General features: G+C 43.0%; 3 protein-coding genes and 1 non-coding gene across 16 annotated transcripts; all 4 read left to right on the forward strand.

The window, feature by feature from the left end:
- Positions 1-16487: 16487 nt before the first annotated feature.
- LOC129862791 (very-long-chain 3-oxoacyl-CoA reductase-A-like) lies at positions 16488-76805 on the forward strand. 12 transcript variants are annotated; one of them, XM_055934761.1, is made up of 16 exons: positions 16488-16826; positions 18461-18535; positions 20722-20739; positions 29731-29914; positions 35695-35814; positions 42884-42977; positions 65607-65653; positions 66267-66342; positions 67518-67625; positions 68907-68971; positions 69309-69353; positions 70103-70137; positions 70937-71018; positions 73293-73358; positions 73723-73872; positions 75030-76805. In XM_055934761.1, the coding sequence occupies exons 5-16, from the start codon at positions 35737-35739 to the stop codon at positions 75183-75185; spliced, it is 1002 nt and encodes a 333-aa protein (XP_055790736.1). In that variant the 5' UTR covers positions 16488-16826; positions 18461-18535; positions 20722-20739; positions 29731-29914; positions 35695-35736; the 3' UTR covers positions 75186-76805. The 12 variants fall into 12 exon arrangements, with proteins under 12 accessions (XP_055790736.1, XP_055790735.1, XP_055790739.1 ...); XM_055934760.1 differs by lacking the exon at positions 18461-18535; XM_055934764.1 differs by lacking the exons at positions 16488-16826; positions 18461-18535 and adding an exon at positions 19424-19484.
- A 10386-nt stretch (positions 76806-87191) lies between these two features.
- Positions 87192-127956, forward strand: alkbh3 (alkB homolog 3, alpha-ketoglutarate dependent dioxygenase). 2 transcript variants are annotated; one of them, XM_055934770.1, is made up of 10 exons: positions 87192-87275; positions 87675-87786; positions 88050-88153; positions 88330-88364; positions 88491-88538; positions 88848-88951; positions 95582-95670; positions 96075-96284; positions 99292-99390; positions 127873-127956. In XM_055934770.1, exons 2-10 carry the CDS (start codon positions 87711-87713, stop codon positions 127879-127881), a joined length of 774 nt encoding a protein of 257 aa, XP_055790745.1. In that variant the 5' UTR covers positions 87192-87275; positions 87675-87710; the 3' UTR covers positions 127882-127956. The 2 variants fall into 2 exon arrangements, with proteins under 2 accessions (XP_055790745.1, XP_055790743.1); XM_055934768.1 differs by lacking the exon at positions 127873-127956 and adding an exon at positions 103852-104661.
- LOC129863036 (U7 small nuclear RNA) lies at positions 98791-98845 on the forward strand. The gene has a single exon (XR_008760904.1). It is a non-coding gene; the product is annotated as a U7 small nuclear RNA (small nuclear RNA).
- A 712-nt stretch (positions 127957-128668) lies between the features above and the next one.
- Positions 128669-129934, forward strand: c9h11orf96 (chromosome 9 C11orf96 homolog). Its single transcript, XM_055934771.1, has one exon. It carries the CDS (start codon positions 128673-128675, stop codon positions 129054-129056), a length of 384 nt encoding a protein of 127 aa, XP_055790746.1. The 5' UTR covers positions 128669-128672; the 3' UTR covers positions 129057-129934.
- The last annotated feature ends 14245 nt before the right edge of the window (positions 129935-144179 follow it).

The raw sequence follows: 144179 nt of genomic DNA on the forward strand, positions 1-144179 counted from the left end.
ACCAACTGAACACCCCTTATATTTTCTTTTCTTCTGATGAGCTTCACTTGCTAGGATTCATTTAGTGAATGAGTGAATTTAGAAAACCAAATTACTTTGCTGTCAAAGGAGGATGAAGGTATCATGACCACTGTTTGCTGTAGATCTGAGAAGATTGAACAGATATATATATCTTTTTTTACTATGACCCCTTTTTTGCCCCAATTTTGCGATATCAAATTGGTATTTACAGTCTTGTCCCATCACTGCAGCTCCGCTACGGAGAGGGGAAGGTCTAGAACCATGCGTCCTCTGAAACACGACTCTTCCAAGCCGCACTGCTTCTTGACACACTGCTCGCTTAACCTGGGAAGCCAGCCACACCAATGTGACGGAGGAAAAACTGTCCAGCTGGGGACCGAAGTCAGCTTTCAGGCGCCCGATGAGCTCGATGAGACAAGGAAATCTCGGCCGGCTCAACCCTTCCCTAACCCGGACGACACTGGGCCAATTGTGCGACGCCTCATGGGTTTCCTGGTCGCGGCTGGCTGTGATAAAGCCTGGGACATAACCCGTGTCTGTAGTGATGCCTCAAGCACTGTGATTCAGTGCCTTAGACCGCTGCGCCACTTGGGAGCGAATAGACATTAACATTATGGTGATTCTTCATCCTGCCTTCGAATTCGCTGTGTGGAAATATTGCTTCCACCTAACCAATCCTCTCAAGTCTACAGCAAACAGTGGAATTCTGCAGTTATGAGGTGAAATTGTCCCTTACATCATCATAGCACCGCGGTGAGGAATGGGTATCCGTATAGTTTATATACAGAGATTAATAGTATTGTTCAGTTACATTAATTGAATTTTCTACCTAAAATACACTACATGAACAAAAGTATGTGAACACCTGCTCTTCGAATATTTCCTTTTAAAATCATTGGCATTAATATGGAGTTGGTCCCCCCTTTGCTGCTATAATAGCCTCCACTCTTCTGGGATGCTTTCCACTAGATGTTGGAACATTGCTGCGGTGACTAACTTCCATTCAGCCACAAGAGCATTAGTGAGGTCGTGCTCTCAGTCGGCTTTCCAATTCATCCCAAAGGTATTTGATGGGTTTGAGGTCAGGGCTCTGTGCAGGCCAGTCAAGTTCTTCCACTCCGATCTCAATAAACCATTTCTGTGCGCAGGAGCTTTGTCATGAAAAGAAAGGGCCTTCCCCAAACTGTTGCCACGAAGTTGGAAGGGCGGAATCATCTAGAATGTAATTGTATGCTGTAGCGTTAAGATTTTCCTTCACTGAAACTAAGGGGTCTAGCCCGAACCATGAAAATCAGCCCCAGGCTGTCATTCCTCCTCCACCAAACTTTACAGTTAGCATTATGCATTCAGGCAGGTAGCGTTCTCCTGGCATCCGTCAAATCCAGATTTGTCCATCGGACTGCCAGATGGTGAAGCGTGAATCATCACTCTTGAAAACGCGTTTCCACTGCTCCAGTTCAATGACGGTAAGCTTTACACTATTACAGCCGACGCTTTGCATTGCGCATGGCGATCTTAGGCTTGTGTGCGACTGCTCGGCCATGGAAACCCATTTCATGAAGCTCCCGACGAACAGTTATTGTGCTGACGTTGCTTCCAGAGGCAGTTTGGAACTAATGCAACCGAGGACAAATTATTTTTTACACGCTGCACGCTTCAGCACTCAGCGGTTCCGTTCTGTGAGCTTGTGTGGCCAACCACTTCGCGGCTGAGCTGTTGTTGCTTCTAGATGTTTCCACTTCACAATAGCAGCACTTACAGTTGACCGGGGCAGCTTTAGCATGGCAGAAATTTGCCTTGTTGCAAAGGTGGTATCCTATGATGGTGCCACATTGAAAGTCCCTGAGCTCTTAAAAGTAATTTCGAGAATTCCAATAAGCATTTCTCTACGGCTGGCCATGCTTTCCTCCTGGCTACCCCTACCCCGGTCAACAGCTCCGCACCCCCCGCAGCTACTTGCCCAAGCCTCCCCAGCTTCTCCTTCACCCAAATCCAGATAGCAGATGTTCTGAAAGAACTGCACAACCTGGACCCGTACAAATCAGCTGGGCTAGACAATCTGGACCCTCTCTTTCTAAAATTATCCGCTTCCATTTTGCAACCCCTATTACTAGTTTGTTTTTGATACCATCGATCACCACATTCTTTTGGAGAGATTGGAAACCCAAATTGGTCTACACTGACAAGTTCTGGCCTGGTTTAGATATTATCTGTCGGAAAGATATCAGTCTGTCTCTGTGGATGGTTTGTTCTCTGACAAATCAACTTTAAATTTCGGTGTGCCTCAAGGCTCCGTTTTAAGACCACTATTGTTTTCACTATATATTTTACCTCTTGGTGATGTCATTCGGAAACATAATGTTAACTTTCTCTGCTATGCGGATTTCACACAGCTGTACATTTCGATGAAACATGGTGAGGGCTTGCTCCAACCTATCTTTCCGATTTGGTCCTGCCGTACATACAGTTGAAGTTGGAAGTTTACATACACTTAGGTTGGAGTCATTAAAACTCATTTTTCAACCACTCCACAAATTTCTTGTTAATAAACTATAGTTTTGTCAAGTCGGTTAGGACGTCTAATGTGTGCATGACACAAGTCATTTTTCCAACAATTGTTTACAGACAGATTATTTCACAGATAATTCACTGTTTCACAATTCCAGTGGGTCAGAAGTTTACATACACTAAGTTGACTGTGCCTTTAAACAGCTTGGAAAATTCCATACAATGATGTCATGGCTTTAGAAGCTTCTGATAGGCTAATTGACACCATTTGAGTCAATTTGAGGTGTACCTGTGGATGTATTTCAAGGCCTACTTTCAAACTCAGTGCCTCTTTGCTTGACATCATGGAAAAATCATAAGAAATCAGCCAACGCCTGATGGCACCACGTTCATCTGTACAAACAATAGTACGCAAGTATAAACACCATGGGACCACGCAGCCGTCATACCCCCCAGAAAGGAGAAGCATTCTGTCTCCTAGAGATGAACGTACTTTGGTTCCGAAAAGTGCAAATCTATCCCAGAACAACAGCAAAGGACCTTGTGAAGATGCTGGAGGAAACAGGTACAAAAGTATCTATAGCCACAGTAAAACGAGTCCTATATCAACGTAACCTGAAAGGCCACTCAGCAAGGAAGAAGCCACTGCTCCAAACCCGCCATAAAAAAGCCAGACTACAGTTTGCAACTGCACATGGGGACAAACATCGTACTTTTTGGAGAAATGTCCTCTGGTCTGATGAAACAAAAATAGAACTGTTTGGCCATAATGACCATCGTTATGTTTGGAGGAAAAAGGGGGAGGCTTGCAAGCCGAAGAACACCATCCCAACCGTGAAGCACAGGGGTGGCAGCATCATGTTGTGGGGTGCTTTGCTGCAGGAGGGACTGATGCGCTTCACAAAATAGATGGCATCATGAGGGAGGAAAATGATGTGGATATATTGAAGAAACATCTGAAGGCATCAGTCAGGAAGTTAAAGCTTGGTTGCAAATGGGTCTTCCAAATGAACAATGACCCCAATAATACTTACAAAGTTGTGGCAAAATGGCTTAAGGACATCAAAGTCAAGGTATTGGAGTGGTCATCACAAAGCCCTGACCTCAATCCTATAAAAGATTTGTGGCCAGAAAGTAAAAAGTGTATGCGAGCAAGGAAGCCTATAAACCTGACTCCGTTACACCAGCTCTGTCAGGAGGAATGGGCCAAAATTCACCCAACTTAGTGTGGGAAGCTTGTGGAAGGCTACCTGAAACGTTTGACCCAAGTTAAACATTTTAAAGGCAATGCTACCAAATACTAATTGAGTGAATGTAAACTTCTGATCCATTGGGAATGTAATGAAATAAATAAAAGTTTAAATAAATAATTCTCTGACATTTCACATTCTTAAAATAAAGTGGTGATCCTATCTGACCTAAAACAGGGAATTTTTACTTGGATTAAATGTCAGGAATTGAAAAACGGAGTTTAAATATTTTTGGCTAAGGTGTATGTAAACTTCTGACTTCAACTGTACCTACACGTACGCTACGGTCACAAGACGCAGGCCTCCTTACTGTCCCTATAATTTCTAAGCAAACAGCTGGAGGCAGGGCTTTCTCCTATATAGCTACATTTTTATGGAATGGTCTGCCTATCCATGTGAGAGACGCAGACTTGGTCTCAACCTTTAAGTCTTTTTTAAAGACTCATCTCTTCAGTAGGTCCTATGATTGAGTGTAGTCTGGCACAGAAGTGTGAAGGTGAACGGAAAGGCACTGGGGCAATGAACCGCCCTTGCTGTCTCTGCCTGGTCGGTTTCCCTCTCCACTGGGATTCTCAGCCTCTAACCCTATTACAGGGGCTGAGACACTAGCTTACTGGAGCTCTTCCGTGACGTCCCTAGGAGGAGTGCGTCACTTGAGTGGGTTGAGTCACTGACGTGATCCTCCTGTCCGGGTTGGCGCCCCCCCTTGGGTTGTGCTGTGGCGGAGATGGGGCTATACTCGGTCTTGTCTCAGGATGGTAAGTTGGTGGTTGAAGTTATCCCTCAGTGGAGTGGGGGCTGTGCTTTGGCAAAGTGTGTGGGGTTCCTGCCTGTTTGGCCCTGTCTGGGGGTATTGTCGGACGGGGCCAAAATGTCTCCCGACCCCTCCTGTCTCAGCCTCCAGTATTTATGCTGCAGTAGTTTATGTGTCGGGGGGCTGTTATATCTGGAGTATTTCTCCTGTCTTATCCGGTGTCCTGTGTGAATTTAAGTATGCTCTCTCTAATTCTCTCTCTTTCTCTCTTTCTGTCTTACTTTCTTTCTTTCTCTCTCTCGATGGACCTGAGCCCTAGGACCATGCCTTAGGACTACCTGGCCTGATGACTTCTTGCTGTCCCCAGTCCACCTGGCTGTGCTGCTGCTCAAGTTTCAACTGTTCTGCCTGCGGCTATGGAACCCTGACCTGTTCACCGGATGTGCTACCTGTCCCAGACCTGCTGTTTTCAACTCTCTAGAGTCAGCAGGAGCGGTAGAGATCCTCTGAATGCTCGGCTATGAAACGCCAACTGACATTTACTCCTGAAGTGCTGACCTGTTGCACCCTCAACAACCACTGTGATTATTATTATTTGACCCTGGTGGTTATCTATGAACATTTGAACATCTTGGCCATGTTCTGTTATTGCCAGGACCCGGTGTGAGAAACAGTCACTAAAAGTCGGCAGAACCCAGAAGATGAGGCAGACACAGCAGTACTAGAGATGGTGGTTTAATAAAAGAAAAAGATCTTCAGGCAAAGAATATAAATCCACAACGTCAAAAATAAAGCCAAGAGGAAAAAATGGATATCCTCCAAAATACAAAGAAAATCCACAAAGTGGTAAGAACAGCAGGGAAAAACAAACCTCAAAAGACTAATCAAAAATAAACAAGAACAAAACCAGAGAACCTCTGGAAAATCCAACAAGAGAAATATATGTTCACAGCAAGGCTGGGGCTGGGTGCTAACATACAAACACTGAGCAAAGAACTGAGGAACACACAGGGTTTAAATACCTACAAGGAAATGACACACAGGTGCAAATAATAATTAGAACAAGGAAAAAACAAAAGGTTCAAAAAAGGCGCAATGGGGGCATCTAGTGACCAAAACCTGAACAATCCTGGCCAAATCCTGACAGTTATAATCTCCACCCGGCACAGCCAGAAGAGGAGTGTCCACCCCATCATAGCCTGGTTCCTCTCTAGGTTTCTTCCCAGGTTCTGGCCTTTCTAGGGAGTTTTTCTTTCTACACCTGCATTGCTTGCTGTTTGGGGTTTTAGGCTGGGTTTCTGTACAGCACTTTGTGACATCAGCTGATGTAAGAAGGGCTTTATGTATCAATTTAATTGATTCAACGTCTCTTTTGTGTCGTCCGAGATTCCTAAGGATTGGAAAGCTGCCGCGGTCATCCCCCTCTTCAAAGGGGGTGACAATCTAGACCCAAACTGTTACAGACCTATATCCACCCTGCCCTGCCTTTCTAATGTCTTCAAAAGCCAAGTTAACAAATGGATCACTGACCATTTAGAATCCCGCTGTACCTTCTCCGCTGTGCAATCCGGTTACCGAGCTGGTCACGGGTGCACCTCAGCCACGCTCAAGGTACTAAATGATATCATAACCGCCATCGGTAAAAGACAGTACTGTGCAGCCGTCTTCATCGACCTGTCCAAGGCTTTCGACTCTGTCAATCACCGTATTCTTATCGGCAGACTCAACAGCCTTGGTTTCTCAAATGACTGCCTCGCCTGGTTCACCAACTACTTCTAAGACAGAGTTCAGTGTGTCAAATTGGAGGGCCTGTTGTCCGGACCTCTGGCAGTCTCTATGGGGGTACCACAGGGTTCAATTCTTGGGCCGACTCTTTTCTCTGTATATATCAATGATGATTCATCACTCAAGAAAACGTGTTTCTTGCTGCGGGTGATTCCTTGATCCACCTCTAAGCAGACAACACTCCTTCCGTGGCCTCCAACTGCTCTTAAATGCTAGTAAAACTAAATGCATGCTCTTCAACCGATCGCTGCCCGCACCCGCCTGCCCGACTAGCATCACCACTCTGAACGGTTCTGAATTTTGAATATGTGGACAACTACAAATACCTAGGTGTCTGGCTAGACTGTAAACTCTCCTTCCAGACTCATATTAAGCATCTCCAATCCAAAATTAAATCTTAAATCTGGCTTCCTATTTCATAACAAAGCCTCCTTCGCTCATGCTGCCAAACATACCCTCGTAAAACTGACTATCCTACCGATCCTCGACTTTGGCGTTGTCATTTACAAAATAGCCTCCAACACTCTAATCAGCAAACTGGATGTAGTCTATCACAGTGCAATCCGTTTTGTCACCAAAGCCCCATATACCACCCACCACTGTGACCTGTATGCTCTCGTCGGCTGGCCCTCTCTACATATTCTTCGCCAGACCCACTGGCTCCAGGTCATCTATAAGTCTTTGCTAGGTACAGCTCCGCCTTATCTCAGCTCACTGGTCACCATAGCAACACCCATCCGTAGCACGCGCTCCAGCAGGTATATCTCACTGGTCATCCCCAAAGCCAACAACTACTTTGGCCGCCTTTCCTTACAGTTCTCTGCTTCCAATGACTGGAACGAATTGCAGAAATCGCTGAAGTTGGAAACATATGTCTCCCTCACTAACTTTAAACATCAGCTATCTGAGCAGTTTACCGATCGCTGCAGCTGTACACAGCCCATCTGTAAAGAGCCCATCCAACTACCTACCTTGTCCCCATATTGTTTTAATTAACTTATTTTTCTCTTTTGCACACCTGTATTTCTACTTGCACATCATCATCTGCACATCTATCACTCCAGTGTTAATTTGCTAAATTGTAATTACTTCACTACTATGGCCTATTTACTGCCTTGCCTCCTTTCTCCATTTGCACACATTGTATATAGATTTTTCTATTTTGTTATTGACTGTACTTTTGTTTATCCCACGTGTAACTCTGTTGTTGTTTGTTGTCGCAATGCTTTGCTTTATCTTGGCTTGGTCTAGTTGTAAATGAGAACTTGTTCTCAACTGGCCTACCTGGGTAAATAATGGTGAAGTTAAAAAAGTCCATTCTACTGCTAATGTTTGTCTATGGAGATTGCATGGCAGTGTGCTCGATTTTATATACCTGTCACCAACGGGTGTGGCTGAAATAGACGAATTCACTACTATGAAGGGGTGTCCACTTACTTTTGTTTATATGTTGTGTAAGACTGTGACCCCTACCTAAAGGTGGAACAAACATTGTGCTTAGATTGCTGATAATCCTGAAGACCTCAGCCTCACAAGCAGCCTTTAATCCTTATCTTCAGCACCTTGGACACTGGCTATGAGAGAACGGACACTCGCTGAGGGCAAGATGAAACGGCTGTTGACAAGGACTCAACCGAACCACACCACATGGCAGGGCCTCTCCGAGGACTTGTTGAGTAGAGTGAACAGAATCATATGGCGTCACACACCCTGGCAGAATGCATTACAGTTCAGTATTCAATGCCATGTCTTGTCCCACAGCGTGGGGGTTGCTAAACACAGGCAGGCAAGACTGCTAGATCGTAAGTAAATGTATGCGTTTCGGTGTGTGGTCGGATAGAGAAATGTCTGTGTAAGATGTCTTTTGGAAACCCTAGGTGATTGAAGGACAAGTGGAAAAAGACAGCATAGACACCTGTATGCCCCTGTGCTCGACACTCCCCCATCACACTCTCTCTCTTTCCCCTCCTTCCCTTTTCACCTTCACTCATTTTGTCTCCCTGTCACCCCCTATTGTCTCTTTTCCCCTTACCTGCTGAGTCTGCTCCCAGGTTTGCTTGGACGCTCTTGTTTTTTTTCTCTCCCTCCTCTTTGAGTGCCTCCGAAATTGCACCCTATTCCCTATATAGTGCACTACTTTGGACCAGAGCACTATGGGCCCATTCCTGTATCACGCCTGCCTTGGGAACCCCTCCCATTCTTTCTCTCTCTCTTTCCCTATTTTCCCCCTCCCTCCTTCCCTCCAGCTCCCCCAGCGTTAGGACGGGGGACGGGGCTGCTTTGAAGTAGGGAGTGTAGAATTGGCACTCAATAATTGAAGGAGATAAAAATAGCATCTGCCTTGTTTAGAAAGCTTTTTATTTTACACACCCAGATGGAGCGCCAACTCGCTCTCTCCCTCACTCACGCATGGCACACATGCTGGCTTGGCTCGACACGCACAGGCACACACACACAGGCTCACAGTGGGAGCTACAGGTCTGCATGTAGGGACACGTGTGTGTGTGTGTGTGTGTGTGGCGGCAGTTCTTGCTCTCCGTCTGTATCTGAATCGGATGGTAGTTTCACTTCACCTCTTTATATTAAGAGATTGTTTGTTTTTCAGTGAAGAAAAATACTTCTTGCGAAGGGCAAGCAGTATCATTAATAGTCTCCTGTTTCTTTTGATTGAGACCAAACTAGGCTCTCTCTCTGTTACATGCGGTATCAATTTGCCTGAGGACGAGGACAAAGATCAAACTCACGTGAGCAAATGAAGATGATGATGAAATCAATCTGAAAGTAAACATACGTACAATACTATTTTTAAAGTAACTTTTCTGTGTTTACAGATTTCTATGAAATATAACCTATAATTTATTACAATATGAGTGATGTCATTTTACTTTTTAAAATATTTCATTTCAATATTTTCAAAGCAGATGTTCTGTGTAGGAATTGTGTGGGTGTACCTCAAGGGTATACTGGTCATTCCAAATATTTATCTGACTAGACCGCTGATTGGCCAGCTCAGCCAATGAGCCAACATGACATCATGTTCTATGAGGAAATATCAAGCATTTTTAAGTTTAAGTTTTGGCCACAAATATGAGTATTAAATGAGTAAACCACATTATTTGGGCATGAGTTAACAGAATATGAACTTTTAAAAGTGAGATTTTAGCTGGACAGTTTAAGCGTTTGGGATTTCTAGTCTGTGGTTATTTCTCATTGAGGAATCTTTAATAGCGAGACGAGGCTGTGTTCCAAATTGCATCCTATTCCCTATTAAGTGCACTATTTTTGTCCAGGGCCCAGGTCCAAAATGGCACCCTATAACCTATTTAGTGCACTACTTTTGAGTAGGTAAGTACACTATAAAGGGAATAATGGCCCATTTGGGATGCTGAGATGCAGCAAAGAACATCCTTTAAGCAATAAGGCACGAAGGGGTGTGGTATATGGCCAATATAACTGTTCTTATGCGCAATGCAGAGTGCCTGGATATAGACCTTAGCTGTGGTATATTGGCCATATACCACAAACCCTGAGGTGCCTTATTGCTATTATAACCTGGTTGTCAATGTAATTAGAATAGTAAATAGTATTTTTTTGTTATACCCATGGTTTACGGTCTGATATACCATGTCTGTCAGCCAATCAGCATTCAGGGCTCGAACCACCCAGTTTATAATTGAGTTTGAACAATTGGGACGATATTCATAAAGCATCTCAAAGCAGGAGTGCTGATCCAGGATCAGGTCCCCCCTAATTATATCCATTATGACCTAAAATGACAAACTGATCCTAGATCAGAACTACAGTACAAACTAGTCATTTAAGCTTCATGATGTCTTTGTGTTTGTCTTTGCGTTGCAGAACAGATTCCATCCCACTCTAAGACCGCTGTGATCTGGTAAAGAGAAACTTTGAAACTCGGGGCGCATTCAGTTCGTGAAACGTTTTGCTACATTTCGTAACAGTGTCAATTGAACAACACGTTTTCCCCCAAGCTGCGTACACTGTTCTCCAACACTGCTCCCATTTTGTGGGTGTAGCGGGGTGTGAACTGATCCATATGAGCGTGGACATTTGAAATCACAAAACGTGCGCAGCAGCTCACACAAGCAGTGCAATACACTGCACACAATCACCCTCTGAGCCACAATCATCACAACGCTCTTCAACTGGTCGTTCAGAATAACCCAATTAAATGTTGCGCAACGTTGTGCCTTGTTGAACACGGCCCTGGTAGTCTGGTAGAGAGAATCCCTGTTTGTCAAGTGGAGACAGAACATCATGATCTTCTTGGCTGACATTGTCATGCATTGGTGTAGGTGTCAGTAAATGCAGATCTATGGCGGGGGAGACTCATCCTGAAGATTCACTTAAGGGCAATATGACTATGTCATGACATGGGTTGGACCAATACAAAGAAGAGTCATCTGATTGGATGTGTTCACTCAGTCTATTACTCTCGGGCCGTTTGAGTTGCACAAGTTACCGCTGTCATACTCTTGGTAATACTGAGTTCACTAAATAGGGAATAGGGTGCTACTTGGGGTGCAACCATTGTCTTCCAGATTCTCATGTTACAAACCTCTTTGACTTCATGGATTGTTTATGTGTGCCATTCAGAGGGTGAATGGGCAAGACCAAAGATTTAAGTGCCTTTGAACTGGATATGGTAGTAGGTGCCAGGCACACCGCTTTGTGTCAAGAACTGCAACGCTGGTGAGTTTTTCACGCTCAACAGTTTCCCGTTTGTATCAAGAATGGTCCACCACCCAAAGGACGTCCAGCCAACTTGACACAACTTTGGGAAGCATTGGAGTCATCATGGGCCAGCATCTTGTGGAGTCCATAACCCAACAAACTGAAGCTGTTCTGAGGGCAAAAGGGGGTGTTTTGTATATTGTGTGTCAGTGGAGGCTGCTGAGGGGGAGGACGGGTCATTTTAATGGCTGGAACGGCGTAAATGGAATGGCACCAAATACACGGAAACCATGTGTTTGATGTATTTGATACCATTCCACTAATTCCATTCCAGTCATTACCACGAGCCCATCCTCCCCAATTAATAAGGAGCCACCAACCTCCTGCGATGTGTGTTTGCGTTGACGTACTGTATGCATCGACAAACTACCATCTGTGTATGCATGCAATTCTCTTTTCCAGGCAGTAGGGGGAGACATGCTCTTAGCTAAACCTCCCCCTGATTGATCGTGACCAGGTATTTCCCAAACCAGCCATCCGGAGCCTGGCGCGCACGCGCACAAACACACAGCCGAAAATAACCAGGAGGTGGGGAAGGAGTGGGTGGCAGCAACACCAGGAGTGGAAGACAAAAGCAGAGGATGAGAAAGACTGAGCGCTGATACGGTTCCTCAGTAAGTAGTCAACATGAGGAGAGAGCAGGAGAACCAGGTGTCCTAAAAACGTAGAGAAACTCAATGAGCATTCTCAAATGGTGACACATATCTGGCCTCTATTGCTCCCAAAAACTCTACGTCACATACCTGGGGCCGTATGTATCCAGCGTCTCAGAGTAGGAGTGCTGATCTATGATCAGTTTGGTCTTTTAGATCACAATGAATAAGATTAAATGGACAAGGTGGATCTGATCCTAGATCAGCAGTCATACTCTGATAGGTTTTTATGGAAACGGCCCTGGAGTAACAACAGTACCTCCTGCCTCTAAAGCCTCAGATCATAAAGGTATTCAATCCCAAAACGCAACTTCTTATCGAATCCCAGTCTTTATCCTTAGAGGACACGTGTGCAGCAAGGGTACCTTGAATATCCTTATGATTGTAGGCTGCATGACCTGTCCAGATGAATGCATTGTTTAGCAAGATCTCGCCATAGTTTTACAAGTTCTGAGGGGGGCCTTGTACAGTTCACCACCATGGGCAGATCCTAGTGATTGATGCGGAAGTGATTAACGTATCTATGCAGCAGTTTGCAAATGCAGACAAGACACCAGGGCAGGGATGTACCAACACGCAGAAATAAATGCATCAATTGTGAACAAAAACTTTCTTATTCTTCCCTTTCATAAAAGAACACTGCCCGCCCCCTCATGTACAATGCTGGGAATAGTAACAGCACTGCTAGGCATGCTAAATATAGCAGCCAGTGAGTGCTAGCGTGTCAACTTCAGCAGGAGTGCTGCTACACGTGTGACTGTGGTGAATATACACAGCTTGCTATAAATATCAACCTCGCCATGCGTTGAACGAGATTCGTGGTTATGACCCCGTAGATAGCCCGTCGCATGTGAAAACATAAATGTTCGAATGATAACCGAGATTGAGCACAAAACAAAAACACGCAACATTGCGTAAATACTGCGACCATCTGCGTATCTAGAAGGGATTTATTCTCCCTATGTTACGTATTTCTGACAAAGGTCTCGGTTAAATCATCAATGTTTTGTTGTAGTGTTGGTGCTCTAGCTCATCAACGATGGATATAGGCTACTGTATGATATTGATATATACACACATATATATATGTATATATATCTCACACAAAGGATTTGTGTTTGAAAGCTCTGTGGGGGTTCTAGTGTATTTTTATTACCTGCCACATTGCAGAAATACAAAGCCAATAAAAATAGACTTCAGTTCTCAATCGAAGACGCTTGTGCAGTAAACCGTGACTTTATTTGTGATGGGAGGGAGACTTTAAAGCCTCGTTATGTAATATAGCATGTGAACGTCGAGAGACGGAAACCGGTTGGAGGGGGTTAGGGGGAGTGATAAGAGATGAAGCACCATGCTATGTGGTCTATGCATAAAGGGCTCCAAACACTCATAACGAGGGAACACTGTGTACTTTGTGTCCTCGAAGATTCGGGTGTTTGATTTTTTTTTTAACAGCTGTATACTGCAAACTATACTCACCAGAAGAACAAGTGCATTCCCAAATTCATGAATCTATTCATTCGGGGAACTCTGGGGAAATTCTGTGAATGACTGGGTGAAGGGATGAATGAATTAACCCAATGTGAGAGTGTGTGTGTGCATTCCCTGTCAATGAGTGCGAGTTGCAGGCAGCTAGCTAGCTACACGTTTGCGGGGGCGATATTGCACATAAAGGTTTCGGGTAAATGAAGAAAGAAAACACCCACCCACTCGCAAAAACACCCACGCACTTAAAAAAAACTGGTGTTGCGCAGCGGGTGAATGTGACAATGGCAGGGCACCCGTCCGTTGATAAATATCCACCGCCTCTATTCATGCAGACTCTTCTCTTGAGGTGGTTATTGTGCAGCAGCTCTGAACCATGTGATGTCGAGGGGTGGGTGGGGGGAATTCTATAAATAGCTCATATAGCTCAGCTTCCATTGACATCATTTAGGCAGGAGAGATGGAAAAATAAACAGGCAGGAATCGGGGAGGGGAGGAAAGGGATCCTTAACATGAGCTTGAAATTCAAATAGCCCCCCCACCCCCATAGTAAAAAAACAAAACATTGTCCGTTTCCTAGAACGACTATGCGTCTCCCAATACGAGATGGAATGGAAACCCGAAGGCAGATGGGAGGGACAGCAAACAAATTAAAAGCAGCCGTGTATACACACAGTCACATGTGGGAGACGCGGGGGCCACCCATAAGGCAAATGTTTTGGATAGCTTTTTTTAATAATGGAAATGGAAACCATGTATTATTGACATACTTAAAATCCAACCGTTTTTAGATGGCGGCAGTATTTAAATGTCTTTATCAAGTCATGCTTCCGTTATGATGGAGAGAGAGTTTAAACAGGGGGTGAGGTGACTGGTTTGTTTCTGTTTTCATAGAGGACGACAACACTCTGTTTCCATGGTCGGTGGTTCTTAGTCATCTCCTGAATCGTTCTCTCCAGCCAGCCTTGGCTCTGAACCCTGAGTGCTGCTGCTGCTTGGCTCCTGATGGTTCCCGATGACGTCTTATGATCCATCTCTGCTCGTTGGCCCCCTATCACACATCAAGTCTTCCCTCGAGCTCTGGAAAGGCAAGGATGACGACACATTTGCTTTACGCCAAAACACTCATATAGGCCTGTCACCCTTGGTAATTTGGTCGTAGATTTCATGATATATGCCTATGCAAGTAAATAAAAACACCGCGTATCATATCTGGAATGTGTTTTTATTACATAATGTAATTCTCCATGTTTGAGTATTGACAGTCTATCGGCCTTGGCTATATAGCCTATTAGTTCATCGTTTACCTGACAATGTCATACAAGGAATCCTTTGCTTTAGGCTACGGACAATCTCATTCACCCCAATGATTTCATCTCAACAAATTGGTTCCACACACACGCCTTTAAATCACGGAGCTATCATATTCTATTGAAGTAGGCCAAGTCTACTCTACCCCTTAACGTTTCAGCCCGGACCGCGTCGCTCATAGCCTTTCCCCCAGACATACAGTAATGGGTAACCCATACGCTATATCGAGACTTTTGAATATGCCGCTCGATTCTCTTAACAACTCTACGAAATATTATCATGTAGGTCACGTCTAAAGGGTGATGTGTAACATTCTGCGGGATCTGAAAAGTGTTACTCTCAACTCCTTGTTGGCAGGGTGAAATGATAAAGGAACGAAATTAGTGACACTTGGCAGGTACCTCACACTCTTGAGGTGAGATGTATGACTACGTCCCAGAAAGCACCCTATTCCCTAGTGCACTACTTTTAACCAAGGCCCACATAGTGATACTTTAAAGGTTTCAGACACTCCTGAGGTGAGGCGTATGACTACGTCACAATAGCATCATATTCCCTAAGTAGTGCATTAAGTTTGACCTGGGCCATAGGGCTCTGGTTAAAAGTAGTCCTCTGTATAGGGAATAGGATGCCTTTTGGGACGTAAAATGTGACTTTCCAATGTTCATATTTCGCTATTATCAACCTATTTGTAGTTTGGTTAGATCATAATTATTAGAGGTTGTTGTGTAGGGTATGCTCATGTGGCGAATGGTTACGTATTAAAGTGATACAGTAGCCGGGATTTACCGTTTGTCTCAACACGCACAGGAGCCTAGCGTTGGACAGCGCCACCTCGCCTTTCTAGGGAGCCACCTCAATATCGACGTTTGCGGTCGTGCAGTAAGTAGCCTGTGACAATTTGTCTGTAACAAAACTGTGAAGAACAACATAATAATGGTGCAAATTCTCACTATGATAAAATTATTTTAGTTCACAAATTCCCAGGTTTTTTAGAAAACCTGTTTGGATGATTCCTTGGAAGTTGTCGGAATTTTGCAACCCTTGGGCAAACTAAGTCAGAATCGTTGGCAGGTCCAGGGGGCTGGGGCTTCCAGGTTTGAGCTGCAGTCTGGATGAGATTAAGAACCCTGCCTCCCCCACAAGATCTGAGAGAGAATCACTCAATGACGCCAAGTTGGTGAATGAATTGCAGCTAAGTAATATCTATAATGTATATCTATGGTATATAATCCCAAAGAAAAGCTATATGTGAATGGATTTTGGAGTTTGTTTTTAGATTATACATCCCATCAACAAAGGCTCCCCTACTTTATATACAGATGTGACGCCCAGCTCAGCTCTCATCAAACCTGTAGTACGTCAGTCTTTGAGGCTACTTGTTCTTGTGTGTAGGCTGTAGTCCGTCTGGCTATACCGCCCGCCCGCAGGCCTGCCTGCCTACCTGTCTCCTGGGTCTGAGTTGCCTTGCAGCACGAAGGGTTAAATGGGGAAATGTAAACCACCCAACATTTACCCCCTTTCTCTCCCCTTCACCCCTTACCACCCATTTCGCCCCTCTCCCCTTGCCAGCTGAATTCATTTGCTACTTTTTTTGAAAGTCAGTCTTTCTCAGGGATATGCCTACCTAATGACGCAATGACGTCAATGCAGGTCAATAGCACACTGGTGAAGCGGACTGGCGGGCTGAGGCTACCGTGTGGCTGTGGCTGCGTGTGAACTAATTTAGTTGTCTCCCAATACCCGGGAACGAGTTTCCGCGGTAAATCCGTTAGTTTGCCCATGGTATAGCCATTATAAGAAAGATTGCCTATTGATAGGCTATCATTCCCTTCACACTAAACTTCGTTCTTTGACTCAATTGCTGTGAGAGCTGGTTGGACCTGGTCGTCAAACACTGTGAATGGAGCGCGAGATAAGTCGACCTGCATCACAATATCACATGTTGCACGGATCATTCATACTTCCCTGCTCCCTAGTCATTCACATTTATCGCGGTGCGCATCGCATAGCCTATGATGATGATTGAAATTACCCCGATTTTTGGCGGGCTTCTTTCATCCGTTGGTTTTCGCGCTTAACTCGGTGTTCCCGCCCGCGCTCTGTTCCTGAATAAGAACAACACCAAACATGTTCGCCCCAGATAGAGAACTGAAACGAAGCGCACGGCGTGACCCCCTTTCGCCGTCCTGCTTTGGGCTCCGGCCTAGAACTCTTTCCCTTTCTTTGTCTCAAAAAGCATCTCATTCAGACGAAGCCCTTTGTAGACTACTCGAGCACAACCAGACAAGACTTCTCACACAGGTAAGCGCTTTCTTTTGTACCGGAGGGAATCGTGACTACCCCAGAGGTGCGGAAAGTTGTCTCTTTTAACCCTGGCAATCAGGGTAGCCTAATACACGCAGTTATGATGAGACTTTAGTTCAGCATAGCCTTGCAGCACGCTATTTTATGTAGCCTTTGCACTGATATCCTACAGATGTTTTAGCCTAGGCTACATAGCCTTATATCTGAGGCATCTGAACACATGCATGTGCAAAAACGTTATTGTTATCGTTTAGGCTATGATAACTAACACTCTGGCTATATGGACAGTGGATATGTTGTTCAGAGTTACTGGGAGTTCTGCACTTTGGGAGAGATCCGCAATAAACACTGTGAGTCGTAGACAGTGCGGGCTGAGCTAATGCGTAGGCGTATTCACGTGTCGGTGTTCCTCCGCTTAGCCCGCTACTCTGCTGGGATGCCTAGTAACAGAGAGCATGGCACATAGCCTATAGCTGTCCATGGCAGCTCCGCACACGGCGCATAATAGATAAAGCTGTAAAGTTGATTCAGGGGCTAAGAGGTATGCACTTTTTGTAGGCTACGCTACTACACTTTGATAATACGTCCAGGGGGTACTTGCGTCAGTGAGCACTTGTTGTATATCGCGCTGATGCAAGGCATCCGAATTGCATAGACGGAGTTATTTGACCGTTTAGCTCACCTTAGTAGTTGCGTAGCTCGGTCACAGATTATTTTGTTGACCCCCTTTGCCTTGTGGCGTGTGAAAAAAAGTATTCGAGCAATTATTTAGCTAGACTGTATGCGTGTCCTAAAGGCAAATGAAAGGGATCTATACGTCTTGTTATGATGACAAAGAAACAACTAACTTGCAACTGGTCAACATAGGCTAGAGGTCTACTCGCTTATATGGACACGCATGAGATAATGAGGAAGACATACGCAGTAAACTATATGGTGCAGGAGCTCCGTTCAACGCAAAGCCTTTGCGCCGCTTAACTTCTCAGACCCATGGTCAGCGTCACCTTGTTGCTAATAACCACGGTCGAGCAGTACGTTACTGCGCCCCGCTTAACTTTTCAGAACCACGGACAGCGCCACTGTGCTGCCATTCTCACATCGGTTTTGACAAAGTGCTTTGTTTGCGCCGTTTTACCTTTTCAGGGCAACGGACAGCGCCACCTTGCACATATCGCCGCGGGCCACGAAGTGCTACCCCCATTCGCTTTTCAGCACCATGGACAGCGTCACCGTGCTAAGGGAGGTGAATTGAAATAGCTTTTAAAACCCATATAGGAACACAAACTGAAAAGTTGAACAACTTGTTAACTAGGCGTCACGTGGCTCCAACTGAAATTAACATTGAGTGTAGATAACTTCAGGAAGATGGCAGATAAAAAACGCCATATGAAATGTCTGGGATAGCAATTTTCAACATAGGGCGTTTCCAAGATTTGAAGAAGAATAGCTAGAATAGCTCAACACAAAAAAAGTGTGAGCGTACGCTATTTTAGGCAAACGTTTGGCTATACACCTGGGCTGGCGCACTAATAAGATCCTGTAAAAATAGATTTCTATGCAGTATACATCATTCAAAGAGTACAGTTCCTTAAGGGAGGAGCTAGCCTGCATAAATTGTTTTCTTTCTTCAGGGCTTTGTACCATAACTTTGGTGTCAATTGTGTGAGGAGTAGGGGTGGGAGACTGTATTCTTACAGCTGTCTCAGGTAAGAAAAATGCCTGTCTGTGTGTGTGTGTGCTGGGGTCCGTCGTCAGCTGGTTGGTTTGGATAACCAACAAGCAGGACACGTCACGCTGTGTGTTTGGAGGGAGGTGCCCCCACCGTGCATTGTCTGGCATTTGGCGGGTGGCCGGGTCGGGCAGGGCTCAGAGTCAGGGAAACACTGGTTCTTCAAAAACAAATTCTCCAGCTGACATTTTCATTAAACCGAGAGAAAGGTCCATTGAAACTAGCAGAAGTCCATTCTCCAGAGGGGGGATTGGAAGGAGAGGTCTCGGGCTGAGTGTGGCGACATCGTGCGGCGAACTCAGTGCGCTTCACTGATAGACCCGCTCATTGATATTTGTTGCTGGTTCACTGATTGAAAGATTGCAGCTGCAGCAAAGACGGCTGAAAGACAGAGAGATGGAGGGATGGAAGAGATGAGGGAAGTGGGAAAGGGGGGAAACTTCAAACAACATTACAGATGGCAATAGACTACTGTTCAAGAGTTTAGAGAACAAAGGAGAAGAGTCATTTATTAGTTAGGAATTGCATTTCTATAGCTATCCAAAAGCCCCATCTCATCTCACCCCTCGCCCTTAGTGTCAGGGGCTGCCCTAACTTGCACGCCACAGCGGGGTGAAACCTCCAGCAGCAAGTGGACATACAGTTTTGGCTTGTATTATAATAATAATATGTTATAATGATACAAGCAAATACGCGATATAAATAGCATCTACCGCTGCGACAGGCGCAACCCTTTTTTTCATCTGAGATTACTTTTCGAGGATAACCGCCAATCTCTGGGCAGACACACACACACACACACACACACACACACACACACACACACACACATACACACACACACGCACACACACACACACACACTGGTCTCGTGACTTTCCACGCGGGATGCTGGCAGGACGTCAGGATGAACCCGGGAGAGGAGAGTAAGGGAAGGAATTATAGAGGATGCCGATTGTAGAGAGAGGTGGTGGTGGTGTTGGGGTTGTGTAAGGATACGAGAGAGACTATTTAGAGCGAGAGTGACTATTTATGTCTAGGGTGTGTGTATAGGTTGTATCCGTCGTATTGGTGTGCTTGTGGTTGCGCTGACGATGCAGTGGGTGCGCGAGTTTGGCGCGTGGGTACGAGCAGCGGCGAACAGAGGAGCCAGTTCACGTAGAGATCGCATTGTTATTCTCACTAGCTCGGCTAGAATGTTTGCCTAGAAAATACACGGATGGGACCAAGCCTCAAGACTACAATTCATACCAATCCAGTAGACGAGAAAAGCGCATGAGAAACAGTGGAGGGGGAGATGGAGAGAAGGAGATTCCAGAATTGTTAATTCATACCAAGGAGCAATATGAGACGCATAGGCTGTTTCCCCTACCATTTTATTCTCCAAACCAAAAGCAGCGTCTTTAATCGGGCGCTGTAGGCCATATCTGTAAAGTGGGGAGAATCTTAACGTGACGTCAATGCCTAGTAACTGACGCAGCCCCTCACAAAAAAATACGGCTTTTATTCTCTCTGGTCAGCAAGCTTTTAATTATTCGTTTATTTTTTGTACAATTTTTTGAAGCAAAAACCACTGGGATAACGTGGGGTTATCCCTATTATGTGAAGGGACCTATTCCATTTCGTATGTAGGCTATTTTGTGAATTGCAAACCAACCAACAGCTGCGTAGTGAATTCTTCAGCGAAAGTTGCATGGAGACACACACGAGCGAGAAGGATTCGAAGAGCTGAGCGAGAGCACGGCGCAGTCAAATGGCGATAATAATAATATCTGAAAAGAAGGAGTGAGAGGGATATTAGTGGAGTAAAGTACTGTGCTTTGAGATACGGGGAGGGGGCTCTTGTGCAGAGTTGGAGAGGCAAAATAATGTACATTACATGCACTACACGTAACGTCCCTGAGCGATGCCTTTGTGAGTGTTTTTCCCCCTTACTGCCACCTAAAAATAGCAGCAGGGTTTGATCGTGCGCCAAAAATAGACGGAGGGTATCACTTGTATAAAAAGGAAGGCGACCCTGAGAACTTGGACGTGCCATGATTTAGGCTATATTAACCATGGACTGAATATTTGTTCATATCCAATTTCATTTGCCTCTGTTTCTGTAAAACATGTTCATGAATGAATTCTAAATGCATTTGATTTCTCTTTCCCTCGTTTCAGCAAGTGGTCCCTGCTACGGTAAGTGATACTTTGCACGTGCAATGTTTTTTAATTCACTGTAGTTTCTCTGTGTCATTTTTGCATGTTCCGGTGCGTGTCTACTGTCGTGTCTTGTCGTGCTTCCCATCACATTTAGCTCACAGTGTAGTAACAGAAAAATGCCATCATTCTTGGTCTTGACTTGGACACATCGGCATGTTTTTGTAGTTTTTGACAACATTCAACTTAAACCATGCACCTTTCTCTAAAGAAAGGGAATCACCGCAATGGTAAATAAGTGAAAACTCCTTTGTCTGTTGGCGCTGTTGAGTCTCTTTTCACATCTCATTCCCCCCGCATAAACCATACGCTTGCAAGGGAAAACCCTTCTCTAATGAGCACTAATTTGTCCTTATTTAAAACATTTTTTGTACATTTTTTTATCCCCTTTTCTCCCCAATTTTCGTCGTATCCAATCGCTAGTAATTACTATCTTGTCTCATCGCTACAACTCCCGTGCGGGCTCGGGAGAGACGAAGGTCGAAAGCCACGCGTCCTCCGAAGCACAACCCAACCAAGCCGCACTGCTTCTTAACACAGCGCGCCTCCAACCCGGAAGCCAGCCGCACCAATGTGTCGGAGGAAACACCGTGCACCTGGCCCCCTCGGTTAGCGCGCACTGCGCCCGGCCCGCCACGGGAGTCGCTGGAGCGCGATGAGACAAGGATATCCCTACCGGCCAAACCCTCCCTAACCCGGACGACGCTAGCCCAATTGTGCGTCGCCCCACGGACCTCCCGGTCGCGGCCGGCTGCGACAGAGCCTGGGCGCGAACCCAGAGACTCTGGTGGCACTGGCCCTAGACCACTGCGCCACCCGGGAGGCCCTAAAACATTTTTTTATTTGTTTTTTTTGTTTTTTTGTTTTTAAAGAGGAGTCTTAAAGACAGGAATGGAGAAGGAGGAGGAAGAAGGGGAGGGGTTGAAGAGGAAGAAAACAAGCACCTAGGAAAGGGGCAGCAGTGTCCCGAAACGTTGCACGTACTTGGGGGAAACCCGGTAGCTGTCCAACAGTAATGGTGCTGAAAATACATCGAGTGGCACTGGGGAGCGTTCCGTGATTCACCAAACCATAGGCAAGCGCGTTTAGAGAGAAAACCAATGTTATTTCAACGAATGATAGCCTGAAAACGTTTTCTCTTTCACGGAGCGTTATCGGAGGCGGAGTCCTTTACTTCAGGGGTAATACCTGAAACTACCGATTTCCCGCCTGCGTCGTTTGAACAGTTTTCCCAGATGATGTACAGGCACAGACAGGGAGGCTATAGGCAGATAGACTTGGATTACCCTTCTGCCCACGCCATCCATTTATATCGTCAGTGTATTTGGCTATACCGTATGCTATGATCGATTGTATTTATTTCAATGTAAAACCATCATCTGCAGCATCCCCAGTCATTTTGTTACTTTGCATAAGCAATGTGAAAGTTTTCATACGGCTTAATTAACTACTGCTGGCAAAACCGCCAGTCACCATACGCGTTTCATTGCTGCTTTTGGGATATGCTGCTTTTGAATAGGATATGGATGACTTCATGACAAGTACAACCTCGTTGGGAAGAGATTCGAGGCAGCGCTATTCTCTGCGTGTACAAAACATTAGGAACACCTTCCTAATATTGAGTGGCACCCCCTTTTGACCTCAGAACATCCTAAATTCGTCGGGGCATGGACTCTACAAGGTGTCGAATGCGTTCCACAGGGATGCTGGCCCATGTTGACTAAATTGTTTCCCACAGTTGTGTCACGTTGGCTGGATGTCCTTTGGGTGGTGGACCATTCTTGATACACATGGGAAACTGTTCAGCGTGAAAAACCCAGCAGCGTTGCAATTCTTGACACACTCAAATCAGTGCGCCTGGTACCTACTACCATATTCCTTTCAAAGGCACTTCAATATTTTGTCCTGCCAATTAACCATTTGAATGGCACACATACACAATCCATGTCTCAGTTGTTTCAACGCTTAAAAATCATTCTTTAACCTGTCTCCTCCCCTTCATCGACACGGATTGAAGTGGATTTAACAAGTGACATCAATAAGGGATCATAGCTTTCACCTGGATTCACCTGGTCAGTCTGTCATGGAAAGAGCAGGTGTTCCTAATGCTTAGTACACTCAGTGTACTTAGTACGATTCCAGTGGTTGTGGGCCATTGACCATCCCGTCTAATTTCTATTTTGGTCAGATTTCGCTCCAGAGTAACTTTGCGTTGTACTGTAGATGTGGTAGAGAAAGCAAGGAGCGGGGGTCTATATTGATGGTTCCACAACAAGATATTAGGCTGCCAAATGGGCAAGGAATCACCCATCCAATTAAGATAGTGTCATCCCTCTGAGCACAGACACCAGTTCAACGTCTAGTTTTGATTTACATTTGGTTGTTGTCAACTAACGTGAATTCAACGTCCAATCAACAAACAATTTCATCATGACATTGGAATTAGGTTCAAAGTTGGGCGAAAAAAAAACGAATTGCCCTTACATTGACGATTTATTGAAAATCCAATTAGTTTTCCACGTTAATTAAACGTCATCACATAGATTGTCTGGGTTGAAATGACGTGGAAACAACGTTGATTCAACCAGTTTTTGCCCAGTGAGATGTCGAGGCAATCAGAGCCAACTTAGTGATAATGTATAAAATAAAGTAAGCGACGACTCGCATGTCAAAATGTCGAGTCGAATTCAAACAATGCTTGTACCTGCCTGCAGTTTCGTTCACGCCACACAAGAATCATGCTCACTCACTCATAGCTACAGTCCTCGCACGACTTTTGTCCACAAGCCTATATATAGCATTCTTTTCGCCGCGGGAGAAGAGTTGCAGTACACGACATCCACGTTGTCATGAAAAATAAATCTTCAATGGCTGGCTCGTGTTGTGATAGAGTGTGGAACCATTCACCTGCTATATTACCTCCACCTTTCAAAAACCTCCGCCTTTTAGCCTTCCTTTTTGCCAAACGAAGCACCAGATAGGGCCAGATCTCCTTCCTTCAATAATTAAATGCTGGGCCGTGTAATTTCAGTGGAAACAACACGGATTCTTGAGTCGTGACTGTTAAAGTGAGTAATGCGCGCGTTGGCTGCGTCAGGAGAGGCAGTCACTGTGCAGTGCAGTGCAGACTGAAGGAGGGGAGGGGAGGGGGGGGGGGGGGGGGTCGTGACTGACTGTAGAGACGGTCGCAAATGAAAAGACCACCCAATAAAAATCCACAACAGGGCGACAAAATGGGGATTGGGAAACGTTTTTTTTTTATACATTTGCATTGCTGTCCCCCTGAATACTACTTCGTTCCTTTACCTTGTTTTACTGATCCTGGCAGCAACTTGAATGCAGGGAGAAGAGTTACAAGGATAGTGGAGTGGAAGGAGGAGAAGGAGGGAAAGAGGAGGGGGGAGATTGGTTTGGGATAAAAACGAGACACATATTGAGGAGGGAGGATCCAGATATAGATCGTGAACCCGACCTCCTACTCGGTACAGTAACTTGTCTAGTTCCAAGGGGGGACTAGGTATACCGGGACTCTTGTGGTATGTCTCTCTCCAAATTGATGGGGTCTAAAAACACTGAATATATAACCTCAAGGGTAAGTAGACTTCTACTATTCTGTAACTTTCCCGATTAATCTTAATTAATGAAGTTTATTAAAGATTGTTTAACTATTGGTGTGTGCAGAGTTTGATAATTGGGCTGGGTGACTATTGTTGTCATTGACTTGTTATCACTAACATTCTAGTGTTTTGTTCCGACTACTGCTAATGCTACTATGTGGGTGCCTTTTATTGTCGTTCTGGATTGCATTTATCACAATATATTGCGCTGTAATTCGGAATCTTTGACATGTGGTACTTTGACAACAAGTGTGTTTCGAGACCCCCGTGTCGTCACTACCAGTGGTATACTCCAGTGAACTCTCGCTGGTCATGCAATAGAATCGCTTCAGATGCTTGTCATGTTGTCGTTATCGTGGGGAGGAGGCACCGCGCTTTCCCACGATTGGTTTACATGCGTTCAGGGGACCGTATTCATATTAGCGTTTCAAAATGGTTAATGTCTAGCCTATATACAGTTGTAGTAACATGACGGGTTGTAATGCAGTAAGGATTTAACTAGCGAACCTGTAGTCGTTTATTATTTCGTCATTTTATAGTCAATCAAATTCATTGTGATCCGATATGTGTATCTCCCACATGCATAGCCGTAGCCAAGCTGCAATACATGCACAACTCGAGAATCAATCAATCGATATAATAAATCCACCCAAATGTTCTGTGTACATAACCCTATTCGCTCGCATTTATCAAGTCACTTTCGCCAGCTAGAACACAATTTGGTTTCCCTTTTTTTTTCTTTTTTTTTCAAAAAGGGGGGCCCCTATATGAGCAAGACACCGATTGGTCGATGACGACTTTTCGTTTGCTCCAATAAGGTCCCTCGCTGCTCTATATTTATTGCTAGCAGATTACTGCTTGCTCCCGCCTTACCCAGACCGCTCGAGCGGCTAGAGCGAGCTAGTTCTCCAGGAGACTTCCCGAACGAGGGGAATATATTTTTTTTATATATGTATACATATCTATAGAACCATAATAACAACTAAAACAGTGCTGATTCCGATGCTCGGAGCCTAAATGACCACATTGGCTAAAACATTTGCGCATTTAGAACAAATTATATTCGAAAGAGGGAGTGAGTAGGATGAACTTCGAGGGGAGGTGGGGGAGAAATTCAACTACCGAGAAGCAATGCGATTTAGGACCATGGACAGCGGTAGAAAGCAGTAGCGTTGGCATTCGTATGTAGCTTCGCTTGGAAACCCTATTTCTCCCCTCGTAGTGTGTGATTGAGTTGGAGACACACAATTGCCTCGGGTTGCGGATGGCTGAATGGACCCAATCCGGGATTGGCGATGGAAGCGGTCTTACTTGATGTCACTTTCTTAAACCTCATGGACTCTCGACAGGACGTAGAGGCAGAAGCCGATCAGTCCTTCGCGAATCTTTTTGCGGTCTGGGCTTGCTGTACATAACTAACAAGCTGGGAAGCCCTTACCCCAAAAAGCATTTGCGGAGGGCGCATTCGCCGAGTCACATCGCAAGACGTCTTGCAAGCCCGCTTCGTGGATTCAAAAAAATCTATTTTTCCTCTTGCTTTTTCACATGATAATTTTTACTACAATTATTATTCATATTATTTTCATACTTATTTTATTCTGATTTTACTATTGATATAATTGTTAAGTGCTAATTGTAATTTATTTTGTATGTGTTTGTATCGTTAGGCTTAGGTCCCATTTCTAAACTTTGGTATGCCTCCCAACCCGGGGATACTTAAAAGATTTCTCAGCTCCAGAGTTTCCAAAAATGTTTTGGACTCAACTTGGAGTAATGTGATGCCAATCAGTCCATATAGCGCCTCACCCCCCAAATCCACAAGATCGGTGCATAGTCCCCTCAGCATTACACAGAACGCCCTGCTGATGAATAATTTTGGGACCCAAATGGTACCCTATTCACTATATAGTGTACTATTATTGCATTATATAGGTAATAGGATACCATTTGAGACGCAGAATAAGTCTAAACAAAGGGACACTCTCGGAATGAACAAGTTGCACGTGGGGAAACAGAGTGATCCCATTCAGATACGGTGGGAGGATAGAAGGGGAGAATGAGGAGGAGGAGGGGGAGGGGTGTGGGAACTTGGAACATTTATTTAAATGTTCCAATCTCCAAATACTTAAGTGTAGGGGGAATTGAACACACACACACGCACACACACTTCAATATATGAGACATGACCATGCAGCGAGAGCGTGTGAATGTGTGTGAGAGAGAACGAGCCATGCTGTGTGTGCGGCCGTTCTCTAAGACAAGCAGAGACTGAAATGCTTTATTCAGCCTGCTGTCTCTTTCTCTCTCTTCCTATTTCTTTATCGCTCTTCCTTTCTCTTCACCTCTCTCTCTCTCTCTCTCTCTCACGCGCACACACGCACACGTTTTTCTCCCTAATGTTATGATATAGCCTATTCACCCTCGAGCATCGCCCACCATTACCCCTTTCATCAAACTTAAAGCATAGAGCACGTCTTTCTATATTTGGCCCATGTAAGAGAGAGAACAAAGTTGATTGGGAACATCAATTTGATCAGTTGTCGAACTCCGACATATTCCTCGAGTTTGTTTCCAAAAGCACAGAGTGTCGTTCGTGTCCATCACGCTTGTGCACATAAGTAAAACCATGAAAATAGAACTCCCAGTTTTTGACTTCTTGTCCAGTTCGATAGAATAAAATAGTGCAGTGATGACACAATTAGATTTACACCCGAAAAGCAAAGTTAAAAAGCAGAGCTATACCGGTAGCTTAATTATACTACGTTGTCCTATACTACAGGCAGTGAACAGTGGGACAGTGAAGCATTTTGTATTTTTCTGGCTATGAACTTCAGCACTTTTTATTTGAAGTGATACAATGACTATAAGGATGAAGTATCAGCTATGACTTGAGGGAAATTCTATCCATAAAGGATGAACCGTTTAGAAATTACAGCACTTTTTGTAATAGTCCTCCCTTTTCAGGGGACCAAAAGTATTTGGACAAATTCACTTAGGCCTACATGTGTATTAAAGAATTCAAAAGTTTCGTATTTGGTCCAATATTTCTAGCACGCAATGATTACATCAAGCTTGTTACTCTACCAATTTGTAGGATACATTTGCAGTTTTTTTTTTGGTGTTTCAGATTATTTTGTGCCCAATAGAAATGAATGGTAAATAATGTATTGTGTCATTTTGCAGTCATTTTCATTATAAATAAGAATAGAATATGTTTGTGAACACTATGATGCTACTATGATTACGGATAGTCCCGAATTAATAAAAGTGACTGCAAAATGACACAATACATTATTTACCATTCATTTCTATTAGGCACAAAATAATCTGAAACACAACCAAAACAAACAGCCAATGCATCTAACAAGTGTGTAGAGTCACAAGCTTGATGTAGTTATTGCGTGCTATGAATAAGGGACCAAATACTTAACTTTTTACTACTTTAATACACATATAAGTGAATTTGTCCCAATACTTTTGGTGCCCTAAAATGGGGGGCTATGAAAAAAAGTAATATAATTTCTAAACTGTTCACCCAATATGGAAAAAAATACCTTCAAATTAAAGCTGACAGTCTACACTGTTTGATTTCAAATACAAACTTTTGGAGTATAGAGCCAAAATAAGAAAACATGCTTCACTGTCCCAATAATTACGGAGAGAACTGTATATTGTCTCTGAGTTTAAGGGTATACCCGGCCATTAGCATCAGTGCAACCGTTTCAGGGGCATTTACATGAATGTTGGAATAGTATTTGCTTCTTTAATTCAAAATATTTGGCTACTAATCCCTACAGTCAGGTGTCTGCTATAGCATTGCAATCCTGGGCATAACTGGTCACTTACGGTGACCGCTGGCGTAAATGTTGGTCACGTGGACATAGTTGCTATTCAAAGTGAGAAAAATCAATCATCAAAAGAATAAATCAAATAAAAACAAACGATTAAAACCACGATGAGGGCCCTGTTATAGGCTGCCCATAGAAATATAACGTATCAATGATTTTGCCAGGAAACTAAATATATATATGTGTGTGTGTTTTATTGTCCCATACACGATTGTAAAGTGACTGTGGTAAAAATTGTGCGTGCAGTTCGCTTAGGCTAATGAACTCATGGCGGTCTACTTCTCCTCTCGAGGTGAATGACATATCTCCTTGGCTTTATCATTATTGGCAAGCATCTCTGACCTATAGCGACATACATACAAACTCAGCTGAAGTTTAGAGTGTAACTTTCCAATATATAAGATGTGGGATTCCCACCCTGTGATTATCTCTGGAGGTCAAAGGTTGTTTTACTATGACAAAAGAAACACATTTGCTAGGTCAATAAATGCTGGTCAACTCAAAATAATGATAAAGACAGCAGTATTGTGTCGTGTAGGGGAGTCCCTACCTGCATAACCTTTACACCCGCGTAACTTTTAAGCACCATGGACAGTGTCATTTCGCTGCAATGGTCGCACAGTGCACTCCACTTTAGGACCATGGACAGCGTCATATTTTCACCAATCTGACCACGGTCTTGCGTCCCTTCAACTTTTCAGCACCACGGACAGCGTCACGGGCCTTTGTTATTGATCAGCCCGATTTCAGTGGCGTCACACTTTGTTACTCTGCAGCTCAAGTTAGTCAAGTCTCTAAATAATCATCATAAATTAGGATTCATGTCACCTTTTGGCACTCAGGGTTTTTTTTTCAGATCGTGAAAATTAGGAGACGGCTGACAATTCACGAATGCTGTAAAAACCCTCAACACCCCGTGACTAAAGAGTAACAAGTAGTCATATGCATATAGTAGAAAGTAGCACACAATGGTTAACACTTGACAGTGGAGACAAACCCCTGTTTTGCAGGGCATTGTACGGGTGCTGTAGCGTGCATTTCCGATAAGTATAGCCCACCTATTGCGTGTTTTTGTATTTGGACACAACTGCATGCAATAAATGCCAATTCCATAGCCCAAATATAGATGTGTTGTTTTGTAGTTTTATTTGCGTGGTGCGGTATGGATGGACAAAGCCTAGGCCTAACAATGCATACTTGTATTCTCTAACAATTGTTAAAAAGTGTCTCGGAAGAGATTCGAACTAGATGTGGGCAGGGCAAAAAACAAGGCTACATGTTTTAAAACCTTTCGAGTCAGTCATTTGAATTAGTGTCATTTGAGGATGTTTCAGTGGGCATCGTTGACGAAGGGCCTTCATTCCCGCGCCGCGTCTTTTCGAAGACTCGGTATTTATGCGCACGGGACGCCCCTCTTCCAACCCAATTATGTTGTACACTTTTAATGGCAATGCTCTATCAATCTTACAGAAATAATGATACCTCTGTCTTTTTGTTTTCTGCAGGTGAGGGAAGAAGTAGGCACGATAACTTGACCGTGAAGGGCTCGAGCGCCATGTGACATCCAGGCCAGAAATGTCGACTCAATTGGGATTTCATCATCTCCATTGAGAAAGGGAGCCGGCCTATCACCCGTGGACCACTAAAATCAGCACCTCTTGGTCCTTCCTCTCTCGTGTTCAGCGCAAGGTAACTGTTGACCCGAGAGTGTTAATAGAGGCAACTGGAAAGATGACGTCAAACAAAAATCACTTCCCTTTGAAATTGCATTTTTTTTGGTCGGGCATTTTCACCGCTGCGCACGTGAGCAGAAGTTGACCGCCCATTAATTTGGCATCAAAATGGCAAATCATTGCAGTCCTTTGTTAGAAACATACTTTATAGATTTAACAGACGTCAATGCAACAAAGACAATTGTTTTTGTCGAGGTTTGACCTCTTCCAGTGCATGTGTGAGGGGTAGGCAATATGTGCCTCATTTTACTGGTCTGTAGGCATGTGTAGGCCTATTTATGGTTCCCATGGTTTTATGGGCCTGTCTGACCATACTTTTTTTTAAATTGTGTTTTGGTGGGTAATGTGTGTTAGTACTGTGTTCTAAATCATGGGGGGGGGGGGGAACCAAACATGTATTCTATATACCTCTCTGTCTACCACACAACGTTTATGGGCCAATTGTGTTACATTTTATGCAGTTAGTGAATATCACCGAAAATAAGAATGACATTTATTGAGTAATGAGAAGGAGGGCCAATGAGGGATGCATGAGAGGTGCAGGGTGAAGTTGCTCCGAGACACTTGTCTTGTGTCAGTTTTGCATTTCCCTCACATGCCCTAGATCTTTACCCCGGGGAAACTTCAGTCTCGTAATGATATCTTGGCCCTATACACTTGATTGACATGTATGAACACCGTATTTTTGAAGAGTTTGCTTTGCAATGTTTTTAAGTGTGTTTCTCTGACGGCTTGCACCATACCATAGTTGTGTAGTATGTCTGAACACAAAGATAACGTGAAGGGGAAGAGAGGTGTAGCTATGGGCTTTGTTAAAGAATACCAAGTCTATAGTGGAGCAACAGTTGCACCAAAATGATAGTCATGGGTTGGCTCCCAAATACCACCCTATTCCCTATTACATTTGACCAGGGCCCATAGTGCTCTATGGGGAATAGTGCACCATTTGGGATACACAACTTGATAACTGGTTATGTAAATCCATTTTGAAATCTGGTCAAAATGTTGGTCAATCAAGCACTTCTAGAGTCAGACTTATTGACCTGCACGGAGGACTAAATTCAATAGAATACAGTGTAGTTCACCAAATACAGTGCACACGTAGTTATGTGTAAAGGTGTGGAAAATGGTGACCATGCAACTCCCATCTTTGTTCAGAGCGTGACACGCAGAACTCTTCAATGTTCAGACTTCTTTGGGGAATTCGCTTCATTTTGAACACTTGTCTCCAGATGTTTCCCAGAAAGCAAAACTGTTGTTATGATGTCTTTTATGGTCAGATTCTATGCTGGTTGTAAAATAATTCTGTAAGTGTATTTTTAGCACTTACAGAATTTTTAGCACTTACAGAATTTTAAAAATACGTATTTTTCTGCTTGTATTCTGATTATCTGACTAGATATCAACCAACATATGAAGTCTTTCCCATGAAGCCTTGATTTTGTCATGAAAAGTCTTTAACTGTTTGTAACAGAGACCTGTTTGTTGTAATCTGGTTATATAACGCCTTCTCAACCAAACCAGTTTACAACAAGAAAACAACGTTATCAAGACGTCATGTGTCAAATTATGCCCACTGGGTTTGTTAATTTATGACTACTAAAGTTTAGGTCTCAAAGACTGTGAGTTCGTGGTAAAACCCCTGGGCTCGGCTTATCAAGGTGTGTCCCTCAAAATCTACCGGTTAATAGTGAGATTTGTTTGACTAGTACAGTATTTGTCCTTCAGGATGCATTTTCCTATTGTCTCTGTGAGAGATATGTGAAGTTAGGAAGCAGTATGTGTGGGTTTAGGAAGCAGTCAGGTTGAACAATGCCTTCTTGAGCTTCCTGTTATTACGAAAAGCATGAACCTTTCAAGGATATTTAGAACGTTCAACCTTTGTCACTGATTCAGTGTGTTCATTGTGCAAGAGAGATGAATAGGGCCTACCAAATGCAAAAAAAATGAAATGAGCACACAATCAAAAACTTCCACTCACAAAAAGGATGCCTCCATTGTTTTTAACCTAAACCACAATAGACCAGAACTTGTAACAAAACCAATTGCTAAAAATACTCTTGAATGAATCAGTCATTTGATATATTGTTGCACTTTCATCTAGGACATAAAGGACCTCTTTCTATATTCAATACAACTGTATAGGTCACAACATCTAGAAATACCTGTTTTTGTCCTCCAGATGCCTGATTTGTTAGCCAAAAGGGGTGAGGCGACTGTCTAGCCATCTAAACAGAGATAAGAATGGGGACCTCTCCTCTTGAATGGAAGAACGTCATCACTCAGTTCTGTCGTGACTCGTATCATTACAAAGCTTCTTTTTTTTCTCCCCTCATTCCAAATGTCTTTGTTTATTTTTAGGGGAAACATGTTCTGCTCACATGAACATAAGGTATGCATACATACATGTAGGTGCACACGCACGCACAGACACACAGACACACACTGTAGCTGGGCTTTATACACAAAGAACTACACAGCCTCTGTGCTGTGGGCCAGACAGATATTTAGTAGAGTCAAAGGCTTTAGGTCCTATTATTTTCTATGTGGTTGTAATTATTGTAGTTTAATACCAGTCTCATTAATGAGAAGAACTCAACCCTTGTAAGATGATAGTCACTTCTGTCTATTTATTTGTAAAGGATGTTGTATTGTGTGTGTGTGTGTGTGTAGGGGAGGTGTTCAGAGGCCTATTAATGTCTAGCAAGTGAATGCCTTTTTTCAGGAGATGGTTACATATTGCATACTTGTGAAGCCAATCAGCGTTTGAATGGAATGGACTGGATAGGAGGTTATTCTACCTCTGAACAGGTACAATCAACAGGTAGTAACAAGACAAAATTTTCCTCAAACTAGTTTACTTTCGTAGCCGCAGGACACTGAATGGACATCCATCTACTCATTGATTGTGATTTGGCCAAGACTTCAAGACGCAATTTTTTTTTTAATGTCCAGATTAGTCAATAACCCATCTCGGTTGACTTGAGTGGTGTTGAACCTCAAATAGTTCCTCACTTCCTCTTTAGGCCTTTCTGGATTTATTTCTAGAGATTCTCTCAGTGGGGAGTGGCTGCACCTGAGACAGTCGGTGTCCGTCGTCATGTGGTGCTGAACTTTGGGATGCCGATTCCATCGCTGTCCGCTCGAGCGGTGCTGAATCTTTAATATCCCATGTTGGCGTGTCATTTTTGTTGTTGTTGTTGCCATCAGACCTTTTACTTATGCGACTAAGTTACATCAGACCTTGGCCCTATAGACATGCTGAACTTTTAATGATTTACGCACTATGACTGGTGATGAGGGCTATCTTCTAGTCAGAACTTTATGCTCCTTTCCATGTCTGGCTTATGCTGAGCTGAGGCAATGGCCTCTCTTTTTTGCAAACTGTTCCTCTTTATGGTTGTGTGTAGGGGTCGTTCATATTCACTGTTAACGTTCATATTCATGTGCATGTTCACACGCTGTTCACTCATGATTATAGCTAGTGTCATGACGATGTTCATTGTACTGTGGGTGTGTACATTGACACAGTAATGAACCAACACTATTCTGTTATGAGCCTGGTGTTATATCTTACAGGCAGAATTAGAGCTGGCCACAACTTGTTTGTCTTTGTCTTTCTCTGACTCCTTACCCTCTCTTCTCTTACTGTTTTCTCTCACTTTTCTCTACTTTCCCTTCCTCTTTTTTTGTCTGTCATTTTCTCTCTCTCTCTCTCTCTCTCTCTCTCTCTCTCTCTCTCTCTCTCTCTCGCTGTTTCTTTCTCCCTCATTCTCTCTCTCTCAATCTCTTTCTGTCTCTCGCTCTTTCTTTTTCAAGTTCATCAGTCATATGTACAGTCGTGGCCAAAAGTTTTGAGAATGACACAAATATTAATTTTCACAAAGTCTGCTGCCTCAGTTTGTATGATGGCAATTTGCATATACTCCAGAATGTTATGAAGAGTGATCAGATGAATTGCAATTCATTGCAAAGTCCCTATTTGCCATGCAAATGAACTGAATCCCCCCAAAACATTTCCACTGCATTTCAGCCTTGCGTCAAAGGGACCAGCTGACATCATGTCAGTTATTCTCTCGTTAAAACAGGTGTGAGTGTTGACAAGGCTGGAGATCACTCTGTCATGCTGGTTGAGTTCGAATAACTGACTGGAAGCTTCAAAAGGAGGGTGGTGCTTGGAATCTTTGTTCTTCCTCTGTCAACCATAGTTACCTGCAAGGAAACACGTGCCGTCATCATTGCTTTGGACAAAAAGGGCTTCACAGGCAAGGATATTACTGCCAGTAAGATTGCACCTAAATCAACCATTTATCGGATCATCAAGAACTTCAAGGAGAGGCTTCAGGGCACCCAAGAAAGTCCAGCAAGCGCCAGGACCGTCTCCTAAAGTTGATTGAGCTGCGGGATCGGGGCACCACCAGTACAGAGCTTGCTCAGGAATGGCAGCAGGCATGTGTGAGTGCATCTGCACGCACATAGAGGCGAAGACTTTTGGAGGATGACCTGGTTTCAAGAAGGGCAGCAAAGAAGCCAGGAAAAACATCAGGGACAGGAAAAATATCAGGGACAGACTGATATTCTGCAAAAGGTACAGGGATTGGACTTCTGAGGACTGGGGTAAAGTCATTTTCTCTGGTGAATCCCCTTTCCGATTGTTTGGGGCATCCGGAAAAAAGTCCTGTGTCATGCCAACAGTAAGCATCCTGTGACCATTCATGTGTGGGGTTGCTTCTCAGCCAAGGGAGTGGGCTCACTCACAATTTTGCCTAGGAACACAGCCATGAATAAAGAATGGTACCAACACATCCTCCAAGAGCAACTTCTCCCAACCATCCAGGAACAGTTTGGTGACAAACAATGCCTTTTCCAGCATGGAAAACCCACAAATTCTGACAAACTCCAAGCATTGATTATGCAAGAATAGGCTGTCATCAGTCAGGATGTGGCCCAGAAGTTTATTGACAGCATGCCAGGGCGGATTGCAGAGGTCTTGAAAAAGAAGGGTCAACACTGCAAATATTGACTCTTTGCATCAACTTCATGTAATTGTCAATAAAAGCCTTTGACACTTATGAAATGCTTCCGTATTCCATAGTAACATCGGACGAAAATATCTAAAGACACTGAAGCAGCAAACTTTGTGGAAATTCATATTTGTGTCATTCTCAAAACTTTTGGCCACGACTGTACGGGATACACATGGTGTACACCGTCCAACGGAATGCTTACATGCAGGTTCATTTTCAACAATGCAACAATAATAATAAATAATAAAAGATAAGAATACTAACATAAAGTAAATGGCTCTTTAGAATAGAATAAACATTTTAGCGTAAGTATAATGCAGGAAGACACAATTTGTAGTCCAATATTTACACATGTATCAGGGAAGGGGGGATTGAGGGGCAAGTGTTTAAATCGTGCAGTATTAGCAATAGTAGATAAGAGTCTTGTAGCAGCAGTTGTGATGTTTGTGTGTTTAGCAAGAATGTGTGTGGGCGTGAGTGAATGAGTGAGTGTGTGTTAAGGTGAGGAGAACCAGAGCAGGTGGTCAGTCCAGTTCAAGTGTTCAGCAGTCTGATGGCTTGTAGGTAGAAACTGTCTCTGAGCCTGCTGGTATTCTGTCTTCTTTTCTCCCCCTCTCTCCCCCTTTCTTTCTCCTTCTCATTCTGTCTCCCATTCTCTCTTTATTTTTCACACTTTCCACCTCTGTCTCTTTTTCTTTCCTATGGTCAGGGCCTTCCTGACTGTGTGACAGAGGGAGTCCTGAGTGACGCCATGAATGACGCTACAATGCCTTACTGCCCCCCCCCCCCCCCCCCCCCCCACACCTCTTCCCGGCTGCTTCTGAGTAAGGTATGATCACTATAGCCGCACACACATTTCAAAGACTTACAAAAAGTCCCAAATAGATGAAGCACTTTCCCTCAAATGTTGCTGTTCTGAAACGGACAAATAGGAGGGATGTATTTTGCAGAAGGAGCGTTATTTGTACTGTTCCATACCTTGGAACTTAATGTGTCTTAGATGATTCCCCAGTGTAGGTTCCAATCATTTTGCAATGCAACTGTGCTCGCTGCTATCAGTGAAAAGATTCCACCCAAAAAACGATCCCTGTTTCTAGTACTCTTACAATGCAGCACGGCGGCTCGGACTATTACTGTTACACTTGCGGTGTTGGCGAAGCTACTGTGAAGATATAGTTTACCAAGCTACCGTTTACTTCACACTGACAGAAGTTTTAAGAAAAAATGTATTTTACTCAACTAAAGTTTCTTTGGAAAAATAGTTCACGACATCCAAACTGCTTCTTGAAAAATGATCAGATTTGAATCTGAAAGGTCATAGAGTACAAATTGCAAGGACAGATCACTTTGAGGTCATACGTTAACAGTGTGCATATTAAACACAAAAACTATGTTTCAAGGGAGAATTGGGAAGGTCTGATGCTGAAAAAGAAAGGAAATTCTTGCCTACTTCAGTCCTATTTTCTTTTCTTTTTGCATAAAAAGTAGTGTGTAGTTCCAGTAGTTCGCTACACTGCTACGTGGCAAAAAAGTTATTAACTACTGTAAACAATACCAAAAGCTGAATTTAGTTAATAAACTACCACCAAGCTACTGCAAAATGCAGTTAAATTAGTAGTTCACTACTCCTCCACACTGTACACTTGTCACCTGGTTGAGTGAGTGTGAAAGGACTCAATCATGATCCACTTCCTGTGTGTGCCCAGCCTATACTGAACCTTTGTTCATTTGGCACCAAAGGGAAGACAATAGACTGAAAGATGGGAGGGACTACCTGAGGTGTATTAATTAGTCCTACACCGTAGCAAAACGTTTTGCAACGGAAACATTTTTTGCAATAAAAATAAACATTTTCAACTTAGGTTCCATTTGGTTCCTTGTGAATACACCCTTGGATTGTTCCAAATAGCAAAAGCTCATTTTGTTTTCTGTCGCAGACAGTTAGGAGCTAAAAGGAATACTTCACGTCGTTTCACATTATCCATGCATATGCTAGGGTGGTTGATAGTTGGTTTAGTGGAAAGTGAGTTCTAGGTCAAACTAAAACACGGGGCACTTTTCTGTACCAGGCTGGCAGCTGCCATACACCCGGCCTTCCCCTACATCTCTCCCTTTCTCTCTCTCACGCTCCCTCCCATCTCTGACGGAAGGAGAGATGCCCGTCGTTGTAAGGCGGTGGTGGAAAATGGGGCAGGCTGAGGGATGACTCAGCCAACTGGAGGGGGAAGGGCGGTACTTTGGGGAGGGGGGGGGGGTGTTAGGGGTTAACTCTAACCCTCTATGGAGCCTCTGACATAGATGGATCTGACACACACACACACACACACACACACGTGGACACAGAAGTGAACGTCTTGACTTTCACACACACACGCAGGCTCAGAAACATACATATGCCGTGCATACGCACATTCATTTGTAAGTTCTCAGTTATGACGACGCCCCTCATGTTCGCATACGATGACTCACTCTATCACTCACACACTTTCTCTCTCTTGGACACACACACACACACACACACACACACACACACACACACACACACACACACACACACACACACACACACACACACACACACACACACACACACACACACACACACACACACACACACTATGAGGTTCAAAACAGAACGTATTTATCCATTCTGATTTGAGTATAGTTTAAGTATTCATTGCTGCAGAAATACATTTTTAGCAAAACAAATGACTAAATTATATCTAATCTATCGAGTAATATTTCTGAAAAGACGACTGTCTTTAAGAGAGTGCTTAATTGAAAGAATTACATTGTTCTGTCACCTTTTTGGGGGAAATTTCACTTCAACATTAACAATGTTAGTTATGAATTTGACCAGTGCAACAGAAGATATTGCTCAAATACTTTGAAAGTATGTTGATTTATACTCTCGGTGTGTATTTTCTTTCGAGTTTGGAATATTATATTTTCATTTTCCAAAACAGAAAGAAAAATACTCATGCCAATTGACTTACTTTTATTACACAAAGGGTTTTGTTGTATTAAAATACAGTTATGTAGCCTCAGTTGAGAAGTAATATGTACCACGTCACAGTAAATTGAGACGACAAAATTTGTATGATATGGACTCGTTCAAATCACAAGAAAATAAGCAACTAGCTGTTTCTTGTACTCTTATAAGGAAATATGTCATAATAAAAAGCGACATGAAAATAAACACTTATTTATAAAAGGTTTGAGAGCTTTGATTTAAGTACATCATTTCATTGGATACAATAAATGTACAATTGAATCACAGATTAAATATTTTTATTTTTATTTTGCTCAATTGTAAACGGGATCAAATTCAAGACTGACCATTGAAGCTGAAATTAGAAATATGTCTAATATCGATCGAGACAATTGTTCTGACAGAAAATAATACATAATACAAGTTTAGAAGGGTATTTAATCATTGTAGTGATTGTTGAAATTGGTTTCCATTGTATCTTTGTGCTCAACCAATACCAAGAGTTTCTCTCTTTATTGCTAGCCTATATATACAGTATGATAACACAAAGAAATGTGGTCAACATTGTTGCAGTAATAGTCATGTGCAAAATATTGTAGATACAGCATTATTCAACCTGCAATTAGTCCATAGTTGAAGCTAACAAAGCAAACTGTCCTTTTCCAAAAACTGCATATACCTTTTCTCTCACCCACCAAAAACGATGTTACTTTTTCTGTTTCATTGTGTTTGACAAGTTCTGTTGTAGCCATAGGAAGAATCGATTTACTGGGCAGTTTTGTACACTTGTCCAAACAAGTAGTGTTACTTACTACTGGATTCTGTGTGTGTATTAGGCCTGTACAGTACATATGAAACCTAAAAGATGAATCATTTAGAGTGAGTGTATGTGTCTGTCTGTGAAGGTGGGTCAAAGCAGTATATTGATGCTCTATCATTCCACCACTAAAGAACCAACATAGTTTTGTTCAAACATCAAGTAAACGTCTGTTTCTACAAACCAGCGTGTACAGCGATGCGAATTGATGCAAACACATAAGATGGAAATAGAGGCAAATATAGAAAGGGCAAAACAAAAAGAAAAGCAAGCAAAAGGAGAAACAAATCAGTTGAGGAAGATTTAGATTCAGAGAGGTAAAGAAAGAAAAGACAATTGGATGTAAAGGAAGGTTTGTAAAAAAGAAGACAGTTCCTTGGGATCTATTTGAACAATTTGAACCATTCCAAATCATTTATTTGTTTTCGCATTTTTTTTTTGAAAAGGGTTTTTCTATTTTATCCATTGTTAGTCATTGCTGTGCATGCTGGCTTTCTACTGGTTTTCAACTATTTGAACCACTCTCATTAATTAATCAGGTTGTAAAGATAAGATGATTTTATTATCCATGTGGGGACATTTTGGTTGTGGCTCTGTGCATACATGAAAACACAGAATTGTCATTTTGAGTTTGCGTCCCTTTAAAAAGTCCCTTTAACTCGTTCAAGTGGAACCATTGACTGATATGATTCTGGTTGTACTGTAGATTGATGCAGTTAGATGTTAGTTATTATGGCCTTCTTACACAGAATCAAGCATAGACAAGGACACATACATCTGTATAATATATACGCTAAACACAATAGTACACTCTCTTAATTACAATGTTGACTGTATATTACTTTCCCACAGATTGTCAGCTATTTGAACCATTTCAAATAGTTACTCTGTAGGTCTGTACCAGATCGCTATGAGGTTTTTTAACTCTTTGAACTATTCTAATGATTTACAGTTCATGCTGGGTTGATAAAGGTTTTAAATGCGAACACATTCTCCAGCAGCAACGACTTGGGGAAGAGTTACAGGGGGGTAGGGGTGGGGGAGGATAGATATTTGACTACGGTAAACTACCAATGAAACAATTGATCGCTGTTAGTTTTGTTTTCCCTTCTAAAAAGAAAACAGTATAGATGCAAACTCTTAGGGCCGGTTTCCCGGACAGATTAGTTCTAGTCCTGGACTAAACCATATAAATGGAGATTCTTCTAAGAATGTTTTTTTTTTAATTATCCAGGAATAGGCTTAATCTCAGTCTGGGAAATAGTACATTTCCCTTCAGTCTCCAGAAACATAGAAAGAAACCCTGAATGTCAAAGTCCTGTTTTTTAGTTGTTGTACTTTTTAACAAAGACACAGACATGAGTGACAGGTATTCTGACTGGAAGCTGTTTCTGGAAAGTAGCTTGTAAACCAAAAACAAAAGGGGATGTACATTTTTAGGAGGCCAAAGGTAAATTGGAGCTGTAAACAATTTCAATGAACGGTGTGTGTGATGTGTGTGTGTGTGCACGTGCGTGTGTGTGATGTGTGTGATGTGTGTGTGTGGGGGGGGGGGGTGTGGACGGATGTGGTCGCCCGTAAACAATACCAGAGTACGTCTGTGCAGTCACTGGGTTATTTCTGACTCGGTGGATTCTACACTTGCGAACTTGTTCGAGGAACTAATCACGGCCACCTGGTCAGGTCAGCATAGGGCTAAACGTGCAGGTTACGTAATAGGAATCGCTAACATGTAGTGTTTTATCACGTCCAACTATGTCAGCAAACAATAATACAATAATAGGACGTTTTATCCAGTCTCACTGTACCTTTATTGTGGTATGGTGACTCCTTTCAACAGCACCCTTCTTGATGGAACATGGCAGCCATTTTGTGTGTTTGTGTGTGCGTATGCTTGTGTTTATGCATTTGAGTGTGTGTGTGTGTCCTCCCCACCGAAGTAACAAAGCTGATCTTGCCAACAGATTCAAAGAACAGTAAACAGTCTGTCCAGAGATGTCTGGGGGCTGTTAAGACTGTGACACCCACAGTCAGAGTCCTGCCCCGAAGAGGAGCACCACTCCCCCTACCTGGACACGAACAGAATGGTGCTCCGTTAATTACTGTAACCCCATGTAACATGTGCTCCGCTCGGGGCGATGACACAGTTCCTTGTAAGTAATGTCAAACGGAGTGTGACACAGCACCACATGTGGGGCCTTTCTAGGGTTGCAAAACTCCAGTAACTTTCCTAAAATTCCCAGGTTTTCCAGAAAGCCTGATTGGATGATTCCGGGATTCCTGCTTATTGCCTCCTGATTCCGGGAATCTTCCAACTGGGATTTCTAGGAAAATCTGGGAAACCCTAGGCCGACTGAAACGTGTTGTTTGATTATTTATGCTTAGTATTTTTCCTTGAATTCAGGCAACCATCCTCATTACTCTAAAGTATCTCCATTTCACAGGGTATTTGAATGAAAGTGTAATGTCAAGGTACATAAGAGTGCTTTAAGACTAAATGTAATGCCCAAATGGTTCAGGAGAAATAGTGTTCACCAATCTGGAACTTGTGTGTATATCAGTTTCTTGAGATAGGAGACGTTAAAAAATGCTTGGAGGGCCAGACACACACGCTTGTGTCTGGATTGTTTTGACACGTGTGTGTGTGTGTGTGTCTCTGTGTATGTGCACACAATATAATGTGCTGCACATGTGACCTTTGCACTGTATTTGTCCACAAAAAAAGATGCAATACAATTGTGTTAGTAGGAGATTTGTAAAATACATGATTTCGTAAATGGGGGAAGTGGTGAAACACAGTCCTTTTCTTCTCCTCTTCTTCTCCCAGGACAGACACATCCCTCTGTGTTACCACTTCCCCCATTTACGAAATCATGTCTTTTACAAATCTCATACTAACACAAGAGAAAAAGACAGAGAGCATGAGACTCTGCTCATAATAATGGGACTATTGCATCTTTTTTTATTATATATATATAAATATGAGAGAGAGGGGGAGAGATAGGGGGAGGGAGAGAGAGAGGGAGAGAGGGAGAGAGAGGAGGAGAGAGAGAGAGAAAAAGGAGCATCTTTCCCAACATGCTTTGTAATGAACATGGTTAAAATAATGGTTCTAATGTAGTCCAGGCAGACAGGTGTATGTGCCACCTTTTGATTTTGACACAGCACCCCGTAACGGTACGACGCACATTTCTACCATTGTGCAGACATTTTGCTGTCAGATTCCGTCATTTCCTGCTGCTACAGTTCTCATAAAACGATGCTGTGTGTGAACAAGCAAATCCCACATGTATTGGTGGTCCTGACTTTACGTCGGGAAAATCGGTTTATATTTCAAATGCTTCGTTTGATAAGTTACTGTAAGTAGAAGTCTAGATATGAAGCCACACCTGTACAACTAACTATACATCATATATGTTCTTAACAGAAAATGCACAAATTTGTCCAAATAGTGAATTACAGTAGGTAGCTATGGTGAATTGTTAATTGATTTTAAACTTCTTGTCCTCCATGTCCCTCTAAAACATATCAAGTTTGGTAAAGAGATTATAACCGAAAGCATTCTTAGAACAGAAAAAAATAACAAGGAGTCGTCAAGCTTCCTGTCCCATTTGTAAAGTATCCCATTGTTAATTTGATGTGAGAGGGAAAAAAATGTTTTCTTCTTTTCTTTGTTTCCCGAGAGACACAAGTTAGCCCGCATGAAATATCTATAGGACTAGGTATTGGATGCTTATATTGCTGTTGTTGAGGTGGACATATTGTTTTTTTACTCTAACATGTAAAGACAATTGTGTGTGTGTGTGTGTGTGTGTGTGTGTGTGTGTGTGTGTGTGTGTGTGTGTGTGTAAGAGGAGTGTGTACACAAGGTTTATGAAGTGTGTGAAAGGGAGAGACGCTGTGAGTGTGTTGGAAAAGATGTATGTCTTTACCGCGAGTAAATGGCTGTTGATTTGTTTTGTCTTTCGGTGAGAGACGGAAAGAAACAGAGAATACAACACGTTTTTCTAGCAACATCAATTTTTTGCCGAGACAACCTCGGTATCCTTGAGGGGCTGAAATACAACGTTATGTTTGTTTGCGTTACAGGAGAAGCGTGTGTGTCCTTTTCACCTGGCCATTCCAATGAACCTGGACCAAATCAGACACACACCTGTCACTCTCCCAACAGAAGAAAACACAGGTAATAATCCCTGGTCTACATCCCATGGGGCTCTGGTTAAAAGTCATTCACAAATAAAGGGAATAGGGTGCCATTTGGGACACGGTCCTTGTCTATGCTATAACCATGGGATGAAACAAAATTGTACAATTTGATTGTCCATAAACATACAGACAACATTCCGGATGTTAATTCTGTAACTCCTTATGTCCTTTGACTGCAATCCTGTGGGTGGTTTCTGTCAAAGAAACACTGAAAAGGTTCAAACAATTTAAAAACGAGAGAAACAATTTATGTTTATGTTTAATGAGTATACTTTAAAAAATATATATACAGTACCAGTCAAACGTTTGGACACGACTACTCATTCAAGGATTTTTCTTTATTTGGACTATTTTGTACATTGTAGAATAATGGTGAAGACATCAAAACTATGAAAAAACACATATGGAATCATGTAGTAACCAAAAAAAGTGTTAAACAAATCAAAATATATGTCATATTTGAGATTCTTCAAAGTACCCACCCCTGATGACAGCTTTGCACACTCTTTGCATTCTCTCAACCAGATTCATGATGTAGTCACCTGGAATGCATTTCAATTAACAGGTGTGCCTTGTTAGAAGTGGAATTTCTTTCCTTCTTAATGTGTTTGAGCCAATCAGTTGTGTTGTGACAAGGTAGGGGTGGTATACAGAAGATAGCCCTATTTGGTAAAAGACCAAGTCCATATTATGGCAAGAACAGCCCAAATAAGCAAAGAGAAATGACAGTCCATCATTACTTTAAGACATGAAGGTCAGTCAATCCGGAAAATTTCAAGAACTTTGATAGTTTCTTCAAGTGCAGTCGCAAAAACCATCAAGTCCTATGATGAAACTGGCTCTCATGAGGACGGCCACAGGAAAGGAAGTCCCGTAGTTACCTCTGTTGCAGAGGATAAGTTCATTAAGTTACCAGCCTCAGAAATTGCAGCCCAAATAAATGCTTCACAGAGCTCAAGTAACAGACACATCATCAACTGTTCAGAGGAGACTGTGTGAATCAGGCATTCATGGTCGAATTTATGCAAAGAAACCACTACTACCAATAAGAAGAAGAGACTTGTTTGGGCCAAGAAACACGAGACATGGACATTAGACCGGTGGAAATCTGTCCTTTGGTCTGATGAGTCCAAATTTGAGAATTTTGGTTCCAACCGCTGTGTCTTTGTGAGACGCAGAGTAGGTGAACAGAGAATCTCCGCATGTGTAGTTCCCACCATGAAGCATGGAGGAGGAGGAGGTGCTTTTCTGGTGACACTGTTGGTGATTTATTTAGAATTCAAGGCACACTTAACCAGCATGGCTACCACAGCATTCTGCAGCGATACGCCATCCCATTTGGTTTGCGTTTTTCAACAGGACAATAACCCATCTCACCTCCAGGCTGCCTAAGGGCTATTTGACCAAGGAGAGTGATGGAGTGCTGCATCAGATGACCTGGCCTCCACAATCACCCGACCTCAACCCAATTGAGATGGTTTGGGATGAGTTGGACCGCAGAGTGAAGGAAAAGCAGCCAACAAGTGCTCAGCATATGTGGGAACTCCTTCAAGACTGTTGGAAAAGCATTCCAGGTAAATCTGGTTGAGAGAATGCCAAGAGTGTGCAAAGCTGTCATCAAGGCAAAGGGTGGCTTCTTTGAAGAATCTAAAATATATTTAGATTTGTTTAACACTTTTTGGGTTATTGCATGATTCCATATATGTTATTTCATAGTTTTGACATCTTCACTATTATTCTACAATGTGGAAAATAGTAAAAATAAAGAAAACGCTTCAATGAGTAGGTGTGTTCATACTTTTGACTGGTACTGTATATTAGGCTATTAATTAATAGGCTATGTCCAGCACATATTAGGAAGTCAATTTTGATGCAGATGATTTCTGATTTGATTACTAGAATACACAAATGTCCTTTGAACTCCCAAATAATATTCAGTGGGAGAGAAAAGAGTGTGTGTGTGAGAATATACCGTGTGTAAGAGGAGTCTGTGAAAGGGAGTGTGTGTGTTTGAAGAGAGTGTGTGTGACAGTATACAGTGTGTAAGAGGAGTCTGTGAAAGGGAGTGGGTGTGTTTGAAGACAATGTGTGTGTGACAGTATACAGTGTGTAAGAGGAGTCTGTGAAAGGGAGTGTGTGTGTTTGAAGAGAGTGTGTGTGTTTGAAGAGTGTGTGTGTGTGACAGTATACAGTGTGTAAGAGGAGTCTGTGAAAGGGAGTGTGTGTGTTTGAAGAAAGTGTGTGTGTGTTTGAAGAGTGTGTGTGTGTGTGTGTGTGACAGTATACAGTGTGTAAGAGGAGTCTGTGAAAGGGAGTATGTGTGTTTGAAGAAAGTGTATGTGTGAGAGTATACAGTGTGTAAGAGGAGTCTGTGAAAGGGAGTGTGTGTGTTTGAAGATAGTGTGTGTGTGTGAGAGTATACAGTGTGTAAGAGGAGTCTGTGAAAGGGAGTGTGTGTGTTTGAAAGACGGTGTGTGTGTGACAGTATACACTGTGTAAGAGGAGTCTGTGAAAGGGAGTGTGTGTGTTTGAAGAGAGTGTGTGTGACAGTATACAGTGTGTAAGAGGAGTCTGTGAAAGGGAGTGTGTGTGTTTGAAAGACAATGTGTGTGTGACAGTATACAGTGTGTAAGAGGAGTCTGTGAAAGGGAGTGTGTGTGTTTGAAGAGAGTGTGTGTGTTTGAAGAGTGTGTGACAGTATACAGTGTGTAAGAGGAGTCTGTGAAAGGGAGTGTGTGTGTTTGAAGAGAGTGTGTGTGTTTGAAGAGTGTGTGTGTGACAGTATACAGTGTGTAAGAGGAGTCTGTGAAAGGGAGTGTGTGTGTTTGAAGAGAGTGTGTGTGTTTGAAGAGTGTGTGTGTGACAGTATACAGTGTGTAAGAGGAGTCTGTGAAAGGGAGTGTGTGTGTTTGAAGAGAGTGTGTGTGTTTGAAGAGTGTGTGACAGTATACAGTGTGTAAGAGGAGTCTGTGAAAGGGAGTGTGTGTGTTTGAAGAGAGTGTGTGTGTTTGAAGAGTGTGTGTGTGACAGTATACAGTGTGTAAGAGGAGTCTGTGAAAGGGAGTGTGTGTGTTTGAAGAGCGTGTGTGTGACAGTATACAGTGTGTAAGAGGAGGTTGTGAAAGGGAGTGGGTGTGTTTGAAAGACAATGTGTGTGTGACAGTATACAGTGTGTAAGAGGAGTCTGTGAAAGGGAGTGTGTGTGTTTGAAGAGAGTGTGTGTGTTTGAAGAGAGTGTGTGTGTTTGAAGAGTGTGTGACAGTATACAGTGTGTAAGAGGAGTCTGTGAAAGGGAGTGTGTGTGTTTGAAGAGAGTGTGTGTGTTTGAAGAGTGTGTGTGTGACAGTATACAGTGTGTAAGAGGAGTCTGTGAAAGGGAGTGTGTGTGTTTGAAGAAAGTGTGTGTGTGTTTGAAGAGTGTGTGTGTGACAGTATACAGTGTGTAAGAGGAGTCTGTGAAAGGGAGTGTGTGTGTTTGAAGAAAGTGTATGTGTGAGAGTATACAGTCTGTAAGAGGAGTCTGTGAAAGGGAGTGTGTGTGTTTGAAGAGAGTGTGTGTGTGAGAGTATACAGTGTGTAAGAGGAGTCTGTGAAAGGGAGTGTGTGTGTTTGAAAGACTGTGTGTGTGTGTGACAGTATACAGTGTGTAAGAGGAGTCTGTGAAAGGGAGTGTGTTTGTTTGAAAGACGGCGTGTGTGTGACAGTATACAGTGTGTAAGAGGAGTCTGTGAAAGGGAGTGTGTGTGTAAAAGGGTGTGCATGAATATCTTGCAAGATTTTTTTTTAAAGAAATGTAATCCATTTTAGCAGTTAGACTTTTTTTTGCTATTAAAATCATGTAGGCTATATGTACGACCTTGTGTAGTGATTTGATTTGACCACACAAATATTATCATTGTACTGTCATTTTTCAGACTGACTTGAATTATGTAGTAAAAGTAAAACAATCGAAAATTGCTGGTTAGTTTGTTTGGGATTGTTTTATAAAGTTAGAACTGAAATGATTGTGTGTGTGTGTGTGTGTGTGTGTGTGTGTGTGTGTGTGTGTGTGTGTGTGTGTGTGTGTGTGTGTGTGTGTGTGTGTGTGTGTGTGTGTGTGTGTGTGTGTGTGTGTGTGTGTGTGTGTGTGTGTGTGTGTGTGTGTGTGTGTGTGTGTGTGTAAGAGAGAGAGAGAATTGGATTTGTGTTTCAAGAGTGTGTGTATGCAGTGTGTAAGAAGATTGTGTGAAAGGGTGTATGTGTGTGAAAGGATGTGCATATGTACATTGAATATCTTTATTGAAACGTTTTGAAGTACTCTCTCTTGGACATCTAATGCATTTGAGCAGTATACAGCTATTTATTTTTGCTAGCAAAATCATGTAGCCTATATTGACGACCTTGTGTAGTGATGTGATTTGACCACGCAGATATTATCACCATACTTAAATTTTTAAGAGGATAAAAATACGTTAATTTCACATAAAATGTCATTTGTTCTGTGCTGTAAAAGTATGACAATAGTAAATTGCTTCCCACTTGGCACAGACGTCAATTCAACGTCTATTCCACGTTGGTTAAACTTCATTTCATTGAAATTACGTGCAAACGACGTTGATTCAACCAGTGTTTGCCCAGTAGATTATTAGTTTAAGAAGTGTTCGTTAAAGTTAGAACTGGAATGATTGATACATACAGCAACCTACATGGTAAGAAGACTATGCTTGGGATCTGTAGAGTATTGCGATTCTTCTCAGTTTGAATAGGGTTTACTCGTTTGTGAAGGAGCAGACGGTTTTGATGTAGCCTATTTGAAAACCCTGCATGTGTAGTACTGTGACAGATATGCAGGCGTTTGCCAGGAAACCAGTATTTTGTTCATTACTCCTACGTAAAGGACGGTGTACAACTACCACGTTCATATTTTGTAGTTTCAAAAGTTGCGAAATATTAGAGCAATTCGGTAGCCTAAATATGGCAGTTTCATTGTGTGACCAGGTTAGAATTGATCCGATACTTTTAGGTGCAGGTCTGTAAATTTTGAAGCACATGCAGCACGTGGCAGCAGTGAAGAGCTCGAAAATGCAGGCCCTGTGCATATTTGTGCATACCGGTCTTTAGAAGCAAAAAGAAGTTACAGAAAAATTCAGAACAACAATATTGATATCGAGGAAACGTTCGAAATCTGGGAACATGTGAGTGGCCGAGGTGGGGACTGTAGACGAGTGTCGCTGTCCAATGAACGGTGGTGCTGAAATGTAGCGCTCTTCGTATGACTGTCAGAAGCCATTTGAAACACATACACATCAAGGAAATTATTGATTGGAATATAACAAATGTCAAATGTGGACTTTTAGTGCAGAACAGAGATAAACATGCACATGGGATTTAAAAAAAAAAGAGTGCTAAGTTATATGCACTGGACAAAAATGAGGGAAAGTATAGCAGCCTAGTTTTCATTGTCAGACACTTAGAGTCAGCAATCGTGTGGATGGGCTATGGGCACACTTGAATGTATCGATACTAGAGGAGTGGCTATGTGTTTCAGGGGAAATGTATGCAACACCCAGGACTTTCAGAATAGTGTCAAGATGAGAGTCCATATATTTCCTATAATTCTGAATGAGTTTGTCCCATGCACAAGACTCTTTTGTTTATATTTCCCCTCAAAGGGGCTATCGCAATTTCAGTAACTGCCATATTTTGTATGTGTTATTGGGAACACTTTCTGTTGGTGTATTATCGATGTGTGTGTTTGCGTATAGGCATGTGTGAATACATACTTGTCTCTAATTTCAGACGTGATGATCCATTGAAAAATGACATGTACCAACATGTTCTCCAAAAGAGAATGTGTTTTTTTTTGCAGGGCATGATAGTATAAAATTGTACCAAAAGAAGCTGTCGGGTGTTTAGAGAAGCTACACAGTCGTGAAGAATATTTCGAGTTTGCTGCTGTTTTTATTTGATTTGTGTACTGTCATATTTGAAATCATGGCAGATAATGACAGCTGTGAGTTATGTTGTGTTATGGCTGGGTAAATATGTATACTTCTTTGCTGGAGATGTGAAGCTGTCGAATATTTTCAGCATTGAGGTTGTCGCTGTTTTAACTCATTCAGAATATGCGTGTGTGAATGGGGTGATGAATTGTTGATTTCACTTCTATTTTTTAATTTATTTTTAAAACCTCTATTTTTGGCTGCGGTGTCATTAAGTATTACTTTGAATAACTGTTTTTCAGATGTTCATGTGGGATCTGAGAGCAATGTGAACAACTACAGGTGCACCTCGTACAGATGGACGTAACATATGAAATGTGCTGAATATATCCATGTATTTATAGCCTAATTTGTACACATGGAATTGCTGTATTCATTTGATGCTTATAGAACGTCTCTTCATAAAATCTCAAATGCTGAAAGATCCTGTCAAAATACATGCTTGGTGTGTTTATTTGGCTCTTTGCTGACTTCCATTTATAGATGAATTCTGAAGGACCTTTATAAGATAACACTATAGTTGGCCACGTTAAATGACATCCTATTCATACGCCTGGTCATCTAAGCAGGATGAAAAGAATAGGCTACGTCTTAATGAACTACCAATTTTGGATGAATAGCCTATCATGTTAAGAGATATGCATGTAAAAAATATATGTTTGGTGATATGTCAAATAGGCTACAAAAAGGGATTTCGTTGTAAACTGCTGAAAAGCCAGTTCACCCAATCCCATCGGCTCCACAAGTCACGTATACGTTCGGGTATATTCACTTCTGTCAAAGAATGCAAATGACGGCATGACGATTTCTACAAGTCAATTGATTTTCTCAACAATCACATTTTGATGAGTACACTACACCTGCCAGTTATACTCAGGCAGTTCTGGTTGGTCAATACTTTATGTTTAGTTACATGTCGGTGTAAGCATCCAGCTAGTATGGCGATAGTGGGGGGTGGGGGGTCTTGAAGACAAAAGCAGCCTAGGCTACACTGTTGTGAGACTTTGTCTGGATTATAAACTAATGCATTTAACATCAAAATGCCCAACTCTCCCGAGTCGTGACATCCCGCCAAGGAGACGCATATTCTCTCAACAATCCTGTTCGAGTTGTGTGGTTCACAAATGTACAGTGCGATGGAATAAAGTGTTAAGACATCCACTGACTGTCTCTGTGTTTATGTAAGGGGAAACACTTTTTTCCCCGTTAATCACACATCCTCCCATCTCTTCCGTGTTTGGGAAATGTACTATGGCAAAGAATTTCTATGATATTGACAAGATAATCGAGTGACCGCTCTAACAATGGAGATACACGTCCTGAAAGATGGAAGGCAAGCTGGAGGCGAGATCATGTGGGACCATTCTATCCATTGAGAGGGCAGATATCGCGTGTGAACAACAGGTACTACTCCGATATAAAGGCTTTCCCCAAAGTTGCCGAAATGCCACGTGTGTCCACTTATATCAGTGCATTCGTAACAACCTGACCATTACAAAACTCCAAATTAGCAGATATATTTTTTGGGGACCAAATTCGGTACTGTCTCATTGACTTCCATACAAACGTTCCTCACTTCGTGGTCTTATTTTCGTGTACAGATTTTGGATGGAGTAAACAATCTCGCTTCGTCTCGTCTTCTCTGACTAGGGTAGACGGGTCTCGCGAATCGTGAGAATAGAATGAAATGGCCATATGGGGTTTGTAGTTTTTTGGGGGGAGCGGTGCTCTTGTGCTCATAAAATGTAAGCGCATGTGTTTGTTCTGTTTTAGGGCGTATATAAGCTTTATCAGTGTAGTGTGTCCCATCACTTGTTGTAATTGTCAATATAATGGTACCAGGGTGCTTAAAATAGGTGAATGAGTCATGTTTAGAAGGGTGCAAGCTGATTTCATAATCGAATGACGTCTTTCCCAAAACTCTCCGGGAGGCGGGTGGATAGATTATTGTTCCACCAATCGGAGCATCCTTCCATTCATAAAGTGGTGTGGGCAGTTTTTTTTGGAACGCGTGGGTTTTGAGGGTTTCATAATCCTGACTAAACCTGAAAACCCTGTTTCAACAAGAACCAATGAAAGGCTCGGAAGAGAAGTTGCCGTATTGTACGCCCAATCGCTCCTCACCTAGGATCACATTTGAGCCACCCTGCTTCATAAAGAACACTGGGCAAGTTTGTTGTGCATGGCCCGGTGCCTCAGGGGAATGGAGACCAATGGAATGGTCTATAATGTACATACTCCGTCTACCCGGAACACCGGGACATGCAAAACGAATGCGCCCAATGCATGAATGGGAATGGAGTATTGGGGATTGACATGTAAATTCACCAAAGGGTGGGCAGTTTCTATTGTTAGACAGCTGTTGTATCCAATCACGAGCAGAGGTGGGTTTTCAGGCAGGCTATAGAGTAGGTGGTGGGTGTGTGTTTAAATCAGGATAGACTAGTGTTGTGGGAGTGTGATGCTACAACCTCCTTATAAAGGGATTCGCACATTGTGGCTTGAAATTAGAGCACATTGCCTAAATTTGAGGTCTCCACAGAGTCACTGAAAAACAGCTGTCATGTATTCGTTGAACGTGGAGGACATGCTTCCTGTGGGCGAGACGCCACTCTTCTGGGTCGGAGCATTCACCGTGGCCTCACTGTCTTTGTGGGTGCTCCACCGACTCCTCCAAGGTTTTCGAATTTGGGTCTGGGGAAATGGACAGTTGATCTCGCCGAAACTGGGCAAATGGGCAGGTGAGTTGGTCACATGGATTCCTTACGAAAAAAAAAAACAAGTCACGAAGGCTGCTCAAGAAGCTTTGAGCTCGACAAGAAAATGTAAAAATGTGGATATTTACGCCAACTTTATTATACATCAAGAAAATACTGCATTCTCATCATATTTGACGTATCACCGACTTTAGGAACTTAAGTTAAGGGCTATCGCGTAAACGCACTAACAGGTTAACAAGATCACGCTTATTGGCTTTCCAGTGTGCAACAGCCGCACTTCAGCACCCATGACTGAAGTTCCAGACCCCAAACCAGCATTGTTGTTCGCTCTCCATTCGAAAGGATGAAGATGTCCAGTATAGATAAACCAAATTCCGCAGTTTGTGCACTCATTTAGAGATAGGTAATATGTGGGTGAGAATTCATCCAGCGGCACAGTGAACGACAGCCCATCCACATGATATATATGCCCAATTAAGACGTGACCTATATTTGGATTTACCACAAATATAGATTCCTCTCTTTTTAATGTTAACATTTCATATGTTATTCAACAGTTTATTATATACCCCAGGCTATATTTGTCATGCGTGTATTGTTGCCATGTGTTTTTTGTTTACGCAATTAATAGCCTACCTAAAATGTGTTATCAAATGGATTGCTAAATTTTCGATATTCTTATCTGACTAGCTTGAAATTGATTTGAGTTTCTCATTCTAAGCATCCAACTGTATTTGGTCTAACTCATATCCTGTGTTTTTCAAGTTTATTTTTTTGTTTAAACTAGGGGCTTCTGTCGCCGTCCTGGTCAAATAAGAGTATATTCGCTGTTAAGACATTTTAGGATCGTGTCTTTGCATAATGTGGAGACTAGTCTCGTTGAAATAGCCTTGGCCTAGCTTGACCCAGTTATCCAGTCTTCTCTTTCGAGAATACTACTGCGTCTGGAACAAAAGCGCATTCTCGTCTTGCTGCGCAATTTGCGCCCCCCATACCATCCTTTACGTTCTCTTATCCAAAACGATGACGGTGTATTGTTTTTAAAGCTACACCTTTCTCTCTGCATCATGACGTACGTTTGTCTAAAGTTGTTTCTGGGTTTGGATGGCTTTTTTTATTTGGTTTAAAATGAATGTCATGTGCGTTGGATGAAGGAATCCAACATGTGTCGCATTGGTGGGATGCTTATTGAATGCGTAATGGCATAGTTTGATGTTCTCTTGGTTTATATGCTTCGGGGTACCAGTGGACATCGGCGCTCTAGCTATGTGATCGGTCATTGCCTTGTCATAGATTGCGACACATTTCCAAAATCATGTCATGGCGCTCACGTTGAATGGTCGCTTGAATGTAACTATTATCTAACTCTTGCAGCCCATCTCCGAATTTATTGTTGCACATTGAGGTTTGGCATGCTGCTAGCCTCCATCACTATATACTAATGAAAAGCTGTAATGTTATCATTAATAATTTCTGACTGATAATTGGATTTATTTCATTTTTTGTGGGGGTGCTATTTTTTTGTTTAAAGTGCTACCTTGGTATTTATAGATAACATTTTTTTGTTGTGAAATATGCATGCCTCACCCTGAAACCAACAGTCATAAGAGTACCAGTCTGACTAGTCTCTTCTCAAATTAATTTCCAATGACAGTCCCTAGAGTATGCACAGCAGTTGGAGGTGACAATGCACCAGGGTATGGAGAAACTGGTTCCTGATCCTGAAGCACAGGTCTAGCAGCCAGGTTGCACCACACATGCATGCTCACTCACTGAAGTCACCTTACAGCCTCTTCTCTTATAGCCTGATCCCAAATCTGTTTGTGCTGTCTTGCCAACTCCTATGGTCATTGTTTAAACCACACAAACAGATCTGGGACCAGGCTACCTGTTCATGGATATCATACCACATGTTTTTGTAGGCCTATTTGTCTGTTGGCATCTTCAACAGAGTATAAAGTTACCTTATTGCAACGTGTGTACCATAGGGCCTTTAGCAAACTTGGCATCTTTTTTTTTTTTTTTTGATTTGCATGTAGCTCAGGTTTCAATGCACAGTTCCCATTGCAATACCCATGGCCTGGCTATTAAAACAAGTGACAGATCTTGCCTGACGAGTTCCACTTGCCCAAAGCCACTGTCAGAACAGTGCACGCACCCCTGTACTGGTAGCTGAGTAGGTAAAAGTAGCCCCAAACCACTAATGCAGTATCAGTTAAGTTCTCCCCCTATGGCTAAGGTTTGGAATAAAGGTTGGATATCTGACCCTAGACCTGTCAAACGCAAGTTCTACCTCGAGGGCTGGTTTCTCGGACTTAAGTCCTGGACTAAAAAGCAGTGTGCTTACATGCATACACTTTTGTAAATTATGTATTCATACTTAGGTCAATTATGTGGACACCCCTTCAAATTAGTGGATTTGCTTATTTCAGCCACACCCTTTTCTGACAGGTGTATAAAATCGAGCACACAGCCATGTAATCTCCATAGACAAACATTGGCAGTAGAATGGCCTTACTGAAGAGCTCAGTGACTTATAACATAGCACTGTCATAGGATGCCACCTTTCCAATAAGTCAGTTCGTCACATTTCTGCCATGCTAGAGCTGCCCCGGTCAAACTGTAAGTGCTGTTATTGTGAAGTGGAAACGTCTAGGAGCAACAACGGCTCAGCTGCGACGTGGTAGGCCACAAAAGTGCACAGAACGGGACCATCACATCTTGGATATGCCATGTCTTGCAATATGCAGACAGCTGGCTTAAAAGTACATTTACAAAAACACGATTTTCAATTGCACATTTTTGTTGTCCAGGACTAGGCTTAATCTGTTTCTGGGATACAGGCCCGAGAGTGTTGCTAAAATGTCACCAGTGAAGAAATTCATGAAAGGAGACTTTCTCAAATCTCCATTCTTTTTTAGTCCCCATTTTTCAACCTTCATGTGTCTTGCTGTAGCCTGCCAGTACATTGGCTAAATCTCTTGCGCACATACTTGATTTACGAGCTACGCAAGAATTTCACTGGCGTTCCTTTGGATGCTCCAGCGAGGCTGTTGTTCCCTGAGTGGAGGGGACCCCTGGTGGTAGGTTTGGAGTCATACACCCTGCCTGACTCAAGGAGGCATCCCCTCTTGTTCTCCTGCCTTATCCATCGTCTGTAAAAGACTAAAGCTTTTGCTTAACTATAGCATCTTATGTGGTATGCAGTGTCCTCCAATAGTTATGAAATTCAAGTGATCTACGTAAAACATTTATATCCAAAAAATGTGACGTTTTTGTTTGGGGAAAAATGAATAGTTGAGGCTGTTTAAGAAATGACCAGCATGTTCTGTGGGTTGAATATACTTTTCATAGAGCTCAGCGATCCCTATTTTTATTTTTTAAATGTGAGACATGTAAAGAAGTTATTTCTAGACTCGACCGGTCTGTCTTGTAGAAATTCTCCTTCTCCCCACCTCTTCATTAGCTCAGAGCAGCACATCTTACATAAGGATAACCAGTGTGCTGCAGCTGATATACATGGCATGTGTGTGGGGGGGGGGGTGGGGGTGGGGGGGGGGGGGGGCAGTACAGAAGCTTCTAATAACTTTTTAGAGGCATGGATCAAACCAGGGAGTAAGATTTTAGGGTTGGTGTTTTTGCCTCTGTAAATCTAACTGAATGGACGACGCTACGGTGTAGGAGACTTTGAAAGGTTATTCTTAGGATGTAGCTCATGAAAAGGTAATTGAAATTGGATTCAACATTAGGGAGACTAGGTTCTCTGCGGTGTAGTTCATCCATTGACGTTGATGGGCAGAGACTTCTACAGGGCATTTGACGTGCACCTTGTCACACAACCTCTAACTCTTCTTATCCCGTTTTCTCCCCGTCCTTGACAACATTCGTTTATTCAGAGATTGGAACTGTTACATATTATAAGGGATGGGTGTAGCCATTCAGGAGTTAGTGTCGGCGTGACATGGAAGACTGGTCAGTTCTTACGAAATGTAAAGGACCCTTTTATTTGGTTGCCTGTCATGGCAACAGCCTAAGGATGTGGGGAAATTCATCTTTTGATGAAGGGAAAGTTGTTTAAAAGTGACATGCGAAAGGTTTTCAGTTCGTGTACTTGTCATGAATAGGTGCTCTTTCATTCATTGTAAGGAACATGCACATCCTGTCAAAAGTTTGGACATCTACTCATTCAATGGTTTTTCTTTTCTAAATTGTAGAATAATAGTGAAGACATCAGCTATGAAATAACACATGGAATCATGTAGTAACCAAAAAAGTGTTAAACAAATCAAAATATTTGAGATTCTTCAATGTAGCCACCCTTTGCCTTGACAGCTTTACACACTCTTGGCATTCTCTCAACCAGCTTCACCTGGAATGTTTTTCCAACAGTCTGGAAGGAGTTCCCACATATGCTGAGCACTTGTTGGCTGCTTTTCCTTTATGCTGCAGCCCAACTCATCCCAAACCATCTCAATTGGGTTGAGGTCGGGTGATTGTGGAGGCCAGGTCATCTGATGCAGCACTCCATCACTCTCCTTCTTGGTCAAATAGCCCTTACACAGCCTGGAGGTGTGTTGGGTCATTGTCCTATAGTCCCACTAGGCGTAAACCAGATGGGATGGTGTATCGCTGCAGAATGCTGTGGTAGCCATGCTGGTTAAGTGTGCCTTGAATTCTAAATAAATCACAGACCCTGTCACCAGCAAAGCACCATCACACCTCCATGCTTCACGGTGGGAACCACACATGCGGAGATCATCTGTTCACCTACCCTACGTCTCACAAAGCCATGGCGGTTGGAACCAAAAATCTCAAATTTAGACTAATCAGACCAAAGGACTTATTTCCAACAGTCTGATGTCCATTGCTCGTGTTTCTTGGCCCAAGCAAGTCTCCTTCTTGGTGTCTTTTTAGTAGTGGGTTCTTCTTTAGTAGTGAATTTGACCATAAATTTGACCCATTTGGGGGTGGCAGATAGCCTAGTGGTTAGTGTTGGACTAGTAACCAAAAGGTTGCAAGATCGAATCCTCGAGCTGACAAGGTAAAAATCTGTCGTTCTGCCCCTGAACAATTTTCTTAGGCCATCATTGAAAATAAGAATTTGTTCTTAACTGACTTGCCTAGTTAAATAAAGGTTAAAAAAATAAATGAAGGCCAGACTTATGCCTCTGAACAGTTTCTGTTACTTGAACTCTATAAAGCATTTATTTGGGCTGCAGTTTCTGAGGCTGGTAACTCTAATGAACTTATCCTCCTGCAGCAGAGGTAACTCTGGGACTTCCTTTCCTGTGGCGGTCCTCATGAGAGCCAGTTTCATCAAAGCGCTTGATTGTTTTTGCGACTGCACTTGAAGAAACGTTCAAAGTTCTTGAAATTATCCGGTTTGACTAACCTTAATGTCTTGAAGTAATGATGGACTGTCGTTTCTCTTTGCATATTTGAGCTGTTCTTGCCATAATATGGACTTGGTCTTTTATCAAATAGGGCTATCTTCTGTATACCACCCCTACCTTGTCACAACACAACTGATTGGCTCAAATGCATGGAAAGGAAACAATTCAAGGGTGCAAAGCTGTCAAGGCAAAGGGTGGCTACTTTTGAAGAATATAAAAAATAATTGTATTTGTCTTACACTTTTTCCATATGTTTCGATGTACTCACTATTCTACAATGTAAAGAATTAAAAACCCTTATTGAGTAAGGTGTCCACTTTTGGCTGGTACTGTATGTGAATGAAATCTGCTGGTCACTGAGGAAGGGTCAGCAACTCCATCTATGCTTGTGAATGTGCTTCCCCCTAGTGTTGTAAATGGGGGGGGGGGGGGGGGGGGGGGGGGGGGGGGTGAAAAAGTGATGGTGGATGGTTGGAGACAGAGAGCAGCGTTGCGTTTCATGTGACGAACACGCTCTGTGACATGTGCTGCTGCTGGGTAGAGAAAGCTGTAGCTCTTAATTTCAAGCCCCCGTCACTCCTTCCCTAGCCAGCCTATCTCCATCTCTCTTGTTCTATCCCTCTTCCTATCAATTTCTCATTCATTTCTTTCCCTCTGTTTGCCCTCTGCGAGCCCCCCCCCCCCCCTTCTCGCTCCACTGTCACGACTCGTTTTCCTTTGTTAGAAAAGGAAGTTCCATCGGTTTCTTTTTGAAATGTTTTTATTTTTTTGTAAATAGCCCATGTTTGCACTTAGTCTCAAATAAATAAATGCAATCAAAGAAATACTGCTATTCCAGTCCACTTGTTCAGACTATTCGGTACGTGTATGAATGAGATTGGTTTAAACCTGCTCTTTTCAAATAAATGTGTTAATACCAGTTTTTTTTCGTCAGGTAGCCAAGTGGTTAGAGCGTTGGACTAGTAACTGGAAGGTTGCAAGATGGAATCCCCCGAGCTGACAAGGTTCAGGGGCAGAACGACAGCTTTTTACAAGGCAGTTAGCCCACTGTTCCTAGGCCGTCATTGAAAATAAGAATTTGTTCTTAACTGACTTGCCTAGTTAAATAAGGGTAAAATAAATTCCACTTTTTTTAGTAATGGATGGTGGTAGTGCTCAGGTGCATGAGGTACATTTCCGCCAAGTTAGGAGAGGACACCTTAGCAGTATAGTTGTAATGGGGTGAATTGAATACTATTCACTGCATAGAACTGCACAAGGTTCTTGTTGATTTTGGTAGCCCAACATGCCCAGAACCAGAGTCCATCAGTGCAGTTGGCGGCAAGTCCGTGCATGCACAACACAATGTGGTGACACCTGTGATTGTATTGCATCATAAATCAACTTCCTTAAGGCCTATTCTCTGTTTCAGTTGAATTTTTGGGTTTTGGAATAGGTACATCCCTAGGCAATAACTCTGAACCCTAACCCAATTCTCCTCTTGCACAGACTTCCTATGATGTCTTGGTTTCTGAGAACCTTGTGGAGAAGATTTGCACAACGTTGACGGTGAAAGATTAAAGACCTGCATTGACATTGTGTGAAGCTCTACAGTCAAGAGTTTAGGTTATTGATTATCTCCTTGGCAAAACCACTTAACTGCAGAGCTTTGCACACTGTTGACGAGGCGTGTGTCTCCACTATGTTTGATAACCAAGACCTTATTGGAAGAGAATGTAAGATGGGCATTGGGTTAGGATTCAATGGTTGTGTCCCAAATGGCACCCTATGTAGTGCAGTACATGGGCTCTGTTCTCTCGGACTCTGTCTGGGCATCATAGCGCTGTCCTACTGGGTTTTCCTGCTGTCTCCTGTTGCGGCGTCTGAAATCTCTTGTGCGCTTTGTTACCCCTCTGCAGAAAAACCTGCTAAATCTAGACTTTTTAAAGTTGTAGTTTGTCTTGCAGATAAGGTTAGGTAACATTAATGTAGTGATCGATAATATACTTTCATCTGAATCTAGACAACTACAATTTCAAGTCTAGACTTTCATGGAATGGGGTAACTAGGGATTCATCATGGAGGCTCCTCAGAGGAGGAAGAGGAGGACCATCCTCAGTGAATTTCATAAAAATGGAAACGCATTGAAGTTATCCTTTTTAGATAAAACCATTCTAAATATATTCACGTGACAATTGATTAAAGCACACTGTTTTGCAATGGAGGTCTACAGTAGCCTCAACAGCACTTTGTAGGGTAGCACCATAGTGTAGCCGGAGGACATCTAGCATCCGTCCTCCTCTGGGTACATTGACTAAAATACAAAACGTAGGAGGCTCTTGGTTCTCACCCCCTTCCGTAGACTTACACAGTAATTATGACCGGATGGAGGATGTCCTCCGGAAGTTCAGCGCTCTTGCAGCATGAACTGACATGTCCTCCACCCAATCAAAGGATCAGTGAATTAATCTAGTACTGAAAGCGTAAGCTACAGCTAGCTAGCACTGCATTGCATAAAATGTGATGAGTAGTTGACTCAGACAATAATTCAACAGTTTCAACAAATACATTTCTTGAATGGAAATGCAAGTTTCTATCTTTTCAGTTTCACTTAGCTAGCAAATGCAGCTGGCTAGTTTAGTGGCTCAGAGGGATGCTATGTTAGCTAGCTGACTGACTATCCAACACAATACTGGAACTCTTCCAAGTCAAGCTTTTGGTTGTATTAATTTGTTGTCACCTGGGCGTGCCAGTGTAACTGCATGATTGTAGCGTGTTTACTAATGCATTAGTTCTACAAGCTATGTTGACTAGGCCGTTACTTTAGCTAATATGGTGACAACAATGTAGGCTGTGTGTAGCGGTTATGATATGGTTTTGCTTGGATAGGCTTTTCCGCCTGGTCACATACAGCTGATGTGTTGTATATTGAAGTCCACAAACAAAGGGAAAATGTGAGGAGGAGAATGCATAGAGGCTAGAATGAATACAACGTGGCTGCTATGATCAGGGGCGTGTTCGTTCTTCTTAAACGTAAGCAAACGAAACGGGGATCAAAAATACCTGAATTTGTCCAATAGACTCGTTTGCCACTGGACTAATGATTACACCCTAGATAAGCTAGATGCAGGAAAGAGTGTGAAAAGCAGTATTGAATGTGTCAGTCTCACACAAGGTTAATCTCGACCTGTGTGCACCTACGTTGTAAACTTTCATTCATAGGCTAGGTTATAGCAACCTCATGATGGGTATAGGGAAAATTTGAGTATCATATAGTAGCCTAAACCTATTGGTGTTACATTCAACTGGGTGAATGGAATATGAATGACAGTCATCCAACATGCTGTAATAGAAATAAGGCCATGCTCATGGAAAAAATAACCGTCCTCCCTCATCATAAACGGCACTGACCACCACTGGGATTCATAGTTACACGGTTGTAAAGAAAGCCTGTTCTGGTGATCAAATTTATATCTGCGACAGTTTATTGTCCATTGAAATGAATTCCTTCCATTTCTTTGACTTAAAAAAAAGTTATCCCCCGTGAGAAGTTGCAATATGAAGGAAAATAACAAGCCTGTGACTGGGAGGCTATTTTTGCACACTGTACTCAAATATAGATGCTATATTTGGTCGTGGGCGGCTCGAAGTAGACTTATTTTTGCTCTCGGCTCATAAAGCAGTAGTTGTCGACTTTTTATTTATTTATTTTTGCCCATGTGACTTGCTGCTTTGTGTTATTTAAAGCAACTTGTTTGAGGTGGGTGAAGGCAGGGATGGTGGTCGCGTTGGGTTTTCTACTGCAGCCCGCCCCCCTACCACACCTTTCTCTGGCAGAGGGCTGGCTCGTTGATAGGAGGGACAGGGGTACGACAAATGACTTAACAGTTCCTGAGGAATGGAGAGGGGCAACACGAGGGCCGCATCCTCTCCACGAATGTTAATTGGGGCTTTAGTGAGGGATGGGGATCCACTTTCAGTTTGGCACCCATTTTGACTTGGGCAGTTTTTTTTTTCGGGAGCTACAGCGCTATATTATATACAGCCATGAACGGTGCTGCAATAGGATGCTGAAATAAGTATGATTGCTCCAATGCCGTTCTGTATTTTCTTTTGGGATGCATTGCAGAGTGTAGACCCCGTTTTTTAGGCATACCAGTTTTCCCCCCCACATGTGTCCATTCCTTCCTTGTTGGTATTCAGGTGCTGCGGCAGGCAGGCGAGATCCAGACGAGGCTGCGCTCGGCTCCTCGCTGCTATTTTTAACTCGTGCTGCTTTTTTTAGCCCTCAATATGAATATTGAGCAGGCGACAGGCAGGGGCAGCTCCACTGTGCCTCTGAGGTGGGAACGTCGATATGCAGCAACTACCTCGGCTACGTGATGTGTAGCACTGAGCGCCGAGTGCAATTTAAGCCCCCCCCCCCCCCCCCCCCCCCACACCTCCACCAGGGAATAACTTAACCAAAATGGCATTGAAAATGTGTTATTGTCTGAAATATATAGAGATGGGAGTGACACATCTGAGCCTCTGAGACATTCTACACTGAACACAAAATATCACACAAAATGTAAAGTGTTGGTTCCATGTTTTTAATGAGCGGAATTATTTTTTAAAAATCCCAGAAATGTCCCATATGCACAAAGTGCTGATTTTAAACAGCATAATCATTACTCAGGTACACCTTGTGCTGGAGAAAAAAGGCCACTTTAAAATGTGTAGTTTTGTTGCACAAAGTGTGCAATTGGTATTCTGACTGCAGGAATGTCCACCAGAACTGTTGCCAGAGGATTTAATGGTTATTTCTCTACCATACGTTGCCTTCAACCTTGTTTTTAAAGAATTTGGCAGCATGTCCAACCGGCCTCAACTGCAGACCAAGTGTAACCGAGCCAGCCAAGGACCTGTACATCCGGTGGCTTCACTTGGGGGGTGGCTGTAATAAAGCCCTTTTGTGGGTAGAAACTAAATCTGATTGGCTGGGCGTGGCTCCCAAGTTGTCTGCAGCCCTGCCTAGTCATGTGAAATCCATAGATTAGTGCCTAATTTTAAGTTGCCTGATTTCCTTTATACGAACTAACTCAGTATACTCTTAGACTTGGAATAAAACAAATTCAACAGTAAAAAGGTGTCCATGGACAAAGTAACCGCTCGTCCCTCCGTACCTTTGTTACGTGCGCCAGTCGCTGTGGTGTCACTTGTGTGCCTGCTTGCGTAGCTCCGTCCTGTGTGCAGCGTCACTGACCGTAATGCTCCACTCACGTGACGGGGATTTTAAAATCGTGCTCTTCGTGAATTTAACAATGGGAAATTTGGACACAAGGTTCCTTTCTGGGTCCAATGGGTGGAAATGTTGACTGAATGGGTGATGTGTTTTGATATATATATATATATATATATATATATATATATATATATTCCAGGATCTCACCAACAGATTTGAGTTTAATCTATTTTATTCTTTCTGTTACATATCAGAGTATTTTGGTTAGAATGAGTAAATGCAAGTCTTTAACATTGGTTGTCATTGTAGCGCAAAGCACAATGGGGGTGATGGGATAGTAAGTCACGTCTGGATGTGTCTGATATGGCCCCCTATTCCCTATATAGTACACTACTTTTGAGTCCTATTTGTGCCCTGGTCAAAGTAGTGCACTTCATAGGGAATAATGGTACGTCCGGAATGGCACACTGACCTGCCACATATACAGTGAGGGTGCCATGAATTACGATATCCACTTGCCAAAAATGTTATTGTCCTTCTCATCTTTACCAAAATTAGTTTGAGGGCATGGTTCTTTTCTATAATATGAGGGAGCGGTGTAGCCATCCAGGAGTTACAGGAGCCGCGCGAAGCGGCTACATAGGACATTCCGAGCTGCAAAACCATCGATTAACTTGAATCTGCAATGGTCTTTATTTTTTTGTTGAGGTGGAATCAGGGTTCAAAACCCAGTTTATATTCCTATTGCCCCTTCGTCTCCTCTCTCCTATTCATCGTTCCTGTAGGCAGATGGCGTGGTATGCGAACATGGTGCTTCCTCCTCCCTCCCACTCACCCTGTGTCTCGTGAATACCCCTCTCCCATCCCTCAGTCTCCCGTCTTCTATTCCCACATGAACACACTACATTCCGGCGACCATGAAACCGCGCAGTGGCAAAAGTGTAAGCAGTAATGCACTTGAGTGTACAGACAAACTACTCCTCCCCTGACAGGTGAAAAAAAAACAAACATGCGCCCTACAGTTCCTATGGGATTCCATAGGAATTTAACTTCTAGTGAGTTGCATACCCTTTGTTCCACATGTTAATATCTCTGGAATGCGGTCGGTGCAGATTCAGAACCTCTCCTTCCACCCCCCTCGGCCCATTCCGTTCTTTTTGTTTCAGTCTGTCTTGTTTTGTTGGTTCGTCCAACCAATCCATGGGACTATATGGTCGTTGTTCCCTGAAAGAGAATGTGTTGCTGAGTGGGTGTACGTGCCCTGAACTTTGGGTCAAGTCTCGGGTGAAGCAGGGCGGGGGAGGAAGTTCAAGGAGTTCTTGAGTGCAGGAACTTCCAGTCCTGACAACACTGCCCTTGTCATAATGAACCTATGCTGTTGTGTTCACAAAACGATGTGCCACCATTTTTAACAAACCGTAGATGAAATTACATGTGCAATTTGTGTAGGCATCATGCACTCTCCTGGTGTATTCCTAATCGGGCATATATCTCACGACCAACTGCGTGGCTCACTATCTAGCATACAGCTCCTCTGTTGCTCATATACAGTATGTGTAGGTAGATTAGCTTACTATGGCATTTCTTTTGAGGGATGTGTTGGTATACTGTCATCTTTAGCCTGGCCATACTCTGCACGTAGCCCCTTGTGCAGGGGAGTGTACCATCTCCTCTAGTCTCAGACTGATGCGCCGCAATCAGTTGCCCATTGAGGCTTTTCTGCCAAGGAGCGTTTCATTCTTAAGATGGGCGGGGGGAAAAAACAGAATCTGCTTCTCTTCACTTTTGACTGCGCGCTCTCTCTCTTCTCCCTCCTTTCACTCACTTGTTATTTTCCTCTCTCTGTTTCTATTTTTAGCCGCCCCTAGGATCCCTGTTCTCCCTCCCTCCACGCTTTCTCTCGTGCTCCTTGTTCGTCATCACCCCCCCCCCCCCCCCTTGTTTCCCCCTCCAGCTTCGTGCCAGAGAATGGCTACTGCCTGTCTGAATCTTTTCATCAACCCTGGGTTGGTTCCTCTGTGCTATTTCGTAGTGCTGGGGGAATAGTACGTATTGGTGCCCACTTATCTGGGAGGGGGGGGGGGGGGGGCTTTGGTTAGTGTTAGAAAGAGGTGTGACTGCCGATCAGTCAGGCATGGAATAGGGGTGATGTGATGGGCAGAAGCTGGCTAAATATAGCTGTACGCTGTCTTGACAAAGCCAGCCGAGAATGACACGAACATCCGTCCGGACTCCTTGTACCTCTAGCCATCCTGCTTTACCTCCACTGTCTTTAGTCTCTTGCAACCACTTTGAATGGAACTCTCTTCGGCCAACTGTAAAAGAGCATTGTTTAGAGGCCTTGTTTTAAAATGTAGTTTTAGCTTAACAGTAACATTTAGACTTAAGTTTTTATTAGGTACCACACTATAAAGGACGAACAAGGTTGTTGGGTGCGTCTCAGCTGATTTTGCTTTTGTCATAGATATAAAAAAAATGCTATCCAGTCACCCGTGAAGGCTACAGTACTATGTAAACTCTGTTGCTGTTTGGATCCCCCAAAGAAGCAGTCTGACCGGAAATGAAGGCGTGTCATGATTTCGGCTAAGACAATTTTCTCTGCAATTAGTTTCTTTGAAAGCCTTGACAGAAATTACATGAGGACACTTATGTGTTTGTGGGACCCCCAATATATTGTGTATTCCCCACTACACTGTTTCAGTTATAGTGACTTGGAGCCAGGCTGCAAAAATGTAAACGAAACCCTTTCATAGGTTGCACGCCTGTCACTCGGTTGCGTCATGCCGTTGTTATGAACCTTCTCAAGCTGCCCTCGATGGCACCATAGTGGTGCCCTAAAGTGGTGACTGCCTCTGTCCAGAATGACTGGGCTTAACTACTGTTTATTCTGATTTCCACTATAGTGCCTGGAAATACGATGATATTGCCAAAGTAGTCAAATATTTAGTAGGAAACGACTTTGCCAGCAGCATGTCAACTTTACTTTAGACAGATGGCAATGTTGTCATTAGCTAGCAAAGTTTGTCAAAAATAGCTAGCAATGCTAACATTAGCTAGCTAAAATCTGGTGGCCTCTCCTCAATCTTAGCTAGCTAACGTCATCTGATGACAGCAAAAGGTTTTCCTACTAATTTAGTTGTCGTCCTTTTTTGAATGGCATTGTATTTCCAAGCCACAGTAATGCACTTTGGACCATCATCAGCTCTCATTGACAATGAATTGAGTTGAATGCTCAGTCGCGGCATCGGTCCAAAACGAATGTACGAAACAATGCAACCATGAGTACTGATTATTTTTAATTTTTTTCAGTTGTGACGGGAGCCACAGACGGCATCGGTAAAGTCTATGCGGAGGAGGTGAGTTTCCTGCATGACCCCTTTATTTAATTTCCTCCATTGGAAAAGCTTAGTGACGCACAGGCTGTGGTAGGGAGGGCTCTTCCAGGTCTATTGTGGAAAAGGATTCTTGCACACACCCACACCTGTTTTTCTGTCCTTGTGGGGACCTAATATTTCCAGTCCAAATCCTATTTTCCCTTACGCCTGACCTTAATTATAACCCTCACGCTAAACCTAACCCCTAAGCTAAAAAAGGTCTTTGTCCTTCTGGGAAATGTTCCCACCTGGGATAATATCTTGTTTGACTATCCTTGTGGGGACGTTGGGGAATTTCCGGTCTCCACGAGGATAGAAGAACAAGAGCGGTGGTAACAAGGCTACCACTCAGCTCCTCACGCAGTTCCGTGTTGAGTTGGCACATCCTTGTCAATGGCCTATGCATGTGTTTAGAGCAGTAGTGAAGGCTTAGCCAAGACTGTAGTTGGCTGAGGCAACCGTGACATGGTTCAATAGGAATCTAGTAAGTCTCCATTTTAAAGAACTGTAGAGTTCCCTGGTTTAATATAGTCTTCAGTGATTGTGATATACTGTTCTAGTCGACTCATCCCATCTTTCTTGCTCCCTTTCTCAGCTCGCTCGTAAAGGGTTCGCCATGATTCTCATCAGTCGGTCCCAGGGCAAGCTGGATGATGTCGCCATGCAGCTTGGTAAGTGGGCAGCAGGTAGCCTAGTGGTTAAAGCGTGGGACTAGTAACCGAAAGGTTGCTAGATCGAATCTCCGAGCTGAAAAGTTAAAAATCTGTTTCTGCCCCTGAACATGGCGAAGACCCTCAAATTCTCAGTGCTGTGCAATTTGTTTCTCAGGTGCCGTATATAAAAATATTAAATGCATAAAGGATACCGGCACACTGACTAAAGGGGAGTCTTTATTTTAAATGACCAAAATCGTTTGGTTGCCTGAGTCAGTGGTCAGGTTTTCTCACTGCGTTTGAATGGATGATCCTTTATTTTGGAAAACAGCACCATTACCTTAGATATTCTGGCCTTCTGATATTCTCATCCGTAAAAGCGACTGGATTCTGGTCTCCTAAGCCGTCACCTTGGGTGCAATGTCCCCCTGTCGTGCTGACGAGTCAGAGTGGGGTGATGGGTTGTCACGAGCAGGGCTCAAGGTTTCAAACCGCTGGCACTCCTCCCCCTCGAACAATCAGCCTGGCAACTTAACCCCCCCCCTCAATCTGGCATCCCCAATCACTGTGCCAACAAACGATCCCTTTTCTGTACCTCTAGTCACCTTTTACTTTTTTTTCTTCAATGGCTCACAATGAACCTGTTAACCCAAACCTGCTTAATCTGGCAGCCCCAATCCCCATACAAACCCTGTGACCAATTCCAACTCTTTTCCCCCTCAGTCTTGGACCCTTTGAGGAAAAAAAATAAAAAAATCAATGTCACTAGCTAAATATAGCTTCATGAATAGGGTGTGTCGGTTCATGGGGATATTCCAGCCCAGCCTTGTATCTCTTCACTAGACTTCTCTACTCTCTTGTGGAAACTTCATCCCTATCCAGCAGTGGTAACGGCTGCCTGCGTATCCCTCTGAATGGCACATCCTGGGATCTTTCCTCTTGGAACTTACCGGGTTGCCCATCAGACAAACAAGTTTTATACATGCTAATTGCAGCAGGCATATCGATGGAAGGAAAGCGTCAGGCATTTTCAGGTTTTATTAGTGGGTACACGGCGCCCCCTCCTGTTTGAGGAGTTCTCTATATTTACTGCTCATTTTTTCAATGGATTTTTTGGTGTTGAAAGGGTACCACCTGTTTGATGGGGTGACTGCTGAGTGTGTGATTATCTTCTATTTGCCTCCTGTCCACAGAGGAGCAGTACAAGGTGGAGACCAAGACCATCGCCGTGGACTTTGGCCTGTCGGACATCTACCCAAAGATCGAGGCTGGACTGGCTGGACTGGAGATCGGAGTCCTGGGTAGGTGTTCCTTTGGTCTGGCCTTCGTCACCGTGTGGCTGTGTATACCACTTGTCCCCACACTACATTATTCTCTCGCTTTACACTGAGTGTACAAAACTTTAGGGATACCTTCCTAATATTGTGTTGCACTCCCGTTTGCCCTCGAAACAGCCTCAATTTGTCCGGGCATGGACTCTACAAGGTGCCTCAAGCTTTCCGTAGGCATGCTGGCCCATGTTGACTCCAATGCTTCCAACAGTTGGCTGGATATCCTTTGGGTGGTGGTCCGTTCTTGACACACAGGAAACTGAGCGTGCAAAGCAGAGTTCTAACCAGTGTGCATGGCATCTACTACCATACACCGTTCAAAGGCAATCAAATATTTTGTCTTGCACATTCCCCCTCTGAATGGCAGACATACACAATCTGTGTCTCAAGGCTTTGAAATCCTTATTTAACCTGTCAACTCCCCTTCATCTACACTGAAGTGGATTTAACAGGTGACATCAATAAGGGATCATGGCTTTCACCTCGTCAGTCTGTCATGAAAGAGCAGGTGTTCCTAATGTTTTGTACATTGCCCCCACAAACAACTTATTTAACTAGTCAAGTCTGTTAAGAACATTCTTATTTACAATGCCTGCCTTCCCCTACCAAGGCAATAATGTCATCGGTCTCATAATCAACACTGAGAAACTACTCTTGCGGGCACACACTATTGCCATTGTGCTTTTATTTGTCCGTAGTCGTGCAGAAGTGTGTAAAAATATATATATTTTAAGTACATTTCCAGAACAGACTGACAATGTGTTGTAAAATGCATGTTAGCGTTTTACTTAACACCAACACGTACCACAGTCAGTCTTGAGTTCTAACCCTGGAGACACTAAGCCAAAGCAATTTAAGTGGAATGCTATTGGGGCAGTGTCGTCATTTGCAATTAGCCGCCTACTAGTGATTTTTATTTGAATTTCTCAGGCGTTTTTATTAGGATGTGTTCGTACAGAAAGTGATGTCTGTCCACATTCTTGGTGAGTGACTGTCACATTCAGGTAATGCTTTGTTCTTTGTGAGAGGGCATACAAGTTCATGTGCTGCTTGGCTTGCTTTTCCAGTTTAAGGTGCGGTTATATGCCCCTTTAAAAAAAAATATTGTAAAAAAAATGGAATGCCTGGTTCTCTTGTGAGGTCTTGTTGCCTCCTGGTGCCTCCTGGTGGTTTGGAAGTGTAACGCCATCAGTTAGAATGTTCTTATTTGCAGTAACAATGGTCTTGTTGGCTTCTATTTTTATTCAACAGTGAATAATGTGGGAATATCCTATCCCTACCCTGAGTACTTCCTGCATATTCCTGACCTGGACAACGTGAGTTTTTCTGGAGTTAATTCTGTGTAGTTGAGCGACACATGGTAACACATTACTTGAGACTTCTTCGAAACCAATTGAGTGTCAATTAGGCTGTTTTACACAGGCAGCCAAATTCAGTAATAAGTAAAATTACTAATTGTTCTTTTGAACAATCAGATCAGCTTTTTACTTATTTGTTTTTAACCAGTAATTGGGCAAAATATCAATATTGAACAGGGCTGCCTGTTTAACACAGCCAAAGTTCCTAGTTGTACTTTGTCTAGCAAATAGCAAGCGCTTACTTGCATTTGGTGTTAAGAGAGTAGGTGTCAAAGCTCCTTTTTCTTCATTCTAGTTCATCACCAACATGATCAATGTCAACATGACCTCCGTTTGCCAGGTAAGAGTTCTCTTGCTTCTGTAGCAGTTCTGTGTGTATAAATCTATACCATTGGGCAGCTATGCATGTCTATACCATAGATATTCATCTAGTTTTTCAGCTCTTTTTTTTATTTGTATTTTATTGCACAGGTTGCGTGCACTGTCGGTCTGCGGCAAAGTTCAGGGAGTTTAGTGTTACAATGTGTCGACCGTACAGTGGCACAGGTGGCATGTCGATGGGCGTCCATCTTTCACGCTTCCTCTTCATCCTCTTCTCCTACCTCCACTGTTGCTGCCGTGCTGCCTGTGGTTCCCAGAGCAACGGTGAACTACACCAACGCTGTCTGTGTTCACCACCCACGCACCACCATTTCTTCCCCCGCTTTCTCTCGTTCCTTCTCTCGCTCGCCCTTGCCTCCTACACGGCTGAAATGTACCCGTGTGCTATACATCTCCCATAATGCCGCTTGGGTAAATCTGTAGCAGTAATGTGAACTTCCTCGCTGGTCCTGTATGACTTCATTCCCTTGCCATTTCAGTATTTTATAAAAATAACTATGTATAGGTCGTGTTAGCATCCATCGAAATGGAAATTTGTCTTGAAGTTAAATATTTGCATTAAATGAAACGTATAATGGTGTCCCATATGACTTCATTCATGTGTGATGTGTATTGGCACAGCCAGTGTGATTCCTGACCATGCTGTTTTGTCAGGTAATCGAACTGTTTGCTCAGGAGTTCACCTTTCTTTCCGTGCTCCCTTTTCAGATGACTCGACTAGTTCTGCCCAGAATGGTAGAGAGGTGAGTTCTTTTTAAGTGCTATTGCCACATTATAAATGAACATTAACTTTTTATTTTGATGCTATTGATAGTCTGTTCAAGTGTGTCTGACTGGTCAAACAAGGTTCTCAGATGTAATTCTTTAAAAAAAACGGGTTTACACGCTCATGCACATGACAAAGCTGTGCCTCACTGTAAAACTACAAACACTAAAACAAATCCTTAGGTACCCAAAATAATATTAGGTCTACAGTCTGTTCCGCTATCATCCCACTGCTTGCTGTTCCTTTTTCATTAAGGAACAGGCCGGCACCAAGGCTGTCCTAACGCTGGAACCTACATCAGAAAAGCCTAAATTCTCAACTTTAGAATGACCATGAAATGAAGACCTGGGCTTCAAATGTTCAGGACATGAGTTCAACAGTGTTATAGAGAGGATGCCTTTCTACCCTGTTTCTTTCTATCCCTTTGTTCCCTGTTCTGACCAGCTGCTTTTCAATTCACACAAAGTGCACCCTCTTCCGATTGGCTCTGACGAATCACATGGGCTCTCTGTGCCAATGGGAAGGCGGGGCACATTTAGTGCCGTGAGGGGCTAACCAACCCCGTTTTCACTACATCACTGCAGCAACCGGAGTGCTAAATGCGTAAGCAAGCCGCTGTCATGGCAACCCGCACAGCGACTATGATTAGTGTGTGTATGGCAGTCTACAGTGGCACTAGGCTGCTTGTACTCTTTTGTGACGGACAGGAGGCTCTTTTGGCACTCCATGGCAGGGGGGGGGAAAAAAAATATCCTTTTTGATTTTTGTTGTTTCAGGTCCAAAGGTGTGGTCCTCAACATCTCCTCTGCCAGTGGCATGTACCCCGTCCCTCTTCTGACTGTATACTCCTCTTCCAAGGCAAGTGCCAGTCGTGTGTGTGTGTGGAGGTCTTACGTTTACACCTTAAATACACACACTTTATATACATTGCATCATTTAACTGCACAACTGCTTGTCAATGTCTGAGTATGCTTTTCTGTCCCCTACCACTGATTTCAGTTTGTCTTCACACTGATTTAGTGGAACAGCTTCAGTAACATGTCTGCTGACTTCAGACTCTGGCAGCAGTAATGGTACAGCACTGATGAAGGCATAAATCTGAAACTTATGCTTTCGAGGATGGATTCAGTTCCTGTTTTTGCATCTCGGGCCTCTAGTTTGTTCTTTAAAAAAAAAAAAATGGTTTGGAGTGCAAGTACTTTTTGAACTCTACAGATTCTCTCTCCCACGCGCCGGCTGCCTTTCATTCTAGCCTGACCTCAAACCTTAATACTGGCTATCTAGGCACCAGATATACCCCCCCCCCCCCCCCCCCCCCCCCAAAAAAAAAGAATGTAACACAGAAACACTAAATGGAAGACCTTACTTCCAGTATTCTGAGCTAATTAAGGATCTGAGAAGTTACATTTGCTGCTGTTGATGCAAGAGTGAACTACTTCTCTACCCTGATCTGAGTACTTCCACCCTACCCTGATCTGAGTACTTCCACAATCCAATTCTGTGGATGACGATTGTCTTACACACAACAATAACATGCCTGCATCCCCTGATCACTTCACACTGTTTTTCAGTCTTAACAGAAAAGATAAGATCCTAGACTGACAGCAGCTGGGCCCCATACAGTGTTTCTGGTCAGGAGGCACTTGAGACGACTACTCTGAGACTGTCTACTGCTTCCTTTTTGCTCCTTTGCGCATGTCCCTCCTTGATACTGAAGACCTGCCCCTTGGGTGTGATCACTACTAGCCTACTAAAAGAGGTTATGACTTTTGTCCCCAGCGTTCTGTCTATTGTAAATAGCTCCCTGACCTCTGGCTCCTTTCCGGACTATTTTAAAACTGCTCCTGTCTGACCTCTCCTTAATTAAAAAGCCCAGTCTAGACCTCCTCCCTGAATAATTATAGACTCCTCTCTTGGCTTCCTTATTTATCCAAGATGTTAGTTGTTTTCAAGCAATTTGAGTATGAAGTCAGGCTTCCGCTCGCGTCATAGCACGGAAACTGCTTTATTGAAAGTCCGTAATAATGACCTGTCTCTGCCGGTAAATGCTCTCTAGTTCTTTTGGATCTCTGTGCTGTGTTTGACACTTTATCATAATGTCCTTGTTGACCGGCTGGAGAGGTGGGTGTGACTCTCTCGTGTTGCTCTAGACTGATCCGGTCCTGCTTTTTAACATCTAAGCTATATTTCTTAAGTCAAGTCTGTCATTGATTTGAAGTTATGCATGTTTTTATTTCCGCACGCCTAGATTACTTTAAATCTTTTTGTACCCATTTTTATAATCACTCCATCCAGTTATTTCACAATGCTGCAGTACTGCTCTTACCAGGCACCCGGAAATGTGACATCACACTTTATTTTATTTTTTTTAAGCTGCTCTACACTGGCTACCAGCCACTTATTTTTCCTTTGTACTTTTTTTTGTATAAAAATTAAGTTTAAGGCTAGATTTGGTTTAGCCCCAACCTACATTGCAGAACTTCTCTCCCATATGAGCCAAAACGCAGCCTGAGGTCCCCTGGTAAAGCACTGTTGACCATTCCAAAGTCTAGGTTGAAAACAAAAAGGTCACCGGGTATTTTCCATTAGGGTCCCTAGACTTTGGAATGGTCTCCCAGAGGTGGTCAGGCTTGCAGATTTAGTGCAAATCCACCCTGGAAACACCCTGTTTCCATAGATTTTAATTGGCACTTCTCCCTCTTTCTTTGTTAGTACTTATTTTATTTAATGATGTGAAGCACTTTGTTACTTGTATTGAAAAGCACAATAAAAATGAAGTTATTGGTGCCCATCACAGGAGGCTGCTGATGGGAGGACGGCTCATAATGTCCAGAACTGAGCAAATGGAATGGCATCAATCACGGGAGCCATGTGTTCTGCCGTATTTGATACTATTCCGCTCCAGCCGTTACCACAAGTCTGTCCTCCCCAATTAAGGCGCCACCAACCTCCTGTGGTGCCCATCATACTGCAGGCATATTTTCTATAGTAGGATTTGTTACATATAGATATGATGGCAAATTAGTATTATTAGCAAAGCTGTTTTTTGGTTATCCCAGTCTCACAGTTCAGTGGGGGAAGCACTTTCTCTCGTAGGTGGTAATGGTCAGTATTTCTTGTTCGCTCCTTTAGGCTTTTGTGGACTTCTTCTCCCGGGGACTTCAGGAGGAGTATAAGGCAAAGGGAATCATTGTCCAGGTGAGAAGTCGTCCTGTTCACCTGGGCCACATTCAGCAGGACACAATGTTGGCCACCATTCAGATACTTGTATTATGTAAAACCTTATCTGCAAAGTTCAACAATGTTTTGTGTACTGAACATGGTCTTGTTCGCTACTAGTTGCTTTCCAGTTCGTGACGTGTGACAGTTCCACAAAGGTAGTTTAGTATGGCTTCTTCCTGACTGATCCTCAGCACAGAACCGTACAGTCATGCCTCTGTTTTTATGGCTCACGCTACGAGACTGTTCTTTGTTTACCTCAGTGTAACTCGTCTCTTTTTAACGTGGCTACATTTGCTGTGTTTTATACGTTGTCTCATTTTAAGCTAACCTCTGTCCTCAGAGCGTGCTGCCGTTCTTTGTGGCGACCAAGATGACCCGTATCAGGAAGCCCACCTTGGACAAGCCCACCCCGGAGCGCTATGTGGCTGCTGAGCTGACAACCATCGGACTGCAGGACCAGACCAACGGCTACTTCCCCCACGCAGTCATGGTACGGCTCCACCGCTCATCTCCCTTTTTTGTTTTGCTTTTGTTAACTTCAATTTTTTTTTCTTCTTGTTGGACAAATCCAGGGGTATGTTTACTAGCAACTAAATGGTAAGCCAAACGGAACAGAACTTGGAGGGACTTACCTGAATTTGTCCAAGAAAAAATAGTTTTTTTTACAGAAAGTTTTGCCATTGTTTTCTACGGTCTTTGTCTCTAAGGGAATTTTTACACAATTTTGAGCTATGGTTCAAATCTAAGCTAGACTATTTGTTACGTTGTATTTCATTTGTTCTGGCTGGGTTAACTTTGTCAAACAGGGGGAAAAAATGCGTAATCAAAACCACATGTCCATGCAAGTCATTTGTTGATTGGACAAATGTTATCAAGTTAAATCCGTTTACAGTAGGATTATCATCAAGCATCACTTATGTGTCCTAAACTTCATATTTTCGCTTTGGTCTTCCAACAACATGCAGGAGAAACCTGCGCAATAGCTGTTATAACTGCGACAGGAATGGGCTATATTCAATAGCCTACTGTATAGCCCCCGTCTCCTCTAATCTGCGTCGGATGCGCTCATAAATGCTCTGCTACGCACAATGTTTCAGAGAGCTCAAGTTATGATTCTCCATGCATTTCATCAAATGCTTCCCGTCAAACAACCAATAGTAATGTGCAACTATGGTTCTTGTCCGATGTTTGGTCCGGACTGTTCTCACCTGCAGCGAACCGCATCATGGTACGAATTGAATCAGACCGAGCCAGAGATCACCCTTTGAGCGAACTGCAGTGCGTTGATTAGTGTGCTCCAGAGTGGCGATTTTTTTTTTTTTTTAAACGTTTACCAGTCCAAACGAAGCTACCCAAGGGGGTAACCGCGCCAGAGTTCAGGAAAAACCACATCAAACCAATTTGGTGTGAAAGACCCCTAACTGAATACACCCCACGTAGTCCCTCCCTTTTCAGTCGGTTTTCCTCCGTTTGGTGTGGAACTTACCGTTTTCTTATAGAAATGTGACGTGTAGAACTGATATGATCGATTTGTCATGTAGAAGCGACCAGTTTCACATCACTGAAGAGTGAATACGCCCTCAATGTGTTTATGTCCACACTGAGTGTCAGCTAACCTCTGACCTTTTGTTGTCCGTGTGTCCTCAGGGCTGGCTGACCACTGTCCTGGTGCCCATCAACCTGGTCATTTACTTTGGGGCAAGGATGAACCGAGCCCAGCGTACTGGCTACCTGAAGAGGAGAAAGCTGAGGGAGCTGGCCAACCAGAGTAACGGGAAGAGTGACAGGCTGAAGAGCGAATAAGAACCCCCCCCCCCCCCCCCCCCATAGAAAATAATGGAGAATGAAAGCTGACCATAGAACTACTACTGACTAGCCCTGACTGTCCATTAGTTAGTAATGTCGAATGATTCACGGGTGTGTTTTGAGGATCTTTTTGTATGTTGAAGCTAACGGATATCTTCCTCGGAGCCCATATTGACATAACATGACACGTCTTTTGAATGAAGTGGTTCAGCGATAACGCCTCTAACCAAAACGGCAGCTCTAACAAAGTGGCTGCGACAAATACATACTCTGCTCTCAGCACAGGGAATAGAAAAATAACTGTGACCAAAAATAATTGCAGAGAAGAATCTTTAAAGGCCCAGTTGAGTCAAATGTGATTTTTCCTGTTTTATATTCGTTTCCACACTGAGGTTGGAATAATACTGTGAAATTGTGGTAATGAAAATAACCTTTTAGTGTAAGAGCTGTTTGAAAAGACCGCCTGAACTTCAGTCTGTTTTGGTGGGATAGAGTTTTGGTCTTCTATGGCGATGTCACCATGCAGTCAATTAGTTAATAGACCAATAAGAAAGCATTCCAAAACTTTCTGCCAATAACTGCTAATTTTCAGTCCCCTCACTGATTACTCCCAGACAATCCTAGCAAAATCCTTGCTTGAGCAATTTCCCTTTGCTAAGAAGCTATTTTTGGTTATTTTTGACCATTTTAATTAACAATCACAGAAATTTACTTGTTACCCAAAACAACATATTTGATATTGAGAAACATCTTCATTTGACCTTTAAACAGGGTGATTTTCGTTGACTCTGCTGTTGTAAGCAGGATGGTGGCGGGACAATTTTTTTTATATATTTTTATACATGTACGTAAAACCAAGCCGCAGGCACATCTTCAGGTACTTCGCACAGTGTGAAGTGCAGTTTACACACTGGCTGTGCCTGAAAAGTTTACAAGCTATCACCCCCCCCCCCCCCCCCCCCCCAGCTTGTTCACCTTAACTGTCTAGCTGAGTTATTGTCAATCAAGAGTGTTGGCTTTTTGTGCATATTTAAATTTTGTGTATTTAGAAAATAAATAAAAAAATGTGGTGGGATTTGTTGCACTGATGTATTTCGCTTTTTCAGTTGTCTAAACTTGAAGTATTTTTTTTCTTTCTTCTCCCCCCTATAAAATGTAATCGTTATCCACATGCCTTCCAGTTCATGCTGGCATTGATCACGTCCAATGAGAGGGAGTCATGCACATTGAAGGCTTTATATGGAGCTGTGAATGCCCTAAATGATAGTAGTTCCATTGAAAGCTAATACTATACACTTGCCTTACAGGCTCAGACTGTATACTATATATTGTGCACAAGAGCCTTTTGGAATGGTGAGGGACTTCAACAACATGCACAACTGTTTTTTTGTTTGTCTGGGTGTTGCTCTATGTATGACTTGGATCTCTGTATGACTTGTTCTGACCGATGTCCAGACTTGGTGCCTTATGAAGATCTCAGGTGTGAAACTATACTAGTTTATCAGGAATTTTGGAATTGCAATGTACTGTCACTCTTGCTGCTTTGCGCCTGTACGATTTAATCTGAACTTTCTACTTGATAAATTCTGTACAATAAAGAATGTGGTCTGTATTTTATTTCCTCTGACTTGCTTCCTGGATATTAATGAACAAGAATTATGCCTTTGCAAGCCCCTTTTTATTTTATTTCAGCTGTTCCTTAATGTTAAGATTTATCCCAAATGACACCATATTCCCTACAGGGTGCCATTTCGGACCCCCACCCAAGTTTCATTAGTCTGCATGGGATGTGCATGGTATACATCCAACGAAATGCCTACCTGCAGGTTCCTTATCAATGCAACAAATACATTCTACAACTGAAGTAAATGGCGGTGGAATAGAACATTTTTGTAGTATAATACAGAAAGGTACAACATTTACACGTATGGGGTCACAAATGTAACTTGAGCAGTATAATGAGTCTGGTTGCAGCAGTAACGTGTGGAGAGTCTCTGAACCTGTTATCGGACTTCATGCTCCGACAGTCTGCCTGATTGTAAGGGAGAGAACAGCTCGGGTGGGGGGTCCTTGATGCTGTGTGCCTTCCTCAGGCACCGTTTTGAGTAGCTGTCCTGGATGGGTGGAAGTACGGTCCCGGTGATTTACTGGGCTGTCTTCAGCTGCAGGAGGGCCTTGTGGTTGTGGATAGAGCAATTCCCGTACCAGGCTGCGATGCAAGCGGTTAGGATGTGCCATGGTACAGCAGTAGTATTGGGAGGGGTCCCAGGGCGGAATGCCACATTTTTATCAGCCGTCTTAAGTAGAGACGCTTTTGCGCCCTCTAGACAAGTGTTGCTGTTGGTCTATGACAAGTCCTCGGTGATGTGAATGCCGAGGAACATAACTCGTGACTCTCCTTACTACAGTCCCATTGATATGGATCGGAGCATGTGACCTCTACTTCCTGAAGTCAACAATCAATTTCTTTGTTTTACTGATGTTGAGGGAGCGGTTGTTGTGACAACGCCACAATGCCAGTAAACTTACCAACTCCCTATAGGCTGACTCGTGATGTCGTCAGAACTTGATGGAGTGGGTGAACAGGGAGTACAGTAGAGGACTGAGGACATACCCCTGTGTTAAGTCAGTGTGGAGGGGGTGTTGCCAATCCTCACAGCCTGTGGTCTGCCCATCTGGAAGTTCAGGGTCGAGTTGCAGAGGGTAGTGGCCAGACCCAGAGCTCTGAGCTTGGAGGGGACGATAGTGTTGAATGCTGAACTGTAGGCAGTAAACAGCATTCTCACATAAGTGTTCCTCTTGTCCAGATACACTATGTGGACACCGTGTCAAATGGAGTCAGCTACTTCAGCCACACCCGTTGCTGAGAGGTGTATAAAATCGTGCAACCATAGACAAACATTGGCATTAGAATGGCCTTCCTGAAGAGCTCAGTGACTTTCAACATAGCACCATCATAGGATGCCACCTTTCCAACAAGTCAGTTAGTCCAATTTCTGCCCTGCTAGAGCTGCCCCGGTCAACGGTAAGTGCTGTTATTGTGAAGTGGAAACGTCTAGGAGCAACAACGACTCAGCCGCAAAGTGGTAGGCCACACAAGTTCACAGAATGGGACCGCAGCCTGCTGAAACGCGTAGCGTGTAAAAATTGTCTGTCTTCGGTTGCAACACTCACTACCGAGTTCCAAACTGCCTCTGGAAGCAACATCAGCACAATAACTGTTCATCGGGAGCTTCATGAAATGTGTCTCCATGGCCTAGCAGCCGCACACAAGCCTAAGATCACCACGCGCAATGCCAAGCATCGGCTGGAGTGGTGTAAAGCTCACTGCCATTGTACTCTGGAGCAGTGTAAATGCGTTCTCTGGAGTAATGAATCACGCTTCATCATCTGGCAGTCCGACAGACAAATTTGGGTTTGGCAGGTTGCAGGAGAACACTACCTGCCCGAATGCATAGTGGCAACTGTAAAGTTTGGTGGAGGAAGAATAATGGTCTGGTGCTGTTTTTCATGGTTCGGGCTAGGTCCCTTATTTCCAGTGAAGGGAAATCTTAACACTACAGCATACAATGATATTCTAGATGATTCTGTGCTTCCAATTTTGTGGAAACAGTTTGGGGAAGTCCTTTTCCTGTTTCAGCATGACAATGCCCATGTGCACAAAGCGAGGTCCATACAGAAACGGTTTGTCGAGATCGGTGGGGAAGAACATGACTGGCCTGCACAGGGCCCTGACTTCCACCCCATCTAACACCTTTGGGATAATGCTCTTGTGGCTGAATGGAAGCAAGTCCTCGCAGCAATGTTTCAACATCTAGTGGAATGCTGTCAAAGCAAGGGGGGACCAACTCCATATTAATGCCTATGATTTTGGAATGAGATATTCAATGAGCAGGTGTCCACATACTTTTGGTCATGTAGTGTATGTTACGGTCGTGTGAATAGGGATGGAAATAGCATCTTCCATGGATCTAATGGAGCTGTAGGCAAATTGGAGTGGGTCCAGTGTGCCTGGCATGCTGGCCTTGATTGAAGCGAGATGCGGCAATAGTCATTTGGGTATGTCACTTTGTTTTTCTTGGGCACTGGGACGGTGGTGGTCTCCTTAAAGCAGGTGGGGACTACAGCCTGGGAGAGGGACAGGTTGAATATGTCCGAGAAGATGCTTGCCAGGTGGTCAGCAAACACTCTGAGGACGCAGCCAGGGATGCCATCTGGGTGGGTCCCTCACGTCAGCCTCGGAGAGCGAAAGCACCTGGTCTTCTGGAGCAGCGAGAGTCTTCCTGAATGGCTCAGCATTGTCTGCCTCGAAGCGAGCGTAAAATGTGTTAAGCTCGTTTGGGAGGGAGGCTTCGTTGGGCACCGCACAGCTTGATTTTCCTTTATAGACTGTGATAGTCTGTAGTTCTTGCCACATGTGACACAAGTCTGAGTTGTCGAACATAATTTCAAGTTTGAGACTGTTTTGTCTTGTTGTGCCCCTAATGGTTTTGTGGAGTTCGTACCTGCTTGCCTTGTATGCGTCGTGCGGCATGAGTCATCGAGGTTAGTTCTGCTGACATTGAATGCTGCAGTACGGGCTCTCAGCATTGTATGGATATCTCATATTTATGTATGAACTTCTATAATTCATAGTTTGTGGTTTTTAAGTTAAATGTTAAGCTACAGCATATTGTCCCATGCACACATTGTGTAATTTACTGATGGTCCCTAACGAGCCCCATATAGATATCCAAAGTGAATCCAAATTTACTATGGCCAGTGTGCACGGCATTACGATCGAGTCATGTGCAGAGAGCTCCAAATGGATGATTACTTGGGTGCTGCCAGCTGTGGGCATATGGGCAAGATTTAAATGAACCCAATCCAAGGAAAACTGTTGTGTACCCTTCATTCCGTGACATACCTTTTTTCCCGAATTCTATTGCAAAGCTCTGTTTAGGACGTGATGACATTTTATGACTAAAATTATCGAATTTACACTTTGTAGTACATTTTGAAGCTAGAATAAATGTTTCTGACTCAGTAATGCCACACAGGCCGTTTTCAACCAGAAAAGGTTTTGTTCCCAACAGAAATGAATGGTAAATAATGTATTGTGTTATCTTGTAGTCACTTTTATTGTAAATAAGAATATAATATGTTTCTAAACACTTCTACATTAATCTGGATGCTACCATGATTACGGATAGTCCTGAATGATTTGTGAATAAAAATGAGTGAGAAAGTTATATATGCACAGATATCATACCCCCAAGACATGCTAACCTCTCACCAATACTGCAGGGGAGGTTACGTGTTAGGATGCTGTGTGTCAAGCAATAGTGGGCCAGGTGCTAAAAACATTTTAGATTGGGACTAGCACTTTGAAAAAGAGTCCGTAGAAGTGGGTTTTAAGAGAAGGACTGTTTTAAAAGTTCTGAGTGATGGAGTGGCTTTCAGAAGGTCACAGAGCATTCCATGGGCGAGGGGCAAGGGAGCAGAAGGCTTGGTCCCCCATAGCTCGGAGGAGTGTCTTGGGGACATGAAGCAGTGCGAAGTGGCTCGCTGCTTGAGATGATGTCGCTGATTTAAATCAAATCAAATTTGATGTAGGTGGAGCAGTTTCCATTCAGGGCTTTAAATACTATCAGGATTTTGAAGTTGATCCTGTAGTTGACTGGTAGCCAGTGAAGTTGGGCCAGGATCGGGGTGATGTGGTCTGGCCAGGACCTAACAGCACTGTTCTGGATTAGTTGGAGCCTCTGTAGGGATTTGGTAGGAATGTCCCCAAACAGCATATTGATGTAGTTGATCCGAGAGAAGATGAAGTCGTGGATGAGTTTCACTATATCTGGCTGGGAGAGTGATGGTTTGACCCGGGCAATGTTTTTAAGATAGGAAAATGATGTGTTACATACACTTAGGTTGGAGTCATTAAAACTCATTTTTCAACCACTCCACAAATTTCTTTTGGGAAGTATGTTAAGACATCTACTTTGTGCATGACACAAGTAATCTTTCCAACAATTGTTTACAGATAGATTATTTCACTTATGTCACGTTCCTGACCTGTTTTCTGTTAGTTTGTGTATGTGTTAGCTGGTCAGGACGTGAGTTTGGGTGGGCAGTCTATGTTTTCTGTTTCTATGTTGGTTTAAGGGTGACCTGATATGGCTCTCAATTAGAGGCAGGTGGTTTTCATTTCCTCTGATTGAGAGCCATATTAAGGTAGGTGTTTCGGTTTTGTTTGTTCGGTTTATGTAGTCTGTTCCTGTTTTCATGCGTTCTTCGTTATACGTAAGTTCTTATGTTCAGGTGCGTCTACGTCGTTTGTTGTTTTGTAGTTATTCAAGTATAGTTCGTTTTCTGTCTATGTCGTGTCTTGTTTAATTCAATAAATCATGTCATCATACCTCGCTGCATATTGGTCTTCAGATCCCTCTCTCCTCTCCTCGTCTGAGGAGGAGGAGGATTTAGAGAATCGTTACAGAACCACCCACCAAATTACCAGAACCAAGCAGCGGGGAAAAGGGCAGCGAAAGCAACCACAGAAATCCCAGGACTTGTGGACTTGGGAGGAAGAGTTGAATGGAGAAGGACCCTGGGCACAGGCTGGGGAGTATCGCCGCCCCAAAGCTGAGCTGGAGGAAGCGAAAGCTGAGCGGCGGCGATATGAGGAGGCAGCACGGCAGCGGGACAGGTACGAGAGGCAACCCCAGAATTTTTTTGGGGGGGGGCTAGAGAGGAGTGTGGCTAAGCCAGGTAGCAGACCTGAGCGCACTCCTCGTGCTTATTATAAGCAACGCGTCACTGGTCAGGCACCGTGTTATGCGGTTAAGCGCACGGTGTCGCCAGTGCGTGCCCATAGCCTGGTGCGCTATAGGGCAGCCCCCCGAAAGTGTCAAGTGAGTGTGGGCATCCAGCCGGGGCGTATTGTGCCTGCTCAGCGCGTCTGGTCTCCGGTACGCAGTTTCGGTCCAGGGTATCCTGCGCCGGCTCTGCGTGCTGTGTCTCCGGGGCGCTGGGAGGGTGCAGTGCGTCCTATGCCTACGCTCCGCTCGTACCGGGCAAATGTGGGAGTGGAGCCTAAGGGAGAAGTGCGCGTAGTTGGCACTAGATCTCCAGTGCTCATCCACAGCCCGGTTCAACCTGTGCCTGCACTCTGGAGGGTACGGGCTGGAGTAGTATGCCAGCCTGGGGGAGTGGTGCCAAGGCTGCGCACCAGAGCTCCAGTGCTCCTCCACAGCCCGGTCCTTCAGGTGCCTTTTAACATCAAGCCTCCTGTAGGTCTCTCCAGCCTGGTGGGTCCTGTGGCAGCCCCACGCACCAGGCTGTCTCTCCGTCTCCTTCCTACAGGTGTGCCCGTCTGCCCAGCGGCGCCTGAACTGCCCGTCTGCCCAGCGGCGCCTGAACTGCCCGTCTGCCCAGCGGCGCCTGAACTGCCCGTCTGCCCAGCGGCGCCTGAGCTGCCCGTCTGCCCAGCGGCGCCTGAACTGCCCGTCTGCCATGAGCCTGCAAAGCTGCCCGTCTGCCATGGGCCTGCGGAGCTGCCCGTCTGCCAAGAGCCTACAGAGCCGCCCGTCTGCCAAGAGCCTACAGAGCCTTCCGCCAGACCGGAGCCGCCAGAGCCTTCCGCCAGACCGGAGCCGCCAGAGCCTTCCGCCAGACCGGATCAGCCAGAGCCTTCCGCCAGACCGGATCAGCCAGAGCCTTCCGCCAGACCGGATCAGCCAGAGCCTTCCGCCAGACCGGATCAGCCAGAGCCTTCCGCCAGACCGGATCAGCCAGAGCCTTCCGCCAGACCGGATCAGCCAGAGCCTTCCGCCAGACCGGATCAGCCAGAGCCTTCCGCCAGCCAGGATCCGCCAGAGTTTATCAGCCGGGACCTGCCCCTTGTCCCGGTGTTGCCCCTTGTCCCGGTGTTGTCCCTCAGTCCGGAGCTGCCGTCCCTCAGTCCGGGGCGGCCCCTAAATCCAGCGGGATCCATGTCTAGGGTTCCCAGTCCAAGGTCGGTGGCGAGGGTCGCCACCTTGAGGAAGACACAGAAGCGGGGATTTATTATGGTGGGATTGGGACAGCGTCCGGAGCCGGAGCCACCACCGTGGTCAGATGCCCACCCAGACCCTCCCCTAGACTTTTGGTGGTGCGTTCGGAGTACGCACCTTGAGGGGGGGGTTATGTCACGTTCCTGACCTGTTTTCTGTTAGTTTGTGTATGTGTTAGCTGGTCAGGACGTGAGTTTGGGTGGGCAGTCTATGTTTTCTGTTTCTATGTTGGTTTAAGGGTGACCTGATATGGCTCTCAATTAGAGGCAGGTGGTTTTCATTTCCTCTGATTGAGAGCCATATTAAGGTAGGTGTTTTCACACTGTTTGTTTGTGGGTGGTTGTCTCCTGTGTCTGTGTGATGTTACGCCACATGGGACTGTTTCGGTTTTGTTTGTTCGGTTTATGTAGTCTGTTCCTGTTTTCATGCGTTCTTCGTTATACGTAAGTTCTTATGTTCAGGTGCGTCTACGTCGTTTGTTGTTTTGTAGTTATTCAAGTATAGTTCGTTTTCTGTCTATGTCGTGTCTTGTTTAATTCAATAAATCATGTCATCATACCTCGCTGCATATTGGTCTTCAGATCCCTCTCTCCTCTCCTCGTCTGAGGAGGAGGAGGATTTAGAGAATCGTTACAACTTATAATTCACTGTATCACAATTCCAGTGGCTCAGAAGTTTACATACACTAAGTTGACTGTGCCTTTAAACAGCCTGAAAAATTCCAGAAAACGATGTCATGGCTTTAGAAGCTTCTGACAGGCTAATTGACATCATTTGAGTCAATTTGAGGTGTACCTGTGGATGTATTTCAAGGCCTACCTTCAAACTCAGTGCCTCTTTGCTTGACATCATGGGGAAATCAAAAGAAATCAGCCAAGACCTCAGAAAAAAAATTGTAGACCTCCACAAGTCTGGTTCATCCTTGGGAGCAATTTCCAAACGCCTGAAGGTACCACATTCATCTGTACAAACAATAGTACGCAAGTATAAACACCATGGGACCACGCAGCCGTCATACTGCTCAGGAAGGAGATGCGTTCTGTCTCCTAGAGATGAACGTACTTTGGTGTGAAAAGTGCAAATCAATCACAGAACAACAGCAAAGGACCCTGTGAAGATGCTGGAGGAAACGGGTACAAAAGTATCTATATCCACAGTAAAACGAGTCCTATATCGACATAACTTGAAAGGCCGCTCAGCAAGGAAGAAGCCACTGCTCCAAAACTGCCATAAAAAAAGCCAGACTACAGTTTGCAACTGCACATGGGGACAATGATCGTACTTTTTGGAGAAATGTCCTCTGGTCTGATGAAACAAAAATAGAACTGTTTGGCCATAATGACCATCGTTATGTTTGGAGGAAAAAGGGGGAGGCTTGCAAGCCAAAGAACACCATCCCAACTGTGAAGCACAGGGGTGGCAGCATCATGTTGTGGGGTGCTTTACTGCAGGAGGGACTGGTGCACTTCACAAAATAGATGGCATCATGAGGCAGGAAAATTATGTGGATATATTGAAGCAACATCTCAAGACATCAGTCAGGAAGTTAAAGCTTGGTCGCAAATGGGTCTTCCAAATGAACAATGACCCCAAGCATACTTCCAAAGTTGTGGCAAAATGGCTTAAGGACATCAAAGTCAAGTTATTGGAGTGGCCATCACAAAGCCCTGACCTCAATCCTATAGAAAATTTGTGGGCAGAACTGAAAAAGCGTGTGCGAGCAAGGAGGCCTACAAACTCTGTTACACCAGCTCTGTCAGGAGGAATGGACCAAAATTCACCCAACCTATTGTGGGAATCTTGTGGAAGGCTACCCAAAACGTTTGACCCAAGTTAAACAATTTAAAGGCAATGCTACCAAATACTAATTGAGTGTATGTGAACTTCTGACCCAATGGGAATGTAATGAAAGAAATAAAAGCTGAACTAAATCATTCTCTGCTATTATTCTGACATTTCACATTCTTAACATAAAGTGGTGATCCTAACTGACCTAAGACGGGGAATTTTTACTTGGATTAAATGTCAGAAATTGTGAAAAACTGAGTTTAAATGTATTTGGCTAAGGTGTATGTAAACTTCCGACTTCAACTGTATTTGTTTTATGTGGGCGTCAAAGAACAGAGAAGGATCAAACTTGACTCCTAGGTTGGAGATGATAGAGGACAGGTGGATGGCCTGGGCGTTGATTTTAGGGCAGATGTTTCCAGCACTGATGACCTCTTCGGGTGTCTCAGTAAGCATAGCCTCAATCTTGCTACTGTTCAACTAGAGGAAGTTCTCTTTCGTCCATGCCCTGATGTCATCTAGGCAGATGTTTTGCTAGGGCAGAGATGGTGTCCGGTTTGCTGTTAATTTAAACCTGGATATCGTCAACGTAGCAGTGAAAGTTGATGTTATAATCTCTGAGGATTTGCCCAAGAGGGAGCATTGCATGTAAATTAAAAACAAGATAGTCTCCAGCGCTGACCCATGCGGGATGCTGCGTGTGACTGATGGTGTCAATTTTTTCTTGAAAAAATCTGAGACACAATTGCACTGCAAAGATGAGGCTGCAGGAGAGCATGAGTTTGCAGGGTTGAAAAGGCGGTTGATGGTATAGAACAGGGTTCTGGAGTTACTGTCAATCATGGCAGAGAGGAAGGCTGATCGTGCTGCTTTTAAGGCAGCAGGGTAGCTTGTCTAGTTGTCTTTATGACTCTGATGGGGAAGAGGTTCCCAAAAATGTTTTATTTAAAAGGCTCCTCCAGTAAAATAAGAAACAAGCCAAAAGGATTTGTGGAAAAGTGAAGTTTCCTGACCCAATAGTATTTCATAAATAAAAAGGGGTGGGGGAATCAACAATGAAATATTCAGTTGACGTTCTGAGCGTTTCAATAACCTTGCCGTGACAGATTGGATGTGTTTTTCCCCCACTTTTTATTGTTTTAGTTTAAAACAAATTAGTCGACACTATAATATACAAATGAAATAACGCGTTATACTAAACAATTGGTAGGCAGATGCATTAAATAATATTAATGAAATAAATACATTGTACGAAAATTCGACAAAGACATTCCTTTCCATTCTGTAAGCTTCCACTACCTACAACATCCAAACAGAAAAAGGAGGTGGGCCAATATTTTTTGGGGGAAAATTCAAATATACTTTTTATTTTCGCTGCCGAGCTATTGAATTTGATTAGGTCTTTGTACCCGCATAGCTTTCTGGTTACTCAGAGTAAACCTCTGGGTATTCGGGTACCTGAGAGCCAACCACATCAACTCGGTACCGGTACCCCGTGTATATAGCCAGGTTATAGTTACTCATTGTGTATTTATTCCTTGTGTTATTATTTTTCTATTTTTATACTATTTAAATTTTTGTTTCATCTGAATTATTGGGAAGGGCCCGTAAGTAAGCATTTCACTGTTAGTCTATACCTGTTGTTTACGAAGCATGTCTCAAATACAATTTGATCTGATTTGAAGTCAATAAGCTCAGCGAAACCTGAGATCTGAGTGGAGACAGATTGGTGTCTCATCTGGGCAGTGCTTGACTTGGGCAGGAACTCAATGGAGCTGAGTACCGGCACCTAAAACCTTCTACTGCTTGAGCTCCTGATCCTCTTATAGAATATTATCTATAAAGTATAATGGAGCTCCTTTACCTAAATATAAACAGTACTGACACCCAAATTGAACACCAGCACATATTTTAGTTCAAGTCAGGCATTCAAGTGGGACATTTCATTATCTGATGGACATATGAACCTTCCTACTGAGCAACAGCCTCGCAATGTCACATTCAGATGGGGAAAAGGTTGATGACATGGGGTTAAATTTGCACTAATATATACATGTGATATTTATAATATAACATTTGCAGCTTGAAATAGATAATAATACTTATTTTGGCACTACACTGTAAAGTTGTTGGACCGTTTAGGATTGCATAACTAAATAGGAACCCTTAAATTTTGTTGAAGTTTCAGGGGGATTTTTTTCAAGTAACACAGGATAGAGCTGTCAAATTTGATATGTGGATAGCTAGCTTTTAATTTGTTCTAATCCTGTTGGTAAGTAACAACAAGCAAGAAGATGATATTTAATACCAAAATATGTTGGAGACGTTCATAGTCCATGTACTGATCTAGTGATGCATTTCACTCAAGCTGTAAGTTAGCGCTATACGTAACGTTAGCAAGCTAAGGACTCCAAATTGGTGGCCACCATGCTAGTTGCTTAGCTTGCTATCTTGTAACGTTAGCTTGGTGGCTGATAAAATCATGCCATTTATGCTCTGAATTTTTATTATAAATTGTGTTATTGTTACAGAATTCTACATGGCTTTTGAAATGCATTTAAGCACAACCAGCTTGCTAGCTTCAGAGAGAACATGCAGTTTGATGTTATTACAAAGTTGGCCTCTGGGTGGCAGTATATGCGAACTAAATGTGACTGCTTGTTTCAACCAGTTTCAGACCTCCAATCGTGGTCCTCCTCTAGATGTGATGTCGGATAAACGTCAGCGTGCAAGGGTCCAGGGCTCTTGGGCCAAACCACTGCCCAAACAACCACGTCCAACAGGTTTTCTCTCTGTCATGCAGACTAAATTAGACCAGGGCCCATATTCACAAAGCGATTCAGTATAGGTTGGTCTAGGATCAGTTTTACCTTTTAAGATGTTAATGATTAAGAAAGATTATATGGGTGGTGGGGCGGCTCTCCTACTCTGAGACACTTTGTGAAAACAAGTCCAACTCTCCTACTGTAAATTTGAGAAGTTCCATCCATGGTAATATGCATGTTTTTAAATGGTCAAATGGAGGCATATACATTTTCTTTGGCAGGAGCAATTTCCAGTTGCAGCACTGTCGTGATACCAAGTGCCAATCCACCACCTGCAGGTTGGGGAGTGGGACAGCGGATGTTTGAGTATCAACAGCCTGCTAAGGTAAAAAAACAAAAAAAAAAGGATTGGAGTTTATTGTGTTAATAATAGATATTTTCCGAGAGAAGTTTTGATTGAGGTGTCGCCATTGACGACAGATTAAATCAGCCCTGGGCTGACAAGGATCAACTAAAAAGTTCCCCTTCTTTCTTTCTCTCTCCTTTCTTTCCCTTGCTCAGCCAGTCAGAGATGTCCCTACGGAGAAGGCGATAGAGTGAGTAACTTGATCAAACAGTCATCTTCTCTACTCCGTCATTTAAACAACCCAAATGAAAAATGGTTACCCCTAGTGGAAGTATAACAACAAGTCTTTACACATGCACCCTTTCCTGTTCCTCAGAATGGGGGGTGATTATGAGATCAGCCATTGTCCATCAGGAGTGTCAAGGTGAGTTCAAATCGAATGCATAAGGAGGTCCATTAGACATTGGATCAACCATATAAATGACAACAGGGTCCTGTTCATTAGGGGAACACCGTAGCAAAACGTTTCACAATGGAAAATCAAATTGTGCTTTTCTTAATTTTTTTCTTTTTGGGGTGGGGGGGGCAAGCATGTTAGCAAGTTCAGATAATACCTCTCCATTTCAAACTGTTTCCTTCCATTTGTGTCTACTGAACACAACCCAGAATCTCTGTCAGCTACTGCCTTCCACCCACTTAACCTGTCTGCTTCCCCGTTCAACAACTCTCTCAGACTGAGGCTGATCCATGGGTTCCTACCACCAGAGGAGGCTGACTGGGCCTTCAGTAAACTGCTAGCAGAGCTGCCTTGGTCTCAAAAGACTAACTACAGACAGGGTAGGTCGACAATCATGTCTCCAAGGATAGACCACAGAGCAATACTGTACACACAGCCTATAGACGTGAGCAAACTGAAAACATTTTTTTATGGGTGCCATGTTGGCATTGGAAGTTTCTCCCAATTAGAATGTTATTGTCATGGAACATTTGGTACCAATGTAAGATCAACCATCCCTGTACAGCTGACCCGGGATTCAATCTCAACAACAATTCCTATTCTCAAGCTAACATGCTAATCATTGCCCTACCAAAACCATAGCTATCTACATAGCTTCCTTTACCCACCGTTCCTTCCCATATTGACCACATGACGGAAGGACTGGATCAGGACAAGTCTTCTCCAACCATAGGTCACGGGAGGAAAAGAGACAAGGAAAGACCATTTAAGTGGAATTGGAACCCAGCCTTGAATGAAGTTGCATCAGATTTCCCATTGGTCTCTCTGTTGGATTGAATCCAGCCACGTTCCATCATTGAGCAAGACACAGTAGCAGACGACAACAACACGGAGGCGCATGACTCAAAACCATTAAGCCCAACAAGCATATGTAGGAAGAACATGGCCCAGCCGCTGCCCCTCACATTGTGTCAACACGAGTCAATTGTGACATCTAGGTTCAAGAGGAAATAGAGGAGGGGGTGCTACTGCTACACACACACACACACACACTATATGCACACACATACTACACACATACACCCACTCCTCTTTATAGCCTTGCTGCACATTGACTCACTTTTTCCTACTCAAGCAAGACTCTAAATAGGCTCTACATGACTAAAGTTGTGTTCCAAATAGCGCCCTATTCACTAAAGAGTGCACTACTTTTGACCAGAGCCTTAGTGGCGTGTATTCATGGATGCCAATAATCCAAAGCCTGGCAGATGGCAATATTGATCTGGTATTGATGGTTTTGTCTTACCATCCAAACACATTGTATGCAGCTGGCAATACATTCGTATCCTAAAACATTCTCCATTCAGGCTGCCAAGGTGTTGATTTCCTCCTTAACTAGAGTTAATGGCGAGAAGAATTTGGGAAATATGCATACTTTCTTTATGAAACACAATTTTCCGACACCTTGCTAGTGGCTAATGCTACATCCTGATGTTGCGCCCTGTGTACATCCAGGGGTGAACAACGGACTGCTGCAACTTGATTGGCTGAACGCGATAAGCAACATCCGGGACTAGCATTCCTAGGCATTAGCCACTTTAGCATGGTGGTGGAAAATTGTGTTTCATAAAGAAAGTTATGCATATTTTCCCTGTTTAACTGCCTTCTCGCCATTAAATCTAGTTAAGGAGGAAATGTTTTAGGTACGAATTGGTTCACGGGGATACGAGTTTATTGCCGGCAGAAATACAATGCTTTTGGACGGTAAGATGGAAATGACTCTATTGCCATCTGCAAGCCTTTTTGCTAGGATGCCAAGGGAAGCCAGGCTTTCCCCCAAATTTTACCAAGAAATAATGTATAAAATAATTTATTAAGTCGCTCTGTGTTTCATAATTGTCCTTTTAATTCGCAAGTGGCTGAATGCATCTCGCCGAAGAAAACATCAGTGAGCGAAACAGCGCCCCTCTGTCTCAGTATGTGTAGTCCATCTATCTGATGCTGTCTGGTCAAAAAGAGTATGACATTGTTGCTGCCCATAGTTTTAAATTCAATAGCAATGGAAGCCAGTGAGCATTTGGCCTCACTTGATAAAAAAATATATAAATATAAAAGAAAAGCCAATCAGCGTTGAGCTGAACTGAGTGAGCTCCAAACTGAGTGCACCAAAAGAAAGTGTCAAGGGAAGCCAGTTCGAATTTGGCTTCACACCAATCACATCAAAAGCAAAACGTCATTGACAGAAACAATGTGAATTGTTGCATCTCATTGTGTCGTCCTCCGGTAAAATCGGTACTTTCGTAAATTAGCCGTGGATGGAGATAGGGATTTGGACTTGTGGACTTGGTGTACCGGCCAATGATTGTAACGGCAATTTTGATCCAACCTTAAATTCATACATTGTGCCCCTACCCTGAGAGGATGGAAGTTCAATATGTAGCTAGATGTACATTGTAGGCTCACATTAACTAGCTGGCTCATCATTAGCGATGAAAGTAAGCAAGCCTTTTAGCCAGGTAGCGTAGTCTAGGACAACAAAAACAAAACGCGTGTAGGCTACTCTATACGGAGTCATAGACCGCTTTGCTAACTTGAAACAAAGGACAGATGGCATTGGCATTCCTCAGGCTACAAGTAGGGTGACATGTTTTTGTCTACTTGAATGCATACATACATACACACACACACACACATGCACACAGATTTAATTTGAAATCAGTGTTATGGACAGCCACATGATAATTAGCTTAAGTTGATTGGACAAAATTTGTTTATGATATCTTTAAGTTGTCACGGTATTAGACTAAGCATAGGTGATTTGATGATGTTGAAATGGTGAGGGAATGATGTTGGTGGCAGAAGCTCCTGTTTTTTTGTGACTTGCAGTAATTCAGCAATGGTTCTAAATCAACAGTTGTTTAGTAGTCCGAAAATGTTGGAAACATTAAATTGCTTGACCATGCTGTAGGTCATGTAACTGTTTGTTACATTCAATATTTGCTTTGTGGACTTCACCGGATAGATGTTGCTCTCAGGTTTTTTGATGAAACAAACATGTGGTTGAATTTATTCTGCCTACTGTGACTGTCTTTTAGTTGTCTCGCCCTTATGTAACAATGTTGCTTCCGTCCCGCTCCTCGCCCCAGCCTGGGCTTGAACCAGGGACCATTTGCACACATCATTAACTGCCTCCCACGAAGCATTAGTTACCTATCGCTCCACAAAGCCGCGGTCCTTGCAGAGCAAGAGAAACAGCTACCTCAAGGACTCAGAGCGAGTAACGTCACCAATTGAAACGCTACTTGGGCGCACTGCTAACTAGTTAGCCATTTTACACCGGTTACACTTATACTGAACAAAAATATAAATGCAACATGTAAAGTTTGGTCCCATGTTTCATGAGCTGAAATAAAATATAATAAAAGGTTCCAAAAGCTTATTTCTCAAAAATGTTGTGCACAAATGTGTTTACATCCCTGTTAGTGAGCATTTCTCCTTTGCCAAGATAATCCAACCACCTGACAGGTGTGGCACATCAAGAAGCTGATTAAACAGCATGATCATTACACCGGCGCACCTTGTGCTGGGGACAATAAAAGGCCACTGTAAAATGTGCAATTTTGTCACACAACACAATGCCACAGATGTCTCAAGTTGAGGGAGCATTCAATTGGCATGCCCCCTGACCAGTCATGTGAAATTCATAGATTAGGGCCGAATGTATTGATTTTTCTTGTATGAATTGTAACTCAGTAAAATCATTGAAATTGTTGCAAGTTGGATTCATATTTTTGTTCAGCATATATATCACGGTGGTGTATAAACTAACGGGTAATAGAGCAAACAACGCAATTATCACAACACACCGGTTGTAATGTGGCTTTTTTCCTGGCTTGGCTTCCTGAATGTATTTACCCACGCACTGCTACTGGACCCATATGGGCCCTGGTCAAAAGTAGTGCACTGTGAATGGAATAGGGTGCCATTTGGGTTGCAGCCCTTGACTGACTAGAGTTTTGTTTATCCTTGTCCTGATAACATCTTTTTTATGGGTACAGTGAAAGGTTTTGTTTTTAGCTATAATAAATTAAGTCATGTCTAAATATTTGCTTTGGGCCTAATGTATGAACTGTGAAGTCTCAACTCGAGGACCAGTGGGACAACGTTTTGGCTTTGTGACTGTTTTCTTTTACGAAATGCCCAAATGGAGCTCTGTGAGAAATGTATTAGTGCTTGCTTCCATAGAAAAGAGCGATGGGCTTCCATAGAAAAGAGCGATAGAGCAAGGTTTTATAAAGATGACCTGGGAACTGCAGGTTTGCCACATTTGGGGTGACTATATCATGGCACAAAATAGTTTATCTTTTGCACCATGAAAATGTCGCACTTGGAGTAAAACAAAGCAGTGGAAGGCACTTAGAACAATGACCACATTACTTAGCCCACACACTGCCAAATGTGGATGCAAATTATGATGTTTTTTGGTAATTTCTCAAGAAATCAAGTACAACTTATGATTAAATGCTATATATATATATATCTAGATATATATATATATATATACACACTGCTCAAAAAAATAAAGGGAACACTTAAACAACACAATGTAACTCCAAGTCAATCACACTTCTGTGAAATCAAACTGTCCATTTAGGAAGCAACACTGATTGACAATAAATTTCACATGCTGTTGTGCAAATGGAATAGACAAAAGGTGGAAATTATAGGCAATTAGCAAGACACCCCCCAAAACAGATTCTGCAGGTGGTGACCACAGACCACTTCTCAGTTCCTATGCTTCCTGGCTGATGTTTTGGTCACTTTTGAGTGCTGGCGGTGCTCTCACTCTAGTGGTAGCATGAGACGGAGTCTACAACCCACACAAGTGGCTCAGGTAGTGCAGTTCATCCAGGATGGCACATCAATGCGAACTGTGGCAAAAAGGTTTGCTGTGTCTGTCAGCGTAGTGTCCAGAGCATGCAGGCGCTACCAGGAGACAGGCCAGTACATCAGGAGACGTGGAGGAGGCCGTAGGAGGGCAACAACCCAGCAGCAGGACCGCTACCTCCGCCTTTGTGCAAGGAGGTGCACTGCCAGCGCCCTGCAAAATGACCTCCAGCAGGCCACAGTTCGCAGTATTTGGACTATTTTCTACATTGTAGAATAATAGTGAAGACATCAAAACGATGAAACAACATATGAAATCATGTAGTAACCAAAAAAGTGTTAAACAAATCAAAATATATTTTATTTACCCTTTGCCTTGATGACAGCTTTGCACACTTGGCATTCTCTCAACCAGCTTCACAAGGAATGCTTTTCCAACAGTCTTGAAGGAGTTCCCACGTATGCTGAGCACTTGTTGGCTGCTTTTCCTTCGCTCTGTGGTCCAACTCATCCCAAACCATCTCAGTTGTTGAGTTCGCGTGATTGTGGAGGCCACGTCATCTGATGCAGCACTCCATCACTCTCCTTGGTCAAATAGCCCTTAGACAGCCTGGAGGTGTTTTTGGGGTCATTGTCCTGTTGAAAAACAATGGTAGTCCCACTAAGCGCAAACCAGATGGGATGGTGTATCACTGCAGAATGCTGTGGTAGCCATGATGGTTAAGTGTGGCTTGAATTCTAAATAAATCACTGACAGTGTCACCAGCAAACCACCCCAAAACCATCACACCACCTCCTCCATGCTTCACTTTGGGAAGCACACATGCAGAGATCATCCATTCATCTACTCTGCATCTCACAAAGACATGGCAGTTGGAACCAAAAATTTCAAATTTGGACTCACCAGACCAAAGGAGAGATTTCCACCTGTCTAATGTCCATTGCTCGTGTTTCTTGGCCCAAGCAAGTCTCTTCTTATTATTGGTGTCCTTTAGTAGTGGTTTCTTTGCAGCAATTTGACCATGAAGGCCTGATTCACGCATTCTCCTCTGAACAGTTGATTTTGAAATGTGTCTATTACTTGAACTGTGTGAAGCATATATTTGGGCTGTAATCTAAGATGCAGTTAACTCTGCTGCATAGGATAAGTTCATTAGAGGTAACTCTGGGTCTTCCTTTGCTGTGGCGGTCCTCATGAGAGAGAGTTTCATCATAGCGTTTGATGTTTTTTGCGACTGCGCTTGAAGAAATGTTCAAATTTTTCACATTGACTGACCTTAATGTCTTAAACTAATGATGGACTGTCGTTTCTCTTTGCTTATTTGAGTTGTTCTTGCCATAATATAGACCTGGTCATTTACCACATAGGTCTTCTGTCTTCTTGTCACAACACAACTGATTGGCTTAAATGCATTAAGAAGGAAAGAAATTCCACAAATTACGTTAAGGCACACCTATTAATTGAAATGCATTCCAGGTGACTACCTCATGAAGCTGGTTGAGAGAATGCCAAGAGTGTGCAAAGCTGTCATCAAGGCAAAGGGTGGCTACTTTGAAGAATCTCAAATATATAAAATATATTTTGCTTTGTTAAACACTTTTTTTGGTTACTACATGATTCCATATGTGATATTTAATTGTTTTGATGTCTTTACTAGAAAATAGTAAAAATAAGGGGGAACCCTGGAATGAGAAGGTGTCAATTTTTGACTGGTGCTGTATATATTTAAGTATACATCACCATTTACAATGACATTACTGGGACCTGAAAATACACTGTTTTGTTGTTTACTGTCCATATGTATTAAACTTTTTATATCACTACACTATTTATTATTGTCCCTGACAGAGCTCCAACTAGTCATGATTTCTCATTTTTGTCAAATTGCCTTGACACAAATACAGTACCAATTTAGAGATGTTTCACTTGGCCCTGCCCGCCCAGCTCTATTGAATCAACTCAGTTGTGTCTGTGCAATGTGCATGCACTACAGTAAGTGATTGTGTGTGTGTGTGCGCGCCTGCACCTCTGTATGTACAGAAAATGTGCTTCTATCACTAGGGTCTATTCAAGAACACAGGTTATTCATGCAGTGTAACTGTATTGTCACTGTGTTGTATAGGTGAGGCCTATGAGGAGCCCAGGTTAACCTGCTGGTATGGAGAACTGCCATACACATACGCCCACTCTACTCTGGAGGCCAACGCACAGGTATGGTATATCTGCACCTCCTGCTGCATGATGGGAAAAGTGGAGCTGAATTGAATGAGCGTTGTGCCTGCTTGTAAAAGAGATTTGACCATTTCCTCATGTGTTTCCCCTTTTGCTCTTTACCATTTCTCTCGGACTCTTGCGTTCACTCTACCTCACTCTTCTTGTTCCTCCTTTTACTCTCCTCTTCTGCCAATGTGTACACTAGTACTGCTCACACAACAGCAGCTTATCTATATACTTATTCCCTATCCCCTACTACCTCCCTAAGAAATGCTAAGCATATAAATAATCAGTGAACATGGTGAAACACTGTTTAAAGAAAAGAGCACTATTAACATCTAACATGAGCCGCGTTGCATAACCTCTTTCTCCCTCTTCGCCCTTCTCGCCCTCTCTCTCAGTGGCACCCGCTGCTGGTCACCCTGCGCTGCGCCATAGAGAAGGCGAGTGGCCACCGTTTCAACTCGCTGATGTGTAACCTGTATAGGAACTGCAAAGACAGCATCGGCTGGCACAGTGACGATGAGGTCGCGCTGGGCACCCGGCCCACCATCGCCTCCCTCAGCCTGGGAGACATAAGGGTGTTCAGCCTCCGCAAGCAGCCTGCACCGGTAAGACTGGGATCATGGGGGAGAGGGAGATGGAGGGATGAGAGACAGGGGATATAAGGTCCACCATCGCCTCACTCACCCTGGGAGACGTGAGGGGGGGGGGGACAGGGGATATAAGGCCCACCATTGCCTCCCTCAGCCTGGTGGACATGAGTGTTCAGCCTCCACAAGCAGTCAACGCCTGTTAGACTGGAGGAGAGATGGAGGGACGGGTTACAATCGTGTAGGGATGAGGTTTCGCTCTGTTTGGAGTACCCCCGAAATAGCTCATATGTTGATTGTACCAGTAGGCCTATGTTCCTATGGGTCTTCCCAAGTACCCCCTATGGAAATGGAAAGTACTCACAGGGGTTCACGTATGAGCAGTGATTTTTCTGCCATTTCCATCCTTGGGCAGGCTGCCCAAGTCTTTTTTTCGGGTTGCCTTAGTCCAAACAGTGTCTAAAAAGAAAACATTTGTATTTATTTATTTTTGGTGGGGATGGAAAAACACTTTGTGTAAACTTAAACGACTAAACTAGATATAAAGTATGTATAAAATGGACCTATATATATAATTTTTAAGTAATATAATCTTTGAGAACTAACAATTACCAAAATAAAAACTAGACAGTCACGGAGAACCAAAAATTCCCTAAACTATTTAGCAGTATTCATTTTATGTTTGTGCAAAATAACATGCTATTAGCCATGGAAAATGCATTGTTTCTAATGTAAGATGTGTAGAATTGCAGGAAATTAGCTTTAAACTGCAAAACTATTTTCTGCTTCATGGAGAAATGTGTAGAATTGCAGGAAATTGCCATAAAAATGCACAAATGTCTTTACACCACCACGATGGGTGCCTCTAAAATGGTCTCAAAAATGTTTTGCTGTGCAAACCACGCTCATTGCTACGCCCACCACCCAAGCCCCTTTTTGAACCAGGAAGAAACCTCTATGAGAGTAGTTTGCCATAGATTACTTTAGCCTAAATCTGGACAGTTAGCCATAGTCTTGTTAATACAATGTTATTACCCAAATGAAAAAAATACTACAGTTTACTATATAATACTACAGTTTTAATGTAAAATTATCAGTGGTGTAAAGCACTTAAGTAAAAATACTTTAAAGTACTTAAGTTGTTTTTTTAGGGTATCTGTACTTTACTATTTATATTTGACTACTTTTACTTCACTAAATTCCAAAATAAATAATGTACTTTTTACTCCATAAATTTTTCCTGACACCCAAAAATACTCGTTACATGTTGAATGCTTAGCAGGACAGGAAAATGGTCTAATTCACACACTTATCAAGAGAATATCCCTGGTCATCTCAACTGATGATCTGGTGGACTCACTAAACACACATGCTTCATTTGTAAATTTTGACTGCGTGTCACATGCTGACCATACGCGAGCTTTGCAAAATACATTTACACATACATGTTATTCAATTATTGCACTCCCACTGCTTGTGCGCCTCAGCGAGCGTCTGCGTGGCCAGGCGATATAAAATAAATTGGTTCCATTTGTGACGCTCAACGCGCTGCAATTCTAGCCTCTCCCATCTCCTCATTGTTTTTTTAGGAGCATATACCCACGTGGGTGATTGAAAGATGAACTTAGGTCTACACTCCGGTCGGTAGTAGTAATGCTGTACATTTGGTTTCCAACCGCCATATAAAGTCCAAAGAAGAAAAAGAAGCCTGAAGGAAGGAGGAGAGATGACGAGAAACGAATTCGGTTTCCCGTTTTATCTGTGGATTAATTGTCGGAGTAGAGGACCTTGTTCATTTCAGGTCAAATAACAACCCAATGTTTATATACCAGGACAAATTAGCTAACAGCAGCAAGCTAGCTAGCTAAATTGCCATAAATGTTTAATGCTTTTTGACCTGTCTCCAAATTTGTATAATTGGTTCAAAGTTTTTGATATTTCAACCTGTGTGTTCTGATCGCTTCTGGTGTGGGTGAAGAAAATCAACGTGCACGCGATGGTGCACGAGGGCGCACGTCTGGTTTGGTCAGTATGTTAGTGTCACTGTTAGCCACTAGCTGTACGTAAATTTACATTTAAAAAAAGTAAATGGTGCCGTCTTGTTTGCTTAATATAGGTAATTTTAAATATTTATACTTTTACTTTTGACACTTAAGTATATTTTAGCAATTACATTTACTTTTTGTACTTAAGTATAATTAAAGCCAAATACTTTTACTTACTCAAGTAGTATTTTACTGGGTGACTTTTACTTGAGTACATTTTCTGTTAAGTTATCTTTACTTTTACTCAAGTATGATGTACTTGAGTAATGTCCGCAAATCACAACACTTTTTTAACTATAGTAAATACTACAGTATTTAATTTGCATATAAGGTACCCTGCCCATTCCCCTGCCGCATATCCCAATTTGTGCCACCCATAATTGAGAAACCAACATGCCAAGTATAGACCATGTATTGTGTTCCCTACAGGTTATAGTAAAGAACAGACGCTCAGACCCCAGTCCTACCTACAAGTTATGAAACATTTGCTCTTTTACTATTTCTCCAGGAGGTTTCCTCAAGGAGAAAGCCTGCACTTCAATGTCAAAGATAATAAAACAAGAACACTATAGTAAATACTACAGTATACTACAATCCGCTATAATCCGTAAAAGCACTACATTAAAATTACTTTAGAATATAATAGTTTTCTTTTTCAACAGTATTTACAATATAGTTTACTGTAAATTCTACAGAGTACTAACAGTATTAACTGTATTATTTTTGCGGACTTAAGTCTTTAGTCTGCAAAGACAATAGTTAATACTGTTAGTATTTACTGTAGTATACCGTAGTATTTCTTTCATGTGGATACATCAGTGTTTATACTCAGATACTTTCTAACTAGGTGGTAACACTCATCCATCATAATGTAGAGGAACTGTGCTAGTTGTGTAAGTATACAGAGGTGATATGTGGTGTTAGTTTGTACCCTAGACTCAGTATGTGTGTGTATACATTTGTGTACTCGTGTGTGTCAGGAGGAGGACGGGGACTACACGTATGTGGAGAGGCTGCGGATCCCTCTAACTCACGGCACTCTCCTGATGATGGAAGGAGCCACTCAGGATGACTGGCAGGTAAGCCCGGCTAATCAAATACAGGGACACACCCTAACAACACCATCTACAGGTAACTGCCAAAATAAAGGAAACTAACATAGTGTCTTAATAGGGCGTTGGGCCATCACGAACTGACTGTGTCTGGTACTCTAGTGGAGGGATGTGACACCATTCTACCACAAGGAATTCCATCATTTGGTGTTTTGATGATGGTGGTGGAAAACACTGTCTCACGTGCTGCTCCAGAATCTCCCAGAAGTGTTAAATTGGGTTGAGATCTGGTGACTGAGACGCATTGTTTTCATGCTCATCAAACCATTGTGACCACTCATGCCCGGTGGATGGGAGCATTGTCAACTTTTGTGGGGACTACCATGGTAGACAAAAATAGTGGCCTGCCCATCATTTTTATACATGACCCTAAGCATGATGGGATGTTAATTGCTTAACTAACTCAGGAACCACACCTGTGTGAAAGCAACTGCTTTCAATATACTTTGTATCCCTCATTTACTCAAGGGTTTCCATTATTTTTTACTAGTATGTCCCACACAGGATGACCGGCAGGTAGGCCAGGCCAATCAAACACAGGGACACGCCCCAACAACACCAGGTCGTGTTCATTAGGGCACACAATGGAAAACATTTAAAAACAGAAAACAAAAGTGAATGTTTTTTTTATTGGATATATATATATACATATATTACATTTTGTCGACAAGGTACACACGTGAATGTAAAAGTGAGTTTATAATTATTAGGGATATTTCTTATTCACAATTTACATTTCACAAATACATATTGGCAATTGAGTTAGCTAGCTATAAAGCTCATGTTCATTCATAGATCATGGTCCCCCAAGAACGATTGACCGAACATGTACACTACCAGTCATAAGTTTGGACACACCTACTCATTAAAGGGTTTTTCTTTATTTTTACTTTTTTCTACATTGTAGAATAATAGTGACGATATCAAAACTATGAAATAACACATGGAATTATGTAGTAACCAAAAAGGTGTTAAACAAATAAAAATATATTTTATATTTGAGATTCTTCAAAGTAGCCACCCTTTGCCTTGATGACAGCTTTGCACACTCTTGGCATTCTCTCAACCAGCTTAACCTGTAATGCTTTTCCAAAAGTCTTGAAGGAGTTCCCACATATGCTGAGCACTTGTTGGCTGCTTTTCCTTCACTCTGCAGTCCAGCTCATCTCAATTGGATTGAGGTCGGGTGATTTTGGAGGCCAGGTCATCTGATGCAGCACTCCATCACTCTCCTTCTTGATCAAATAGCCCTTACACAGCCTGGAGGTGTGTTGGGTCATTGTCCTGTTGAAAACAAATGATAGTCCCACTAAGCGCAAACCAGATGGGATGGCGTATCACTGCAGAATGCTGTGGTAGCCATGCTGGTAAGTGTGCCTTGAATTCTAAATAAATCACTGACAGTTTCACCAGCAAAGCACCATCACACCTCCTCCTACATGCTTCACGGTGGGAACCACACATGCTGAGATCATCCGTTCACCTACTCTGCGTCTCACAAAGACATGGCGCTTGGAACCAAAAATCTCACATTTGGACTCATCAGACCAAAAGAGAGATTTCCACCGGTCTAATGTCCATTGCTCGTGTTTCTTGGCCCAAGCAAGTCTCTTCTTCTTATTGGTGTCCTTTAGTAGTGGATTCTTTGCAGCAATTCGACCATGAAGGCCTGATTAACACTGTTTTTTTATTTTTTATTTTTTTTATTTTAAATTTTACCCCCTTTTCTCCCCAATTTTCGTGGTATCCAATCGCTATTAATTACTATCTTGTCTCATCGCTACAACTCCCGTACGGGCTCGGGAGAGACGAAGGTCGAAAGCCATGCGTCCTCCGAAGCACAACCCAACCTAGCCGCACTGCTTCTTTAACACAGCGCGCCTCCAACCCGGAAGCCAGCCGCACCAATGTGTCGGAGGAAACACCGTGTACCTGTCCCCCTTGGTTAGCGCGCACTGCGCCCGGCCCGCCACAGGAGTCGCTGGAGCGCGATGAGACAAGGATATCCCTACCGGCCAAACCCACCCTAACCCGGACGACGCTAGCCCAATTGTGCGTCGCCCCACGGACCTCCCGGTCGCGGCCGGCTGCGACAGAGCCTGGGCGCGAACCCAGAGACTCTGGTGGCGCAGTTAGCACTGCGATGCAGTGCCCTAGACCACTGCGCCACCCGGGAGGCCCTGATTAACACTGTTGATGTGTCTCCTACTTGAACTCTGTGAAGCATTTATTTGGGCTGCAATTTCTGAGTCTGGTATCTCTAATGAACTTATCCTCTGCAGCGGAGGTAACTCTGGGTCTTCCTTTCCTGTGGCGGTCCTCATGAGAGCCAGTTTCATGATAGCGCTTGATGGTTGTTGCAACTGCACTTGAAGAAACTTTCGAAGTTCTGGACATTTATTGACTGACCTTCATGTCTTAAAGTAATTATGGACTGTCGTTTCTCTTTGCTTATTTGAGCTGTTCTTGCCATAATATGGACTTGGTCTTTAACCAAATAGGGCTGTCTTCTGTATACCACCCCTACCTTGTCACAACACAACTGATTGGCTTAAGAAGGGAAAAAACTTAACAAGGCACACTTGAAATGCATTCCAGGTGACTACCTCATGAAACTGGTTGAAAGAATGCCAAGAGTCTGCAAAGCTGTCACCAAGGCCAAAGGGTGGCTACTTTGAAGAATCTCAAATATAATATATTTTGATTTGATTAACACTGTTTTTTGATTACTACATGATTCCATATGTGTCATTTCATAGTTCATACAATGTAGAAAATAGTAAAAACAAAGAGAAACCCTTGAATGAGTAGGTGTCCAAGCTTTTGACTGGTACTGTAGCTTGCCTGTCCCTGGCGCAAAAAGGTTGAGAAACACTGATCTATGCCAAATAGAAGTGTTTTGGTATTCAAAATCATATGTTTTATCGACCTTGCCAGGAACAACAACCCAGTTAGCCGACTGCTAGTGCTAGCCACGTGAGCGTGTTGCTGTCTAATCATATGGTATGTCATAACAGGCTTTAGTCCTAGTGGGTTATGAGTTATCAGACAACAGCAAAGACTTTCTAAAGTAAAGAACATTATGTCTGTCTCTGTCGTTCTGAGCTTTTCTATCAGACAAGGATTTCTTAAGAGAGAGAGAGAGAGAGGGTGTGTTTGTGTCTAGACTACCTCCTTACACTTCCAGTGACCTGAAACGATAGAACAGTGTCTGCAGTTTTATAACCCTAACCCCCATAACAAACTGCACTTATTTATGACTGTTACGCTTATGCTGTTTTTCTATTATACACAAAGAATGCTGTGTGATGTAAAGTAAGAGAGTTCCCAGACAGATTGACAGCCAGACCAAGGGATTGATAGGGAGCATGAGGAAGGAAAAATGACGTCAGATTTAATGATAGCAATTTATTTGCTCTCAGGGTCCAACGTGTGTGTGAGAGTGTGCACGTGGCTGTGGTCATCTGTGGATATCATTGGTGTATATGTGGATGATTGTGTGTCTTCGGGTCGGATCACACCGCCGGACCGTCTGTCTCCGTCACTAGGACGGTAGGAGCCATTTATCCTGTCAGACAGTGGAGTCTTCCAATCCTGCTGGACCCCATGTTCTCCCGCTCCACCGTCAGTTCCCGTAGTTTCCTGGCCTCGACACTGGGCCTTAGAGAAGCGCCACTTGAAAGACCCACTCCTTAATTTAAAGAAAAAGAGAGAGAAACGTATTCAGACCAAAAAGGTCAGCTGCGTTTTATGGCAACATCTGACAGGAGTCCCATCCCAGAGAATTCAGGGAAGTACACATTGTATTGCCGTAGTTAGTCTGGCCCCCACCTTGCCCCCACTTACTCAAGCTGCTTTTCACACACAACCACCCAGTGCTTAGTTAATTCCCCATCTGTTTGAAACGGACACTAAATATTTAGACTGGGACGTAGATCTTGTTGTGTAACCGCTGCGATAACTCTCCCCCCGTCTAAATCCGGACTGAGCGGTTGTCTTCGCCAAGACTCGTTCCCTGGTGACAGTTTTTAGATAAACAACGAACAGTGTATCTGATTTTGGTTGAAGTTGGAGGTGAGAAGTTGGAATATGTCTGCCAAGTCACTAGTAAGACATTTTGTGTGTGTGTGTGTGTATAAGAGAGTGAGAGGGAAGTGAGGGAGAGAGAATGAAATGGTCTCCGGTCTCTGATACAAGGCCAAGGAGCAGTAGGACAAAGGACTGATGTTACTGTCTGTCTGTGTTGTATACAGTGTGTGAGCTGTGCATGTGTTTTGTCTCTGGACTTAACTGCGCTATGGGAAGGCTCCTTAAAGTGATGGTGGTTAAAACAAGAAAAACCAACGTAGTGGAGGTACTTGACTAACGCAGTTCAGTGAAGTCTCTCTAATACACAGAACTGTTATATGCTTTTGTTGTCCTCGACAGCATTCAGTGGCCAAAGAGTACCACGACCGAGGGCCTCGTATCAACCTGACCTTCCGCACCATGTACCCAGAGCCTGAGGGACCGAGACCAAGGGCCGGACTACCACCCCAACACTAAACACACTGTCCTTCACAAACACCTTCACACTTAACACTCTGGGTGGGACTGCTATAAAGAGTAGTAATGGAAGATTGTGTGGCGGAGGAGGAGGAAATGACCTCGACCCTTGATGGACGTCGTTAAATACACTTTATGGGATAGTGAGGAAGATGAGTGTTGACTTCAGGGGAAAATACAAGCTTAAAACCACCAGACGAGATTTGGAAGGAGTTGTCAACGTTTACAGTTATGCTCACTAAATATGTGGAGTAGATTTAGCCTTAAATATATCCCATAACGGATTAGTTTGACAACTATAGTTTGTGTGGACTGGAATCTCGGGGGTCAAGTTCTCTGAAGGCCTTATGAAGTTAAAATATAATTTTGAATAATTTGTCCACATTTATTTATTTGAGAAGGCTAATCAGGAAAAGATGGAGGTGGAGTTTTGGCTTTCTACCTGGTTGCCTTTCAGTTAATATTTCTTTGGCTTCACATTTAGATTTTGTTTAATTAGGTATTCTATTTACAATTACAAGTCATAATTTAATACCCCTTGGTTTGTAGCCGTTTGAGAGAACATCCCAGCTATATAAAATGTGAAAGAACAACTAGTAAGTTGACCAAATATAGCCCTGTTTATTTTGTAACACGAAAGGATGAAGTTGTTGTTTTGAATGTTTGGTAAATAAAAACAGAGCGAGAGAATCATACTTTTTTTTTAATTGGTCAAATACACATATTTAGCAGATATTATTGCGGGTGTAGTGAAATGTTTAGCTTGCAGGCGTTTGAAAAGATCTCTTTCACTTTCATTATCACTGTGTATAAGGAGGAGAAACACGTTGGTTAGTGGTTCTGCCTTCTGTTTGCAACCTTTTTTTTTCATGCCATTTCATTTTAAATGCCTTCATTTCATTTTCAGGTATTTTCAAGGCCATTTATAAGGCATTATCAAGGCACATACCCAACAGTGTGCCCTGGAGTAAGCTCGTACCGAGATAATATCTTATTCAACGGCCGAGTGGTTACATGGGTATAGCCATCACACCCATCACCTCACCCTCAGTATGTAGACGTCCCATTTGAGGGCCTGTGAAGTTTTATGTAGAGATAAATTAGCCTCAGTCCTCCTCACACACATCACAGCTTGGACCTGATGCTGAGAGAGTCATGGCCCCACACTAAGGTGATACAGGTACCTGCCAAAATAAAGGAAACACTCCACACACACACAAAGCGTCTTAATAGGGCGTTGGGCCACCATGAGCCGCGAGAACAGCTTCAATGCGCCTTGGCATAGATTCTACAAGTGTCTGGAACTCTATTGGAGGGATGCGACACCTTTCTTCCACAAGAAATTGCATCAATTGGCGTTTTGGTGGTGGAAAACCCTGTCTCATGTGCTGCTCCAGAATCCCCCATAAGTGTTCAATTGGTTTGAAATCTGGTTACTGAGACACACCCTTTAAACCCCCTATGCTCCTTTTGAGACCCCTGTTTCAAAGTCACAGATCTCTTCTACCAATGTTTGCCAAAATAATGGGCAATTGGGCATTTTTATACATGACCCTAAGCATGATGGGATGTTAACTCATGAACCACACCTTTGTTTTGGCAGTTACCTGTATATTCAGTACCATGGGGAAAGTTTCCCCTTCACAACCGTGGACCATGGAGGGCTCCCCTCTCCCCTCGTAACTACAGTAGCCAATTTCATTACTCCAACCTACGCAGAATGTCTCCTCTTAGTTTGGCTATCCATCTGGTTCATTTGTGTTGACATGCACATGTACGTAAGGTAATACATATTTCGCAACGCACCTGGATGTTGGAGAGAGAAATGTATGTTATAAACTGGACGTAAGTTTGAATTTATTTAATGAAAGTTGTTAAATCTCAGTACAGTAATACATTTATTTTTGCAACACACTTAAAGGGACATTTCTCCCCCCCCCCCCAAATATTAATCAGTCCATTTTTTTATACAGTCCCACGTTCAAGTTTTCAAGGTATCAGTGTCCTCTTGCCCAAAAAGCAAGCAAGAGCAAAAAGTCTCATGATGTGTTTTGCAGTCAACAGGCCTGCTGTTAAGCATCGCTCTTTGAGTCTTGTACGTTGTGTGAAATGTTACAATTGACTGATGAGAATTTTGGTTTTGAATGGACCTCTCCAAGCAGATGCACTACTAAATGTTTATATATAGACACTACCTCAATCTCTGGCTACTAGGTTACATCAACATGTCAAAGCACGTAATCCAGTCATAGCAGCTCAGGTCATTAGAAGATGTATTTATTAATAGGTGTTAGTAAGATATCTATTACCTGCATCATTGCAAACAGAAGCTCTCCTTGTGACAGTGCCAGAGTTTTTAGACCAGGGCCATGTTCATGAGGGCCCAATGTTTTAACACGTTCTGCAATGGAAAATGAAAATGAGTTCAGGTCTCACCAACCCCGTTTCAGTCAGTTTTCTTCTGTTTGATGTCGAATGAATACACCCCAGGTTCATGTTCATTAAGGCACCTGTTTCGCAATGGAAAATGAAAACCAGCGTTTCTTATCTTCATTTCACCCCGTTTTCTTTTGTTTTGTGCATACTGAACAGGACCCTGTGCGCTGGTTGGAGGGGTGCATCTCAATAATCTAAACTGGCGTCCTATCCTTGTCTTCTCTCCTCCTCCTCCGCCACTGATAGAAAAGATCTGGACAAGTGAAATCATGTCCTGCAGGCACTAGCATCCATCACATTGCTTAGAAAAATATGTTGCTTATGCTTTGAAAGAGAGGAGAAAAAGAAATGATGCCAGGCAGCACTATTGAGACACACCCCTAGCCTGTGAAACACACTGTTATTAGGGTGATAAACTTCAAGGTGTAGACACTGGTGAAGCACATTGGCAGTGACTTATCCAAAGCTTTACTTTCTTATTCTCTACACTGGCGGCAACAGTAGCCTAAGACTTTTCAGTTTAAACTAGTTTCAGTACTAGTATAAACTGCCCTCCGGCCTGGGCGCTCGCCCGTAAGTTATTCACCCATAGTGATTTGTTGAAGCATTTAATGAAAGTAATAATGTGTTCCCAAACACTTAATGGGCAGTGGCATCCCAATCACTACCCAGTGCCCTCCCTCCCCTTTACTCCTCTGGGACTGACCTAGAGGGGAGAGGAGAGGAAAAGAGGAGGCGAGAGTACTCTGTTTGCTCTTCTGTCAGACAGACACCCAGTACATTTGGAGAGTCACGCTGTGGGTTCAGTGGGTGCCACCTTGGCACCTTCACTTTGCAATGAACATCCCTTGAAGAATAATTGTTCTGTGTGAGCACGTACGTGCGTGGGTGGCGAGCACAGGGACGTTGTGTAACAGGTTAAAGCCCCTTGGTTGAGCAGGGATGTGTGTGTGTGTGTGGAGCCAACTCTCGCCAGCCCACACTGTGGTGGGACTATTTGTTCCTAGAGAGAGGTTGAAGGTGGAACTCTGTGTACAAATGGACAGAGAAATGCCTCCGCACTGTGTTTGTGGGTAAAGCACTTGTATACTGCTCTTGTTTGAGAATACAATTTCTAACCAAGATATCTACATATATTTCCGGATGTTGTGTATCCCTAGAAGTAATCCAAATTCGTCCGAATTTAAGTTTTGAAAATATAGCGTATCCCCAAAAAGTTGAGCCGCCTTGGTGGTAAGATTTTCCACGTCTACAAATGTATATTCTGAATGAAATATTACCGTCACGTTTGAAAAATGCACTATCTTGAGTACTTATGCATGACACATTGCTAAAATACTATGCATATCACTGAAAAAATGTAATCATAATTTGTATGGGGTACGTTGAGCCAACTGGAACCTTGGCATAATTTATCCCAAAGCAACCATTTTGACTATATCAGCCCACACAGCTACAAGGATGCACATTCATGCTAGGTTTTAAAGACCTTATATTGAAGCTGCTAGAGACCCCAACTGATGTATGAAAGTCTAAAAACAATCTACTTTGGTTTAGATACAAGCGTCATGAAATCTATAACACAATAAATATATTCAATTGCGGTTTGTTGCTTCACAGCTGACATGACCTCTTCCTAAATATTTGGTCACATGATTCATTTTGTGTATGGTTTCCTAGAAGCAAGAGGTGGCTAAACTAACCCTTTGGCACGACTTACCCCACTCTCCCCTATATATGTTAAGGGCTTTAAAGTTCCTAGACAGGAAATGCAATATCTCTAAATGTTCCATTCCTCTTTCCATTTCCATTATACTCTACTGACACGCTAAAATAGATAGGTACATAGGCTTTACAGCAAATTGTATTGCCACCCCCTTACAGTAAATGTAAAAATATATAGAGGCTCAAACATTGAAGCATATTTATTTTAGCATCACTTTTATTTTTTATTAATTCTTTGGAACATATTCCATTTAGAACATAAAACATGTCAACTATGTATATAACGGGACAAATCCAATTTCTCATCTCTGAGCACTTTTAAACCCTACCTTCCAGTATCTCCCTGGCTTTTTGAGCCTTATCTTTTTCTTGTTCGACGTTTCCTCTCGGTCTGGAAAGGTTTTTGGCATGTGAACAGAAACGTCATGCTGATAATTACTACGTTAGCCGCTGTGTGCTAGCCCCTGATCCCGACACCTGTTATTACAAGCTGGAAACGGGTCCTTGTGGTATCGCGTGTTAGCCACAGGAGCCACTGGATTCCCAAATAGTCTGGACTCACCCACATGAAAAAATACTATAGAGTACTATGTTATAAATACTGTAGTAGTCACTGTAGTGTTTTTGTGGACGTTACTGTAGTATACTGCAGTATTTACAATTAACTACAGTATAAATACTGTAATAAAATAGAACTGTTATGCTATAGTAATTAATGTAGTGTTTTGGGGGATTGTAGTATACTGTTGTGTTTTTGGGGATATTACTGTAGTATTTACTATAGTGTTTTATTTTACTTTTTAAATATTTGACATAGAAGTGGACGCTTTCTCCCTCATGAAACCTACTGGAGAAATAGTAAAAGAGCACATTCTACATAACCTGTAGGTAGGTAGGACTGGGGTCTTAATGAATAGTTCAGAGCTTCTGCTCTTTTCTATAACTTGTAGGGAACACAATATGGTCTATCCTTACCATGTAGGTTTCTCTCTTATGGGTGGCAGAAATTGCGATATAGGGCAAGGGAATGGTCAGGGTATATACACATTAAAAACTGTAATATTTACTATAGATAATAAGTGTTGTGTTTTTGTGGACATTACTGTAGTATTTAATGTAGTATTCTACCGTATACTACACCATTCTATAGTAAGTACTACACAAGATCAAGGGATACTACATTGTGTAGTATAGTATTCTACTGTATACTACAATTTTCTATATAATTCTAGAGTAAGTACTGTAGTATTCTATAGTAAACTGTAGTATTTTTTCATGTGGGCAGCCCAGTGACTTTACTGTTAATTAATGCTATTACAGTAGTCCGTGACGTGTATTGTGCTATCGCTGGCCTTCACTGACAGAAATGTCCCTCATAAAGTAATCTCTGAACCCAGAACCAAAGCCTACTTTTCATTAGAAACAGTTCACTTGATAAGGCTCATGTTTGCTTCTAAGATAGGGTCTTCGAACGCTTGCGTCAAACAGGAATTATGCTATTGTTAACTGATTTATACATGGCTATCTCAGTATTGTAAATTTCGTAACAAGTATTTTCTTGATGGTTCTGTTCGTGCTTTAGCCAACTTGTCGTTGCCTTGACAAACGCCTATGCAACACTGTTGAGAGCACTGAGTAGAGGCATTCCAGGGTCATGTTCATTATGGTACACTGTAGCAAAATGTTTTGCAATGGGAAAACAAAAACAAGCGTTCCTTGGACAAGTGGACCTACTGATAGCCTATACCTCCCACTTTGTTTCATAGCGTTTTCCCCCGTTTTGTGTCTACTGAACACGACCCTTTGACCCTTTCTTCCCTAAGCAACAAGATGATGGCTCAAATTAGGTTTCCAATAGCCTTGGAGTTCCCGCCATATTGCGTACAGGTTCCTTAAGATTTGCAAAGATCTATTGACAAGTTGCTAGACCAGGAGTCTGGGGTTCAGTTGATTTAGTAGATTATAGTTTTAACCCTAAGGGCCAGTTTCATGGAGACAGATTAAGCCTAGTCCTGGACTAAAAAGTAAACTCTAAACAGAATCTCTATTGAAAATACTTGTTAGTCCAGGATTAGACTTAATCTGTGTCCATGAAACCACCCCTAAGGGAGTTACCATGACCTCTGATGTGTGAAAATAGACAGGGTATAGAATGCACTCAAAAAAAAGTACACACTCATGGGCTGATGGAAACTGGGACACATTGTGTGGATATGTGTGTGTGTGTGTGAGCAGTATGCATGGTCATGATGTCCAGGGTCCTGCTGTGTTTCGCTGAGAGGCCTGCTGTCTGAGAACGATGTGACCAATAGGCTCAATTTCTCAGACAGACGGCTCCGTTCCATCAAACCACACACACACCACACACACACCAGAAAGAGACAGGTTCAGACAGAGACTTTTGTCTACCGTGTGTGAGTGACCCTTACATACCCAAACCAGAAACTGTGGATATATGGCAGCTTTCGTGCAAAACTGAAAGTGCGAACCACCGCATTCAACTATGGCAATGTGACTGTGAATATAGCCAAATACAAACAGTGTAGTCATTCTCTCCGTAAGCCAATCAAACAGGCAAAACGTCAGTACAGAGATAAAGTGGAGTTGTAATTCAACGGCTCAGTACGAAATGTATGTGGCAGGGTTTACAGACAATCACAGATTACAAAGTGGAAAACCAGCCACTTTGCGGACAGCGATGTCTTGCTCACAGATGAGCTAAACACCTTCTCCCCGCTTTGAGGATAACACAGTGCCACCGACGCAGCCCGCTCTCAAGGACTGTGGGCTCTCGTTCTCCGTGGCCGACGTGAGTAAGACATTTAAGCGCGTTAAACCTCGAAAGGCTGCTGGTCCAGACGGCATCCCTAACCGCATCCTCAGAGCATGGACATATTCAATCTCTCCCTATCCCAGTCTGGTGTCCCCACTTGCTTCAAGATGTCCAGCATTGTTCCTGTACCCAAGAAAGGAAAGGTAACTGAACTAAATGAATATCGCCCCATAGCACTCACTTCTGTCATCATGAAGTGCTTTGAGAGGCTAGTTAAGGATCATATCATACCTTACCTGACACCCTAGACACACTTCTATTTGCATACCGCCCCAATAGATCCACAGACGATGCAATCGCCATCGCACTGTACACTGCCCTATCCAATCTGGACAATCTGGACAAGAGGAATACCTACTTCAAAATCCTGTTCATTGCCTTCAACACCATAGTACCCTCCAAGCTCATCATCAAGCTCGAGGCCCTGGGTCTAAGCCCCGCCCTGTGCAACTGGGTCCTGGACTTCCTGACGGGTCGCCCCCAGGTGGGGAAGGTAGGAAACAACACCTACTCGTCGCTGATCCTCAACAATGGGGCCCCACAAGGGTGCGTACTCAGCCCCATCCTGTACTCCCTGTTCACCCATGACTGCGTGGCCAAGCACGCCTCCAACTCAATCATCAAGTTTGCAGACGACACAACAGTAGTAGGCTTGATTACCAACAATGACGAGACAGCGTACAGGGAGGAGGTGAGGGCTCTGGGAGTGTGGTGCCAGGAAAATAACCTCTCACTCAACGTCAACAAAACTAAGGAGGTGATCGTGGACTTCAGGAAACGGCAGAGGGAGCACGCCCCCCCCCCCCCCCCCCCCATCCACATCGATGGGACCGCAGCGGAGAAGGTGGAAAGCTTCAAGTTCCTCGGAGTACAAATGACTGACAAACTGAAATGGTCCACCCACATAGACAGTGTGGTGAAGAAGGCGTAACAGCGCCTCATCAACCTCAGGAGGCTAAATAAATTTAGCTTAACACCTAAAACCCTCACAAACTTTTAAAGATGCACAATTAAGAGCATCCTGTTGGGCTGTATCACCGCCTGGTACCACAACTGCACCGCCCACAACCACAAAGCACTCCAGAGGGTGGTGCGGTCTGCCCAATGTATTACCGGTGGCAAACTTCCCTCCTGGACACCTACAGCACACGATGCCATAGGAAGGCCAAAAAGTTAATCAAGGACATGAGCCACTGCCTGTTCACCCGTTATCATCCAGAAGGCGAGGTCCGTACAGGTGCATCAAAGCTGGGACCGAGAGACTGAAAAACAGCTTCTATCTCAAGGCCATCAGACTGCTAAACAGCCATCACTAACACATCAGAGGCCTATAGACATAGATTAGGAATCACTGGCCACTTTAATAATGTCTCCGTATCTTGCATTACTCATATGTATAAACTGTACTCTGTACTATTCTACGGTATCTTAGTCACTTTAATTGTGTGTATATATTGCGTCACCCATCTCATATGTGTATATACTGTACTCTATACTATGCCACTATCTTAGTCCAATGCCGCTCTGACATATACAGTATGTATACACTACCGTTCAAAAGTTTGGGGTCACTTAGAAATTCCCTTGTTTTTGAAAGAAAAGCAAATTTTTTGTCCATTATAATAAAATTGATTAGAAATACAGTCTTAGAAATAAAGACATTGTTAATGTTGTAAATGACTATTGTAGCTGGGAACAGCAGATTATTTTATGGAGTATCTACATACATAGGCGTACAGAGGCCCATTATCAGCAACCATCCCTCCTGTGTTCCAATGGCACGTTGTGTTAGCTAATCCAAGTTTATAATTTTAAAAGGCTATTTGATCATTAGAAAACCCTTTTGCAATTATGTTTGCACAGCTGAAAACTGTTCTTCTGATTAAAGAAGCAATAAAACTGGCCTTCTTTAGACTAGTTGAGTATCTGGAGCATCAGCAGTTGTGGGTTCGATTACAGGCTCAAAATGGCCAGAAACAAAGACTTTTCTTCTGAAACTCGTCAGTCTATTCTTGTTCTGTGAAATGAAGGCTATTCCATGTGAGAAATTGCCAAGAAACTGAAGATCTCATACAACGCTGTGTTTTACTCCCTTCACAGAACAGTGCAAACTGTCTCTAACCAGAATAGAAAGAAGAGTGGGAGGCCCCGGTGCACAACTGAGCAAGAAGACAAGTACATTAGCGTCTACTTTGAGAAACAGAGGCCTCACAAGTCCACAACTGGCAGCTTCATTAAAGAGTACCCGCAAAACACCAGTCTCAATGTCAACATTGAAGAGGTGATTCTGGCCTTCTAGGCAGAGTTGCAAAGAAAAAGCCATATCTCAGACTGGCCATTAAAAAGAAATGGGGTATTGTGTGTAGATTGATGAGGGGAAAAAACGATTGAATCAATTTTAGAATAAGGCTGTAACGTAACAAAATTTGGAAAAAGTCAAGCGGTGTGTGTGTGTGTGTGTGTGTGTGTGTGTGTGTGTGTGTGTGTGTGTGTGTGTGTGTGTGTGTGTGTGTGTGTGTGAGAATAGTACAGGTCTGGTCCGAGGTGAGAAACAGGCCACATTCCTGACACAGCAGCTCTCGATTCACACAAAAAAATAATGGGTTCCTATAAGGTTCTTTGGGAAGGGCGATGGTTCTATGTGGAACCATACTGACCCAAATAACCATTTTGAGCCCTTTAATGGTTCTTTAGAGTTCAGAAATAGTTATTTCCTCTTTTATTGATAATTAAAAATATAGGGGTGGCGGCGTGTTGTTTGCTCACAGGTCTTTTTGTGCAACTGGGAGTGAGAGTGTCATTCCAGTTGATCTAATCTGTTGTGTTATGCCAGTACATGTTAAAAATGATGGCCTTGTGTCAATTGAGAACAATTGTGTAAATCCGTGGTTCCTAGTTGTCTCCTCAGAGACCCCCAGATGTTCCAGAGCTGACGCACCTGATTCAACTTGTCAATAATAACCACACCTATGGAATTTGAACAATGCAATATGGCTAAGCAGAGAAAATAACCCTGTACTGTTCTACAGTTCTTTGTTGAACCTTTGAGATTGAGAATGGTTCTATAAATAACCTTTCGCCATAAAGTTTCTATAAAGAACCATTAAAAAGAGTTCTATACAGCATCAAAAAGGGTTGAAACCATATCGGAAGCCTTTTTGCAGGAAAGGGTTCTTTATAGCACCATAAAGGTTCCATTTAGACCCGTATGTGCATGGTTCTTTATAGAACTTTCAAAAAGGGGTTCTATATAATACCAAAAAGGCTTCCGCTATGGTTACATGCCAAATATCCCTTATTTGGAACTATAGAACCATTTGTTTTTAGTGTATATCCACGGTATTGACAGCATCCATCGCCATCGTAACCCTGCAAATGTCAGGGCACCAAGAAGGGAGGAAGGGAAGAAGGGCGGGAGAGAGGGACAATTTGTGTGTGTATAACACCACAGTTCAGTAAAGAGAGGGAGTGAGTTTGTACACAAGATGTGTGCCTGTGTGTACAGTACATACAGTGTGTGTGGGTCGTGTGTCCTCGATCTTATGAGTGTGTGTATATAAACGACGTGTGTGAGCTCCATGTAGAATGCATGTAAAGGGGTGGGATGATAGGGAGGGGGGGGGGGGGTAAGAAAATATAGCCCATCTATGGAGTAAGAGTTTCTTCAGAGATCTGACTCACCCTGGAAAACACCAGCGATCCACAAGATTATTTATAGATAAGGGCTCTGTGCCGGGGAGACATTCCCACGCTGGGGCAAATACCTTCAGATATCTTTCTAATAACATACTTAGATGCACTCAAGTAACCTTACAGCCAATTTATTCTTGATCCGGCATCTGTGGTGATAAATTTGCGTCTGATCCTCTTAAAAGACTGTGACTCTTGATAAAATAATAAAATGGGAATACATCAATCTAATAGGATTTCTCTGTAGAGTTGCAAAATGCATTTTTTATTCATTTAAAAATAATAGTAATTGTATTTAACCTTTTATTTAACTAGGCGAGTCAGTTAAGAACAAATTCTTATTTACAATGACGGCCTACCAAAAGGCAAAAGGCCTCCTGCGGGGACGGGGGCTGGGATTAAAAATATAGGACAAAACACACATCACGACAAGAGAGACACCACAACACTACTTAAAGAGAGACCTTAGAAAACAACAAAGCATGGCAGCAACACATGACAACACAGCATGGCAGCAACACATGACAACAACACAGCATGGCAGCAACACATGACAACAACACAGTAGCAACACAACATGGCACAAACAGTATTGGGCACAGACAACAGCACAAATCAAATCAAAGTTTATTTGTCACGTGCACCAAATACAGTAAAATGCTTACAGTGAAATGCATACTTACTAACCAAGTAAAACAAAGTAAAACAAAAAGAGTAAAACAAAAAAATAAATACAATTATTAGGTGAACAATAGAACAGTGAAAAATAACAGTAGCGAGGCTATATACAGTAGCGAGGCTATATACAGTAGCGAGGCTATATACAGTAGTGAGGCTATATACAGGCACCGGTTAGTCGGGCTGATTGAGGTAGTTTGTACATGTAGGTATGGTTAAAGTGACTATGCATATATGATAAACAGAAAGTAGCAGTAATGTTAAAGATGGTTTGGTGGGTGGTGGGACACAATGCAGATAGTCCGGGTAGCCAATGTGCGGGGGCACCGGTTAGTCAGGCTAATTGCGGTAGTATGTACGTGAATGTATAGTTAGTGACTATGCATATATGATAAACAGAGAGTAGCAGCAGCGTAAAAGAGGGGTTGGCGGGTGGTGGGTGGTGGGACACTGCAGATAGTCCAGGTAGCCAATGTGCGGGGGCACCGGTTAGTCAGGCTAATTGCGGTAGTATGTACATGAATGTATAGTTAAAGTGACTATGCATATATGATAAACAGAGAGTAGCAGCAGCGTAAAATAGTGTTTTTTTTGGGGGGGGGGCGACAATGCAAGTAGTCCGGGTAGCCATTCGATTACCTGTTCAGGAGTTTTATGGCTTGGGGGTAAAAACTGTTGAGAAGCCTTTTGGTTCTAGACTTGGCGCTCCGGTACCGCTTGCCGTGCGGTAGTAGAGAGAACAGTCTATGAATGGGGTGGCTGGGGTCTTTGACAATTTTTAGGGCCTTCCTCTGACATCTCCTGGTATAGAGGTCCTGGATGGCAGGCAGCTTAGCCCCAGTGATGTACTGGGCCGTACACACTACCCTCTGGTAGTGCCTTGCGGTCGGAGGCTGAGCAGTTTCCATACCAGGTGGTGATGCAACCAGTCAGGATGCTCTCGATGTTGCAGCTGTAGAACCTTTTGAGGATCTGAGGACCCATGCCAAATCTTTTTTGTTTCCTGAGGGGGAATAGGCTTTGTCGTGCCCTCTTCACGACTGTCTTGGTGTGTTTGGACCATTCTAGTTTGTTGGTGATGTGGACACCAAGGAACTTGAAGCTCTCAACCTGCTCAAATACAGCCCCGTCGATGAGAATGGGGGCGTGCTCGGTCCTCCTTTTTTTGTAGTCCACAATCATCTCCTTAGTCTTGGTTACGTTGAGGGATAGGTTGTTATTCTGGCACCACCCGGCAAGGTTTCTGACCTCCTCCCTACAGGCTGTCTCGTCGTTGTCGGTGATCAGGCCTACAACTGTTGTGTCATCTGCAAATTTAATGATGGTGTTGGGCTCGTGCCTGGCCACGCAGTCGTGGGTGAACAGCGAGTAGAGGAGGGGACTGAGCACTCACCCCTGAGGGGCTCCAGTGTTGAGGATCAGCGTGGCAGATGTGTTGCTACCTACCCTCACCACCTGGGGGGGCAGCCCGTCAGGAAGTCCAGGATCCAGTTGCGGAGGGAGGTGTTTAGTCCCTATGGTTTTGAACGCTGAGCTTTAGTCAATGAATAGCATTCTCACGTAGGTGTTCCTTTTGTCCAGGTGGGAAAGGGCAGTGTGGAGTGCAATAGAGATTGCATCATCTGTTGATCTGTTTGGGCGGTATGCAAATTGGAGTGGGTCTAGGGTTTCTGGGATAATGGTGTTGATGTGAGCCATTACCAGCCTTTCAAAGCACTTCATGGCTACGGACGTGAGTGCTACAGGTCTGTAGTCATTTAGGCAGGATGCCTTTGTGTTCTTGGGCACAGGGACTATGGTGGTCTGCTTGAAACATGTTGGTATTACAGACTCAATCAGGGACATGTTGAAAATGTCAGAGGGCAAGAAGGTAGAGACAACAATACATCACGCGAAGCAGCAACAAGAGTCAGTAAGTATGTCCATGATTGAGTCTTTGAATGAAGAGACGTAGATAAAATTGTCCAGTTTGTCTTTTTTTCCCATCCCGTTCTTAGCTGCAGCAAACTGAAAAGAGGAGCGACCCAGGGATGTGTGTGCTTTGGGGAGCTTTAACAGAATGTGAATGGCAGAACGGTGTTGTATGTGGAGGATGAGGGCTACAGTAGGTATCTCAGATAAGGGGGAGTGAGGCCTAAGAGGGTTATATAAATAAGCATCAACCAGTGGGTCTTGTGACGGGTATACAGAGATTATCAGTTTACAGAGGAGTATTGAGTGCAGTGATGTGTTCAATAGAGAGCATTGGTGGCAAATCTGATGGCCGAATGGTAAAGAACATCTAGCCGCTCGAGAGCACCCTTACCTGCCAATCTCTGAATTACATCTCCGTAATCTAGCATAGGTTGGATCGTCATCTGAATCAGGGTTCGTTTGGCAGCTGGAGTGAAAGAGGAGTGATTACCATAGAGGAAACCAAGTATAAATTTAACTGCTGAGAGAAACTTTCCTCAAGGTTTTACAGGATTGCGTATTCCCGGCTTATTCTTTCCTGATTCCGGAAATCATCCAAATGGCTTTTCTGGAAAGTTACCGGAATTTTGCAACCCTATTTCTCTGACATGAATTTAAATTCAATATTTATCAGGTGACAGCACATGATAATTATATTACAATTCCTTAAAGTTAGCAACACACAGATGGAAACCGTGAGAATGCCAAATCAGACACAGGAAAGAGAATTCGCTCACATATTGAAAAGAGGACGTTGCTAAATGGTGTGTGAACTGAATCGACCCTGTCCAATCGAACCCTTGTCCCCTAACCATCAACACGTGTCCTTTCATAGATTACAAAGGAAATAGGTAGAAAACCCTCTGCCTAGCCATGTGGTAGACTAGGTGGAATTTCCACCATACTGCTGCGTTCACTTTCCACCCATTTTTGTTTTAGGTCTATGTGGCATTGAAGGAATCCTTTGGGATTTTGACAATGAGGCCCTTTATCTACTTCCTGTGAGTCAGATGAACTCGTGGATACCATTTGTATGTCTCTGTGTTCAGTATGAAGGAAGTTAGAGGTAGTTTCTCGAGACAATGCTAACTAGCGTTAGCGCAATGACTGGAAGCCAATGGGTATCTACTAGCATGGGTCCTGGGCTAACAATTGGGATTTGTCCAGAGCAGGGCCCTTTGGTGGCCCCCCTCACTTGACGGCAGAGAGAACATTTATACTTTTGAAGTTAATTTCCTGCAATTATATACAATTTGCCACTGTTGCATAGAGAACATGTTGCAGTTTTAAAGGTCATTTTCAGCAATTCTACAAATTTGGCACATTTTCAACACATTTAGTTCAATTCTACTAATTCTTCCGGGGTGCAGAGATACGTTTTTTCTCAGTTTTACAGCAAATTCCCTGGAATTCTACCCATTTGCCATTGAGTGGAGAGACATTTTTGCAGTTTTAACACTAATTTCCTACAAGTCTACACATTTCTTCCGTAACTTATGCCATGTTAATTTGATATCTGAGTGTGAATGACTAACAAAATAAATGGAGGACCCCTGGAGGTCAGGGTCCCTGGGCACGTGCCCTGCGTGCCTGAATAGTATCCGGCCATAGTTTAGATAGCTGGCTACCACTGAGGAAGTACAGTTCCCGCTCAGCCCAGTCAAAACTGTTCGCTTCTCTGGCACCCCAATGGTGGAACAAACTCCCTCACGACGCCAGGACAGCGGAGTCAATCACCACCTTCCGGAGACACCTGAAACCCCACCTCTTTAAGGAATACCTAGGATAGGATAAAGCAATCCTTCTGACCCCCCCCCCCCCCCCCTGTTCCACTGGATCCACTGGATGTCATAAGGTGAATGCACCAATTTGTAAGTCGCTCTGGATAAGAGCGTCTGCTAAATGACTTAAATGTAATGTAATGTAAATGGCTAGACTACCAACCCAAAAATGTGTTAGCTGACATGGCTAATTGAGTGACTGTCAGTGACAATCATAACAAGAGAAAAACTGCTGATGCACAATCAAATTATGAAATGACACCTGGTGTATTCTACTATTCTTACTCTCAATAGAGGAGGGGGGCCCCCTATCAGCCGGCCCTGGTCCAGAGAGTGGCTTGCCAAGTTAAATAAAGGTTACATTTAAAAAATAAAAGAGTGGGTCATACGTTCTACTCGGAACTGTTGGAAAGTAGAGGAGAGGAGGAGGAGGAAGAGGTGGAGCCCCTTAGAGGTTGGTTGGAGTCAAGGAGCCGTGATGAGCCATGGAGCTGTGTGTGTATGTGTGTTCATGTAGTTTGAACACATGCATATATGTGTGTGTGTGTGTGTGTGCGTGTGTGCTTTTGGTCTGGAGCTCATTTCAAAGGCCAGCACAACCTTGACAGGCTCAAGGTAGAAGTATTGGATCTTTGTGCAGATAACTGATGTTTTTTGAAGTGTATAATTGAGCATTTACTTTCCCTTTTTTGAAATGACCTTGACACCGTTAGGATAACGTCTCAACAACCATTTGCTCATTACATTTTTATCATACAGCAAGGACCTCTTTTGTATACTGTAGCTTGCATAGTGTTACTATGACACACAGACAGATTGACAAGCCTCCTCTATCCTCCGGCCTTGGCGTGATATAACGAGTGAAAAACAATCCTCTCCCTCTGCAGTCCCTCCGGTCTGAGGATCGCCTCTATTGAGCCATGTGACACTACTCCCCCATAGACCGCTGTACTCCAACCATCTGGCATTACTTAATCTACCCAATGGAAAGTGAAAGGCAAGCCTACCCATTAATTAAAACACAGACATTTGTTTTCCATCCGTCCGACGACCTTGTCGTTTTTAATGAGGTTTCATAACTACACTCTTAGATATAAAGTTGCTATCTAGAAACCTTAAAGGGTTCTTCAGCTCTCCCCTTAGGAGAACCCTTGGAAGAATCCTTTTTGGTTCCAGGTAGAAACACTTTTGAGTTCCATGTAGAATCCTTTACACAGAGGGTTCTACATGGAACCAAAAAGAGTTCTACCTGGAATCAAAAAAGGGTTCTCCTACGGGGACATCCTAAGAACCCTTTTGGAGCCCTTTTGTCTATGAGTGTACACAACCAGAACTGGGTTCAAGATAGAATTGAGCTATCCTAGAATCCTCTAGTTCCTTCTACTTGTTTTTACAGCCCCGTTACGAAACCGCATCTACATGCCCCATGTGCCAGATCATAATAGGAAAAACAATGTGCCACAGAGGGAACATTCAAGTCTTTCCCAACAACGAGCCTGTCTCTGGGCCAACACTGTGCAAACTGCTCATTCGTCTAGGAGCATGGGTGGATACAAAAGCAGTAAATCATATGCAGTTGCACACACACACACACACTTGCACACACACACACACACACACACACTTGCGCACCCCCCCCCCACACACACATGGTCTTACCACCAAACAAGAATGTCATGTGAGCGTGATATCACTTGAATGGCAACTGGTTGCCTGAGGGAATGACCTTACTACTGAGTTACCAAAAATAGAGTTGAGAGGTGTAGGGTGTATTTACGACTTTACATCTACATACACCCCTGATGTGTGTTTAAGTGAAGGGTATTGGTATACGGCAACCCAGTCTCCTTCCAATTCTCCTGAGGTCTCATCCTAAGAATACAGTACATGATGAAATGGAAACCATTTTAGAACCTGCCATCATTGCCATAACCCTAGGATGGCATCAAAGCCGTAAACGTACTGCCCAGAAGGGTCAATGTCGTTGCAGCACTGACAAACTTGCCTCAGAGATGATGTGCCTCAATCCACAGGGTTATTGCTATCCGGGATCTTTGGGACGTCCATACCCTAAAGCCTAACCCTAACTCCTAACCATAAACCCTTACCTTAACCATTTTGAATGCAAACTTCAATGGATTAGGGACGTCCCGAGGATCCCGGATAGCAAGTATCTTATCCACAGCCACTTTAGATCATTTTTCATATTACCGCTGTGCATTACAGTCAAGATGACGATACTGAAGGGGATGACGACAGCTATACAAATACAATTGAAGTCGGAAGTTTACATACATTTAGGTGGAGTCATTGAAACTCATTTTTCAACCCCTCCACAAATTTCTTGCTAACAAACTATAGTTTTGGCAAGTTGGTTAGGACATCTACTTTGTGCATGACACAAGTAATTGTTTACAGACAGATTATTTCACTTATAATTCCCTGTATCACAATTCCAGTGGGTCAGAAGTTTACATACACTAAGTTGACTGTGCCTTTGTGAACAGCTTGGAAAATTCCAGAAAATGATGTCATGGCTTTAGAAGCTTCTGTTAGGCTAATTGACATCATTTGAGTCAATTGGAGGTGTACCTGTGGATGTATTTCAAGGCCTACCTTCAAACTCATTGCATCTTTGCTTGACATCATGAGAAAATCAAAAGAAATCAGCCAAGATCTCAGAAAAGAAATTGTAGACCTCCACAAGTCTGGTTCATCCTTGGGAGCAATTTCCAAACTCCTGAAGGTACCACGTTCATCTGTACAAACAATAGTACGCAAGTATAAACACCATGGGACCACGCAGCCAACATACCGCTCAGGAAGAAGAATTGTTCTGTCTCCTAGAGATGAACGTACTTTGGTGTAAAAAGTGCAACTCAATCCCAGAACAACAGCAAAGGACCTTGTGAAGATGCTGGAGGAAACAGGTAGAAAATGATCTATATCCACAGTAAAACGAGTTCGATATCGACATAACCTGAAAGGCCGCTCAGCATGGAAGAAGCCACTGCTCCCTAAACCAGGAAGAACCCCCCCCCCACCCCGGAAGTTAAAGCTTGGTCGCAAATGGGTCTTCCAAATGGACAATGACCTCAAGCATGCTTCCAAAGTTGTGAAGGCTTAAGGACAACAAAGTCATGGTATTGGAGTGGCCATCACAAAGCCCTGATCTCAATCCTATAGAAAATTTGTCGGCAGAACTGAAAAAGCGTGTGCAAGGAGGCCTACAAACCTGACAGTTACACCAGCTCTGTCAGGAGGAATGGGACAAAATTCCCAAAATTTACCGTGGAAAGCTTGTGGAAGGCTACCTTTTGACCCAAGTGAAACAATTTAAAGGCAATGCTACCAAATACTAATTGAGTGTATGTAAACTTCTGACCCACTGGGAATGTGATGAAGGAAATAAAAGCTGAAATAAATAATTCTCTCCACTATTATTCTGACATTTCACATTCTTAAAATGAAGTTATCTTAACTGACCTAAAACATGGAATTTTTACTTGGATTAAATGTCAGTAATTTTGAAAAACTGAGTAAGTGTATTTGGCGAAGGTGTATGTAAACTTCCGACTTCAACTGTATGTACTGCGCTGGGGGTTGCCTGGTGGACTCCTTGTGTTTGGCTATGCGTTGCCATGCCAACAATGACATTTCCAGCTAGGGCCTAAGGACGTCCCTGACCCTGCCAGTTCCTATTAATCCATGGGTTGGAAGGGCCAAATTTCACATATTTGTCCGCTTTGGAGTGGCAGTCTAATTCAGTTTTTTTTATTGAGGTCCATGTTCTGTGGGTTATATTTTGGTATGATAACCTCATCGGAGGTAGCTAAATGTGGTTATCACTGCATTATATGTTACGACCCTATGCTTTATGTCCAGCAGAGAGATACATCTTACCCACCCATAATAAGTGCACCAAACTTTACATAAAGCTAGGAAAAGTCGAAACAATGATGCCTAGTTATTGATGATTTAACCATAGGGCAACCAGCTCTATTAGTTTAAATTGGATTGGTCGGACATTTGTAGTCTCGTGCGAACCATCCTGATCTCGCGAGCACACATTCTGTTTAGCGAAACAGAATGTGAGCTCGCAAGATCAGGATGGTTCGTATGAGGCTAGGATATTTCTTTCAATAATAGGTGGAATATGCCTAATGATAACAAAAATACATTTATAGTTGTGCAGATAACATAACCGATTTGGTTTGCAAAATATATAATCTTTGTAAAATATTAATTGTTCCCAAAAATGTTGATGATTTTGGGTCATTTGTATCCTTCATTTCTACATTTTATTTTCAATAAAAAAATCTAGTCTACTTTCAGTCTCCATATTTTCAAGCATAGCGGTGGCTGCATCATGTTATGGGTATGCTTGTAATCGTTAAGGATAAAAAGAAATGGAATGGAGCTAAGCACATCCAAAATCCTAGAGGAAAACCTGATTCAGTCTGCTTTCCACCAGACACTGGGAGAGGAATTCACCTTTCAGCAAGACAATAACCTAAAACACAAGGCCAAATCCACACTAGAGTTGCTTACCAAGAGAATGTTCCAGAGTGGCTGAGTTACAGTTGTGACTTACATCTATAATATCCCTGAAGGGATATTTTACTGGTTTGTAATGATTAGAATGATGAACAATATTATACCATATTGTTCAATATAAAATACATATCTTGAAATCTGTTGCATTCCAACATAACATTCTAACAAACCATCTGATAATGAGGGTATCAACTTATATAGCTGGTGATTGGTGAAGTATTAAAGCCTTAGGTTTACAAGCCTTTATAGATAGTGTCTATATGGAGAAAAAAAAACATATATTGTAGAATAGGGCCTACTGAAATATGTATTGGTTAGTGGCTGCTGAGGGTTGTCGAAGGCATCAGCAATGGTCCAATTGCTAAAAAGGCTGCATTTTTTTCTAATCACCAATTGCATAATTTCAACTACATTTGTCAACCACCCTCTGAACTAATGGCTAAAAATGACAAGGTAATATATTTAATTAAATAACGTGTATGGTTGAAGGTTAGAGAGCATCATTTTAAGAATTTTAAGTAAATGAGAACTTGTTCTCAACTGGCCTACCTGGTTAAATAAAGATTACATTTAAAAAAAAAAAAAAATTTTTAAGGTGAGGTCAGTACAGGTGCATCAAAGCTTGGACCGAGGGACCGAAAAAGAGCTTCTATCTCAAGGCCATCAGACTGTTGAACAACCATCACTAACACAGAGAGGCTGCTGCCTACATACACTTTTGAAATCATTGGCCACTCTAACAAATGGATCACTAGTCACTTTATTAATGCCACTTCAATAATGATAATAATGATGTTTACATATCATTACTCATCTGTATATACTGTATTTTATACTATCTATTGCATCTTGCCTATGCCACTCTGTCATTGCTCATCCATATATTTATATTTATATGTGTATATTCTTATTCCATTCCTTTACTTTGATTTGTGTGTAGTAGGTAGTTGTTGTGAGATTACTTGTTAGATATTGCTGCACTGTCGGAACTAGAAGCACAAGCATTTCGCTACACTCACAATAACATCTGCTAACCATGTGTATGTGAACAGTAAAATTTGATAACTTGCTGGGACAACTCAACACATAATTACAGGTGGCAACCATTTAAAAACATTTTTTAAACTAGGCAAGTCACTTGAGAACAAATTCTTATTTACAATGATAGCCTAGGAACAGTGGGTTAACTAACTGCCTTGTTCAGTGGAAGAACGACAGATTTTTACCTTGTCAGCTCGGGGATTTGATCTAGCAACCGTTCGGTTACTGGCCCAACGCCCCTACACTCTAACCGCTAGGCTACCTGCCGCCGCTACACTCTAACCGCTAGGCTACCTGCCGCCGCTACACTCTAACCGCTAGGCTACCTGCCGCCCCTACACTCTAACCGCTAGGCTACCTGCCGCCCCTACACCTAACCGCTAGGCTACCTGCCATCCCAGGTTAAACCGCTAGGCTACCTGTCGTCCCAGGTTAAACCGCTAGGCTTCCTGCCGTCCCAGGTTAAACCGCTAGGCTACCTGTCGTCCCAGGTTAAACCGCTAGGCTTCCTGCCGTCCCAGGTTAAACCGCTAGGCTACCTGTCGTCCCAGGTTAAACCGCTAGGCTACCTGTCGTCCCAGGTTAAACCGCTAGGCTACCTGCCGTCCCAGGTTAAACCGCTAGGCTACCAGATGTAGATCTCTTGGACTTATGAGTCAATCTAGGTAAATCAATTGATCTGATGGCAAAATGTACTAAATACCATTTTTTTTAAAGATGAGATCCATCCAATAGAATGTAACATTGTTGTTTGATACAGTCATTTTCAATGACCATTGTGAACATTCCAACTTGTCTCAACATTCCTTTATCAGCCTGCAAACATTCTATTGCGTATACTTCCATACAACAAGACATAAAACAGCGACTTTTTTTGGAGAGGTTTTCATCAACTGAGTGTACAAAACATTAGGAACACCTTCCTAATATTGAGTTGCAACCCCCTTTTACCCTCAGAACAGCCTCATTTTGTCAGGGCATGGACTCTACAAGGTGTCGAAAGCGTTCCACAGGGATGCTGGATGTCTGATGAGGACCTATGGGTCAAAATGTTGTTATAATAATATCACCTAGGAGAATGAGCAGCAGTGTCCACCTATAATTCCAGCACCTGCAAAAAGTACCTGGATGCGGGTATGTTCTTCAGCTTTTGGCTCATGTTGACTCCGAAGCTCCCCACAGTTGTGAAGTTGTCTGGATGTCCCTTTGGGTGGTGGACCATTCTCGATACACACGGGAAACTGTTGAGCGTGAAAAACCCAGCAGTGTTGCAGTTCTCGACACGATCAAACCAGAGCGCCTGGCACGTTCAAAGGCACTTAAATCGTTCGTCTTGCCCATTCACCCTCTGAATGGCACACATACACAATCCATGTCTCAATTGTCTCAAGGCTTAAAAATCCTTCTTCGACACCGATTTGAAGTGGATTTAACAAGTGACACCAATAAGGGATCATAGCTTTCACCTGGATTCACTTGTTCAGTCCATGTCATTGAAAGAGCATGTTTTGTACACTCAGTGTATATTTCCACACTATGAGGTTGGAATAATACTGTGATATTGTGAAAATGATTGTAATACTCTTTTAGTGTAAGAGCTTTTTGAAAAGAATATCAGAAATTTCTCTTTGCTAAAAAAGCATTTTTTTACAATTTTAATTGAAAACAGTCACAGTAAGGTACTTAATTGTCACCCAGAAATGATTTGATACTGAGATTAAAATGGCTGCATTGGACCTTTAAGCAGTTAACATCCCATCATGCTTAGGGTCATGTATAAAAATGCCCAGTTGCCCATTATTTTGTCAACTGTACCATTGTTTAAAGAAGAGATCTCAGTGACTTTGAAAGAGGGGTCTCAAAGGAGCATAGTGTGTGTGTGTGCGTATGTGTGTGTGCGTGTGCGCGTGTCTGCGTGTGTCTCAATCACTAGATATCAACCCAATTGAACACTTATGGGAGATTCTTGAGCGGTGTTTTCCACCACCCTTAACAAAACATCAAATTATGGATTTTGAGGTCAAAGAATGTCGTCTACAAGAGTTCCAGACACTTGTAGAGTATATGCCAAGGCACACTGAAGCTGTTCTGCCGGCTCGTGGTGGCCCAATGCCCTATTAAGATACTTTATGTTGGTGTTTCCTTTATTTTGGCAGTTACCTGTAGATGGGTACAGATCCCATACATCCATATACTTTAGTTGCATCCAGTAGATGTGTATCTTTGTTAGGTGTGTGCGTCTTTACAATCTTTGTTTGTACAGTTATTCTATACATTGTCTAAATGATGAAGTCAATGGTAAAAGCATAGAGAATTATAGAAAATTATTTTGATAGAATGGTCCGACACGTGCTCTGAAATCCTTGGCATCCTCCTGTATGTACTTAATCTGTTCTCTGCACGTGTGTATGTATTTATGTGGGGATCGCATAACTTATTAAAGAGCAACTGCCCCTAAAAACTAACTTCTCATTTAGAAAACAGCCTGTGTGGCATTGATATGAGTCAGGAACATTGATTCTACAGTCAAAATTGACCGAAAAAGTGTAAATAGGATCATTTGTTTATAACATCAGTATCGTCCAAAACTGAATTTGGTGAGACTTGTGGTCGTGACTGCATCACAACGTAAATGAAGGTTGGGTTTGTTTCAATCCTGCCATCAGGTAATCATCAATTTGGAGTGCAGCTGAATGCGGCCCAATCGTAAAGCGTGGTAAATCCAGACCCGGAGATAGACTGTCCAAAATCAAACCAATTTTGCCACTGTCGCACACCAGCCGGCTGAACCTAATTGGCTAAATAATTTGTGTAACTCTTCCCACCTGCGAACACACACAAGAGACACACACATCAAAACACCAACTCAGTCATGGCCGCTAGCATTTCTTAATGAACCAAATCTAAAATGAGGCCAAATCAGGAAGTACAGTTGCCCTTTAATGCCACTGTTTATCTTTGCTTGTTAGCATACATATAAGCACAGGTAACTAGCTACATGTTTCCCCCAACAATTTGGAAGAGTAACAGCTCATGCCCCTCTAGGACCCTCAACCTCTAAATCTTTTGGTTTATTTCAGTCTTCTCTTTACTGTCATTTGTTCCCACTCTCCACCCACCCATCCCGCTCTCTTTCTCTCTCTCGCTCTCTACCACACGGCACACCCCTCTTTCTCTTGCTCCTCACTCACTTCATCTCTGTCTATTTAGGGAGACTGACTCTGGGCAACTGCTATGGACGCTGGAACCATGACAGAGGGAGCGATTTGATTCTGGCACAGAGAGATATCGAGGGTTTCCACTAGATAATACAGCCACAAAGTCAAAATGTAAAAATTATTGAAAACAAACATTTTCATTTTGGTCTTCATTTAAGGTTAAAGTTAGGCATAAGGTTAGCAAAGTGGTTAAGGTAAGGGTTAAGGTTAGGTATCAAATCTGATTTTAAGAAGAGAAATTGTAGAAATAGGCGGGGTTTATGGCATTGTGGCTGTGTTAACTAGTGACGACCGAGCCCGAGAGGGAAGGGGGTGGAGTAGTAAAGTTGAGTGGGTAGTGAGACGACGCTATAAAAGCCAGTGCCGGAGCTGTCTGTGTCAGTAGCACTCGCTGACTGAGGCAGATACAGCGACATAGAGAAACAACAACAAGAAGGAGGAACAGCTTACAGCACGAGTGGACATATGTAGCAACCTCCCCCTCGCACAGGCTCTGCAGTACTGACAAGGACTCAAAGATTAGAGAATTGGAAAATAGAGGCCGACATCTGATACAGCAGCTCTTTGGTACAGACATAGAGTTTCATCATCCGGGACTTTGGAAGATTTTGGTATGGTTAAGAGAACTTTGCTTCACCGTCGTTCCTGAGAAAGAGCATCTGACAAAAGAGGAGGCACCAAAGAGAGAGAGAGAGAGAGAGAGAGAGAGAGAGTGAGAACTGTGGGACGCCAGGAGACGAAGGAGCAAAACAACTGCTTTTCCCACCTACTTTCACACCCAGTGTTCCACACATGGCTGCTGTCCGTCAGATGCCCATGGAGACCCAGGGCTTCCACCACATGCTACCTGCCCATCTTCTCTCCTCGACCATGGAGGAGTTCCCCCAGCAGCTCCCCGTCCCCAAGGGGCCCGCCCGTGGCAAGAGCCGCCCCCGCCGGGCCCGCGAGGCCCGCTTCAAGACCCAGCCCGTCACCTTCGCCGAGATCACCGAGGTGGAGGAGGAGGGCGCCTCGCCCCTGGAAGAGGAGAGGGCTCGCCGGTCTTTCCTGCAGTCCCTGGAGAACCTTCGCCGGAGCACGCAGGCGCTCTACTGTCCGACGACTGGTCGACGCACGCCCACGGCCACGGCCACACAGCAAAGCCTGGACTCTAGTGACTCTGACTCTGCCCATTGACGGGCAGGACCTGAGGAGAAGTGTACACACCCTGCTTGGCACTGGCACACGCCCCTTTTCCCTTCCAATTCTGCTTCACACTGGGGCCCAATGAACTCAACTGAACTGAACTGATATCCAAGCTGCTCCTGTGCATAGAGGCCATTCTCCTTGAAAATATGTGTTTCCACATACACATATATTAGCATATGTGGCTACGGTATGCATTTGACACATTTTTGTAAAGAACGCTACCCTGTAATATATATCAGTCGCTGGTTATATTGCTAACGCCTCTTAGAGAAGCTAAGTGTAGCATATAAGTTATGACGCAGTGTTGAGTACACCACTTCAGAGATATTCTTCTTCAGATATATTCCTTTTTCTACTGGCGAGGACTTCAGGACAGGAGGTGCTTTGAACTTGAAATGTGTTAACTGTGGAATGTCTTTGTCCTTTCTTTTATAAAAGGATAGAAACAATGTTGTTTTTCTATGTTGTACCTGTTTTGTGTTCTGCTTCAAACAGATTCTACAAGTGCAGTCACGTTCGAACGAGACACCTCATTCAGATTTGACTGACTGAACTCTTTATATTGAAAGATGCTCAATGGTAACTGAAGTTAGGAGTTATGTTGCAACGTTTTGGCACCGCTCTTATTTCTATGTTAAGCTCCGCAAGCTAGCGAATGCCACTCACAAAAAAATGCCTTTCCAGATGTGAAAATATTTATTCTCTTATTTTGTTTGTAACATAGCAAATCTACAAATATTATTTGGTCGTTGGCTCGTTTGACTTCTAAAGTCACGCTTGATTTCTCAGATGAATATCATTTTTTACATTGTTTTACATCTCTATTTGTTAGTTTGCTTCAAATGTAATAAATATTTGCAACGATATCCCCCTGATTTCTCTTTTGCTCACTTGAAGATACACAGTAGAAGTTAGTTGTTAATTAGTTACATAACATTTTGGTTTGAATGTTAGCTGAATGGTTCAAAATTATGATATAATAGGAATCAATCTATTACCTGATGAGAGGATAGGATAGGACATGCATATATTTCTGTCCATTTAGGGGACCCCTTTTGGCTCAGGAACAGTCCCAGAATGAAAGGTTCTGCATACTTCCTCTTTCAACAGGTGCACAGCTTTTTTTTCACACAAATGCACATCCTTAAATCACATCTCTCTGCACATATTTCTGCCACATTCTAAACTCCTCTGGTCTGGTTCATAAATAAACACTCAACTGAGGAACTTGACCTTCTTCTTCACGCTCACTGGCTTCATGACGCACTTAAATCATGTTCAGCTTGCGTCAGCAAGCAAAACCGGAACAAAACCCTGCTGTAAAGATAGTGTCCTCTTGAGTTTTCAAGAAACCTTCAGCTGTCCCTTGGAGACCTATCGATGACGGGAGCTACAGATAGTACCAGGGTGCTAGCAGGCTACATAAGCACCCAGATGAAATAAAATACAAACTGAAGATGTTAACATCTTCCAGTTACTGTAGCTGCCTCCTAAACATCAACAGACAGTACTAGTTATGCAACAAGTGAAAATATAAACCACGAGTAAAGTTCCTGGAGATCATAGCGATCTGTCTGAACTTGGAATATTCCTATTAGCGCAAACTGGTCTCAGGGCATTTTGTATTATTCTGTAAGTAAATCAAGACACTCCTGTTGGTAGGATATATTACGTTTCGTATGGTACGTATTCATTTGTGAATGTCCATCACCCATTTAGTATGATATGCTAAGAATTACAATTCATACTATATGTTACAAATTTTCAAAAACGTGTATTATGTTATGGGCCACTGACTCTTAAAAGTGACAGGCAAAGGTTTCCCTGTTTTTCCAAACCTTTCTTTATACAACAGCTAAATGTGTCATAAAATGATCTGAAATAATATTTTGGTCAGGGTAGATTTTGTATCCTTGGTATGAGACTAAAAGAGGCATCGCTACCTGTCAGCATGCTCCTCTGGAATGCTTGGAAATTATGTCATTTGAGGGCATTGTGAATATTCCATAATTTGAAAAGGTTAAAAGTTATCAGATTTTAATGTACAATTTCACACATCTCTGAGGTCACATGCTCAGTAATGTACTGTTGAGAACACAATCAGAACTCTATTTCATGTTTTACATTGGATCCAGCTATTTCAGTCAGGAAATAACCCAGTGCCGGGATTTCAAAGTAGTTTTAATTTTTGCTTTGTGCTGCAATGTGAAGGTAGGTGGTCAGTCGGATTTATGCTACAGAATGAGAAGGCAGTTCTCCTTCTAGCTAACCATAATAAATCACTTGTAATGACACTACTGTTTACAGTGATCTTTATTATGGACATCTGAAAGTGGCAAGAGTATTTGTGATCGAGAAAATGCTAGGCTAGCTACGCCACATGGGCTAGCTAACGTTTGCTAGCTAGCTAACCTTGTGTTCACAGTACATATGTCTAGCTAGCCATACATGGTAACATTTGATCAGAAAAACTGAATTATCTGACTAGTTAGCCACGTTTTGGTTAACTAGTTAGCTTTCTGGCAGCAGTTAGATAGCTTACTTTTTGTGAAAAAAACATTGGGCACTAGATTTACTTAAAATATATATGTATATGTTCACATGATGTATTTGATTGATTTCCCACCGTTTTATGTGAGAAGACTGCCATCCAGACCTTCCTAGGACCATGTAAATGTCCTCTATCGAATAAACGTGTATTTGTCTCCCTCTGGTGGTCGGCTGCATCATTACATCCATTTATATCACTTCACTGAAACATTACGTCAAAGGGACAGTCCTTAAAAAAACATTTATCCAGCTTGACTGCTTCACGGCACAGACATGGCAAAGCAATCGCTGAATTTGTCTCGAGCAGGCTGATCTAAATACATTTCATAGCCCTATGATAAAGATTGCAACCTACACACTTCCTTAAACCTAAAATAAGTAAAGAAGTCAAATTTGTTTTACGTCGAGGCAGACACATTGCATATGCTCAGAACAACAAAAGCGAGGCCTTACATAGCTCTTCTCCCCTATAGGAGGGACACATGCTGTTTAAATGGCCCAAATGTTGATTTAGACGTTCACACATTTAACAGATTTTGACTATCACTAATGTCATGATATGTTTAGTACAATAATTGAAAAGGTGAAATATTTTTGGTAGATGTTCCTAAAACAGATTATAACTATATTTGTACATATTGTAAAATATGAAAAGGCTTATTCATTCACACATTTAAAAAAATATATCATATTGTCATATTTATATATGTTTTATTATACTTTTATTGTGTACTAGATCATATGTGTTAAAGTGTTTTTTTCTCAGACATAAATAAACAATTCCAGGTGAAAGCCAAAGGTCATAGCTTCCTGGGGATTGGGGTACACACACACTACAACATTAATAAAATATTGCCTCTTGCTAGATTGATGACTAAAACCAGTGCAAAATGCCTGTCAGCTCAACTGGCTAGCAAGCTAAGGTTCATTATACATTTGTTTTGTCATCCAACAAGTCTTATCAACTGAAACATTTAGCTAGATAGTTTTAGCTGTTTCAAATCAAATCAAATGTTATTGGTCACATGCACATATTTAGCATATGTTTAAAAAAAATGTATCCAACCTTTATTTAACTTGGCAAGTCAGTTAAAAGTATTCTAAGTATTCTAAAGTATTCTAATTTACAATGACAGCCTACACCGGCCAACTGTGCGCCGCCCTATGGGACTCTCAATCACAGCCGGTTGTGATACAGCCTGGATTCGAACTAGGTGTCTGTAGTGATGCCTCTGGCACTGAGATGCAGTGCCTTAGACTGATGTGCCACTCTGGAGCCCAATTATTGCAGGTGTAGCAAAATGCTTGTGTTCCTAGCTCCAACAGTGCAGTAGTATCTAACAGTTCACAACAATACACACTAATCTAAAAGTAAAAGAAGGAATTAAGAAATATACAAATATTAGATTGAGCAATGTCGGAGTGCCATTGTCAAAAATACAGTAAAATAGAATACAGCATATACATATGAGATGAGTAAAGAAGTATGTAAACATTACTTAAACATTATTAAAGTGACTTGTGTTCCATTATTAAAGTGGCAAATGATTCAAAGTCTATGTATATGGGGCAGCAGTCTCTAAGGTGCAGGGTTATGTAACCGGGTGGAAGCCGGCTAGTGATGGCTATTTAACAGTCTATTGGCCTTGAAATAGAAGTTGTTTTTCAGTCTCTCGGTCCCAGCTTTGATGCCGCTGTACTGGCCTCGCCTTCTGGATGATAGTGGGGTGAACAGGCCGTGGCTCAGGTGGTTGAAGTCCTTGATTATCTTTTTGGCCTTTCTGTGAGATCGGGTGCTGTAGGTGTCCTGGAGGGCAGGTAGTTTGCCCCCGGTGATGCGTTTGGCAGATCGCACCACCCTCTGGAGAGCCTTGCGTTTGTGGGCAGTGCAGTTGCCGACAGGATGCTCTCAATTGTGCATCTGTAAAAGTTTGTGAGGGTTTTAGTGGCCAAGCCAAATTTCTTCAGCCTCCTGAGTTGAAAGAGGTGCTGTTGCGTCTTCTTTACCACACTGTGTGGGTGGACCATTACAGATCGTCAGTGATGTGTACGCCGAAGAACTTGAAGCTTTCCACGTTCTCCACTGCCGTCCCGTCGATTTGGACAGGGGCGTTCTCCCTTTGCTGTTTCCTGAAGTCCACGATCAGCTCCTTCGTTTTGTTGATGTTGAGTGAGAGGTTATTTTCCTGGCACCAGGGCTCTCACCTCCTCCCTGTAGGCTGTCTCGTCATTGTTGGTAATCAGGCCTACTACTGTTGTGTCGTCTGCAAATTTGATGATTTAGTTGGAGGCGTGCGTTGCCACGCAGTCATGGGTGAACAGGGAGTACAGGAGGGGGCTGAGCACGCACCCTTGTGGGGCCCTTGTGTCGAGGATCAGCGAAGTGGAGGTGTTGTTTCACCACCTGGTGGCGGCCCGTCAGGAAGTCCAGGATCCAGTTGCATAGGGCGGGGTTCAGACCCAGGGCCACAAGCTTAATGATGAGCTTGGAGGGTACTATGGTGTTGAATGATGAGCAATAGTCAATGAACAGCATTCTTACATAGGTATTCCTTTTGTCCAGATGGGATAGGGTGGTGTGCAGTGCGATGGCGACTGCATCGTCTGTGGATCTATTGTGGCGGTAAGCAAATTGAAGTGGGTCTAGGGCATCAGGTAAGGTAGAGGTGTGATCCTTTACTAGCCTCTCAAATAATTTCATGACGACAGAAGTGAGTGCTACACGGCGATAGTCATTTACTTCAATTACCTTTGCTTTCTTGGGTACAGGAACAATTGCGGACATCTTGATGCAAGTGGGGACACCAGACTGGGATAGCGAGAGATTGAATATGTTCGTAATCACTCCAGCCAGCTGGTCTGCGCATGCTCTGAGGACGCAGCTAGGGATGACGTCTGGGCCGGCAGCCTTGCGAGGGTTAACATGCTTAAATGTCTTACCCATGTCGGCCTCCATAGTCCTTGGTAGTGGGCCACGTCGGTGGCACTGGGTTATCCTCAACGCGGGCGAAGAAGGTGTTTAGCTTGTCTGGATGGAAGACGTCGGTGTCCGCAAAGTGGCTGGTTTTCCCTTTGTAGTCCGTGATTGTCTGTAGACCCTGCCACATATGTCTCGTGTCTGAGCCATTGAATTGCGGCATCAGGATATGTGGTTTCCAGTTTGCATAAAGTCCAGTGTAGTTCTTCGAGGGCTGTCGTGGTATCGGCTTGAGGGGGAATATACACGGCTGTGACTATAACTGAAGTGAATTCTCTTGGGAGGTAATGTGGACAGCATTTGATTGTGAGGTATTTTAGGTTGGGTGAACAAAATAACTTGAGTTTCTGTATGTTATCACAACATGAGTAGTTAATCATGAAACATACACCACCTCCTTTCTTCTTCCCGGAGAGTTCTTTATTCCTGTCTGCGCGATGTACTGAGAACCTAGATGGCTGAATGGACGGGGACAGTATATCTGGAGAGAGACATGTTTCCGTGAAACAGAGTATGTTACAATCCCTGATGTCTCGCTGGAAGAAGATCCTCGCCCTGAGCTCATCTACTTTATTATCCTTAGACTGAACATTAGCGAGTAATATACTGGGAAGCGGTGGATGGTGTGCACGCCTCCTGATTCGGACTAGAAGTCCATTCCAAATACCTCTTCTCTGCTGGCAGTGTTTTGGAGCAGCCTCTGGAATACGTTAAATTGCCCTGGGGGGTACGAACAAAGCAGTATTCCTGGTCGTAATGCTGATGAGTTACCGCTGCTCTGATATCCTGATATTAGATACAGTTATTTCCAACTGTATCTAATAACACCAAAAATAATGCTGGGCTAATAATATAAGAAATAACACACAAAAAAAACGAAATAATGCAAAGTTTCTTAGGAGCTAGAAGCTAGAAACAGCCGTCTAGCTAGCTAGATTATAGCTCATTATCTGAGCAATCATTATTGACATACACTGTAGATGTTAATTTCCCAGTTATACAAGTGTCTTCTCAAATCATGTCAGTATCATTTGTTTAATTTCTGATCCATGAAATGACTCATAAAAGCCATGTCTGTGGCTTGTGTTCCTTGCAGTAAGCCGACAACTAAAATGTAGTGATAGACAAAAATGTTGCTGAGGCTTATTTAATCAAGCCTAAATGAGCATTATTATTAAGTGTTATGGTATTTGTGGAGACCTTTTGCACACCTTTAACTATTCTAGTCATTTGAAGTTTGATGGAATAACCATTTCACTCTCCCTCATGTGCACATGTGTGTGTATGTGTGTGTAAGTTTATGGGTGCATGCACATCATGCTCTATTACACTCCACACCAACGTTGTGTGAATTGGTTGTGAGCCTGCTTGGTGACCCTGCTAGTGTAATGTCGTAAACAGATCCAGCACTCCAGACAGCTGGATGCATATAAATAGTCAATGTCCCCACCAGGCCCCCACTCACTCAAAGAAAAAGAAAAACATGCTAGTCATTGTGTTTACCATGACCTTCTGTAGGTGTCATATATCTCATACCTGTTTTTCTCATTTTACCAGACAATGCAAGTCAACAAACATTTGTTTCACAGATCAGAGGGCAGGACTTGAGGGATGGAGGGAGGGAGCAGGGGAGAGAAAGAAGGAGAGCAAGAAAGAGATAAATGTTTTTCTCATTGCTCGTGTCGTGGTGACAGATTGGCCACTCTAGTTCATATCGCCTTTCTCGCTCTCCTTCTCCCACAACCTACTTTTTTACTGTTCCCCTGGAGATGGGAGCGAGTGATATAAAAATGTGATTTACGAAAAAACAACCCCCACCCTTCGCTTTTGGCAACACCTCCCTCCAAGGCTGATACTCAACACCGCTTCATTTCCCCTTATGCTAACTCCCTCTGACATTTTGACCATGAGGAACCATTCCGGCTTAACAATATGTTCAGTTTCCTTATTGTTAATGATGTTTCTCAGTTGGTGATCCTCACCGTGCTGCTGTATTTTGGCCACTTGAATATTGAGATACACTAATATAACTAATATATTATCTCACCCAATCTCTCCAAGAACTGTTAATGTTTGTTTGAGGTGTTTCTGTTCCAATGAAATGTTTTTTTGTTCTGGGCAGTATTGTGGAATCATCAGTTGTTCTGTCATTTCTTATGTAACAGTCTGTTCTGTTACATAAAGATTTCAGTTCCAGATCAGATGGAGTCTCACAGGGAAAGAGAGTGGTGGGGACAAGAGTCGTGCCAATAATGGGAGTAAACAACAAGGCAACATGCACAGAACTCCTGCTTGTGCCGTGCTTATTAATATTTTTGTATTGCTTTGCCTTTTGAGCATCCATGCCTTGTCCAAAGGATAGTCAAGGTGAGTCCCATTGAGATAAGAATCTCGAGCCCCATTTATACCTGCTAACCTTTGTCCTTTGACCTGATTGTGCTCACATATTTTAGACAGGTGTAGACGATCAAAAAACACACTGCGAACTGATTATAATCTGATATTTTTGACCATCTCCGGAGGTAGTCAGGGACGCACTATGTATCGATAGCTCACAAGTGTAGACGGATCTGGAACAGTAAAATCTGGTCACAATGCAGACACTGTGGACAGACGAGACACATTTTAATGCCAGTGTAGACGTAGATCATCTTGATCATAGCATTCTCACATAGGTGTTCCTTTTGTCCAGGTGGGAAAGGGCAGTGTGGAGTGCAATAGAGATTGCATCATCTGTGGATCTGTTAGGGCGGTATGCAAAGTGGACTGGGTAGAGTTTCTGCCATAATGGTGTTGATGTGAGTCATGACCAGACTTTCAAAGCACTTCATGGCTACAGACGTGAGTGCTACAGGTCGGTAGTCTTTTAGGCAGGTTACCTTAGTGTTTCTTGGGCACAGGGACTATGGTGGTCTGCTTAAAACATGTTGGAATTACATACTCGGACAGGGAGAGGTTGAAAATGTGAATGAATACACTTGCCAGTTGGTCAGCGCATTACACGTTCTGGTAATCTGTCTGGCCCTGCGGCCTTGTGAAGGTTGACCTGTTTAAATCTCTAACTCAGATCGGCTGTGGAGAGCGTGATCACACAGTCTTCCGGAACAGCTGGTGCTCTCATGCATGTTTCAGTGTTATTTTCCTCGAAGCGAGCATAGAAGTAGTTTAGCTCGTCTGGTGGGCTTATGTCATTGGGCAGCTCTCGGCTGTGCTTCTCTTTGTAGTCTGTAATGGTTTGCAAGCCCTGCCACATAAGACGAGCTTCGGAGCCGGTGTAGAACGATTCGATCTTAGTCCTGTATTGATGCTTTGCCTGTTTGATCGTTTGTCTGAGGGCAGAGCAGGATTTCCTATAAGCTTCCGGGTTAGAGTCCCGCTCCTTGAAAGCGGCAGATCTAGCCTTTAGCCCAGTGCAGATGCTGCCTGTAATTCATGGTTTCTGGTTGGGGTATGTACGTACGGTCACTGTGGGGATGACGTCATCGATGCACTTATTGATTGAAGCCTATGACTGATGTGGTGTACTCCTCAATGCCATTGGAGGAATCCCGGAACATATTCCTGTAATCCATGGCTTCTGGTCCACTTCAATCAGTGTAGATAAGGGAGAGGAGACAGCTTAAAGAAGTATATTTAAGCCTTGAGACATGGATTATGTATGTGTTCCATTCAGAGGGTGAATGGGCAAGAACAAATGATTTAAGTGCCTTCAAACAGTATGTATATGGTAGTAGGTACCAGATGCACCGGTTGAACTGTAACGCTGCTGGGTTTTTCAAGCTCAACAGTTTCCTATGTGCATCAAGAATGGTCCACCACCAAAAGGACATCCAGCAAACTTGACACAACTTTGGGTGTCACACCCTGATCTGTTTCACCTGTCTTGTGCTTGTCTCCACCCCCCACCAGGTGTCTCCCATTTGTCCTCATTTTCTCCTGTGCATTTATACCTGCGTTTCTGTTTGTCTGTTGCCAGTTCGTCTTGTCCTGTCAAGTACTACCAGCGTGTTTCTGTGTGCTAGTTTTTCTTAGTCTTCCCAGTTCTGACCTTTCTGCTTGTCCTGACCCTGATCTTGCACGCCGTCCTGTACCTGCCTGACTCTGATTTGGATTACCACCCTTTGCCTGCCTCTTGAACTATAATAAACTCTGTGACTTGTACTATCTGGCTCCTGTGTCTGCATCTGGGTCTTGGTCTGAGTCCTGATAGTGGGTAGAATTGGAGTCAATGCTTTCGAGACCTTGTAGAGTCAATACCCTGATGATTTGAGGCTGTTCTGAGGGCAAAAGGGAGGATGCAAGGGATTCAATATTATAAATGTGTTCCTAATGTTTGATATGCTCAGTGTACACCATCAGTCACAGGCTTCATTAGGTAATGTGGGCAGAACAACAGAGTTTTATCTTGTCAGCTAAGGGATTCGATCAAGCAACTTTTCAGTTACTGGCCCAATGCTCTAACTGTCACGTTCTGACCTTAGTTCCTTTGTTTTGTCTTTTGTTTTAGTATGGTCAGGGCGTGAGTTGGGTGGGTTGTCTATGTTAGTTTTTCTATGATTTTCTATTTCTGTGTATGGCCTGATATGGTTCTCAATCAGAGGCAGCTTTCAATCGTTGTCCCTGATTGGGAACCATATTTAGGTAGCCTGTTTTCTGTTGGGTTTTGTGGGTGGTTATTTTCAGTCTTTGTGTGTCTGCACCAGATAGAACTGTTTCGGTTTTCACTTTGTCGTTTTGTTATTCAGTGTTCAGTTTTTTGATTATTGTTAAATAAGATGAACACTTACCACGCTGCATCTTGGTCCTCTCTTTCTCCTGACGACAAGCGTTACACTAACCACTAGGCTACCTGCCACCCCGATGAAGTTGTACCCACAATAACAATCTGGACATACCCCAACCAAAAACTCTGGATGAATGCAAAAATCCATACAATGCTGAGAGCCTGTACTGCAGCATTCAATGTCAGCAGAAGGAACCCTGATGACTTGGTGGTGCGCGACGGGGTGCGCGACGTGTACAAGGCAAGCAGGTACGAGCTCCGCTTATCCATTAGGGACACAAAAAGACAGTACAAACTCAAACTTGCATCGACATTCGACAACTCAGGATTTCGACGCATGTGGCAATGAGTACAGACTATCACAGATATCAAAGACACCCGGCGTAGCCTCCCTCCCAGATGAGCTTAATATATACTATGCTCGCTTTGAGGCAGACAATACTGAGCCATCCAGGAAGACTCTCGCTGCTCCGGAAGACCAGGTGCTTTCGCTCTCCGAGGCTGACATGAGGAAAACTCTCAAAAGAGTGAATATTCACCAAGTCGCTATCCCAGATGGCATCCCTGGCCAAAACAAACAATACCTCACAATGATGGGGTGCAAAGAACTGAACTTAACAGTGTGTGATAATGACATACAGGTGTGTGATCAGAATTCAGGTGATTGGGATCTGGAGAGTGAGCTGCGTTCAAGGGATATAGGTGTTTGAAAGTGTGAGCTGGGAAGTGAGCTGCGTTCAGGTGGATCTACGTGTTTGAGAGTGTGAGTTGGAAGCAGACGTTATAGCTGTAACCCAAATCTGCTCGTTGGGCTCTCAACGATTACCGATGGGTGGTCGTTGACCAGCTCCATTATTGCAATCCTTAATCGATAATAAAGATGGATTATTTGAAGAAATAACAAAGTCTCTCTCACTTGGTTAGAATTTACACCACAGCACTCACTCCTCTCATCATGAATTGCTTGACAGGCTGGCCATGGCCCACATCAAGGCCAGCATGCCAGGCACACTAGACCCACTCCAATTTGCCTACCTCTCCAACAGATCCACAGAAGATGCCATTTCCATCATGATTCACAAGGCCCTAACACATCTGGACAAGAGGAACAGCTACAGTATATGATCGTTCTGTTCATTGACTACAGTTCAGCATTCAACACTATTGTTTTCCTCCAGGCTCGGCACCAAGCTCAGAACCCTGGGTCTGGACACCACTGCAACTGAATCCTGTACTTCCTGATGGGCAGACCACAGGCTGTGATGATTTGCAGCAACACCTCCTCCACACTGACTCAGTGTGTCCTCAGCCCTCTGCTGTAGTCCCTGTTCAGATATGACTGCGTCGCTTTGCACGACACCAACTCCATCATCAAGTTTGCTGAAGACACCCTGGTTGTAGGCCTGATAACCAACGACGAGTCAGCCTATAGGGAGGAGGTAAGTGAACTGGCATTGTGGTACCAGGACAACAACCTCAACATCAGCAAAACAAAGGAGTTGATTGTTGACTTCAGGATCCAGAGGAGGGAACATGCCCCGATTCACATAAACGGGACTGCAGTAGAGAGAGTCAGAGTCACGCACACCCACACAGACTTACACACATCCACAAACACAGACACGCGCACACGCACACGCGTGCACACACACACACACACACACACACACACACACACACACACACACACACACACACACACACACACACACACACACGCGCACAAACGTTCATGCTACACACACATCACAACAGACTCTTATTTACTATTACTAATGCTGCACAATTTAACCACTTTCCCCCCAAACCCATTTCTCTGATACATGTGTAAATGTTGTACTATAAAACACTCCTATAATTGCAAGCTTCCATTGTATCTCATCAGCCTTGGCTAACAGCAAGTTTCTTCACTGACCTGTCCACTCAAGGAAATCCAACTTCAATTTGCCCATAAACTCACATACAGTAGGGGAGAGTCGGGTAAGTTGAACCAAAGAGGTAAGTTGAGACACCTTTGTTTCTAGGAAACCATACACAAAATTAATAATTTCACCAAATATTTAGGATGAGGTATTCATGTCATGGAGTCTATGAAGGAAGAAACCACATGGAAAAAGTGGTAAGCAAATTAGGTCCAAAAAACGAAGTCAAATGTATTTATTGTGTTAGAGGTTTCATGATGCTTGTATCTAAACCAAAGAAGATAATTGTACAATTGTTCTATACATTAGTTGGGGTCTCTTTAAGCTTCAATATAAGGTCTTAAAAACCTAGCATGAAAGTGCATCCTTGTAGCTGTGTGGGCTGATATAGTCCAAATGTTTGCTTTGGAGTATGTTGAGCCAATGGTTGAGCCAATGGCAAGTTGAGCAAACTGAAGTGTTTTCTTCCCAGGCGAAATACATGGCATTATCGCTGTGACATGAGGTAACAACAGGTTTATGTTAAAAGTGTTAAAAAAGTACAAAGTGTTTGCTAGGTGTTAAGCTTGTGTTATAAGATACTTCAAATTATTAAAAGACAATTAAGCTATTGTGACAGTGTTGTATTGTGTTTGGGAAATAAAGATAGACACAGATTTAAAAAATGAGTGGTAATATTTGATTCAGTACAGAAATTTGAAGCTGTCTTAACTTACCCTGTCCCGCAGCTCAACTAACTCCATACCCAGGATAAGTTGTGCCAAGAGACCACTTTCTTTTCGGACAAGCTATGTTTTCAAAACTGCAATGTTTACATGAATTCTGATTATTTCCAGGGATACACAACATCCTGAAATATATGTAGATATCTTTGTTAGAAATAATACTATATTTCCCTTAACGGAGTGATGCTGAATGTAAAACATGGCTCATTTGAACCCTTCTCCCCTACAGTACCCACCTCTGAGGCACAACCCAAAGAATGGGTGAGGCAATCTGGAGGTGTTTTGAGTTAGTTTTTCCCACATGCCTCATCATATTAAATCAAGGGAAATGTGCCAGTGTTTAGGGTACAGTTTCATTAGTTCTTCCTTTAGATAACTGGGAACATTTTAGATTATGATACAGCTGGGTAGTATTCATTGGGTCACACATTAGGTCACACAGCAAAACGTTTTGCAACAGAAAACAAAAATGATAAATTCTTACAGTTTTTTCCAACTGCTTACACACATTTTCAAAACGGTCTCCTTTTTTCAAAACTCTACACACAATTCCCAAAACTGCACACACAAAATGCAAAATGCCTCACATCTCCTTGTAACACTGTAACATGTATTCAAAATGCCAAAAACACATGTCAGAATGAAGCATTTGCATCAAATGGCAAACACTGCTTTCATAATAGTACATTTTTGGATATACCATGTAAACACTGTTGTTCTAAATCTAAAGCTCTTTGGTCTTTCATAGGCGTACATCTACATTTCAATACAATGTTCTACAGTGAAAGTAATCTGCTGAGAGGGGTAACAAGTACACTGTAAACACCAATGCAATGTAGAAACAGAAAATATTTATTAGGCCAAACATTACTGTTGTATACAGTAGCATACTGTAGGGGGGGCAGTCACCAGTGCTAAGCTACGCTTCATCTCTTCTCTGGCCTGGGTCTGGCCACAACACTTCGTCCACATCACAAGATACGTTTTCTCTTGCCAAACATCGAGGGAAGTATCTCCTAGCATGGCGTATCCAACCTTGGACAGAGGCAACCTCTATGTCCCCACGTGCGTCCTCCATTGCCTGGAGAAGCAGTATGCATAGGGTTGGCGATCTTACAATTTCCAGCGCCAGGCTGAGAAGAATTCCTCTAAGGGATTTAGAAAAGGGGAATATGGGGGTAGGTACAAAACTACAAATTGTGGATGTGTGGCAAACCAGTTTTGGACCAACATTATCCCATAAAACCACAAATCTAGCAGGCTCCTGATCTGGATCAGGGACAAGCATTGTGTAAATTGCATCCAGAAAAGTGAGCATATGGCCGGTGTTGTACGGACCCAGTGTGGCATTGTGATGGAGGACTCCGTTTTGAGTGATGGCAGCACACATAGTTATATTACCCCCACGCTGTCCAGGGACATTGGTAATTGCCCTCTGTCCTATTACATTTCTTCCTCGGATGAAGCCAACCTCATCCACATAAATAAATTCATGGCGAAATACATGGGCATCCAGCTCCAATACTTTCTGTAACAGACAAAAGGATATACAGATGAGTAAATATGGTATGTCTGAAGTACTGGAAGTAGTGTTGCATACATACCTCTACAAAGTCATGTCGCATATTCTTGACTCTGTCAGAGTTTCTCTCAAATGGCACCTTGTAAAGTTCTTTCATCGTCACTCGGTGCCGTTGGAGGATGCGTTGTATGGTCGACAGGCTTACAGCATTGATGTTGTTAAATATGGTGTCATTATTCAAGATATGCTCTCTTATCTCTCGAATCCTAATTGCATTGTTGGCCAAAACCATATTTATAATTGCAGTCTCTTGTACATCTGTAAACAAGCGTCCTCATCCTCCATGATGTCTTTGCCTTTCCACTCTGTACAGAATTCAAACACAGTATGTGTTCAGCATAGGAACTGTTAACAATGTACAGAAAAATGTAGTACAGCATGATAACCAACTTCATTCATTCAATGCAGTGCAGTAAATGGATGGCTTAGAGTTACAAATGTTTATGCAATACTATGCAGTCATACGTCTTTTACAGTACATTACTGTAATGCTAAAATAGTCATTAGATAGTTGCATACCTGTTCTCATTTCTGAAGGTTCGAATTATGGACGCCACTGTAAATCGACTCAA

Source organism: Salvelinus fontinalis, chromosome 9 (genome assembly GCF_029448725.1).
Source record: "Salvelinus fontinalis isolate EN_2023a chromosome 9, ASM2944872v1, whole genome shotgun sequence".
Taxonomy (NCBI): Eukaryota; Metazoa; Chordata; class Actinopteri; order Salmoniformes; family Salmonidae; genus Salvelinus; species Salvelinus fontinalis.

Bases quoted from the DNA above. Each gene is read 5' to 3' on its own strand.
- alkbh3 (XM_055934768.1), top strand. From the start codon at position 87,711: ATGTCGGATAAACGTCAGCGTGCAAGGGTCCAGGGCTCTTGGGCCAAA. The intron at 95,671-96,074 runs GTATGGTATATC...CCTCTCTCTCAG, and splicing joins CTCTGGAGGCCAACGCACAG to TGGCACCCGCTGCTGGTCAC. The intron at 99,391-103,851 runs GTAAGCCCGGCT...TGTCCTCGACAG, and splicing joins CCACTCAGGATGACTGGCAG to CATTCAGTGGCCAAAGAGTA.
- c9h11orf96 (XM_055934771.1), top strand. From the start codon at position 128,673: ATGGCTGCTGTCCGTCAGATGCCCATGGAGACCCAGGGCTTCCACCAC.
- LOC129862791 (XM_055934755.1), top strand. From the start codon at position 51,545: ATGTATTCGTTGAACGTGGAGGACATGCTTCCTGTGGGCGAGACGCCA. The intron at 51,723-65,606 runs GTGAGTTGGTCA...AATTTTTTTCAG, and splicing joins GAAACTGGGCAAATGGGCAG to TTGTGACGGGAGCCACAGAC. The intron at 65,654-66,266 runs GTGAGTTTCCTG...TCCCTTTCTCAG, and splicing joins GTAAAGTCTATGCGGAGGAG to CTCGCTCGTAAAGGGTTCGC.